Below are 144,179 nucleotides of genomic sequence, written 5' to 3'. Positions count from 1 at the left end.
CTATTTACCTCCTATCTCGTGAACACTCCCCTTTAATTCCTTCCTCGCCGTCTTCTAATCACGAACGCGAAATGAGACTTGGAGCAGCGCTTTTGTGTACCGCATTCGGATCTCGGACATTACCGACATGCTAAGCAGAACTTAATCTGAACATTTCGAAAGCACTTTCATGTGCATTGCGCAACAAAGTAATTAGAACGAAGACGGGAAGATGTGGGTTTTGAAACTTTAGAAGTAGAATCTCAGTGAAACTTCATGCATAGTGGTGTGAAAATGTTTTCGGAATTTTTCTTCATCTTCCAACATATACAAAGAAACAAGAAACATTCAGACATGTAGAGGGTTTCTTCATCGACACGATTCTACTAATTGTTAAGTACTAGATATATCTCGTCGTAAAATGTACTCTGCTCCTCATCAACTTCGAGAAGAATATCAGATAAAGCATAATTCCTATTTTTTATTTATAAATTTAATGTCGTGTCAACGTAGAAGGCTATTAGCGACCACTGACTGAATTAAATAAACATTACAGGTACTTGTTACATAAACATATATGTAAAGCATAATGGTTCGTTAACAATGTGTAGGACACTTTATGGAAATTATATGACGTCGTATTAGCGGATAGCTCTCAATCAGTTCTATTTGACCTTTGATGCACGCTGATTCTTTACTATACAGTGCATGTATAAAATAAATCAGTCTTATTGTTGTTATTGAGAAAATACGAAATATACCTAACCTGATGAAAAACAGAAAAAAATACGAATATAATATTTAGTAATTTCTCAAAAAGAAAAAAATTACGAAACATTACAATTTATCATAGGTATGTTATTATATTATATTATATATATTATTATATACCTTGGGGAGATCTACAGTTCATGGTATATATATATATAGTATGTATGTATCTTTACTTATTATAACACGAAGAGAAGTTCTGGAAACTTGTTCACACCACTGTATGTATTTGTTGCTGAAAGCAACAAACTGTACATACTATAAACAGTATAGATAGTTATCCTGAAATTAGGGTAATTTGATGATTGAATTTTTTCGGACGATTTTCTCTTTTATACCTTTAATTATAATTTGAAAAGGACATTTACAATAAATTTTATTTAATTTATATTCAAATATCTCATATTTAAATGTGACATAAATCACTTTCAATCTGGTACGTTTTGTGGATATGATGAATCCGGCCGCCCCCCAATTTCAAGGTAAATTTCCATGTCAGAATACTTGAAATAGCTTAAAAAAATAAAAAAGTCTGCCAGTTCAATTTCTATAGAAATATTCCACGTTTAAAAGCAACATAAATCACTTTCGACTTTACTTTAGAAATATACTAAATTCTTCAATTGTAAGACCTGTGCGTATTTCTGCATAAATCATTTCTAATCTTTGCGAATACTGTAAATTCTTCGATCTAAAAATAAGTTCTGCCATATTAAATTACTTTGGAGTCCTAAATATCTTAAACAAATGCGATTTAATAACATATGTATAAATATTTCATGTTTAAAAGTAACATAAATTAGTGTTCGAACTTGGCATTACAAATGTAATAAATTTTTATATCAAATTATTACTAAGAATAATAATAATCTCAAGACCTTTGAAACAGAAAATCACCTTTTCTTCTTTACGAATATTCTTACAAAAATATATCGGTACTATCCTAACTTTATTATTTCCGAATTTAACAATACGTTTTTCAAAGGTATTACTGCAATATATGTATACTTTTTATTCAGATAATTTAATTCACAAATTTTCATTCTCACACTTCACGTAGAGTTACAAAAAAGCTTTTTTTCTTCTTTATATTGAAACCAAGCCAAAAGCTATGAAGCCAGAATCCACGTTTAACGTATCGTTAAGAGGCGAGTCCCAAGAGTGCAGACAAGCGTAACGAAGCACAAAATTATTTTTGTAGTTGTTCAGTTTAGAGGACAATATGAATTTATAGAGTTACAGATTTATAACTTAAGAATTTTACATCATAAATACATATATTTCGATCTACCAACAGTTACTAACCATTAATTGGATTGTCATCAAACGTCAATGCATCGATGTATGATACTATCGAATTTGGAAAATTTATTAAAATTTTAAAGTTCACCCAATATTCGTTTCATTTCAATTTTTCGATTGTGTAACTTCTCCATTTTCTTATTTTTTTTCTTACCTGAAAGCGTTACAATAATTTTACGAAATTTGTCAACGTGACGATATTTCCAAAGAAATATCGTGATGCGTGTATGTACCATAGAAATGAGATACATTGAATTAGGCGTTCTATTAAAAGTTTCGTCAAGATAACAGGAAAATACGAGTACTTTTTCCAACTTCTCTTCAGTGTGAGAAATATTTCTCTTGGCGAAAAAACATTTTTTGGGAATCGAACGGAAAGTCATATTCCAAAATAGTACGAAAACTTTTATGGCACGTTTCCTCTATTCCCTTCAAAATTCAGTTGAAAATTTCACGATGAAAACTTTCGACTCTGAATATATTTTAAAATGAATTAAAAATTACATTCATATTATTAACCTAAGTCAACAATTATTAATAAGTGCACGATGAAATAATTTGATAAAACCAGGAAATGTTTTTTATAGTATCATCATCTAGACATGGTTAAATACTAATTGATTGTTAATAAATTTATTCCAATATTCATTATCATGCAACTGCAGTTACGATATATAATACTAAGACAAATTAAATTTTCTCATCTGTCATGAATATCCATTATTATTGTTATTATGTGTATCGTATACACGGTATATATATGTAATTTGTTATATTAGCATAATATAATATGACTATATAATGATTGATTACATCTATAATTAATTATAAGCAAACATGTATTGTTAAAATATTATAATAAAACACCCGCATATAGAATAGGCCGTGCCAATAATATAGATATTACTATGTGACGTCATTATAAACTAGTATTTGTTTCGTAATACAAAATCAATATACGCTGCTAAAAAGTTCTTTGAACATGTAATTAATTAATCATGATATGATGTATATTGTAATATTGTTATCTTTACTCTAGTTTACTGTATCAAATTGAACAATCATTTTTAAACAATAATTTTTACTATTTTTAATTCGTTATCTACAGAATGTAATTGTACATACAAATTACACCTAGACCCTGAGACTAAAAAAGATTTGAAGAAAGCCATCAGAAAATTTTGCACTGCATGTTCCAGTAAAATCTATCGGAAACTGCAGTAAAGCTCCAAAAAGTGATAAAGGTGAATTCCATGACAATTAGTTCACACACGTCCAAAGCCATTTAATCAGCCATTCAATTTTCGCTTATTACTATTCCACCCGAGCACTTGTCTCAATAAGCGCTCAATAAAACACACATACACACGCTCAATAATTTACAACAAAATGCTCAATTTATCTCAACAAGAAGCAGCGAGGCTTGATAATGATAAATGTACACTGTATTTCTACCAATTTCCATACATTCGAACCTCTTTAATCACTCACTTGAAATTTCCCAATATTATCATTGTCCCGACTTTTCTCTCAGTTTAAAAAAAGGAAAAAAAATGTATCTAGCAACTTTGTTGAGAAATTGTATCTATCCTACATCAAAATTTCGTATATGGAGAACTGAAAACTGAGAATTCGAGAATTTGGGTTTTGCCATATACCTGATATACCTGGTTTCATGCAAAATTCGTATTTCACTGAACAATTAAAGAAGTGAAACCTACATGGATACAGATTCGTTTCACATTCTAAATATTAGAATACCTAATTTGTTTTGAATATCTTCAACATATTTACATATTATGACACACGCGTTCGATGCGTTTCTCCACATCCGCAATTCCCATAAATACCTACAAATTGACGATCTAATTCGCGGAACGTTTGAGTTCAAAGGAAGAGAAACTGAAGCTGCCGCGGTCCAATTACACGAAACGACCAGTAAAACTGAACTCTAAATTAGATATTCACCAAACGCGCAGTTGGAACATTTCTTTCTGTGATACTCTCATTCGGTGCAGTGGACCGTCCAGCTACGTGATCCGACCGGTTATTTCGCGCGTTGCAATTGCAGCTGGTAACCTGTGGGTAATTCAAATAACGCGCGCAATTGCACGGTCGGAAGCCGTTCGGAAAGTTGGCCGGAGAGGTTGCACCGAGCCCCAGGGGCAGGCTAATGCTGGTAATTAATTCAACTGGGGAATCTGTGTGAAATTTAAATGCACCTGCTCTATTGATTTTCCGATTTGACGGCAATTTTCACCGCGTAGGGGGCAGCACCTGATCACCCCCATAAAACTCGCGCAGACGCGGAAACGCGTGCATAGGCAGGCTGCGAACATTCGATTCGTTATTCGACGATATTTCAGCCACAAAAAAGAAAGAAAACTCGAACGTTGATAAGCGGCGGAAGAGTAGAAACGCAATTGCGTAATGGCCGCGGCCATTGTTTGCCCAGTACTTGAGCGAAAACGTAACTTTCGGATAGAACAGACACCCGATATGGGATGCATCAGGCAAAGTAGATTTTTCGGCCCTCTTACGTGGAAAATTTGTATCTGCCAAAAAGTGAAGTATTTCGGTTTATCTTTTCGCCTATTAATAGAATTAATAGAACGTCTGATTAAATGCAGGCGCTCGATGCACATAGGCACACAAGGCAAAAGCTTTGTCTTTTTTTTAATTATGATGCAAGGGAAATGTTTAATGCTAACGTTGGAAAGTGAAATTATAGTAGAATTTTGATTTATATAGAATTAACTTGTTTACCGAGCAAGAATATTAGTTACTCGGTTATTTTAATTGTTTATTTGCCAGATTAAATGTATCTCGTATAGGCTGCAACAGGAAATGATGCTTCCTTTTCTTCTTTATGCAGATGAACAGGAAAATTACACTGTGATATTTGCTTTATATCTGTTTACTTATTATTGTAGAATTCTGAAACATTTATGCTACTGATAATGGTATGAAATTTTAACAAACATTTAATTAAATACAAACAGTAGACATAGAGAGCACCAGACAAAGATGTTTCCGATTTTTAGTTCTGATGCGTAGGAAGTTCGTAGCACGGGAAAAAGTGAAATGTTCATTTTATTTGATTGTTTATCGTAGCAGAGATTTATATTATTTGTTGAAATAAAACTTTAATTAGCACTCGAGTAAATGCAGTCGCCTCATATGGAACGCACGAGGAAAATTGTTTCTCTCTTCTTAGTGCAAATTTCTGCGTGGGTGTCTAACTACCGAAGAATTAAATATTCATTTCATTCGTTTGTTTGTTACGGTAGAATTCTATATAAATAAATATGTATTTATTGCAGCTGTATCTATTAATTGCTACTCGATTGCGTGAATTCCACGTAAAGTTTACTGATACGTAGGCAAATTCTACTATTTTAATTTAAAATCTATCAACTGATTGATTCGGTTGAACACAACCGGTTGACATATACACGTGCACCTATATGAAATGTTACATTAACTCGTTTAGGAAACAGAGCTGTTAACTGTCTCGTCTGGAATGCGTCTTAAGAACGCTGATTAGAAATACTACGTCCATTAGAAGCCAGTTCTACAAACACTTTTCACTTGCCCTCCGCGTGAAAAGTGTACCAGTACTTACGCCATAGTTCGGACCTAGAAAATTAATGAGAGAAAGTCGAGTTTTTCGAAGCGATTAATTCATTCCTCATACTCACGCCCTTGGAACTTTCCTGTACAATCAGCGACTGCTGGTTGATCGTATACTGCTGGCAAATAAGTTAATTGATCTATTCCTAACAGTCCATTACGAATAAATCGATGAATAGCGGTTGCCATTACCGTAATGTTGACAAATTAACGAACTTACGACTCGGCTGTTAAACTCGTTAAAATTTAACTTCCCTTAAAATGTTCCTGAAATTTTCATTAATCATTTGTAACTTCATTGCAGTAGTTATATTATAGTATAACTGGACTTGTAACTCAATAATTTGCATAACTGAATAACTGAGTGACTCAACTTGACTGGAATTATCATTAAAATTTATTTCAATAATTCGTTAAGCGCAGGACTTGTTGACATTACGATTTTTCTAGTAGTAAATCGACGATTACAATTTTCTGTTGGACACTATATTAAATACGAACTGATAAAATATTTATATTTACATAAACTGGATAATTTCCGTTTAGCGATTCTCCATCCGAGGAATGAAAATTGAAGTTGAATTAAATTATACCCTAAATATAACACTTTTCTAGAATTGGAGTGGAACAATCCACGCTAGAAATATGGCTCGACGTTATAAGGTTAGAGGTTAACTTTGCTCAAGCAGGAAACACGTGAATTCTAGTTCATGGATTAAAATAGTGAGAAAATTGAAAAATATCAGAAGAAATATTCTCCGACCTACAATTTCCTTCCATCGATTAATTTCTAATAAATATCAGCTGCGAAGAACTTCGGTAATTTTCTTCAATAAGTCTGCTAATTACCAACGATCGTTCGTTTTCGATTTCGTGCACAAATGAAAATTGGAAAGGTGGAAATTGAAAATTACAATTGCTCTGCCTAGTTTCATTCCACTATAATCCCTAGCCCATCGATAATAGTAAGAACAAGAGAATTGCAAAATATTCGAGAGCATACAATGACCGAAAATTTGTCGATCATTTGTCGACCAACATGATCGCTCAATAAGTTCGATTTCACGGAGGAATGACAGCTCGTTACATTAAACGCGCATTTCGCAAAATTAGGAACATCGAGTGATCGAACGGTTGCTTCAACTCCGCAGACATGAATTTTAAAACACACGTTTCTCAAAATAATCAGAAAATTTCTAGCTGTCGGAGAAAATATTCTTCGAACAATAATTTCTTGCGCTCGAATCTCAAACTTCCAAGAAACTGAAATCGCTAGAAGTTTCAATAACTCGCCCAAGACAACAAGTGCCCTCTACATCGACGATCGTTGGAAACTCGTTCGTTTCCGGTTTCACACGAGGATGGAAGCTCGTGCAGCATCAAGTGGAAATTTCTGGATATTACGACCAGCCCGTAAAAACAAAGTGCAGTGAAATTCTTCCGTCTTCTCGCGAGTTTCACTGTTACCTTGATTCAAAGAGAAATGACAAAATAGCAGCGGAAACAGCCGCGATAGATGCAACAACGGCTTTCTATACTTCCTTTCTCTGCATCACGCTACACTTTTCCTGTCCTCGTATTCCGACAATCGAGAGCTATACTCGTTATATCCGATATACTTTGATCTCTACTTTCGTAATCGAGCAATTTGCGATATAACGAGAACGACGTGAATTTGCCTAACGATCGAACATTTTTTTTTTTCGCAGAACGCTCGTGTAAATGGTCCCATGGTCTGTCACGATGCGGTCGACACTAACGTTGAATTGTAAGTAGATCAAACTTGGACGCGTTTCGAAAACGTATTCGAAAAATGAATATAACCTGATTAGAAATTAATTTTGATATTAGACACGAGATTATCGTTTGATTCGACTAGATGTTATTTGAAAATAATTTCGAATTAATTTATTTGAATAAAATTATTCCTTGAAGCGATCTCGCTTCGAATTATTTCATTTAGTTATCAAGTTAAATAATTTTTCATTTTTATAATAATTATCTATTATGGTTTATTACTTCAAACTACTTATATTATAATTCACTATTTCATTATTATTCTTTATCTTTATTTTGTCCAAGCCTAACGTAAAGCCTTTCTTTGTCTTTTTTGTTCTATTTTAATGTATCTACTTCTTGGATTAATTGCTTACTTACGTTCTTTCTTCGTGAATTTTTTTAAAAATATAATTAACATTTTCTCCATCTGCGTGATATACAAAATACTCACAGGTGTCCTCGCGATGGGCCTCTTTACCTGCATCGGCGCAATCACCGTATCGATAGACCGTTCCGATAACAAACCTGTAAGTAGTTGAAGTAATCGAGTTGCGGCAATTAATTGTTCTTGCGTGTGCGCAAGCATCGTTGCCTCGATTTGTTTATTTTTACCAGTGTTAACGAATAAATTATGTTATTTAAACGAAGAAAGTACACACAGGAAGAGAACTTCTCTTTTTTATTAAAACACTTTTCATTTCTGTTGAGTTGATGAGAAATAATGTCGGTTTTTTATGAACTGGAAGTAACAGGATGAGTTTCATAAAAACTCTTTTGTTTCAAAGGTAAAGATCATCGTATGAAATTTTACAGTATCAATAAGCTTTATTGGTGAATTGAGTAAAACCTTTGTAATATTAGGTATTCTGATTTTTTTATTCATTAGATATAGAGTATCAACAATAATTTATAATTTCTATAAAATGTTTACGTTTACAAGCTATTAGTAGAAGGCATCAATCTTTCGACTGCACATAATGCAAGGGGAAGAACTTCTCCTTTTTCATGTACAAGAACTGAGTTATGTAAACAGTGACCCTTTTTGTTGAAACTCCTAAAACGTTTAACTTCGAAACTGTTTTAATCTAATGCACACTGCACACGATCCATAACAGTCAAGTTATGTACACTAAACGACTCTTCGTTGGCTGCGAAGATGACGTATATTTTTAGCTAATATTTATCCAATTTCTTTAATCGATTCTTTGCTTATACAAAAAATTGTTACAAAGAATCCTTCGTTGTAATATTAAGTCGAGTGCTGAATATTTAAAAAATTGATGTTATTCTCTTGTCGACTCAACGTTTTATCACTATGACAATCTATTCTATCACTATAACAGTTTATAAGACAAAGTTTAGTCATTAGTGTGTTTGAATGTCTAACGTGAAACATCAACTAAATTTACTTAAACACCAATACATCAATTAATCAATTTATAAAACAAAACTTCAATTCACAGGACATTCGATTAAGATAAAATAACACTACAATGGCTTTTACAAAATATCTAATTATCGTATCAAAAATTACAAACATTTTCGCGAAATATTCATGGAAACTAAACATAATTAGACTGAAATTGAGCCGTGTACAATACAATTGGCGAATGAGATACAGCGAAATTGTAAAATCATTTTGACGTTTAAATTAATTTATTTCAAATATTTGATAAACAATTTAATAAAAGCCTGAAAGATAGGTAATCAAAATGCCAGTTAAGACTGTAAGAACTATAGGAAAATTATATTATAGAATTCATGGATATTGACATATCAAAATTGCTTTCTAACTAGCGATTTAACGCTAGTCACGTGGAGTTACTTGACTTCCATAAGATCTATTGTGACGGAGAAAATTTATCTCAATTACACCCTTGAGATAACTAAGCGGAGTAAGACGTTTGGAAACATGACGACCAAAACAGTCAATCATGATAGGAATTAATCTCAGCCTCGAACAGTCAATATCCGTAAATTCTACTATACAGGGTGTCAAAAGAATGTGATTATTGTTTTTAAACTACGTTGTGATCATTGACATTAACAAAAACCCAAAGCTTGTGAATAAGAACGAAAGAAATTGTTTCCTATTCTTGTTTCTCGATCTTGTTCACAAAAAGTCATGCTTAAATTTTCCAATAATCATATTTACACGAATGATATTCAGATAACACATAAAGGCTCTATCATTCCATTTAACGCTTCACAACCTCGCTACATTTCATCCGCTAGTTAAATCCAATAAATCCAACACACTACTCCTCTAACTTCACTTCGCAGCCACCAACGCGATCATCGATGATTGCAAACGGCTGGCGGCCGTTGACGAACGGCTACGAGGAGACGATCGGAACGAACGTTTCACCATCCAGCAACCTCGAGCGGAATGGTCCTCTTCATCCAGTTCTAGGCAAGCTTCAAGAACACATGGCGGCCTCTGAAAAACTGAAACCTCAACGGAAGGGTAAACCATCTTCCTATCACGACTACAATCCGCCCAGTATACTAGGAAGTTTCACGGTCCTCGGTCATGCTGCCGCGAAAGCACGCGGCGAAGCTCAATCTAACCACAATCATCCTAATAAACATGTCGCTTCTGAGACGCGGGAGTACACGTTTCTGATACCTCCGCTGAAAGACGCGTACCGTTTCGACCTGGACCAACACCGGAAGCCCATTTTACGAGACAGCTCGACGTACTTGCGACAGCCACAATTTGGCCCGCCAGTGCATCAGCCTCCGGATCCAATAAAGGCTGCCACGTATTTTATTAAAGGATATACCTCCACCACGAATTCTCCGTCTTCACCATCTGCACCCACGAAAAACAGACATTACGCTGAACCTTACGTCCCTCAGTTGCTGCAACCACCCAGGTATCACGTGAAGCCCTTTGAATCTCTAAAGGTGTCCAACAACGCGAAGCCATATTTCCAACCACCTGGTACAGCGCCGGCCAACGATTTTGGAAAGGATAAACGACTATCAGATTACGATCACAGACAGAATCATGACAAGTATCCTGGACAGACTCACAACGATCACGTTATTAACCCAGCTAGTACAGGGAACTTTTTCAGCCAAGTGAACCATCCTTCTCATTCTTTCAAGACGTCGTTCGAGAGAGATCCCGCGTTCCTGGTTCACGAAAGCCACGAAATTAGTTACATCACTCCACCTTCTGTCTACAATCCGTTCAACTTTCGACCTTCGTTGCCTTACGAAACTCTACTTCCTCCTGATGTGTATTCATCTTCTACTCCCGCACCCACTACTCCTCGTACGCAGGAATCGAGTAAATTCCAACAACAAAACAGAGATGCTGTACAGGATTACAAGAGACCAAGTCAAAGTAATACGAGTAAGCAAATAGAGAGCGGAATACAAAGTGAACTGCTGCCGACAGCGGGTGTTGGTAATACCTACTATGTGTCAGAAGCTCAGGATCTAACTCCACCACCCTCTTCATGGCCAATTCCGAAGAACAAGTATCAAACGTCCGACATAAATGAGGTTCTACCTCGATTGAATCCTCCGTCAAAGTTCAACCAAGAGCCTATAGTGTCTAACCAGATCCCACAGGCACCAAAGGTAGTGTTCATCGGCCCTCAATCTCAGCAGCCACAGTTCCAGACTTCTGTTTTGCCGATCGATATTCGACCAGAAAGCGGAGAGACGGAATACGAGACTCCAGAAAGTATTTCACTGAAACATTTCAACGAACAACAATATTTGATCCAACAGCAACTGCTGCAAAGAGATCGGCAAAGATTGGCTGAACAGGAGAGGCAACAGCAATTGGAGATCGAGAAGCAACAGCAAGAGGAGTTGAAGAAGAGGCAAGAGGAATTGAGGCAGCTGTTGGAGCAGCAAAAGGAAGAGGAAGAGGCGAGGCTGGCTGTGGAATCCGCGAGGAATCAGACGCAGGAATTGGCGAAAGTCACGGAGGAACAATCGCCTTACGCGATCCAGTTGGCAGGATACGAGATCCCGAAGGTTACCACAGACCTGACCGCGGTGATTACCGAGCAGAGCAGCCTTGGCGAGCAGCCAAAAGTTCAACAGTCTCAGGTAGTATTTGTTCCCGTGGAAAGAGTGCTTTATAAAATATTTGGCTACTGCGGAACTCCCGGAAACCGACAGTTAATTCTCCACGGCTTTACTTACGAGATTGGGGGACAGGTTGGGTATTGTTTGGACAAGGACAGCTTCGGGGAAATGCGCAATAAAGCAGGTTTCTTATATCGTAGGAAACTTTCGGAATTAATTTTATTGTGCTACGAAATACGGTTTCTCGTATAGTTCGTGCTAAAACCACTAGACATTTGTTTAGAGTTTTTCTTAGTTTGGAATTTGCTTGGGATGGAAGTAGGGTTTTTTGTATTAAAAAGTTATTTAATGATCTTTTTAATAGTTCTTTATTTAGGGAAGAGGGACTTTTAGAATTAATTAATGAGCATTGTAATAAAGATTCTAAAATACTACGTTTCAAATGATTTAATGGAATTGAGTTTGAATCGAATAATAACAAAACTCTTGCCAAATACAATTAACTAATCGCAAGATCAAAGCTACACATAGGTCTTAACCACGTTTCTCAAATTTTCTAACAAACTTTTAAAATTCCATTGCAGGTAACCCAGCCCGACTACGTGTTCTCGGAGCGCCCCACTGGCCAGGGCCAACAGTATCAGGATCATTCGCAGAATCAGCAAGAGCAAGTGAATTATCGAGAACAGCAGACTGATATACGGCCTCAAAGACCGCACAAGCCATCGCGCGAACACTATAGGCGACGAAAACCGAGTACCACGTCGTACGAGCCAACGCCAACGGAAGCTCCGATCCAAGTTCCAGAAACCTCTGCTCCGGTGACGTTGCACGTTGAGGAAGTGCCTATACAGACGACCACCAGAACCACGCCAGAAACTGTGACTCTGGCGACAGTGAGCACGCAGAAACCCAGGACTCGAAGACCAGGTTCTCCAATACGTCGAAGAAGACCAACGACCACTACTTCTGAACCTGTCACTGTACCATCTGCAGAGGACTTCCTGAAGTACGAAAAACAGGAAGAAGCGATACATCACGTAGACGCTACAAAACGAAAACGAATCAAACCTACGCAATCTGCTTTTGAAGATACAATAGCCGAGAAGAAAGCTAATATCAGAAAACGGCCTGGTCATAGAAACAGGGTGAACCCAGGCGAACCCTTCGAAGCTGAGATCGTCACAGAGATCGTGCACACTCCTCTAAACACGTACAAGAATCCAACTGAATCCATTCAACCCTATAACGAATACACTACTCGTTTCGTGACCAATCAACCTAATCAACAATTCGATTATACGTCTCCAAAATTCGCGACAGTGGAGGATACTACGCAGACCATACCGCTAGAATATTACACTGAACCGACAAAGGCAAGACCAGAAGAAGATCCAAACAACGAAAGTTATAAACCGCAACAGGGTTTAGATGTGGCCACGAATATTCCCCTAGAGGATTTGTTTATCAAAACAGAGGGTAATTACTTCGATCGAGCGACGGTGTTATCCACCAGCGCAAGTATAAGTACAAGCCCAAGTACAAGCCCCAGCGTCACCACGATCGCCTCAACGACGACATCCACGGTGCAATCGAGCACGCAAGCGCCACCCTTAAGCTCCTCTACGAGCAGATCCCACAAGATCCGGCCGATCAGGTACGGGAACACGACCAGGCCGCGCTTTAGCATCAAGGACTACAAGAGCCGGATGGATTACAAGAGCAGATTAGCTCAAATTTCGAGCACGGAGCCGTCTGCAACGCCAGCGCCACACACGAAGCAAAGAGGTTCTAGTCTGAAGAGTCAACAAAGTCAGCAGCAGAACATAGAAGGAGCAAGGGAGACGACAGGGAGATACAAGTACGTCTCGAGGGTAAACTATAGGACATCTTCGCCGAATCCTCCAGTGGTGAAAGATCAAGAGTTGGTGGCTGAAGATACAGCTTCTTCGACGACCGAAAGAACCAACCGTTTTGTGCCAAAGAGAAGACCCATCAACGGTAACGTGTACAGAAGCAGAATCTCAGGAACCACCAGTAGCCCCAATAGATCCCAGAATCATTACGAGAGTGACTCTCAGTCGAAGCCAAGCACAGTTAGAGCCGAGAACGTATTTTCTTCGTCGGTTCGACGACGACCTGTGATGAAAAGCAGACTGTCGACGCAGAGGGAGAGTTCGACCGTAGCGTACACGGATAGAAAAGAAACGGAAGCCACTGAAATGGCCGCGGAAGAAACCAGTTTCTATTCGTCGGTCACAACCACTGGCACCACCAAAGTGGCTGCTAACGAGATCCCCGTTGAAAAGGAAGAACCAGCTCCCACGAACGTTCCGATGAGATCGAACGTGGACGAAGAGGTGAACGAAGCGGAAGAAAGTGAAACTGGACTGAGTTTTCACCCTGAAAATGAGAAGCCTGTAGGACCGGTTCATACCAGTACTGACAAAAGTGTAGACGAAAGTCAACTGAAAGAAACTAGTATCACCGAGCAACATTTTACGACGAAGACAGAGGAAACCACGATACCAAACGACAATAAAAGCACGGAAGCTACGACAGCGTTCGAAGTTCGATCGGAAGAGGAAGAATTGTTTGCGAAAGCGTCGCAAAGCGTGGCGGACCTGACCAGTTCTGCTTCTGCTCTTTACGACAAACCTGGAATGTTCAAGGCCGTGTCCCCAGAAAGCAGAGTCATCACCTCGCACTTCAAAATCCCCACGGACGAGCCGACTCTCCCTATCGAGGCCTTCTTCCAGGAATTGTCGAAGAAGAGCTAAGTGAACACTTTAGAGCTTTTTATCCTTTCAAGAGATCTTTTTCTTAATCGAGAAGGTCGATGATGGTAGCTCTTTAGAGTACCATTTTTAGAGGAACTTCGAGTGTTTCACAGTCTACAATACGTGATCGTGGACGTAACATTTCTTTGTGGAAATTAATCGAGGTATTAATTTGAGTTAAAAGGCGATTGAATGGTGATTTCTTTATTTAAGGAAGGTGATGGTGAGATTAATTTATTTAAGGAAAGAATGCTATATTAAGTATAACAAAAGATGAAAGTCACTCACTTAGACTTTCTAGATTTCTAGATTCATTCTTTTCGTAAAAAGCTTTTATATAGATCCAAGGTGTATCTAAAAAAATTAGCATGTTTGTAGTTAATGAGTTTCATTTTCTCGACAGAGATTCGTTATTCAACATAACTTTATTCGACTCACATTTTTATAAACTCACACTGACCAATTAGAGGCTTCAATATTATTCTTATATAAATTTCTCGATGGAAATTCTATAAAAGATATATGGTTTATTATGAGACATAAATTTCGAAGAAAATATATTAATAGCTTTAGTACATCGTATTCGAAAGATATGGTGATCATTATCTATTTTATACGTTCAAACTTTATCAAGCTCTATAATCGTTAATAGAGGAGTTTGGACTCTCTCTCTCTCTCTCTCTCTCTCTCTCTTTATTGGCCCATTAAAAGTCAACGATGTATGAATATAATATTTGTTTCAGAATATTTCTCAGTTACTTTGCATTGCAGAATTGTGTCTTTCAAGAATGAATTTCAAGGACTTTCTTGATATCTTTCTCGTGTATATTTCTACCATCTCCTCTTCCTCTTTCTTTATTTTATACTTTCGATCTATATGTAATTCATTTTACGAGAAAGAATTAATTTTCGCAGAGACATCATGTCCACGATCTCCTTTACTTTCATACATCATTTCTTGCGTTGTGTAAAAGAAATTGGGAAAATGGAAAATACAAAGAACATTTATAGAAATGTTATTAAATCGTAAAAAATAAAAATCCTTCGTTTGAAAACTAACGGTTGGAAAATAACGATTCTTCTGCGGATGTAGAAAAAAAGAAACTAAAAAAGAAAAATTCTAAAGAATGCAATATATAGAATATTCACATAAATATTACTAGATCGATTTGTTTGATTCTGAATGAAAATAACGATCATTCTAAGAGTGAAATAAGTTGGACAAATTTGTGGGAATACAATACGTACAATATGCATAGGAATATCGTTAGATCAATTTTATTAGATATCCTGTGATGAACATTCGTTTTACCATCGGATTAGTAACTTCGTGGAAAAAACATACCAAATGCACGTGTACTCGATTAGGTTTAATTAAAATTATCTTCACCTTAATCTAGATGTATAAATTATTTATTTAAAATCACACGCGCCACGTGACCATTGAATCTCGTTCGATTATCGCGCTGAAGCATCCCTTATTTTTAACGATGGCGTGCGATATAATATTGTTACTTAAGTAAGATGATAAAATAACGGATGCTAACGGGATGTTTCTGTAAATATCAGTAACTTAGAACGTCTATTCTTGTTCCAAGCTAATTCGATGCTCGACGCTGAATGTTATTTAACACCGTATATGTTACGTTATGGATACATTGACGCTGCTGAAAATAGCATTGGACCGTCCTTAATGTTGATAACAATGTTAATATTAATAGATACATGAAATTATATTAAATTATATTATACGTATAATATTACAGAGGGGGATGTAATTTTCGGTATCGAAGTAAATGGAAAATAACGTAGTAGAATCAATATACAGAGATGTAAAAGAGGAGAGAGAAATTCTACGAATACAATAGAACATTGTTCGTGTGAAAAAAGAAATGCACCAAAGAAGAATTTAACGATCCTCTTTCGTCAATAAGTGGAATTCCATGCTTCGTACGGTACCATTCAATTCGTTTCTCCCTTAAACAATAGATTCAAGAAAATGATATTTCCTGCCGTATATTTTCCACTTACTTCGATCTGCCTTTCAAAAAATTATCCTCTTCTGCGTCGTAATAAAAATCGCGGCAAACAACGTCGATGTGTCCGTTTCTACGCGGAACAGTGAAATAACGAATAAGGTCGGTGTATCGTGTTATTTATATATTAATTAAGCAACTCCATGTGTACACTGTAAATATATTATATATATATACAATAAATATAGAGTACATAAAATATCTCGTTATTTACATTATACGTTTACGTCGTCGAGCGAGGGAATGCAACGTGTTAGGTCACAAGTCGAAACGTACTCAGATAACACGGCATTAATGTTCCAGATTCCATTCACAAATCCGTTTAATGATCCATTTATGAATATATCAGTCCGTTTCAATCGGTAACATGAGCAGCCATTGACGGTCGAGTAAAATACTAGTTTGAGTAAAAGCTCCCTTTCGCTATGTAATTAAGTAAATGAGGACACCTTTTAAAGTGTGGGGTTTGAGGGGGTGAGGGATCACACGAAGCACAGCACGGTCGCCCATCACATTAATTTTCTATCACACTCTGACGAAGACAAAATAGTACTTTACCCGGCTACGTGCATACAATATACATATGTATCTTTATTATAATAAGCGTCTCTTCGCCACGAAGAGGAACGCGTTAATCGAATTATTATTTCCTTACATAGTCCGCATTGATTACATACGAATACTCATTAATAACGTATTACGTGTGTATATATATATATAATAGGTGTATAGGCCTACGAAGATTACTTTGATTGTACCTAATTTAGAATTATGCACAGGCCGTACATTACACATCTATTACGCGCGCAACGCGAGATACACTAGTCGACGTCGTCCGATGAATTTCGTTAATTAGTTGTCCGTGTAAAACTCCCATTTTCGTAATTGACAATTAGTTTTTTTTTCTTTTTTTTTTCTTTATTTCGTTTCTTCCTAATTTGTTCAGTCATCCAAGGTACCCTTGTACAATATTCCATATACGTATATACGATATATATATTTATATATTTATATGTACACACATATATATATATGTATATATGTATATTATAGATAACAATGTATCAAACTATCAGACAAAGTAGGCACACGCATACCAAAGTATTTACACACTGCCCGCGCAAGGATTTGCGCGAGCCAGAAGTGGACGTTGCAGCTAAACTTCCGGTATATGTATATGCACATCGATAAGTATTCACGCGCGAGTACAGTTCTCTATACACGATGACAGATCGTTCAATGGGAGGAGGGGGGGAAGGATCGATGTATCTACGCGTATAGATCGCAGCAACAAATTGCTGCCAGAAGTTCGCAAGGGGAAGTAGAAACGACTATCAAACGGAAAAGCAAACCTGAGATTCGCGAATCTGGTCGTCTAACTTCGACTTTAATCGAGCCTAGAGCAAAAATTTGTGCGTCTGCAATTGAATATTTGTCTTGTTCCTGTTACACGATGCGACGCTGTCGTAAAGGATGTTGGTCTTTCGACAATTTAGCAATTTCGATTTTTATCCTTCTCGTTATAAAGATCTTTTAAATAACATCAACAGTTAAGTACAATTTAGGAATGAAGAAATAAAAAAATTTTTCAGTAAAAGGGAAACGATTATAATTTCACGACCTTCATTTTTCTTCGTCTTTCGGGTGTAAAAATGCGACCAAACAATAATGGACGCGTTGTTGACGTTATGGTGGTGACGTCAGTAGACAACAATGGGTTAAATTATGGCTTTAATTTTTACAATTCTTACAATGCCGAAATAAATGTCGAGTTCAATTCGCAAGAGGTTAATGTTTATTTTTAAAGAATTGTCAAATTCAATTATATATGAGAAAGAAACGACAAAGACAAAGGCGTCAGACGTGACAATTTTTACTCTGGACTGTTTTCTCCAAACTAATGCGTAACGATTACTAAGTTACTGTTTTGGTCTATAAACAGATTGGTCCTTGTACGAAACTACGCGGGGGTAGTTTGTGTCGCGAGTGCGACGATGAAACGCTCGACACACGCCTAGGAAACGATGCTACACGCTTATCGATGTACGACACAATCCGCTCGAGAGCTCGTTCTCTCACACTAAGATAATATATTTACTATGAAACCGCAGGCGAAGAATAATCCTTTCGGTCTTAGCAAAATTTAGGGCAGACACGGGCAACTGGTGTCTGTACGGGCAAAGGAATTTCTACTGTAACCTAGGGTAATACGATTTACGAGCACAGAAATCATGAATTCCAGGGAAATATGAAATTTGCATGTGAATTAAGTATATGTAAAAATATTAGAAATTTATTAATACGTTTTAATTATGCAGAGATTTGTCTCTACATTTAGAAACTTATTATATTCTATTTCAACGATATTAGGTAAAGTATATTTAAAGGGTTTGTAACACTCGTTACGAAGAATAACAAACTTTAATGAAGATTTTCTACACTCCATGTAAAAATTTATTGTTCTTTTTTACACTCTGTAGACAAACTGGATCATTTAAGCGTAATCTTTCTTTCTCTTATCTTACGGTTCTAGGCTTCAGAAAGATCTGCACAAATTTTTTTATACTTATCGTATTACACAGTCCTTTCGATAAGTCAAGTGCTTGAAACTTTTCTCAATGGAAATAAAAATTCTGTTGGATCAAATGCAACGGTGAAATTTCGCTTGGATTATGAATGACCTAGTTTGCTTTGGAAGTTGTTACTATCCTTTAATGATTAAAGTTATTGCAATTTTATCAAAAAATTAAGCTATTTTAAGCGATAACTCAGATCTAATAAATGCGTCTGTACTCACAGTGTTATCATCAACGAACAGACACGAGTTGCCTATGTCTTTTTCGAAACACCAGGATTTTCCAAGCCCACTATCTTTCGTATTCCGTGAAGAATTTTTTAACGAATCGGTTTCACGTGTTCCGATTCGACAATCGGCAAACTACTATCGATTAAAATGAAGATAATACCAGAGAAATACTGAAAAAGTGGAAGCACAATAGCATAATCAGGCTTCGATCTAGAGAAAAAAAGAAGCTGCCTAATAAATTTGCAACTCAGGATTAATTTTCTTTTACATTCGTTTCTAATCGACATCTTCGATAGTGCTAACGTCGAAATTATATCAAAATACGAGGACCTTCTCCTAGTTTTGTTTACGCGTCATTACAAATTCTCACGTGTCTATGTACAACGAGAATACAAAATGGTAGCAATGTAACAATCAGAACGGTAGAATTTTTTTTTAAAAACGTACTAGAAAAAGGAAGTTGCGCGATATACCGTGTGTGTGTATTGTATATATATAAATACGACGTTATTATGTATACATATAATTCACGGAAATACTTGTCTCCTATAAACCTGTTCTCCATTTGTAGACAGCGTTTTACGATATAACGTAACTAAAGCTGATATCAGGTTTCTGATGCGCTATGCTTAACTATCGTCAGTCCTTCGGCTCGGTCGCTGTTTTCTTCTTCTTCGTTTACTTAATTTACCATCTAAAATCTAAATCTAATTCCGTGACGCGAGCAATGATTCATTTCCTTTATTCTAAGCTTTTACGATGACAGCGTGTCATCAATGATTGGTTTTATTCGGAGGCAATGAGACCACAAATTAGCTTCAGATCTGCCCTGAAGAAGTGAAATTCAACGTCTATGAAACGTCACACGAAACACATACGCGATTACTTCGAAAAAAAACCAATAATATGAGACGCATTTGTCGAATTCGACGTTATATTCGATAATAAAAATTGTGATAATGATTTTTGTAAAATGACAAATCCCTGAAAGAAATTTACTATATTCATAATAAGTTCGTTCTCCCGTTTGATTAAATTCATAAACTTCGAAGATTTCGGTGACGTGCAGATTTTTTCAAGAAAATCAACCTCTTCTATTTCATTTAAACTTTAATTTGATACTTTACAAACAAGATTATTTAAAAAAAGAAAAGAGATTAGGACTTCCATATTCTTGTCTATCCTTTCTTCAAATGGAATTGAAAATTTCAGATAGAAAAGTTCTGGGATGAAGAGATTTCGAATACAATTTTCGATTAAAGTCGTGAAAAATTTCGAGTAGATGAGAATCTTTCGTGTAAAAGAAATCAATATATTTATTTACTATTATTATTATGGACTAAGATTTTGTCCTCCAACTTTCCAGCATTGCAAACGTATAAAAGGTTTTGATATCAGAACTGCAGAAACGAGAGAAGGATAATAAATAATAGAAAATTGCATAGGAGTGACAGACGTAATAAAAATGGCAGCGGCTGTTGGTGTGATTCGTATTCAGGAAGATGCTTTTAAAACGTCAAAGTTTCCAACTTTCAGTTCCTACGATATTAAGTTGAACTGCGGTGGAGGAAAGAGAAGAATTACTTTTCGGCGAAGTATGATACTGTAGGTTCGCAAATATCATAGAAAAGAAAAAATTCCTTCGTTAAATCTGCAGTAAGCGAAAATGTCATTCTGAAGCGGTCATAACGTCAAGAAAATTGATTTCGATATTTCGAATTATTTCAATAAAATTATAAGAACTTATTGTCCATAACGAAAATGTTATAAAATTACGCATGTATTTCTCGAAACAATTATAAATAATGCAATTCCATTAGTTGGACTCGAAACAATAAAACACTGAATTGATTCGATTTAGTACACCTGAATATATTTTAATATTGAAGAAATTTTGTTGAAGATTAATTTTCCCTTCGAATTATAACTTGTCTGTAGAAATAACGCGATTCGACTTCATACTGTTAATCCGAAGCATTTTAATCCGCGACTAATAATCTACTTTCCTCGTCTTCATAACTTCAAGACAAAAGACAAGGAGGATGAAACAATAGATAGGACAATTAGCTGATTTCCAAGTGTTTTAATCTACTTATAGAGTTACTGTTATACAAGAGTACCTAATAAATTCAATTTGTTAGCCCTAGTAACTTATGTCTTGTAACTTGTAAACTTTTTCTAATAAGATTAGTTCAGTCGTGCAAGAAAGTCAAGAAAGTAAGGAAAAAGATCATAGCTCGCCACGAAAAACTCGGATAAAAAGAGCATGAAACACGAAGTAAGTGGAATGCACCAAGTTACCCGCCATACTTCGCCAGATGTTGCAGAATAGGTGATTTATGGTTTAAAAGTGTTAGAAAATTCATGTAATGAAAACTCAGTGAAGAATAACGTAGAATATCACATGACTGAAGTTACTCAGCAGCGCAAACGAAAGCTTTTATCTTAATGGAATATATAAATACTCGACAGGCTGGCGAAATGGGCTTCCAGATCTGTTTTCACGATCAATAAACGTATCAAGGCATTTCTTATTCACCTAACTGAACTTCACACGGTGATATCTCTATGTTTCCTTCTTCAATGCAATATTTATTCGAATATCTGGTTGTTTGTTCCCGTTTCGCTTCGTTCCGCCTTTCTTTTCCTATTATTCCTCTAAAACAATACATTTGTGCATTTTCTAAAAGATTTAAGTCCATTCAAATAATCAAAAACCTAGGAATCCTTTCTATTCTTTACACGCGATCGAAATAAAGCGAAAGACGACTTCCTATAATTCTAACTAATTCTTCGTTCCTGAGGTTGAAAATTTGTCAATTTGTTCAAAAGTTCGAACGAACTTATTACGTTTGTGAGATGTGTAATTGGATCTACTTTGGTAAGTAAAACAATTTTAGTGAAAATTCGCTCGGATGAATGTTATACGATTCAGAGGAAACCACGTGGTTTTCAATTTTGTATTATTATCAGTTTCTTAAAATTTCAAGATCTTCTACAATTTTTTTAGGTAGAAATCGAATTCTTTTGTGGAACTACCGAATAATATTAAAGAGGCAATTTAGCTGTGTGTATTAAAATGGTCATTAAAGGGGACTTTTAAAGTGCAATCAATAAGTGGTCCCTTTGAAAGTATACAGTATCCATCTGAACCAATTCTTACTAAACTTATTACTACATCGGAATATTTGTAGAAATTCATATTCTTGTGGACATAATTAAACAAAATAAAATGCAAATAGAAATGCTGCAATTAAATATTATACCGAGTACGTTATTTCGGTATATTGTGTATGTATGCATTGTAAATATTTACCATACATGCACGATAATCATCACGTTAAATTTTCCATAAATACACAATGATTATTACGTAGCAGTTATTATCCAAAAGACTCCAATTACATATTTCATGTAATTTATACTAAAATGTAGTATGAAAAAATTCCATTTAATTTAATAATTTAACAGCGTGTCAAAAAAGTTTGTCGATCTTCATAGAATCACTTAATTTCACGAAAGAAAAATTATTTCATTGCCTAAAGCAGACGGTCGTCTGAACAATTGTTAAAAATTGGAAAGAGATGATCGACGAGGCCGAAAGACTGACTCGTGATGTACTTCTAACACTTTCAAGCGGGCCCTTCTATTCTACGACCCTTTTTTTTAGAATTTCCATGTGTGGCTTCGGCGTTGGTCCACTTCAGTACGTTATTATCACTTTGTTTCTATTTTTTTTTTTCTTACTATTATGTTTTTCCTCTCGTTTCGTTTACCTCATTTTATTTCGGTCGCGTCGATCTACAATTGAAAAATCGAAGCTTAGCTTATCCGAGGATCGTATATCGTCGAAATCGAGCGCAATACGCGTGCAATGAAATGTCAACGTCGGAAATTACAGCCAGTTTGTCGGCTAATTTCGTTGATTTCACTCGTTAATCTCGCTTTACCGGAATGATCGTTGTGCCTGCTATCGCTAGAAATGTCTGAAGTACACTATCACTTCCCTAATTATACCGATCTCAGCGTTGTCTGGATTTCTGAGCTTGTTATACCTTAACTTACGATCGATTATCCTAATCGAATTTCGAGAGGAAACATCGAGCTGTAACGACGAAGCGCGTTAAAAACACTTGTACGTGGAAATAATTGCATTCTGAGCAATAGAATGCTTCGTTCTTAACCATAATTGAGATTTTCTTGCCCTAACTGATAAAACGTAACGACGAGAATTAAATTAACCTAAAGCTAATCTCGAAGAGGACCTAAATCGAACTCCACGAGAGAAACTAAATTTGTCGACGATTAAAAGATCAGAGATAGTACTTCTATATAACGCTTCAAACATTTTCAGAATAAATCTTCCCATAAAGAAATCTTTTATGAGATAATCGCAATTACATACGTTAAAATACACCCGAATTTACAATATTTCTGATCTTTTCACGTACAAGTGTCTTTTAATACGAAGAAAACCACTTCAAAGTACCTTTTTCGAAATAGATTTCTCTTAACTACCTTCAACGAAGATCGTATACATACACCATGAGGGAATATGAAAGGATTACTAAAGGCTAAAAAAAAAAAAAAAAAAAAAAAATAGGGTAGAGGAAATTGTGCTAGGAGCACAAGTATTCAAGGGACAGTAATCTATGAAGATACATGGAAACTTGAGTATCCTCGGTTCCCGTGATACTTTCACGTAGCTTCAAGGAACATTGTTCATTTCTTGCCTGTGCCTCCATTCACTTTTTGCTTTGAAAAGCTCGGAAAGTCCGCCTTTTTTCTTCGCGCGACATATGACCGGAAAGAATCGCCATGAGAACGAAGAATCGCGTGTCGAGCTTCTTTCATTCAAACCAGACCGAATCTAACTTGCTTAGATTCAATTTACTATACTTTCCCTTCGTACCAAAGACTTGCCTTTCCTGTTCGCTCTACAAAAGTTATTTCCCCCGAGAATCTCTCTTTAAGCACCATTTTCTATCATATTGACGAAAATATCAATCCTTAACTAGTAGTATCATTGGATTAGGATAAGCACTTAATTTTAAGCTATTGTAATTTTACTTAACGTTTTATATTTTACGCGACGTTTATCGCGGATACAGAGTGGAAAATATTAAGTAAAATGTATACAGCTTAAAGTTAAACGTCCTAATCTAAATTTTCGTAGTGATCTGCGATACGATGATAGTCGAGTGTCGAAGAGATACGAAACTTTGCTTATTTTTGAAGGAATCAGCTGTCAAGTGATCTAAGAAATAAACTAAGAGAAGAAGAGCGTATACGTATTCGCAGCTAAAAAGCTAACGAATAGTTTTAATAAATCTAACGATGTTACTAAAAAACTAAATATAGTAAATATTTAAAGAAAATCTAGCTATGTCTGAAAATTATTTTCGAATAGAAATATTTCAATTACAAGTGAAACTTGTCACAGAAGAACGTAGGAATGCCTTCGGTAGTACGAGAAATCGATCGAAAGAGAGCCAGTGAAAATATTTCGCGAAATATTATTGGAACGAGAATTCTGGAACAACAGGGCAGTTGCATATATTGAACGCATTACAGCTGGAGAGTTCGCAATTAAATTTTCTATAGCGCCGATAACGTAGTAAATATTATTCTTTTCGTCGTGCCAGCGATACGAAATGCCAATCGTATAAAACGAAAGCGTGGCTATTTTTGGAAAACTGAGAAAATCTAAGCAAAATACGGAAGAAAACGAATTCTCTTTTTTCGCAGAAATTTTATAATTCTACAGAGTGACCCGTTTCAATCTGTGTCCCATGTGTGCCTATGCTTCGAAAAGTACGTGTGCCGTGTATCCTCTTTTTTTTTATCTTTCGTTTCGTATTTTTGTATATTTTGTAGGAATAAAAATTGAATTTGTGAAGATTAAAGGAGGTCGAGGAGGACGCTAAAGTCAAGCAGAGAAAAATCCGTAAATAGCCTCGTGCAGGATATTTAAGCGGGTTAAACTCTTTTTCCAGTCTGCCTCTTGAGATTATGGCTCAATTACTATATACGTTTCTTCAAAGATGCTTTTCGTCGAATTACCTGTAATTACTTCTTCAGATAACTCAGAAGTGTTTTATTAGTCTAATACTGGATAGAGTATGAAAGATCTGTAACCGAGTATAATACAAATCCTATTCATATTCTGCTTTTTAACATTTTTATAATTGAAAGACGCTCTCCTTCAAATCACATACTGATAATTATTTCTGAAAATATTTCAGGAATTTTGTTATTTCTATAGAATATAAAAATCACTTAAGGCTGTGGTTCAAATTTTATTGAAGACTTTCAGTATTCTAATATTTTGCAAAACCTGTAAAAACTTCAAAGTAATTTCGTATTACTCAAAATATGATAGAAGAACAATGAAAATATTGTTGCTTATTTTCATAAAGAATATGTTTACAATTAATTAATATTATTTATTTTGCTGATACTCTGTATTATCTCCTGTCCTCAATTTACATTACTTTTTTCTCAATATTCCAATTCCTCGCAAAGCTCATAGGAGCTCTGAAGCAATTTTGTGTTCCTTTAAATTCAACAGTAGAATATTAAAGAAGTTTGTCTTTCATTTCCGTAAATTATTCAGTAAATGATATGTAATCCATAGAATTGTTTCATCAAAGTCTCAAATCTTACACTAAAAGTTTCACAAAAATTATATCATCGCCATGTTAATCACACTTCCAACCATCTAATAGAAATAAAAATTCCACAACCACTTTAAGAGAATCATAAGCAACTTTGAAATTTTTCCTCCGGATTCGTCCATCGATTTTGCCCCATAAAATTCTAATGGCATCTGCCATCTCCTCGAATTCCTCCTTCAATATTCAATCCTTTATATCTGCGTACTTTCCAAACTACACATCTGCATTGATATTTTAAAACGGGACACTCCGTATGTTACGCCGGTCGAATTGAATAGCATAAATCTTAACACGTTTCCATAAAAATGTATGTACATCCATTATCTCGATTATCTATTATAGTCGAATCTATCGAATAAGCAACATCAACTGCTTTTTATCTGTTATAAAAACGGGCAGAAAAATTGCATTATTGCAATACTATTCAACAATCGTTTTAAAAAGGATTCAATTGCAATATTCCTGACGCCTGCACTCGCTATGTAATTTCTTCGAAACCATCGTATCCTCTTGAGACGATAATAATCCTATACATTGCGTTTGATTGGGGTTATTTAAAAAAGCTTATTTCAATGAAATTCCTAAATAAAAAGAATTTACGAAAACGGACATTTAATTTTTGTATATTAAACTGAACATATAACAAATAACATACAAAGAATTAGAAAAGAAAATTTTCATTAGAATGAAAATAGAGATTACAGGAGAAGAATTTAATATACGATCTATAGCTAACATTCTTATCTTTTCTTATGGGGTAGCGATATTAAAACAATAAGACAATTTTATTTACACATTTGCAAACGTGAATGAGTGAATGATATTTCTTTTATTCTCTTGAATATTCTAAAAACTTCTCGTATCTAAAATAAAAAGTCCCGAGGAAGAGTTGAAGAAAAATCTAATGAAAAAATAGTTAAATAAAAAAAATAGAATTATACCTAAAATTAGATCATCTATAATAGCAAAACTGTGTCATATTAACTAATCAAATACAAGTTTGATAAAATAAATATCGGCAAGATGGATAAATAACAAGGGACATTTTCTTTTACCCCAACCATTACGGATATATTTCTTAACTTCCCCTCGACCCAAACACTATCTAATACGTTCTATATCAGTTTCCGTGAACAAAAACAGGACACCCTGTGCAAGCAATCCGCGTATAAGCACTCATGGCCGCACGATGAATCATCACGTGGATCATAGTCGAGGCACGCGGCAGATTACAGCGAAATGGCAACGCTCGTTCGAGCGCTTAGTCAACGTTATACGTTGGCTGTGTCAAGTAGTGACAGGCCAACATTCGAAGAGTTTCAGGGTTAAAATTGCGATCGAATTTCACGGAGACAGCGGAACCAACGCGGCGGAAACCGCGCCTTGCCGTGGATCGCACGGCTTAGAATAGAACTTCCGGACAAAGCGATGAATTACGACGAAGGCCCGCCCTCCACGACGGGATTCTCTTTCAGGACTACGGTAACCGATCATTTTCTTTGGCTCAGACTCCATTTGTCGAGCCTGAAGACGTTTTCCCTACTTTCAAGAGAGGGTCGCGAACGATTCGATCTGAATGAAATCTTGCAAACTTGAAGAACAGCCAAAAATATTAGATACGTATCTTTCTCTAACTGAGGTAACTCAAGTTTAAAAGACGAGAACCACGAAGTTCGACTCTTTAAAAGATAACTCGAGCAGGTTAAAGTTAAGGTTAAGGTTAAGATTAAAGTTAAAGGATAAAATTATTTAAAGTCGACATTAAGAGTAACGTTAATGGTGCGATTGCACAGTCGACTTGCAGAGAGAATTTCTTATGATAACTGACGAGGTAGTTATACGTATGTAGCAGTAGGTAAAAGAAATGTTAGATACAAGCGGTAAGGACAGTTCGCAGTCCTCCCTCGTTTCGTTAGTCGTCACTTACTCTGCAACGAAGTGCAAGATCGGAGGAAAAGCTTTCCTCCAGTTTCGGTGAATCGATCTTTTTCTTTCTTCGGGGTGTTTCACGTGCTACCTTCACGCACCAGGGTTCAAACTTTCATATCGGATAGTTAAAGGAGGAATTTGGAAGAATTTCGCGATCTCTGATCTGAATAGTAGGTTTAGTAATAGTAAATTAATGTAACTTCAGTTATTAACACTGTATATGAGAAATGCAACGTTATACAGAGTATTTGCTACATATAATGTACATAGTTGATCAAGTTAAAGAACGATTCTACGCGTAAATATTAAATGTCCAATGGTTAATTGATGAATTGATTTGAAGAATTGATTTTGAACATTTATTCGATACGCGAACACCAAATTGTGCGGTAGCTTCGAGTATCTCGATATTCTGTATTTTCAAAATCTTAGATGCGAATGAATTCTTTCCTTTAGATACTCTTTATCGTTGTATCATCGGATAGAGTCTTCATTCTAATTGCTATAAATATTTCTGAATGCAAACATGCATGGAAACAAGATATACGTGAAATCAGTGTAAGGCTGGGCACGCAGGAATAAAGTTTCGAAATCGATTCTCTTGGAGATTAAGCTTCGATTAGAAAAATGTTTGTCTACATTTTCAATTTATTTTTGCACATAGAATCATCCCTTAGCTTCATATTATATCGTAGAGAATACTCTGTATATAGAGTAAAAGTGTGTTAATCTTGATTTAGTGTTTGAAAGTTCGAAACAAAGTTGCAACTAACTTGAAGGGATTCAGTGGAATTTAATGGCGTGTAATTCGAGTGCAAGTAATAGATTTTAGTAGTGGCGTAGAAGAAGCATGAAACCTATCGTAGAAATATGCAATTTCAATTTGGTGGAATCGTTGGCGAAGTTTCGAAACACGGTTACAACGTAGTGCTTCTGATTATTATCTGTGATTTGAGTGTTGCTAATGGATCAGTATGGGATTAGTTTAGTACTGGTATAGTACTAGTACGGCACACGAGGTGTACAGTGTCGTGACAAAAGTATGTAACCGTGATTAAGTGTTTGAAGTTTCGACGCAAGGTTGCGACTGAATTTGCGGATAAAGTTCGTGAAGTGTAACGATCTATGATTTGAATATCATGGTGGCGGATTATACAAAGTAATATTATTCAAAGTGCAATGTTATACGATACCGTAGTGGAAGCATGTAATTTCTATTAGATGCTGAACGATATGAAATGAAATTATAATTAAACTTGAAAAATATTTTTAAAGAAATTCGATGACCTATGATTCGAGCAATATCGATATTCGTTGTTCGAATGCTTGAAATAAAATTGTAATTACATTCAAGAATAGCCTTAAAAGAATCTGTTAACTCGCGATTTAAACACTGATGGCGTAATATATGAAAAATATTTCTACCGCGATAGAAGTATGCGTTAAGTACGTAAATGAATTTTTAATAACTATTTAAAGTATAAATATTGTCCTGTTTTGTGGCAGTTTGAAAGGAGTATTACCTCTTTTCGTGACTTAATTAACTAACGGAGACCTACATATTTTTATACAACGTGAACCACACATAAAATTCAAATCTTGTTTGAAGATGCATAAAATGAAATTACAAACCTATAATTTCCTATGTTTGATATTAAAATAATCCTAAGCGCCATTCCATTTAAATATGTGATTATGCTTAATAGCATATGACAATGTACGGTTTGTACGTCAGTCGCGAATGATTTTTATTTATGACGTTGTCTATGGAGTTATTTATTTTACAAAAGAAAAAGAAAAATTATTAATCGTATTAGTACCAGGCAAGATTTCTCGTGGAAAGGAACGCGCGTTAGAATTTTTCCGCCAAAAGCTTTCTAACTTTCGAAAACTCGTACGATTCGTCTGCATTTAGGGTGACTAGAGTGTTTGTTGAACTGATTTACGACGTTTACGTATTCGAGTGAAGCAATATCGCTGGCTGACAAGTTCTCGAAGTTCGCTTACGTCTGTTTGGAAGACTAACGGGATTATTTTATCTGTTAGCGAAGTTGTTACAAAAAGACGGAAGTGTCACTGCCATTTCGCACGGTTCCACTAATTGTGAAAGTTTCTATACGGACGTCACGACGCAAAAAAGGCGACGGTGGGTCTCATTATTAAAATTAACAGTGAAATTAGTTGCTGTAATCGCTATAATTAATCAAAGCTGTAAAACTGATAATTTGCTACGAGGAGAGTGAATCCGTGTGAAACAGACTTTATAATTATTACGAACTGCATTCATTTGTAATTTTAAATATGGGAAAGTTCTTATGATTGCAGCGAAAAAGAAATGACATAGGAAAGTGACATTTACAAAACGTAGAAAACGTGAGAAATACGTGAAAAGTCCATTTTTGTTGATTCTTTATTCCGATGTCACTTGATGGCTAATATAATTGAATAGCGAAAGAGACAACTTTAAAGTCCTTCAAGATCGCGACAGACTGATGGACTTATTATAATTTTAAAACTGCTGTTTCATACTTTTCCAAGAATCAGACTTCTCTTTTAAAACTTGATGAGAAGATCACAGAAAATCGAAATGACGTTAATAATAAAATGAGAAAAAAATTTCAGTCCTACAAAAAAAAAATCACAACAGAACAAAGTTAGAAATTGAAAAATGATTTATTCTCGGGATAACCCAAATCCACCACGATCTTTCTTCAAACCACTTTCAACCCTTATCAAATATTCGATCATTCAATCTTTATAAATAACACCTTTCTCTGACCTATCTGTTATACAATATTTCCCCTCGCAAAAAGAATTCTCAATTTCCCCCGAAGCTTCGATATCTCTGTAGCAGTGCTTAATCACGAGACCTCTAATATTTTACTAAAACCTTGTGGATTAATTTCGTTCATAGCGAAACTCGATATGTATGTTCAATTTCATATTGCGGCGAAGAGGATTTACGTGTTCGTAAGCGTACGTTTCCCCCTTTATGCGGCACGTTCTATCGGAATTTCATCTTTCCGGAGGTTGCATCGTTCTGGAGGATACATTCACAGAAAAATCGCCGAGCTTCACGGGGCAACGGATAAATTACTCTTATCGGACATACGAGTTTTTCGCGGTCATCTAATCGACGCAAACGAAAGAAAAACTCGATTACCCGAGCTTAACTTCAGCCGCGAAACGTTGGACGAGCAAAAAAGTACCGACCCAGCCTTCTTCCCTCTCTGCATTCGTTCCCGCGAGTAAGATCGCAGATAGAAATTACATCCACGACTTTGATAACGAAATCACGCGATAATAGCGACGTTCCACCGATATGAGATTTCATCTTGCGGAGTGTGCTGCTTGAAACGTTGAAAAAGGTTCGTAAGACGAGCGGAGAATGTGAATTTTCGGCTTTCCAGATTTATTAAAATTCTACTCGGCGTTAAGAGAGTTAGAAACTGTTTGAAAAAATTCGACAGATATGAAATTGTACGATATATGTGTTGTACAAATATGTAAGAATATGTGATTTAATGTAAAATTGAAATTTGAAAGATCACGTAATGATAAATTGAGGATAATTAGCGGCCACGTTCCTTTGGATCAGGTTGTTTGATTTTATAGTATTTAATTTTAATTTGCTGTACTTTGTGTTTTACGAGACAAATGCTATTAATATTCTTCGTCATATAAAATACGAAATACAAATTAAAGGAAATATTCTAAAATTAAGTAGCTTATGTCAATTCAATTTTTTGTCCCTCTCGATAACGACTCAACGATATCAATTTAATTCATCTTTTGCTGCTACTAAAACAGTTAACTAAACCAGATTCTAAACGTAATATCATAGAGAACTTCTGTGTTCTCCGCTGTTCCTATAGCTGTACCTACTCTAAAGATACGAGAAGACGACTTAAAAGAGAAACAAGAGAGGCAGAGAGATGAAAAGAAGAAGCTCCCTCTTCCAGGAAATATTTTTTGCACTTCATTTATGGTCAGCGATCCGACGTTAAATCAGTCGACCGATAGCAAAATGCACAGGCTAACGTGCAGAAACTTTCCTACCCGAAGTTCACAGGAAAAAGACGCGATAAAGCGTCGACCAACAACTGAACTATGATAATAATAGTAATAATGAAACGATTTAACCAAACGCCAAAGAATTGAAATAAAGGGAAAGCTTTACGAAAACCAATAAAACTACCCTGAAAAATGAAGCTAGAAAGAAATATTTTACAGATAAATAAAATTTCCTAAAAATTTAACACGGCAACAAACTTAACATTGTTTAATTGGTCATAGTGAAAGTATCGGAGCTTAACCAAAAGCTAAGTAATTTAAATAACACACTATACAATGAGACAACTTTAACTTATAAAATCATCTTCTAAACATTTAAATGCAATAATGGTAGTAATTTAATGTTTAAATGGAATTTTCAACAAATTAAAAACAACGATAAATTTAACGTTATTTAATTGGTTATAGAGGAAGTATGTAGTTGAAAACGAGCTTGAAAACGGTACAACCCCATAAATCTGGTCGATCGAACGAGCAGTAGTGGCATGCGTGCACTAGGGTGGCGCAGGTGCATGAATATGTCACGATTAATTCGCCACCGCGTACATAATTCGAAGACACACGGTACTACCGCTGTGACACCGATCGAAGATTGAGTTTCAAACGCGGGCCAGCGATACATGCACTATGTGCGTAAATTTTGCCCGATTGGTCGCAAAGCACAAAGCACCTTCCAACAGCTTTCATTGCGAACGATATCCGAAAGCCTCGCGTTCCCTTCCACGGTTATTAAATTCTTGCTCTGATGAAAATTAACGGAGACAGAATTAAACGTGCAGCTTCTACTCTGCGGTGAAATTCAGTTCTTCTTTTATATCGAAAATCGTTTCTTCTAACAATTTTCGACGATTAATTTTTGACGATTAATTTTTGACGATTAATTTCTGGGATGGGGAACCTCATCACGGTCTTTGAATTTGATGGAATATTTTTCTAAAATAATTGGATTCTCGGTTTTCAATTTCATAACACTGATACATTTTAACATTTAACCAAAATTGGTAATGGCACCTTCAATGGTCGCTCCTGGTTTCAATAGAATGTTTTTGTTAAACAATTGGACTTCACGATCTCGATCCTGTACCATTGTCTTTGATTGTTTTAGACAATTTATAAAGTAACTAATCGATGGCGAGTGTATTTTAATGATCGTAATGATGACGGGAAACGCGGCGATCGCCTGTGGACATTTTTATGAAATTCCAGATCAAATTGTCGATTTTGTGGGATTATTTTCAGATATTTTAGAATGTTGGAGAAATTACTGAATAGTAGTGAGTGTATATATTACAGTTTTTAATTTTGTAGCAGTATTGTTTCCATAATGTTTAAAAAATTGAGAAAGTATACGGATGATGATGAATGTAGTTTAGCGATTAAGATGATTATGGGAAATATGGCGATTATTTGTGAATAGTCGGGTTTTCGATAGTGCAACATTGTTTTGGTATTCTTGTAGAAAATTGGCAAAATGGAAAGTTTATAAAATGGCTTAAGAAGTAAAATAATTTTTCAATCATTAACATAACCGACAATCATTCATAATAATTGATGTGATTTCGTTTAGCTTCTTGAATTGAAACAGCTTGTTGAATGTGACTGAAAAGGTAATAAACGTTTCCATAATTAAATATCAGTAAACTATCTTACGCAGAGAATTTACATGGATACAAACTTGGTCTCTGTTTTATTTACGAAATGTGTGACAATTCATTATTAAAGTTTATATTATAAGAAACAATTGTGTGAGATCGCGGAAATGCTCGAACGTTTACAATGAAGGATTACGATGAACAAAGTGTGCATAATACATACTGAAGATTTCAAAACGCTTAGAATCAAACAATTTTCCTAAATTTTGATTAATTTGATTAGAATCAATTTTTTTTACATTGAATTATCTTCAGCATTATTTCTCCGAATTACTCATGTCACGATCGTATCATACAAATATGTACATTGTTTTAAATTAATATTCCATTTCTCCCTCATCTTTATTCAATTAATATTATATATTTAATACAATTTTTCCTCCCGTATTTTCATACTTCGTACTTTACTCTCTCTAAACAATTGAATGGCAGACAAGGACAAGAAATTATCACCGATCTTGAACACTTGTACGAGTTTTCGTACTATGGCTAGAAGATCGATCGATTCCATCCAAATTAATAGTTCAATTTCTTAGTATTTCATTAGCATCTTAATCCGTCTTTAGTTTGCACTTTCTAATCAACCGGCGAGATGATGTTCTAAAATTACAAACATGATTGCCATTGTACATGTATCCTCCTTCACAAAATTAATTCTCGCCAATACTTTAAATCGATTTTCAAAATGATTACTTCAATTCACTCTTAACCAACAAAATGTCATCATAAAATTACTATACTACATTGATATTATAACGTATTATATACAAATTTATTACCCTCCTTCCTATAATTAATTAGCAAGAATATTTTAAGAACATTGATATAAATTACATCCCTGAATGATTGAACGACACAGAGATAATCAGAAATTAACATCAACATTCGACACAGCCTCTCGTAATCATAAAATGACCAGTACATCGGTCGACCATCCCAAAGTTAGTATTTCGATTTAGCAAGTAAACAGCATCCCAAAATTTACCAGACATTAATATCGCCATGCACACGATTATTACCATCATTTCGAAACAGACGATCAAACACCAATAAAGTCCAATTGAGCGATCAATTGACTCGATTGCGGCTATTTATGCATCTATGAGCGATTGCAAGGTGGAAAAATTTACAAACTACACATAATATATCCAGCTGTATAATACATACATATATATAAAATATGCAGAAAAATATGATAAATTGCTGGCTATAATGTTCGATAGGCGAAACGAGCTTCTATTTAATATTCAAAGTATTTTCATTTTCCATCGTTGTATTCATAAAAGTATCGAATTGCATAAACGTTCGCAATTTAAACTGCGGGTTCTTATGCAATTACAAGAGACTTGAAGGTGAATAATTCACAAAATCCGCACAATATGCAAAAATATATAAAATATTCAAAGCACGACGCTCTTTATAATATTTCGTAAATAAGACAATTTTCCCCAGTTCCACTTTTCCAACCGTATCGATCAAAATATGAATGCATCGATATCCGCAGTCTGCTTATCACATTTCGATACAACTCGAGCATCTTGTTGTTCATTATAATCCGAGGAACGTTCGAGCACTCACGGGATCCAGTGTACACCGAGACAGAATAGAAAAGGTTCGCCCCCTAATGCAGCTTTAAACGATCGTTTACTCTCGTGTGGGCCATTTCGTACAATTTGCGAAGAGGCTGGCAAAAATAAAGTTCGAAGGCCCGGACCCTGGTACCCGTAAAGCCTCATATCGCGTGTTTTATCCGCCGCCATTAAGTTTGTCCAACGAAGTCGGTAAATTTTCACGGGCGGCGATTAAGACGAAGAAGTAAATCGTACTCGAACTATTCTGTTCTTCTGCTCTTCTCCTCCGTTAGTTCTGTCTCGATGGACCTAACCTGACGTCAATATCGAAACCCATTATCCAGGCTCCAAATGAAATTATTGACCCATTTTGGGAATTCAGCTAACTACGAGCCTCAAAGCGACCATTGCGCTGTCTACGAGCGCGCGTCCTGTCCACACGTCACTAGGTCTACGCGAATTAGCCCGCCAATTCGCGAGAATCTTCTTCGATTTCAAGATTTGCGTATGATTATGGTCGAAAACCGTTGCGTTTATGCAACAAGAAGGTGTATGTCGGTGATTAGTAAGCTGATTGATGGTGATGATCGAACGTTAATGACGTTATGGGTATGATAAGATTTAGGTTGATCGATTCTACATCGGCTGAAGCTGAGAAATGGAGAATCGATGAAGAGTTCATACGTGGAACATATGAAAATGGAAGGTTCTCTTGTTTTTTAATAATGATGTTAATCTAGCTTCTTGTCTTATAGTTTAACGCATTCGCTGCTAGTAACATACATACATTGATTTTGATATTTAAATAAATTTATCGACATAACTGTTACATTAGCGTTTCCGTGTGTTCCAATAAAATAATTAATAAAATAAATAAATTTGTAATGAAGGAAAGAATGCTTGTCTTAAGGATTAATTAATAACAGCGAATGTGTTAATCGTGGCTGTGTCGTTTTTTTTGAAGCTGGGTATCGAAGAATACCTAATTTGTATTTGGTAACTCTTATTCTTCTATTCTATCAATTACAATGAAAATTAGAATTAAGCTTAGCTTTTATCCTGAGTATTTGTACTATTCGAATGATTACCTCCTCCAACAATGTAAATGAGTATCCTAAAATAAGAATTCGAAAGAAATTCATATGGTTACAATATCTCGATTGTTATGTCACAATATCTCGATGTATATGTGTCATGTTTTTTTGGAATAAAAAATTATATCGCTTCGAAATAATCGATTTATGGACTTGCAATATGTCCAATAAGAAATATTTTCGGACCATCCTATTTGATACCCCATATTTCGACATACAATCGTCGTTGAAATTCCTCCTCCTTTGAAGAGAGAAAAAGGATCGATCAAAACTTCACCAACTTCCTTCAACTTTCCCAAAATTTACGTGACCACAACCACATCTTACCATACCCATAAAAAAGCACATTAAACCACCCACACAAAGAAAACCCCTTACTACACCTCAAACTGCATAATCAGCTGTTCTTTCAAAAACCTCTATTCTAAGTTTCCACCACCTATATGTCTCAACTAACCATTGAACGAGCCCGCGAATTAGCCCGCTAATTCACGAGAATCCTTCGAACCGGAAGCTCGAATTCACGATGGAACTACGCCCGAATATTGTCGCGTCCCTATGACGACGATTAAGTGTTGATCGAGTTAACGAGCGAATTATAGCTCACAGACGAACAATGTGTGCGTGATCTAATTCGAGCGTAATTCCACATGGTGTACTCTCCAATTTCGCTCAATTACTGTTTCCTTCCGGTTTATCCTTCAGCTTATGAAAACTTCGATAATTATTCAGAACAGGATGCACTTGATCGATCTCGATCATCTTCAAATATACTGTCGGAATAAACATTTACAGTAACCGTTTCCTATGCACATAACTGCCGATCCAACCAATAAACCAACTTACGTTTAATATACTATGTTTAATAGTATGCACGCTTGTAGTATGTAAATACAGTTTAACTTTGTTAACGAGATTGATTACAATTTCCAGCAACTAAAAATAAGAGTAAACCGTTAGAACCGGAAACAATTCCTGCGTTGGAATTATTTCGGAATTTCTCTATTAATCCAGCCCAATCTATAACTCAATGACATATCACTTCTCTTACGAATATCAAAAAATGATTATCGTCAGCACGTTAAGTTTAGATCGAGCTATATAAAGGTGCCCATCTATGTCACAACGTGGCGTAATCCTAACTTGCAATCAACTGAAATCCATTGCGAACGTCTCAGAAACTAAATTCAAGGGACGTTACATACGCAGAAAAAGATTACTCACGATACGGACCTTGACGATTTTCAATGTTATATTCCGAATAATTATCAAAATTCTCTTGTACGAAACGTCGACGTCCTCTAGAGAGCAATGACAAAACGGAAGAGAAATAAAAAGAAGAGTCGAGAAAAAAGACGTCGACGCAATCGGTAATCCGTTTTAGGTTCATGGCACAGCCCTAGCTGCATCCCACGGAGACATGTCGATATTTCGATGAACGTTTGGATTTACGGTCGAGTACCTTTATCGGTGGCGAAACCACGACATTATACGATATTACAGAACGGGGCGATATTCGATCGGCCGCACGCTGCTCGTAATGGCGGCGAACCATGGTTTAATGGTAAAAGGTGTTTTCTTTTGTGCATAAGGTGACGTTGTTCATACGGGTGGAAGCATTGTGTGGTTGTCGTTGATGTCCAGCAACGGTCGTCGGTTCTGCTGGACCAAGTCCTGGAGAATCCTGTAGGAGGGCCCGCGTACTAGTTGTTATCGCCTGGATGAACGGAAGTCTGCACTAGGCTATGCCAGGGTCACCACCCCTTCCGGTTCCGGGGACCAACAGTTATCCGACAGCCAACAGCCCACCACCACCGTCACGAAACCGATCAGCAGCGCTAAGAAGATGTACACTTCCGCCTTGCCTAAGGAATCTGCACCAGGACATCCAGTTTTCACGTTTCGTTTCGACTAGATCGATTTTTTATGAGAACACACACACACATGCAGCATGTAGAAAATAAACAGGAACGAAAAACGTGCACAGCGTGCCAGGCTCTCTTTGTGAGAAGGTGAACGATCGACGTGCAAAATGTGGTCACGTGAAAAATGCCAAGATATGACAGAGATGAATTACGGTCGAGGTTTTGAATGGTCACTCGAAGCTTCCGAATGATTTATCGACGATACACGTTGAAAGCGAATCTTACGTGGATCGAAGCGAGCTGGATGGGAGGTTTGACATTTTGGTCGAGTGGAAGCTGTTTCTTTCCGTGTGGCAATTTTTAATTGCATTTTGTGGTTCGTTGATTATTCGGTCAAAATATTACATCTTTTTTCGTATGATAGATTTCTGCAGGCTTTTCCTTCCTTTCGAATTACTGATCATTCCGAAAGTTATCGCAGTTCTGATATATCTGAGCTGAGTGCTGTATGTCATTCGAAAAATATATTGATGGATTGTGATCTATTGATTGAACTAAAACATTAAGGAATATGTTGTAAATGTATTATTATTTTCATTTCATGTACTTCGGAGAGCAAACATAAAAATGGAAAGCTGCATCAGATACAGAATATGCTATACAGAAAGTGCATCAATTGAATATTGAAGTTCTATTTCATCCGTTATATTTTTCTGATTTATTTCCAACAGATCTTCACTGTGAAATCCTGAATATTTCTTTACTCGGAGATGATTTAGGAAGCAGAAGGACATCGAAAATATCTTTAAACAGTTTATTTTCCATGAAGGTATTTTAAAGGTTGTGATACATCAGCAAAAGTGTATTAAACATTCTAGAAATTATTTTAAATGAAAATGTTCAATTTCAATGATGATTTACAATCTTATAAAAAATAAACAGTCTAAAACTAACATAAACATCTATCATAATTCATTTTTATCGATCGCTATAAAGGCGCAACATATAAGTAGGCAAATAAACCTTCGTTCATGAAAACGATGAAAAATTGAGAAACTTTGCTCCGAATATAAACTGACTATAATATCTACGATATAATATCCAGAAAAGTGAAAAGTGGTTTCCTATGTCACAAAGGACGCGAGTTCCGAAATTGTGGACAGTCAATAAAACAACTTTTCGACGCTCTTTTTCATTTGAGAAAGCCTGTAAAACAAATTGATATACAGCAGGGACAAAATGTTATTTACACAGTATCCTTTCTGAAATTAAACAACAGGCCATTTTTATTGCCTAGAAATATTTTAACAGAACCGCGAGAAATTGGCAAAATAAATCCATTGATAGAACAAAGTTAAAATGGAGACTAAACCATTAAACGTTTATTTCGAAAAATGAATATCTATAAATCTCCTTTCAATCTATCGAATGTAAAATATCAATTCGTTCTATAAGCGATTTGTAGATGTAAAAATATACCGAATATGGTTTTCGGCGTTCTAGTAAAGAAATTTTTATTAAAAAATGTTCACCGTGTTCTAAAAATCTATCTAAATCACAGAAGTTTTATATGGAGATGAAAAAATTGCGATACGGAGAAGAATTACAGAAAAATTATAGAGGAAGATAACAAACCGACGATTGACCATATATTTTTCTAGAATTTCATGTCCAACTTTTGATTAAAAAACAACAAAGCTTAGGAATCGACTTAACGAAGAAACAAATCAAAGATAACAGAGAGCATACATAAGAAACAGTTTGGGAAGTGTACTTTCCACGAGTTTAAAACTAGAAACTAAATTCACTGTGTATACTCAGGTTCTCCACGCTCTAGTCGCGGTTGTTTCATGCTTATCGCGAAGAAAAGTAAAATTTTAACTTATGATGAAATATTCGCCTATATAACTCAAGATACATCGATCTACGAGGAAATCTGGAAGTTAAATCAGAACCTAAGATTCGCGAACGAAAACACGCGTACTGTTCATTCGTTTCATGAATTTTTCACGTTCCCTGCTGTACCATCTTCGACGCACAATAAAATTGACAGAGATTCGGAAAAAACGAATTTCACTTGCTGTAATCCTTTTAACTTTCGTTTTAATTTTTATCGAATTAAATATTTGATAAATAAATACAGTCAAATCTAGTTTATACGAACGAGTGAATGCTCAGTTTCAAATATACAAACTCATATAGCGGATTCTTATCTGTCTATAGTATTATGGACAGCTAATTCGAGCTTATCGAGTTATAAAGTCGAGAAGTTCTCGCAGTAATACGGTGAGAATTTGTTCGCGCTAATGAGCTACAAAGCTAACATGAACAGCGTGAAAGTTATACGCAGACATTCAGTAACGCGATCAGTACAAGTTTATGGACGACAATTACTGTTTGATGAACATTTATAGACCGTGTACCGTATGTTTTATAAATGCGGGAAGATGCGCAATAAAACATAAATATGTGAAATGAAATAGGAAATCATTTTCTCGTGGAAATGTGGAATTTTAAATGGCACATGCTTCGCAATTAATATATTCGACATAACAATATATACATCTGTAAATAGAGATTACTCTGGTGGAATAAAACGCAATATACGAAATGAAATTCATTGAATTACTAAGTTATTTTATATTTGGAATAAATAAATATTTGATATTTTATATTAATGCTACGGGTTGTTTCAATAATCTACACATATTCAGGATCACCAGTACGGGAAAAATCGTGTAGGATCTAAAGCAATAATAAAGTAATTGCTCAGGATTTAGCATAAGTTACTAAAAATGTTCTTGACTAATCACAATAAAGACATGCCATATTAGCAGCAAAAAAATGGTTCATATGCAAAATGCTGTTTCTTGCATTCTAACAAGTACACATTATTTAAAGAACATTTTACTATCAGATGTCAGATTCCTGCAACGTTAAGACCACATTTCAACGACAATGCAAAGTGAGCTAATAAAAAGTGCTCCCAAATTTTCACATTTCTTGCTGAATACATCACATACGACAGACAAGAGAAAGAACAAGAATGGAAAAAAGGCAAAAGTCTGTACAGAATGCAAACTATTCCATATGAATATCGTTAAAAACCTACAAAAACTACTTCAAAGAATTGGCCAAACTATTCGGTAAATAAGGCAAACTCGCGCAAAGAAACAGTGCATAGAAAATGCTAATCCTACAAAAACACATCAACTTGATCTACCTAAAATTCCTCTACAAACTTTTCCAAATAAAACGTAAAAATAAAACATCAACTATATACAAACACCAACATTCGGCAATATATATTAATTGGAAAAGAAATATAAATGAGATGATATAAATGAGATAAATGTACAGAAGTCATGCAGAACGGAAGGTTTACCTAGAGGTCCCTTCGACTTCCAGAGTCCCTTCATCAGCGTGGGGTCGCCGCGGCGCCAGTCGCGCCACCCTCGGCCCCGACGAGTCGGGCCACCGGGCCAACTTTGACCACCATCGGCGGCACCACCACTGGCGGCACCACCACTGGCGGCACCACCACCGGCCCCACCGCCGGTAGTTCCTCCGGTCACACCGAAACCAACAGCGCCGCTTCCAACGGCGACGCCGGTGCCAGGGCCAGAGGCACTGCCGCCAGCGGCGCCAAAAGTGCTGCTCGCGCCACTGCCAGCTGTGCCACCGCCGGGGCCCGGGGTGCTCGGCGAACCAGCCTGCGGCTGTCCATGGCCCCCCGCCGCGCCGCCACCGCCCTGTGGCAACGGCAATCCCGCCGCTTTTTTTATCCAAAGCAGCGTGAAAAATCAACATACGCCGATCAAATTATTATTGTACACTTTTTGGGTTAGTATCTTTGGGATCGCCTTCGTATCGAGGGAGCAAGTTAAAAAGAGAGCTGTTACGACGGTGTATACATCTGACGATTTTTACGATAGTTGGTGTTGGTTGATATTTGATTTAGTAATTGGTTATGAGATTTAATATGTAGTTTTATATGTAGGTAGTTTTGTATGATTAGGCGAAGACTTTTTTGTTTGTTGAAAGAAACTGACAAGATAATATGATTTTTTAATTCAGCCTGCTACTGTTACTTTGAACGATTGTTATGAGTTTAGCCATTAATTATCTTGGATTTAATAATTCAGTTACTAAGATACACTATTTTTATTATATATCAAGTTTATACAGTGACTACAAAAGGTATTTATACGCCATTGTGCTGAATATAATTGGATCCAAGTATATCAAAAATTGGTATCATTTAGTGGCACTTTCATGTGATTAATGGAATTTGATACTGTGAAGATGGAATGTAGAATCTGATAAAAGACACCTTCATTCATCTCCCACGTCCTTTTTTTCTTCTCACTCATCTTTATTTCTTGTCTACTCTTTCTTATCTACGATATTGAAATCTATCAGAGTGTCAGAAATGTATTAGAGATTAAGGCAGTGAACAGCTAACGTTCATTTAAGTAGCTTAAGGAATGATAAGACAAGTGATGAAGTTGAGAAGTTACTCTAGCTGTTACTAGTGCATCTATTAACAATAGTATGTATATGTGTGTGCTTGAACTATTGATAAAGTCGATAATAATCGTTCTGGAGGTGAGATTTGTGATAAGTTTCTGAAACAATATGACACTTTGGAACTGTAAGCAACGTAAAGTGCAACTAACTAGTTAGTAAGAACCTGCTGAACTTTGAGAAGATCATTACGAGTACTACAGAGTAATGAGTACTCAAAGAGTATTTTGGATGTGGAATATTCAGTATTTGTATATCTTTCTGATTCGAACGAAAAGAAAAATGGAATTGGTTAACAGTAATGCAACCTTCATGTATAGTTAAGTCGAAGAGATAAAAATGAACAGAAATGTATCACCATAGATGTTAATAAAAAATAATGTTATAAATAGAACAAATAATTCGTAGAAGTGATTTTTATGTATACGTGGGAAATTTCATAGCTTTGAGCTTTTGTAAAATATCCAAAACATACAAATTCGATTAAAAAATCGTAAAAAGATATGCGACATATTTTTCCACCAAGTTGAAGACGCTTTACAAAGTCGTTAGGTGTACACACCGTAATGAGGTAAGTCGGGGGAGGAAAGTTGTTGGTAGATAGGATCGTGCTCCTTTAATCACTGCGAGGGCAGTTGATTTCGCTCCCAAGTAAATTTATTCGATAAAGAAAAGTTTCTCGCGAGCGTAACTTAGATTTTCATACAAAGAGATCGTTATGCCTCGTTTGCCATGCCGATAAGTATAATCGCCGAATAAATTTACCGGGTCTCTAGAATCTCTCAGTGCCAGTTTATTTGCATGCAGAACCGCTAAGAAGATAAGAAAAAAATCTATTTTGCAGTGTTATAGAAATGAAATTCATTTCACCCGGAACGTTCGCACGTTTGTCACTGAAATTTTCACGGCACCGTTAATGCATACCTGTTGATGGTCACACAAAAACATTAATTTCATCATACCAAAATGTCGCAAAATATTGGAAGAAAAATAGATTTGCGTGATTTGGTATTCCTCTGTCAAAAATATACGCAATCGTATTGTATACCATTCCAAGTACGGTATCATATACTTTTTTTCGAGTGAAAAATAAAATAACTCAATTGAAGCTTCACTGGTAAAAAAATTACTGCTATACAGTTTGCTTATATATGAATCACATTAAATAAACAAAATCCATTACTTAAAAATTAAAATTTATCGTCCCACATTCTAGTACACGTTTTTCTAACTTTTATATATAATTGTAAAAAATTCATCAAAGATAAAAATTCAGGCTAATTTAAAAGCAAATATATTGCTATACGGTTCAGTGAAACTTAAAATATGGAAAATTTAGATTGGTTTCAGTTTTCCGCTTTATCCGTGTTTATAACAAAATTTCTACGCTCGATGCACTCTGTAACAGTAATTCCTTTCCTGAACTTCCTTATCGCATAGACGCAGCGTACACGTAATTAATCCCAGAGGAACGAACTTCAACTGCTTTGAATCCGCCTTGACTGCATTAAATTTTTCAAAATAATAACTTTTCGTTTTAAGAAATTTTAACATGGACCTCACGTAATAACCAGTTGTTAAATGGTTATAAAATGTAGTCATTTGCAAGAATGCTTACCAATGCAAGAACAAACACCAATTATAACCTTTCCATTAACATCGAATTCAAATTTGGCACCAAAAACAATCGTTTGTTTCTTCCAAAAATAATATTTGCGTCGAAAATTGTGATACTTTTCCATTACACGTTAATACATATATCGCACAATATTCATATATTGTGTTGCCAAGACTTACCGCATAAGCAAAAGAGTAAAGTACTGGCAAGGAAGATCCACCCCATAACGTCATCAACAAGTCGTTTCTGCGAAGCTCATGTTACGCTGAATATCGTCTTTTCTGTCTGTTGGTTAAGCTTGACGATGCTGGGTTAATCATTTGTACGACAATCTCTGTAAAAGAAAAGTATTCGGTTTTGATTAATCATCCTGGCCGGGTTAAACGAGTGTTTAAAACGAAGACTGCAGGAGAAAAACAGGATAAGTTATATTTTTCTTATCTTATATAATGACAGCAATGTTTTAAAATTCTTATCTTATCAAAATTGTTCTTTTATCTAATTTTGAAGTTAAACATATATTTCCCTACACTTTTGGTAATTTAAAAAATATAGCTTTGATAATATTAAAATATTGTTTGTTTTAACGATTATATCTTCGGCTAGAATTAGCAGATTCTTTTCCATTTTTAGCTATTTTATATTAAAATATTCCTTTTTAATCATAAACTGAGACTAAAATCAAAAACAAGAATCTATTTATCATGTTTACCCCTGTGGTTTTGTAACGATTATATTTGTTTGTAACGTAACAATGGCGTCATTGGAAAAGCGAAATGTTAAATTAAACAAAGGTTATACTATCAGTAAATTATAAAGAAATACCTTTGGCGATGTGATTTGCCGAAACTGTATTCTCGACCAATTTCACAACACAGTTTTTGCAAAGATGTTTAATCAGCAGGAATCAATTTAAATGGAAATATTATTCGAAAGGATTCGATTACGTTCCCCAGCAAACCCGTTCAATTATGCAGCTTCTTACTATATGGTTTCCCGCCTTTATCGAGTATCGAAATTTGATACAACAACGCACTCTGTCGTTGAAAAGTATATACAGAGGATGTATCGATAAATCGCATTCTGAATGAAAGAATAATACAAACTTTTTATTTTTTATAAACTGAATGCGACTGTATGTACTTCATGATTTGTATGATTACTCATTAATTACACGATATGATTAAATATTTTAGACTATGACTACAATGAAGTTTTAACGAACTTAATATCCAAAGTAACTATATATGTAGATAAATTTTGACAAACGTATGCAAATCTTTCATTTATCAGAACACGAATACGAATTCAGTGGATTAATCATAAAGTATTCATAGTCTGAAAAATACGAATTAAATACATTGAATATATTAATTATATAATAAAAAATTTTAATTCTATATATCGATTAATTGATCACAGCGCCATCACAAGCACGTGGTTAAAGTCAAAGTAAATCTTGAAGACCTGTTGACAATTTGATAACACAAGTAGTCTGTATTGTAACAATGGCAACGAAAAAGTTTTACGAGATCCCGCGCTTTTGATGTATTTAAACGAAATGAATTTAATCGAGTTGTGATAGACATTCGTGATGTGACATTCGTAACAAAGGAAAAGATGATGAAGGAAGTGTTCATTACTGCTGAAAAACTAGCAGAGGAAATTAGAAATATACAAAAATGTTTACAATGCACAATTTGGTAAGTTTTTAATTGTCATATCAAAATCTATGAAGTAACTTAAAAGCGAATAATTCATACATTTGAAACGCATAATGTGTAATACATGTTAGATCAATGTTCATGTTAAGATTCAATTCATTTTGAGAAGTTCTGTTATAGGTTATATACCTATAACTCAGTATTTTCAATGTTCTATGCTTTAAGTAATCTCAAATAAATAGAAGGAGATAAGTATATTTGTTTAGTTTCTTGACTTAACAAACCATTTCTTTTAATTCCATTTGTACCATAAGTATTGTTTTGTTAAAGACATATTGACTTTAATTTATTACGTGAAACTGTTCAACTCATCATTTAAATGGACTCCAATAAATTCATGGCCATTATTAATCTTTTATCATGCTTATTTATTATATTAATATAATAGTTTTCATTTTGTATCTATGGTGGAAGACTAGTTAGTAATTAGACTGAATGAAAGCGACTTAATATACATTTAATGAGATAGTTATATTTTATTTTTATATTCCCTTACGCTATGTATGTAATTTTAATATAGTTAGTTTGCTCACTTATGAAACCTTATCTATTACTGATTAAATTTTGTATTTTCTGATTCTAATATAATATCTGCATACTATATACAAAAAGATAAAAGAATGCGATATAATACATACAAGAAGATTAAGACTACAATTAAGGTTTCAACAAATGATATTTTATATAAAGTTAATAACTGAAGTTCTTTAAATATTTGATCATACATTCTTCATATATTTTTATATACCTATTAAAGGTTACTTAAAAAACTATTATTTAATTCTTTTATTTAAAAAGGCACTGTTCTTTGATTCCATGTATTTTATGACGTTAAATCATTCTCCATAAAGAAATTATTGTATTGAAATATTATTGAAAAATTATATTATATTGCAATTAATATTTTGTATACAGTAAAAACAAGAATTATTTGTTCTTATTCTCTAATGACGGATCTTTTTATTAAGTTTTAAATTTTATTTTCATAGTATCAAATTTTTGTGATCATATGAAAGTACTAGTAAATGATACAAAGTTTAATATACTTGGACCTGATTAATTAGTATATAAATACATACAATAGCGTGCAAATACATTTTGTGACCTTCGTATATCAAACATTATATATACTCAATTTATTAGAATCTGTTATCAAGTTTTATTGATCTTATAGCATTACATTTTTACTTCAGTGATTATTAGATATTTCATTTTGATTATGAATTGTTCAAAAATAAATAATTTTATGAATTTATTTAATTATTTATTCTATTTGAAATACTCAAAGCTTGCTTATATAATGGATTATGTGCCTCTCTGTTCCAGCTTGAATACCATATCTGAGCCAGTGAAAACCCTTTGTGGGCATCGATTCTGTCGCCAGTGCATTCAAACGCTATTGCAAAGTAAAAATGCTCTCTGTCCACTCTGCAACCGTGCTATACAGCGTCGCAGCATTTCTAAGGACGAACACATGATATTATACATCGATGGACTGCAGAAACTAATCGAAGCGGTGCAATCGGATTCAGGCATCTGTAGTAAGTACTTTCGCCTTATTTAGGAGATAATAACAATATTTCGTAGGTAATATCTGATGTTCGAAAACTACATTCTTTTATAAATAAGATTGTTATTACATATCGTCGTTGAAATAAAAAATGTACGATCAAAACACTCGACATAAAAATACTGATTGAGTAAAGAGAATGTTTTAATGTTAATTATTACAAGCGTATAATAGTATAACAATATTCAAAATTTGATGAAAAAGTGTTTGAGCACATTTGTTGTAAATAATTTCTGATTGATGATATTGGAGAAAATATTTAGATGAAGACAAACTTATTTATAGTAGATGAGTCATTTTGTTTGGCATTCAAGTATACTCGTTGGAAGAAGATGATAAAATGTTGAAGTAATAGAAGTGACACGTTCGTATATTTTTTGAAAGCGGAGAGAAATTTTATTTTTCATACCTTTCTGCAAAAAAACGAAAATCTATCTTTTATGAGGAATACCTTTGTAATAATTAGTTATATAAATAATCGTAAGTAAGATAATTCTATATGTAATTAATTATATAAATAATAGGCTTATATAATAATCACCTTAATACACTATAAACAGTCCTAATTGATCCAATAATAACGCTGCAATAATATATTGCTATATTTGAGCGATAAATTCGAGAATTTCGTACATTACAATATATCTTACATTGATTTTTATGGTGTAATTTATTTCTCAACCGCCCATGCAATACACGATATAACACACAAGATCAAATTTCTATTCATGAAAAAAATAAACATATTATCACGTACACAGTATTACACATAATATAATATGCAAAACAAATACCTTCTGTATGCAAAGAAACAAATACCTTCTATTATCATAAATGCAAATGAAATTTCTGTATAGTTGTTCTCATAACACAACTCTTTAGAAGTATTTCCTCTTTTTTTAAAGATCTTGTATAATAATAATGATTTAAAACGGAGCTTATCTATGACTGACTTATAATTTTTATGCTCAAAAAAGAAAAAAATTTCGGTTATGAAATTTCAAATATAATATTTACATCAATCGTCCTGTTAAATAGAAAACGGTAGGAAAAATTCGCGAGGAAGAAATATCGGGAAGACGATAAATTTCTCAACGCAGATCAATACGTTTAAATGGAACTAACGTTCCTCCGCGATAAACTTTTTTCCCTGCAGTCTTAAGTAAAACATGAAGTTTAAAGTACACGTGCTGGTACATGTGCCACAACATCATGTTCACTCGAGTTGCCTATCTGTTTCACCTGTAGTGTAGCCGAATGTTTTCAAAAATTTAGGTCCTAGTGTTCTTTGGTATAGCAACGCATCTCGATGGTATCCAAAACTTCAACGTTTTACGAGCACTCTGCGTTTACGTTCTGGTATACGATCGAACGTAGAGAATTTGCTGAGTTTTGTTGCTTTCAAATGTTATTCATAATGTTCATCTTTTGTTACTTTCCTCTAGATTCTCATAATGCTTTATTACTCGCATGATTTATGTAGAACATGGGAGATGATAGGAAAATGTTTTATTCAAGAATTGGCAATCGATTTGCATTCTTGTTTCGAACGTGGACTTAATTAAAAAATACTAGTTTTTTGAACAGGGATGTTTTTGAAAATAATAGTTTTCTATTTGTTTTCTTATTATCTTCTCATTTTATTACCCGTTTCTATTGAAACTATAAATAATAATCAATTTCTATTAATAATAATGAAAAACCAAATTTGCCATACCGATCAAATTCGGTTCTGTAAAGCTGAAGAATGACTCTGAACACGTTTTTAAAATTTTATCTCTGTAACAAAAGTGTGCTTTTATCGGAACAATTAAAGCGCTTGATTAAATTCTTGATTAAATTCTTAATTTTATAAAGATATACGTACTTGCTGTTATTCGAGTAACTTTAATTTGAAAGTTACGCATATTTAATAATAAAAAAAAAGCAGCTCAGCATGCCCTGCTTTGCGAGACACAGGTCATAGGTCAATTTTCTAATATTCTTTGCTGTGACATGCTCTCAACTCTGACTTTTCTCAAATGCATTAACGTGCTTGCATTCTCTGCTACATGTACATACACGTACATGAGTTTCTGTAAAGCCAAACAAATCTCCTTGAATTTCACTATGAGTGGACTTTACAGGCTGGAAAGAGATTCCGAGGTACATATATTTCGAATGCACGACCTAGTAAGTTATTAATATTTCTAGAATATATTTTAATTTTGCAAATAAATTGCAAGATTGTTTAGTTCCCTAAAAAATTCAGAATTTTAATTTTCAGCCTTAATTTAATTAGGAAATTTACTTAAAATTGGTAAAATACAGAATAGCGTTAATATATTAGTCGCGATAATGAGGAAGAAGATAAATAAAGAATGTTTGCACTGCAAGATAAATTTATTATACGCAGTAATTAAATTATATGTGGACAACAATCAACGGAATATGTGAAGCTATCGAACGCCTCGACGCGTGACTATCCGCACTTGATATTCGCTATCATAACAATTTCCTCTCTCTAAACAGGTTGTCATTTCTACAAGCGTTTCAAGGATTCGAGTGTTCAAAAGTACAAATTGATTTATTGCAAATATTAAAATTCCAATTTCCACCTTTAAATCTTTTTTCTCGAGTAATTGATCCAAAATGATTATAATTTGATTTAGGAAATTAAGAATGGCAAAAAAATGTATTATCTCTCTTTTTTTTTATTTTAATTATTTTGAATATCCCTCAGCATTGGAAAGTTAATTTCATAATAAAATTCTATGATCATTTTTTTATTGGATTTCAAACTTATTAATAATTTGAAATAATTTATCCCCCTACCTGAGACTTCGGCAAAAGGAAAATTTAAACTTCTGTCTTTACCTCCAGTCAAAATTAATGTTACATTCAATTCGTAATGAAGATGAGAGACATTTCCCTATAAATTCTAATAAAAATTTTAAAGCATTCTGCTTCATACTTTCATCAAGAGTTAATCGTTCTACCTAGAACCTCAATGAAAATTTGAAACGTTCTTTAGGTTTTAGTGCAAATTTAAAACGTGTTGTCCTGGTTAATTCCTCATTCTGGTTAAAGCTGGACAATACTTTGCTAGAGATTTTAATACAAATTTCGAACATTCTATATTAACAATATCTCGGAAAAGCTTTAAAATAGCGTACTTCACTATTTACTACAGCCTGTGAACCAAGACTCTCTTACCGATAAATATGAAGAAACTCTGTATCTCAAAATATTAACCACGAAAGCCAACATTTACGGTCCTAAATAGTCCAGGTGTTTCTTTAACATAAACTTTATCAAGGCCGTGATAAATCCAAAATACCTTTTTCAGTACTGTCTCATTTATCGAGACCACGCTGCACGCAACAAAGCGAATCATCAAGTAATACCGAATTCAGTATATGTAACACAAAGGAGTTGATCAAACCGAGCTGTTCTTACGTGGATACCAGTCTACAAAAGGAAGCCGTTTCCAAAAAAAAAAGAGGTCGACCTCGAAAAAACCTGACATCACAGAAAAGCGAAACGAAATCTACGCAGAAGAAAGGCGGCGCTATCACAAAATACTTATCAAAATGTGGTTTGTCTGGCATAGGACAGTTAAATGAGTCGAATGATTCTCTAGACGAGAATCAGTCACAGAGCAAAGTAACAACCTGGCTGGAGAATCTGTCCAAGCAGGAAACGTTAGACAGTCCTTATAAAACTGAAATCGTACAGTCTCCAACATGTGATTTTAACGACACGTTAATTATGTCAGTTTCTCAAAACGATTCACAGATCAAGATCGACAATTTTGACAAAGACGTTGATACGAGGATGAAGGATGACGCTAGTCAACCTGTCAGACAGGTTCGAAGGACATCTTTGAAGAGCGAGAATAACGAAAGCGATTCGAACAATACGAGCGATCGCAGGACGTCTACGGAGACGAAGACTGCGATTGCTTCGTCAAAGCTGGACTTTGATACGATGAATCCGAAGCCGAGCACGTCGAGGATGACGAGATCGTTTGACGATAGTAAGGAAAAGAGCGAAGAGAAATTCATAGACGTTAACAGGACGTCACCCTGTGACATGTTGTCCAGCATGCAGAAGAATTGGTCCTCTGTAGAGAAGTTTGGCAAAGAGATGCGCAAGAGGAAGAAGAGATTGAAATCCTTGAACGTGAGCATCGAGAACAAGGGAAAATCTCGGTCAGTGAATGAAGCTACGGCGAACCTGAACAAAGAGGAAAATGCGAAGCCGAAAGTTGTCGACGACATAGGTAATGGACGAACGAGGAAAAGAAAGGGGTCGGTGATGGCTGAAGACGTCGCGAATGTCGCCGTGGACGAAAGATTCGACGACGGGAAGAAAAGTTCGGCAAAAAGTGATTTTGTTGACGCGAGAGATGCGTTGTCCCCGAGGGATAGAAAGGATAGATCGATGTCAGAGAAAGTTCAGTCGACCACTGAATCGTCCTTTATCACGCTAGAAGAGGGTAGGCAGGTACACATTCGATATTTGAACACCTGTCAGATGAACACGATTATCGGCGTAACATACGAGGATTCACGAGCTGACATTGAAGCGGACCAAACGAATAATGGCGAGGAAACGATGCTCCCTACAAAGCGACACGTCGATCCATTCGATACGCCTTTCTACGATCGAGATAAGATATTTTCTCAAGCGTCGCTGGATAAATCAAACAGTGACCAAGGTGGACCGAATCTGCTTGATGAATCGCGTAATGAGGAAAATTGTTCTCCGACACCAACGAAAAAGATTACGATGATCGATGAAGCTGATTCTACCTCAAACTTACAAACTTCAACGCCTCATCGCAGAAGATTGTCTCTGAAGAGAAAAAGTACAGAGTTTAAATTGAATAATTCTCCCAGTCCGATTGTTGATTCTCGTGTTGGTCTGCAGGCTGTTAGACGAGACTTGAGATTTGAGATTGAGCGTGAAAGTGATCAGGCTGATGGAAACGTTGGCGCAGATAAGAGAAGTCCGGAGGAAGCAATTGGAACACAGAAACGTAGAGCTTCTACAGATGATAAACTGGATGGTAAACGTGTCAGAGGCTTGACTGCCACTTCGACCGAGTTTGCAAACAGGAGGCTGGAGAACAGCGGGTGCAATGTGTCCCTGGTCACGTTCAGGAAACTAGGGAAAACTTTCAAGCGTTGCAGAAAACGAATTCCCTTCTTGTATCTGGGAACAACCAAACGGAAAGCGATGGTGGGCCATTATCCAGGGTTCCATTTACAAAGACCGTGTAATCCGATTGATATATTGGACACGCTGGATTATACAATTCAAGATGGCTTTGGTAACAATGCACTAATCGCGTTGAACGATACACAGATAATAGATGAGGACGAAGGCAAAGAAGCAGAACCTGTCGCGACAGTAAGTACTGTAACTGAAGCGATCGTCTTCAATAATCAGATAGATTATCGTGAAGAAAATCCGCCTGAAGAAATTCAGGAGAAAATTGTTTCAGTTGTTGAGATCCCTGACAGTGTTGAAAATAAATCTCCAGATATAGACGTACTCTTGGTATCTCTGAGTGCAAATAAAGAACCATATCTCTTACCATGTGACGAACAGTGTGCTAAATCAAATAATACGTCGACCAAGAATACCGTAAAGATGATACCATCAGCAAATGACTCCCAATTACAGTTCCTCTCTTTAAAATCCCCCCCGATCGACATTTCACAGACCCAGAAACTGATCCACGAAACTGAACCTGACACAGAGACCAACAAAGTCTCTGTCTCTGGAGGTTTCTTACACATGTCAGATCAATCCGATTCTCCCCGTACGCCAGTGAGAAAAAGGAAGAGATTTGATAGTCAAGACAAGTTCTCTAATAGAATGAAAAGACAGTCTATAGTCAGCGACGAGGAGGACGTTTGCTCCAATCACAGTTTCTCGTCAGAGGTCACGTGCATTAGGAACGACAACAAAGAAGTCCCATTCTTCCAGACCAATTTAGACGAAAATTGTCAGTCCTCTGATCCTAGCAGCAGAGACACGGAAATCGTGCCGGTAAGCTCTAGCTCAAATATTGCAGCCAGCGAAGAAGGAAACAAGAAGAAGGTGTTTAAGAGAATTTTGCCAATCGCCAGTTCAAGCACTGATTCCCCGGACATTGTCTCTCAAGCCGTCTCTCCAACGACCAAGCGAAAACGAGACGTTTCTCCTGAAGTTAGCGACGGAGAGTGGAACGCGATCGTGCACAACTGGGTCGACGAGAGGTGCAAAAAGAAAGGTAAGTTGGAGCAAACTCGTGATTCCTCTAATTTGATGAATGCGTCTCGCGCGGTTAAAGACAACGCTTCGTTGAAGTCTGACTCGTCAGATCGTGACAAATCTACCAACAAACTGTCTACGCTGCAGTGTAGACAGCAGTTAGACTTCGCTGGTAGATACAGCGACGAAGGAACCAATTTCAGTGGATCCAAGTGGAGGAAGAGTTTGGAGCCTAAGAATTCGTCGATTGCTGTCGAGGACTCGCCTGATTTTGAATTGACGATAGATCGAATTAAAAATATACGAAACAAAACAACGGAACTCATACAGCCGGATACTTACGACGATATCATAGCAAATGCAGACTATGAAGAAGTCATTATAGAGGACGATAATGGAAAGAACAGAAAATCTAGAAGAGAATCGGTCGAGTGTTTGGAGATAGATAGTTACGAGAGAAAATCTAAATTAGCAAGATCGTGTGTTGAAAGTTCTTATTCGTCGAGTAAAGATGTTCTGTGCGTACGTTCTAATGGATCTGATAAGGAGAATAATAACCAGCAAATATCTGGTGCATTGTGCGATAGTGACAATGAGAATGAAGAGATACTGCTTCCGGTATATGTAAATGTGGTTAATGAGAGTTCGAGGAAGAATAGATTACAAGAAAGTTCATTCAAGTCATCCGGCAACGAATCGATATGTATTTCAAATAAATCATTGAGACAGGGATCAATGACTTCTTCTTCTCAAAAGCATCCAACGAATGCGAGTGTGAGCAATTCTACAATTAAGGATATGTCCGAACATGATTCTTTGATGGACATCACGCAACATGATCTGATGATTAAACAATTTGAGATGGATCTGTTTGAGAAAAATTATAAAAATTCTAACGTGCCTTTGGAAATGGAAAAGAAGATTCTACAGACGCCGAAGCATAACAAGAAGTGCTCAAACGCAGATGGAAAGGTTGGTCTCTTCATCTTTTATGAAAGATTCATATACGTATGGATTTATATTGATTTGTACGTGAACGGGAAGTATATGAGTTTCGAAAATTGATGATTAACATAGAGTCATTAAAATTTTAGGTGAAAGTATAGAAAACGGTGATGTTAAAAGAGTTTCATATATTTTTAACAAAATTTGAGAAGTTCTAGTATCGGTAAATTATAATTTATAATTAATAAATAATAAATAATTTATAATTTCTCTGAAATTATAAGAAGTGTCAAATGATATATTTACTTGTAGGACAAATGAAAAATTTATAGTAATATTTAGTGCAATATTTCTAATTATTTGTAGTGCAATAGTATTATTTTAGAATATGATACTTCAGGTCTTTTATTAATCTAAATTATTTATTTTTCTTTAATTATAAAGAGAAATTTAATAAAGGAAGTAGAAGAAGACCGTATATAGTCAGACGCTATAGTCATTCCGAATCTAATATTACTTTTAAAATTTGTGTGCATTTCAAAATAATTTTATTCAATTCGCAAATTATAATTATATACAAATTTAAAAAAAAAGATTTAAGGAATATCTCAATAATCTACTGACCGTGAAGATCTATAAATAAAAATGAATGACGATGATTCTCTATGGAAGATTCCTATAAAGAAACTGAAAAGACTGCTGTAAACTAATAAATTCTTCACAGAAAAACCTAAAAGTTGTCTAGAAGATTATGAAGCTTCTCTTTGCCAAATTCGAATAACTCTTTTAACCCCTCTTCAACCACCCGCCGCATAATTATTCTAATTTAAAAAATGATTCGATATTTCCATTTGAGCGTCACTCGTTCGTAATTTTGAAATTTCACGTAATTCAAAACAATCATTTAGAAAGCTTCGTGCTTTAGTATTATTCACGGTGCTTAATTGATAACTTTTATCGTCCATCCGCTACTTAAAGATAAACAAGATCCTGCAGTCTGAAATACTCACTCTCTGCTTTGAAATATCCAGGACGTCGAACACTCGGGTGAAGAAGACGACATTGTCGAGAACACTCCTAACACAAAGACGAAAAAGTAAGTAACACGAGTCTCTCGTAACGTCCATTCTTCTTTCAGTTTTGAAAGGTACATTATGCATTTCAATAACAGCATTACACATTAACGTAATTTTTCTTACACCGTTCAAGTTTTTCTAATAAGTGTTATATTTATATAACAATTGCTAGTTGGAATGAAGATGAAGAACTTTCCATTGAAGCAATTCAATTTTACCTGTTTGTTTACTGAGATTAAAATGTGCATAGAGTTTTACGTGTTACTCTCATTGATAGAGTTTACTCTCTATCAATGTGTCATTTTGCAATGATTCACAAAATAATTATTTTTTGGAACGAGGATCAAGAGACTTTCATCGAAGCTGCCCAATTTACCTTCTTGAAAACTATCTGTTGGTTAAAATTCAAACATGAAATAAAGTCTCCTATCTTTAATAACGTTTTACGACTGATAATATAAATATATATTTATGATAACAATAATTTGTAATAATATTACAAATATAATAAACAGAATAACTTCATGTGAAATTACTTTTGCAATTAGAAACACAGCTTCCTCAGTTCTATGTGATTTAACATCGCGTACAAAGGTCCATTAACTAGAAACTTCTGTTCAAAAGCGAAGAAAAGAAAAAGACGTATCGTCCATTTTATTTTATTTCCATTTTATTCGATTTTCACGAAGATCGCTTTTTATTTGGCATATTGCGCGCTATGAAAAGCCACACAGCACATCAATTCCTTAAACCCTTCTAAATCCTCCAATATCCGCTATCAAAAAATATTCTGCATATCAAATCGAGCAATTTTACGCAACCGGTATCACTTTCTTCAGTTTGGGAGCGATCAATTCGACGCAGAGAAGTGTGATATCATCGTCCTCGGTTTCGAAGACCTTCGAAAAAACATTGCCTGCCAAAATTCTACAGTCGGCGACCGGAAGATGCCTCACCAATATCAGCACTCCAAATTCCACGATCAGCATTCCTCCTCTCTACCAGAGCACCCCGAAAATGCATCAGTCTACCTGCAATAACGCCACGAAGCTTGTTCCTCGCGCGAATGAACCCTCTAACAAGCAGACGAAGGATTCCATTCAGCGAAATATGAATCGAAGCGTTCAGGGAAACACTGTTCAACGTACAAATAACATTGAGGAAAGCGTTCAAATTATAAATAACAGTGAGGATAATATCGTTAAAAGTACAAATAATGTTCGAGGCGTTGAGAAAAATATCGCTCAACGCGCACACTATACCAACAGACAGAAGTTCTGTTTTGTATGCAGCGGGCTGACAATTCATGAAATCGATCTAGTGAAGAAGTTAACGCAAATGCTGGACGGTAGATACCTGGCTCAGTTCGATAAGGATGTAACACACGTGATCGTGAAAGCTGACAAAAATAACGGAGCTAGCAACACGTTGAAATACCTGCAGGGTATAGTCCATAGGAAATGGATCGTGAGTTATCAGTGGGTAGTGGATTCGGTAAAGGAGCGAAGATTAGTGAACGAGGAACCGTACGAAGTGGTAGATTCGAAGACTCTCGAAGAAGGCCCTCGAAAATCGCGATGCAGAGAGAAGGGTTTATTCGAGGGATTCTGCTTTCTATGTATTGAACCGTACATCAACGTTTCTATAGAACAGTATCAGGTGAGCATGTTTTTCAGAATATTTCTTCCATTTCGTCCTTTTATAGCGCGAGAACGAATAAAGAATGTTACATTTGTATTTCTCTACAGAATCGTCTGTTGCGAACGAAACGTTTCAAGCGAAATTTAATCAGCGAAGATATCTTCAAAATTTCGACACGGTCTTTGTCTCTATTTAGTGGAATATTTTCATAAAGAATAAGCATTCTATTAAATAACAATTTTATCTTTGTTTTAAATTTCTCCAATGTAATCGTGATAGTCGTGTCTCGTTATCTCGGTGTTAGTGAAATTAAACGACGTTTCGTATAAAACGTGCAATATATTCACAAATGGTGAACGTTTGAATTCTTGCGTGAGCAACTGTGCCACGAAAGCTCACAAATTTTTCATATTCAACTTGCGGAAAAAATAGTAGAAAATAGAAAAGAAAGGTATAACGAGGAAAATAAAGAAACTAAGGTAAAACTATATCAAATTTGAAGCAGAGAGCATCGTTATGCGAGAATATTCCGCGTTTAAATCACGCTTATAAATTTTAAAGGTTTCGCGTATTATTATGGTTGAATAGTTCGCATCGAAACCCCAATTCAAGAAAGGCGTTTATTTATGTTCCTCCGACCATCCAATCTTGCTATGCCGTTTCAAGTTGAATATACGCCAAGTTTTACTGATATTGTCTCTTTTAGGACTTGCTACGGGCTACGGGTGCCATCGTGGTCGACTCGTTATGCGCTCTAGCCGCTGAGAAGAATTTGATGAAGATCATTTTGATTCAGGCCGACCTTCATGAATTCCAAATTATTGGTAAGATTATCACATTTATCAAAATTAAAAGTGAAATGCCGAGTAAACGTATTCTCAATGGAATTAAATACTGTTAATTAAAAAGGTAAGAATATGCAAAAAGAATGATTTCAATGAATCTTGAAATTATGTTGGAGACAACATTGAATTGATAATTGTTTTTATTAATCATTATTGTAGATGTATATGAATAGTTGTGTAAAAAAATAATCTCACGTCTTAAGATAATCTGATTATCTTATATATAAATCTTGGATATAATCTGATATACAAAGTTGAGAATTATATCTGATTGATTATATTTAATGATTTTGTTTTTTTTTTTTTTGTGTGTGAAATTTGTCAAAAGAAGAAAGATGTCCTTCCTGTATGATTAATCTACTTGAAATATTTAAATGTCAGATCAGTTTGTAAGTTCTTGATTCGTCGTTATTTTGCACAACTCTTTCTCTATCTTGCACAACTTTTTCTTCATTTCGTTGATAGTTTTTTCAACTTCATCGTCATGAAAGGATTTTTGCAAATCATTTTTTTAACAAGCGCAGGAAAATAATTAACTAACCAAAATGCTTTTCTAATTTTACAGTAACTTCAATGTTCTACGAAATATCTATATTTCATTTTTATCTACTAAAACAAGTTCGGATTGAAATAACCGTTCGCAACAGCAAAATATCAACAACACACTAATAACATGCAAATTTCAACTATCGTCTCCCACAACGTACAACTTCCTGGGAAATGTATCAACTGAACTAAACTACCCTTCGCCACAAAACTGTCCCGACGTATTAATTATTTCTTTTTCATTTCTTTTCCTTCTCGTAGAATGGTACAAACAGACTCGTGCCATAGCAATCGTCGACGAATGGATAGTCGAGTGTATCAGTCAGTACAAACTGATATCGTTCTATCCATATCTGCAGGAGTTGTCGCGACAGGACGTTCTCGCGCTTGGTTATCCGGAATATCTTGTCGAAGAAGAGACTGGCTGGGATTCTGATAGCACGTGCGATTTGTAGACATGACATTCAGCGGGGCTCCATTGCTTTTAGCATAATTTCATGTCGAGCATTACTCACTTCCGCTCATTTCCATGAATTTAAACCCCTTATCAGTGCCACATCGTTTGAATAATTTGCGCATATTGTACCTATGATATAGTTTAGAAAATTTGTATATTTTTTAGTTATTATATATATTTGGAGAAAATAGTCTATAACAAAGGGAATATTTGTTTTTGCAACAGATTTTGTTCTCGTAACATTGTTTAAGGGTGAATTAAGTTACCGTATATGTGGATTTTTGATGGAAGTGATTACGTTTAATGAGGAATTTTTTGTATGTATCGCTGATAGTAATATTTATGGCAGGATATAAAACATTTTGTTATCATTTTTACCACTGTGATTACATATATGAATATTTGATCTCCTAACAAGATCAAAATATATCATGGTAACAGTAAGTTTAACAAAGATATTCTGTTCTCGTTAAATTAATTTAGATTTCCACAACAAAACTTTCATTTAACTTTTTCATCGCATCCATCAATGTTCCACACACTTCGCTAACGAAAACAATCATAATGTAATTACTAACAAAATTATTTTCTTATATTACCAGTTGAAAAAATTATCGATACTTATTAAAAATTTGTTCAATTAGTATGTTAACTTTTGTATTGCATTGATTTTGAACAATTTATTTTACCATCAACATACAAATCAATATTCCAAATTCTGTTTCATACTGCAATAAATACGAAGATCAATTAAAACTAAATAATCAGATCTAGAAATAATCAGTAGTAAGTTCAAGCTTTATCCACAGCAACACAAAAGCATTTCAAATGATATAAGTAACTATAGACATGTTCTTTTATTTTATTATTATTATATATATATGTGTATATATTACATATATTATTTTATTTTTATATGCACCAAAAAGATATTAGCAAAATAACACCAGCTAAGAATAAAATCTAAATTCATAAGAAAGATAATAAATTCATGTCTTATCCGCAATACACAATAACAGAAGAGTGCCTCGTAGATCATAATATTCATATTAATATTAATCGTAAATATATTTTTCTACATACATATATCAAAACAATCACCCAAATATGATCAATTTAAAATAAAATCTACATTTGTACAAAAATAATAATTAGGAATATTAATCTCGCGCTTGATCCACGAAACGTAGCAATAGAAAAGAGCAATTCTCCTCGAGACATGTTCTTATTTGGATTGTTTTATATTACAACGCGAACTCGAACATTCGCACTCCTCAAAGATAGGGCAGCGGCTCTTTTCTTAAATATTTACAATATTCGCAAACAATACTTATTATCATTTTTCGTTTTACCAATCACCGAACGATCGATATAACTGATTTTTGAAAGCATCTTCAACGCGACGCACGATTTCATATGGTCTCAGCAATATATTTTCTTCTTTCTAAATATCAAGCGACACGCAAAAATATCCAAGTAGAATCAAAAGAAAGCGCACCTATAAGAAAATAATTATTAGGAATGATAAATTCACGCTTCATCCGCCAAACACAACGACACGAAAGAATCCCATAAATCAGTTCACATCCCCTCACAATGCTCATAGTCAGCAAGCCCGAATGCTGTGCGTTGAAATTTTGTAATTACATGAAACACATAAGATGTATCTAGTTGCGAATACACAGCCCTGTTTAGGGCGAGGCATGTGGTAGTGCTTGGAACGTGCAATATCATGATCATGGGTGGATTTAGGTACTGCGTGTTGCGAAGAGCATTCAGGCCACTCACGTATTCACAGATACAGGCAAAGAATATTGATTTGCCCAGGACCACCTGTAGGCAACTCTCGTCTAACATTTCTCACGTATACACATACATAGACACGCGCGTACACCATGTCAGTGGTTATGAATCTAGTCCAATTGCCAGCAACCAAGGAGAAATAATCACTGTGTCCGTTATGCTCTCTATTTCGATGCACTCTAACTGCACAGAAAGATAATCATTGCGATCGATAGTCGTTTGTATTTTCTATTTCTTCTCCTTTCCTGGCTCTTTTCTCTGTTTATTCCTCATACTTTTTGTACTTCTTTTCGTCGTTAATTATTCATTGCGTTTCACGTTTATAGATAGAATCACCCTGAATTTTTCAATTCTTATGATGGTTCATAAATATTGGCACATTTACTGATTTTATACAAAACGTAATAATAGGTGTAAGCTATCAAAGGAACTGTTAATTGACGAAAATTATGTAGTACAAATGTCCAGGATAGATGGCAAAATTTGTTAAAAATCTCGTGCGCGACTTGCAGAAAAATAACGAGACCGCGCACCATAAATATGAATTTAGTTCACAGCAATTCTTGGGACGCATAAATTAATTTAAGAAGATTTATAATGGAAGAAATTTTCTTTTTTTATTTTTTACTTTTTCCCTGAGGGTTCTATTCTCTACGGTTGCCAGTAGCGGTATAGCTAAACCACCGTGTTGAGTGTTATAACGCGATGCAGCATGCACCAGACCATCGCTATTTTTCAGAAATAGAATTTTAGCCTTATCCATGTGCCAGAACTCAGGTGGTACGAGAGTAATTTTACGGGTTTGGAATACTCTGTACTTTTAACTTGCACGCGCCACTTCTTCGCTCAATAGCCGAGACACTGTTATAAATCTTGGAGTTTCCAGACGGCCATACGACGGCCAAGCTAACAGTTCCCGCGACAATAACTCGTACCCTCTGGAATATTCCGCAGGGATTGTACATTTCACCACCTCGACGCATACCTCCACACAGCTATACAGCACTGAGATCTCCCTTCCAAAGGCACGAAGTGCAATGGAGCGAAGGGTACGAGACATAAGAAACACCGAAAGCACGCATTTTCGACAGAACTTGCAAACATATTTTGAAAAGGTCAAGTTATATCATCACGTCGCTATCTTTACACTCATACACACACATACGTACACCTATTTTGAGAGAAAATACGTTCAAAAATCAGAATGAACACGATTGGTTATACCTTTCGCTCGATTTTACAAATTGGATGAAACATACGAATAATATGCGTATTGGGTTAGGAAGTTCGTTCCGATTTACATTTCGATTTATAATTATCTCGATCTTTCACTCAACTTGAATATTTCATCCTTTCAAAACCTTTGAGGTTTTTCAGCGAAGAACTTTTCAATATGATCTTTTATGTTGATCAAATTCCTTAAAAATCTGAACGAACTTTTCGGTAAGCCAATATAACGAGAAAAGCTCGTGCAACATTCCGCAATGACGTATGTAAGGTTAAATATGTGATAATCGATTTCTTGATAAGTTCATGATCATCATTGATCTGTAACCATGACGACCTAGATTAGTTCATGATATAGGTGCTTGTTCTAATTCTAACAATACGACGTTAACTAAGTTAATATGTTACCGAGGTGCTTTTTGTAAGTTTAGTCTTTAAGCTTCTGTTTTTATGGTAAGAAGAACCTACGTGTATAATTTTGTTTAAAACGTATCGGTACGGTATGGAACAAACTGAAATTATTAATTTTATCTGTTCAAACGTGTTCTGCGAACTTCTAAGAGTAATAAAGATTTATGTATTGTTTAGATTTTTCAGCGTTGTATACAACATTTTGTTTCACGTTTTTTGAAAACATTCCAAAAGTTTCCAGTTAACTGTTCAGTTAATGGTTGTTCAGAAACTTCGTGAAGAATGCTTGCAACGTTTCTTGTTACGTTTTTGATGTCAGAATAATAAGTAATACAGTATGAACATTTCTTATGCAAAGTATTTTTTTACCTTGGTGCCATTTACATAAACTCTTTAGTTTTAAGAGACTTCCATTAGTTTTGTATTACTTGCGCTATATTCTATACTGTACACGCTACGTCTTTGCTTAAAGGACACAAAACTTCTTTAAAGAAAATAGAAGAAATAAAAAGTATTTTGTATATAAATTTGTTCTTTTATATTCTATGAAATAAGAATAAACAATTTTTTTAAATAACATGTTTGTTCCTTTATACTGTATGAAATAGAAAATATCCCAATAATTAAATCAAAGTATTCCTTGCACGTGTTTACTACCACATACTGTCTGCTCTTCGAGTATCTATGGTTCATAAAATTGATTTCCTCGCAAGAAAGGTTATAACGTAAATGATAGAAAAATGGATCTTCTCTTACCACGTGTTGCTTTCTTATGTTAAAAACGAGTCTAAAGAAGAGTATGTTACCATTAAAACACATGGCAATAATAACTGAAATGTACTTCTCTGCACGATATTCGATCATATCTTTTGTTTATCTCGTTTTCTAAGAATAAAAAATTCTCTCAGTAGTTTAGGAACGTCTATTCTAGAAATTCTAGAATTTCAAACGTATATAAAGCGAATTTAAAATGCGTATAAAGTGAATATTCTTCGGTATTAATAAAACTGCATTTTATTTAATCACATTTAATACAGAGGCTGTGTAATAGAAATCCTGTTATTACGATTCATTTTTATCGAGCAAGCTATTGAAAATGAATCGATGAAAGAGTTTACGTGCATCTGTATATTTTAGATTATTTCGAAATAATTTTATATGTTCGATTTTTCGAATGTTAATAGCATTCACTAACGCAGTAAAAATCGAATCTCATTTCGTACATGTAGTTGTACTTTCAGATTGCAAGCTTCTGTGAACTTCTTTCGATTACTCGAACGTTTAGAATTCTCAGTATCGTCCGTTATGTTATCCTACTGGAATATTAATGATCGTTTCGTACGAAGCCTGCTCAATATCGCCATAATGTTGCTCGAAATGGTTGTCGAATTATTCACCGAATGGAAGGCAGCTATTCTACCATCGTAGTACGGAATACGATGAATGTTTGCGAATCACTCGCGATTGTGCATAGTATTGGATGTCCCTATTGTACGACGTACCGTGTACACGAGTACAGCGTGCACGAATCAAGTCTATTTATATTCTAAAGAGTACAATCTTGATACTGCACAAAGTGTCAACAGTTACGTCTTTTAAAATGCCAAGTTACGGAGTTGCGAAGGAAACTCTATTGACATCATCTTCGTCCCTCATTTCATAACTCGTGACTATGTAAGTTTAATACTAAATTAACTTTACGTAAATACGTTAGCAAAATCAGTGATATAATTAATATTTGTACGAGGAGTTTCTATAAGAATATGCAAATTTTATGTCGTATTTTATATCAGTGAATTCAAAGACAACAGTTAATTTTTAGTCATAACTTGACCTCTAATCATCAATAACTTGGAAACTATAAGCAGTCAAACATACAAATCTTCGTATATCTTATGAGAAAGCATAAAGCAAATGAGATTTTTATTCAAATGAAACATATAACGTCGTGTAACATTCATTTCTTAACTGTAATAGGTCATTGTTACTAATAACTGAAAGATATGCATTGTAATTCCATTTCCGAGTTTAATTTCCTTCTATTATTATCAAATTTCTAAGTAAAAAGAGATTTAATCACCGAGAAGTGTTCTAAAGTTGGGATATAGAAGTTCCTGATATTGTAGCTGACATATTGTAAATAGCTTAACGGTCCGTATTCGAAAGAATGAATTGCTAGAATCCGAAAAAATTGTATTTTCAAGTCCAGTATATAGTTGAAAAATAGACTTGTAGAAAATTGAGAAGAGATTCGTATCATGGAAGAATCAAGTCACGTAGAAGGTATCCCAGAATGAGATCATACATACACCACAAACTTTATCTACGATAGAAGGCTATAAATATACGTACAAGTTGACCATACATACCAACATACTATCGTAATATTCCTGAAGACTATATCCAATCTTATAACTTTTGTTCGTCGTTTCTTTTCACGTCATTCGTCCTTCTCCTCTATATTTCATAACCAAGTATTATTTGTATCACTAATTATTAGCGTATTAATAATAGTAAGTATTAGTAATAATAGACAATAAGCATTAAATTTATAATTTTAAGTTTCACACTACAATCTTATTTTGTATTACGAATTATCTTCTATTTATTGTAATAAATAATAGATCACTCCTGGATAACTAACTTTTTCTCCTATGATTAAAATATAAAAACATCCAACATCCACACATCTAACTTCTTTTTACACCCTACAAAAATTACACGATAATAACTACAGTATTTTCTCCAATAACAAAGATTATATGATAAAAGCTATAGACTTCTCTTAAATGCCTTAATGATTCTTTAAATTACGATTAAGATACCGAAACGTCCAAATTCTACGCGTGTTTCTTACAATTCTCTCTTACACAAACCACAGCTTCTTATATGACACAACGATAGCTGCAATTTTCTCCGATAATAAATATTCTCCCCGAAACATCGTAATAAGCCTTTCAACGATTAAAACATCAATCGACGATCGGAACCTCACACTTATAATTTCCTTTTCTATGCTACAACCGCGCTTTCACCTGTGGCCAGGTTCCTTCGACGACAACAGTCGAGTGATATGCATCAACGAGTGGACGGATCGGTCTGATGCGCGACGTGCCAATTCTACTTGATCGACGCGTGTCACAATGCGGTCATTTGGGGATGGAAAATGGTCGCGCACTTAATTTGATCGCAATCAGCAGAATGAAACGATAATCAGGAATTAATGGCAGACGAAATACCGCACGACCAGGCCAGTTAAACCGCGTTAAAACATGGCAACGACCGGGCTATCGAAGCGGAGAAAATACGCTTGCGTATGCGAATGGGAAACGGGAGCAATTAACTGCCGAGTGCGAAATCGTGTAAGCGATTCTTGAATAAATAACCAGCTGAGGCTTCGAGGCCAGCAGATCCTAAGGGGGTGCGTTCGGGGAAAATAAGGGATTCGTTGTGAATAGCGAATTGAATGAAATGAATCTTTTAATCTGATGGCTGACTAGCGAGACTGTGTCTTTGGAATTAACACGTGTAGTGTCGCTTAATGACTTTGGCGATCGTATCTGCCTTTGCACAGAACGTACGGGCAAACGTTGAAGATTGACGAATACGTTTACCTTAAAGCTACGGTATAGTGAGTAATAATAAAAAGTTAAAAAAAGTTGCTATTCGTGTATGTATGTGAAATACTAATATTAGTAACTTTTGTATTGCACATTTTTTATCAACTCGATAATAATCGTGTATTCTGAATATTACGTCTATTCGTCGCTTTATTGAACTTAATTATCAAGTAATTATAGTAAATGGTAAAACTGATTAAGAATTTAACTGCATCATGTCTTTTTCAGAAAACCATTAAATACTATGTTTCTATTATTAATAACCAATAAGAAAGAAACGTCCTTCTTGCAGACTAATAGGTGTTTTAATATATCCCTTATTTTAGTATATTTTTTATAACCTTATTTCCATTTGTTCATAATGTTGCATCGCACAACGTTTCGTTACTTTACTGTTAATGGCGTTAAGAGCAAGAGACATGCTAGCGATAAGACTTTCGAGCAGAAATGTGAAATTGAAATTATGGTAGAAAAGAATGAAAGTGTGTAAGTGTCCTGTAAATATCCAAAGTCTCTACAGTCACCCAAAAATCCTCAGAAGGGAAGAAGAAACTGGTGGAAATAAAATAAGTGGCTTACTGAGATTGTTAAATCAATTTTGTGCTGATTTATATTATAGTTTTACAATCGTTCACTCTTCGACATAGTTATATTGTTCGTCACCTACCAACACGTTCGTCTGACTTACGGCTATCAGTCCTTGTGTCCGAGAAATCGGTTGTAAATTACTATTGAACGAGATTACGGTTAACAGAGACCCATTCTGCTCATCATGGCGTCGAGTCTCCTCGTTTCGTGGAACAGGTCGTGTTTCCTTTCAACGGATTGCAATTACGTGTGCTAAATCGGAAAGACTGAAGCTGGTCGTTCGTGCACTTTCTTTCTCGTTGTGCTAACGACTGTGTAATAGTTTCGAAATAGATGGCTGGAATTCGAGAAACGACTACGAACAAAGAATGTAGTTTTTGAGGGAGAAGTAGTTAGATAGTGCGATAACGAGGATAGAGAGATGATTTGTGACGCGAAGATCATTTCGGATGAATCATTGAGTGATCAATGACGTCGATATTTAATAGAGTTATATTGATGATGATATAGGATGAGTTATTGTACTGTAGGAATTTTGTTTATAACTATTTGAATCTGTTTGGTGCTCGGAAACAAACTTCCACTTTTGTCGGTTTTCTAGTTTCGCTATATTATAATTATACACGTAATTGATCATTTCTCAAGAAACAAATGGCTTAAATTAAAAAAACAATGTTTCTAACTTTATTCTGTACTTTTCATTTTATTGTGTGTTTTCCAACATTTTCAAAACGTTGGTCGTCGTAATAATTCCATCGGTTTTCACATAACTTTCAACGACTTGAAATAAATTGTTCAATTTATCAGTTATATTTCTGAAAGACCCACGTCTCTGAAACGAACAGGTTGTTTCCGTTTTCGTTTATGTCATAATAAAATCCACTTTGTTTAATCACGAATTGACATTAAAATCAGAAAATCAACAACAATGTGCTTGTCGTGTTTCTCTCCTGTGATCTCCATTTGTCAACAATGGCACGATAACTGAAAATTCGTTATTCGCAAATTATACGATCGTTTGTACTGCGACCGAAAGTTGGAAACCAGTTTAGGAGTCTTCATAATTCAATCCAGAGCGTTAATTATAAGCTTACCAGCTGGCTATGAGCGCCGTGTTACGGTTAATCCCATTAACCTTGATTACCATAAACGTTATTTTCAGTACGATTTTCAAGGTATTAGATATCGTTGATAAACGCAAATGATCAATTTCGTTTGGTACTTCTCCGACGATAAACAAGCATTAGAGCAATTAGTATGTTCGCGTTAGCACGTTGAACACAATTTTATCTCGAAGAGCGTTATCAAAGCGACGAAAGATAATTGTTGCGTGGCATTATCGTACGTATATGATAAAATATCAGAATATAATATCTTCGTTTTGAAATAAAATTTACATCCAGTGATACGTGAAAGTATTCGAATACTTACAAAAATCTCTTGCGAATATATCGTAATGCGCGTTACACGAAATTTCAAATTTTAAACTTTCATTAGCGCTAAGAAAAATTCCATACATGTACGCAAAATGAAAATTATGTTCACTACATATCGTCAAAATACAGATAGTGATCTAATAAATATTTCATCCTAATATTCAGCGTATTTGTACTTTATCATTGTACTTTTCATGAACAAAGTACTTAAAAATTCGAAAACAGGATATGTGGAAGCGTACAAACACGAGGAATGGGAATAGCAGTGTTAACAATACTCGAGCATCGACCATATTATCTACCATACATATGGAACAATATTTCAGAACACAGAAAATTGATAAAAGAAAAATTCAATCCAGTGTCGCAAACGAGCTTTACTTTGCCAAAAAACACTTGTGAAAGCCTGAAAGAGACCAAAACATTCGAAAACATTCGCCCAGAAAGAAAAAATATCACTATTTTTTCACTATATTTTTTTCTCTTCTTCTATTTTCCATCCATCATTCTATGTGTTCGCCACTCGAACAGTTGTCCAACGAGTGATCTTTGACATAACGTCGCTGGCGCGTGTCACGTTTAACGGGATCGATTTTAAGCACCGTGAACCGTGCTTGCTCTGATGCTTGTTCTATTAGCGCGATTCAATTAATTTAGAGCAATGCACCGCAGCACACGCTTCGTGGAAAAATCGTGCGACGAAATTGGAAAACAGAAATTGGAACGGAAGCCACGTACGCGCCGAGTCTAACGTTTATACGCCTCTTCGTTCTACATGCACATGCTCTCGCGAGATATAATCTTCGTGAAGCTAGAATCGCGACATATGTGAGAAGCGTTATTACACATTTTGAAAATAAGCAGATCTTGTCTGTCGAGTCAAGTTTCCTTTCCTCAAGCTGTGTCTTCCGCGTCTTACCGTAAGTACGTTGTTTCGTTTTTAGGCTTTAATTGGCGAATTAAGATCTTGTTACATGCTGTTGAGTGTTAAACTTTCTAACAGTGTCTCGTCTTAGTCAATCGAGAATCTTGAAACATTGGAAAATTGTTTTTCTTCTACGTAACTTATATAGTTCGTATTGTTTATTCGTTCGTTTCATAACATTCTTAACTTCTTTTAAATATTTCACTGTTTCAAGAAATATACAGGGACATGGGTTTTGCATGATTTTACATGTAAATAGACACTAATATTTCTGACAATTTTCTTGAAATTAAATATCACATATTTTACACGAGTTAAGAAAGCATATTATTTCTATTTGTACATCGATTCAGGAAGTTCTTATCTTCATGAAAAATGTCCAATTTTACGTATGAATAGGGATTAGCTGGTAGAAATATTTATAATGCAATAACGTAATATATAAATTGTTTGGAGCCATTTTAGTTTGGCTATGAAAGAGGTCCCATATGGAGGACTAGACGAGAGCCACGTATAAACCCCTACAACCCTTTCGTTACAGTAGAAACAGTCGATATTACACCACCACTAAACAGCAAGCCATAAGTGTGCATTAACTATGTGGACGGTAAATACGTAATACAATAACAGTACGCTAGAAGTATACATTAACCACGTGGACAGTGTATAGCTACTCCATAAGCGTAAAATAATTACCATACTTTCATTTCATATATGATAATGTTATTCGCATAATAATATCAGTATTAATATATAATTTAATAATATCATTTCTTTTTGTATTTTATTTATCGTGATCAAACTGAAGATGTTTATGCAAATTCGTATTTTTGTAGGTATAATTAAAAAGATGGAACTTTATATGTAGTAAATTAGTTCTATCTACTAAACATTATAAAGAATACCGTACCGTGGATATTTTATGTATTTTTTGCGTATTATGCACTGTGTAAGTTTTTGCTTTAAATTTCCTATAAACTTCGCAGCCTGGTTGATATATATCGTGAATGACTAAAAAATTTGTAAAATATTATTTTCCCTCCGCTATGAAGTTTGTAAACATAAATTATAGATATTGTTATAAATATCGATATACTTTCACGGTAAGACTTTTTCTTTAATTAAACGAAACATACAGCTTTCGAATACAACGACATTTCTCGGACAGTTTTAATGATCGAAGGATATTCTTTCTATTGTTTTTAATAAAATTACACGCTACCTGCCGATATTTAAACAGCTATTGCCATCGAATTTACCGTAATAATTTCATTTAATTGAAATATTATAGTTAACTCACTGTGTCAAGAAACTGGGTTATCCAAAAATAATAAATAACATATTATTGTTTTTAATAAAATTACACGCTACCTGCCAATATTTAAACAGCTATTGCCATCGAATTTACCGTAATAATTTCATTTAATTGAAATATTATAGTTAACTCACTGTGTCAAGAAACTGGGTTATCCAAAAATAATAAATAACATGTTCTTGATTAAAAACGTTATCGAACATTCATATCACGTTTATACAATTTCTACGCATTACTTCCACTTCCTGATTCTTAATGATGGAATCAAAAATAACACGAAATATACGGTTGAATAATAAATCGAGCACGTACGTTTCGTAGTAGGAGGAACGTTTCGCTCGAAAAGGAACTTAAAAAGATATCGAATGGCTTCGTAAACAGTTTGCTATCTGTTATCGGAAAGAAGATGAAACCTGCGAATCGCGAGTGGAAAATAAATTCCAAAGGAACGACCCATCCGCTGCGAAATTATAAAAATAACTGAAGACCTTTAAAAACGACAGGAAGCGAATTAGGGGGAATGAAAGGTTAATGTGACGGTTATTCATCGCGAGTAATCTCGTTAGAGGCATTACAAAGTGAACTGTGGATTTCATTTTCGCGAATATTATTTCTGTCGAGGAATCAACCCACATTCTCGTGACGAACAGCCTACGGTGTGCATCTGGCAAAAAAGAAAATTAGTCTTTTATGAGACTTATAATCTCATTTCGTTGCAAATAATCGCGTTTTATAGAGTTTCGCTACAGATATTCCTGATCATTGTCTGGGTAGAGACAAATTTCGAGAAGAGAAAGGTGCTTGTAGAATTTAGTTTGATAGATTCAGATTCATTCACACTTTTATTATTATGGAGCTGGCGAGAAAATGATTTTATTACACGGGATATATAGTTCGAACTGTAAACATTTTTCTGGATAATAACAAACAAATATCGGTAGATTTGAAATCATTAACGAGATAATAAAAATATAGAGATATTATCATAAAATACAAGAATAGAATAAGGTCGAAGTAAATGAATAAATTAAACGACTGGAAATAAAGGATACTGGAATAAATAAAGTGATACAAGTATTAAATAAATGGAAGACAGCAAAGTACGAAGAATAAGAAGAAAAGGGATGAAGAACTTTAATCTTTGTTCCACGTGAGACTACTATAAAATTCTCAGTCCAGAGAAAATCAAATTCTACGTTGTCTACTAATCCACATATGTCGCTCATCTCATTTAATTAAGAATAACTTCATTAGATATAGGTTAGGTTTGGCAAAGCCATCCTAAAATTAACAAACACTTGCGGGCTTCGTGCGAAAGCGTTTACCCAAGCTTAGATTAAACTCAAACCACTTTACCTTCATTTAATGAAGAAGCAAGACCTCCTTGAAAAGAACCAATTTTTTCCTTCAAAATAAACATCGAAGAGTTTTCATCAAAATACAACAAAAAGAAAAAAAAATTGAAAAAGAACTATTAAACATCTGCAACCACTCGTCCAACTAACTCTAAAACCAAAGCCTGGCTTCATCACAGAATGAAGGAACTGTATCCATTGGGACAAGTTTATTCGTGGTAACATGGCGTACGTCGCGTTGTTTCGCTTAATTGGCGGAAGGACCGGAAAGAAAATGAAAAAGCACGCAACGCGGTGAAAAAAGCTCGTCGAGATGAACAATACGTAATAAACAGTAAAACGAGAGTTTCGTTATTACAGACGTGCCCCTCGGCCTTCGACAGTTTTTCTACTTTGAATCGATTTGAATTGGAAGGTTTTTACCAGCTGCCTGTTTCACGTTCTCGCGGATCCTCTCACCGAGTTCTGATTTTAAAGATTCACGCGCCACCAGATGGAAAATACAGGATTTTTGTCTGTGTCGAAGGTGTTTCTGTTGATCGACATCGTCAACTTTCTTCATTCATTCGATGTCTTGTTTAGGATTTCTTCGTGACGCTACATGAAATGGAGTTTTGTTTCACGAAATAGAATTTTTATTTGAACTTGATTTATGTGGAATTTTTGGGCGGATCGAGGTGATTTCAGTAAAGTAATTTTATAAAGTAGCAGAATTTTTATCGACTGTTCTGTCCTGCCAGAAAATTAATTGGTTAAAAACCTAGCGATTTCTCAATTTCATTAACCACAAGTATTGTTGCTTAGAAGACGACGCAGGAAAACTCTATACATAAACATCATTCTTTAAAATTCATATTGGGATTTAGGATTATTTAGACAACCTTATTTCAGCAAATAAACTCATGGAAGTGAGTTATAGATTTGTCGAGAAATCGAACGCTGATTACATATTTATGAACGCCGACTATGTTTCTAGACACTGAAATTGAAGGATCCACAAAGATGAAGTGAATCAGTTTGACTTCTGAGTGGCTTAAATGTACGCAACATTTCGGACAATTTTCTTCTACAACGATCCACCACTACACTTCATTCTCGTAATAGTTGTCTTCAAAATTTCAAGGTAACGATCCCGACACATCTATCCAAGCATTTTTGTTTCACAAAATCTCCTATCTTCGTCAACCATCGGCAAAACCATCGAATAAGGAACAAAGAAGGAAAGAATTACTAAAAAGCGATGGAAGCTTCTCCAGAGCTTTGTGTTTTTTCCATCGAACGCTTCAGACCCTTGCTCTGCTCGTAGCTCGCATCGCTCGAGAAACATTTACCCCGGGTCTGTTTGGACGGTCGACGAGACACGAGGTCTCAAGCCTTGAAGAAGAACGCTTGACACGAATACGGGAAATGAGATGAAAATATGATTTGTAGCTGTCGCCTTGCGGGGTTTATTAGAAGCGAACAGAGAGAAACGTTCGACCGACATCCTCTTCAATTACGTCGTTTCAACTCGGCAAAGAGAAATCACATTAATGTTCGGCAAACAACTGGTCCGCGGACGCGAGTCTTCCAGTCGAATAGTTTGCCAGCCTTTGATATGCTAATTTCCTCGAGATTCTTCTATCCTGGCTGAAGAGCCAATGTCTTTTTCCTTCGTTGCTGTGTTTTCTTTCTGGTGCTAAGTCTGTCCTTATTTAAATTTGATTATAGATGGACTTATACTACTTGGACGATGATTGAATCAGTTCGAGTATTTGGTTGATCGAAGAGATGATTTCCGAAGAGGTTTCTAAGGTCAAATTTTGCTTGTGTTGTCTGTTCGATTGTAACTTCAAGAGCGCGTTACGTACAAATCATGGAAGTTTCTATAATACTCGACTTATACTACTTGAACGATGATTGAGTTACTCGTACTACTTGCATGTAATGTAAACTACTTGGAAAAAATTGTAAGCTACCGAAATAATGTCTCTGTGACTTGTTCAAAATCTAATTTATTTACGTTCTCCGTACAATCGTGATTGGAAGTGTGTACTAATTAAAAATTGTAGAAATTATCATAATGTTTGACTTGTACCACTTGAATGATAATCGACTACTTGGTTGAATGGAGTGATATTTCTGCGACTTCATTGAAATCAAATTTATCTGCATTCTTCGTACAATTACGGTTTCAAGTGTACTATATCGATATTACAGATATGATCATAATGCTTGACTTATACTACTTGGATGATAATTGAGTTATTTGTATTATTTCATTCAATATAGAGTGACAGTTTCTGCGACACTTTAACGTAGATTTATTTTGTCTGTTTCATCGATCATAGTTTGAGATGTGTATTATTTAGAAATCGTGAAAATGCCCACAGTAATATGACAATTAAAAATGTGTAACATAATTTGTATTTTAGTCACGTGAAAGTTTTTTTTTGGAAGGGAAGATATCAATTGTTTTAACTAAAATGTAATTAGTCTGCGATATAATACTCTTTGTTACTCGTGTTTATTTCTCACCAATCTGACGATTCGTTCATTCCATCGCTGTTGACTTCTTCATTTTTGTCATTAAAATATTTTTCCAGTGTCTCTAAAATCCGATTTAGAATAACGAACGTTTTTCCTATCATAAAGTTTCATAACGATTTAAACGAGTTACCAGTCTATCCAAGAAAAATCATGAAAAGTATCTCGACACGAAATATACAAGTACGAATTTCATAATTTATATAAGTACAAGTTTTCATTGTACTTATATGTGTGTAATAAAACTTTCCGCTGGTGCGCCAGTACGACAAAGTTATAGTAAGGTTACGAGTTTGATAAATCTTCCATTTCGACTACTTGTACGCCGTACGAAGTCGTGGTTATGCTACTTGCGTTATTAAATTTTCACTTAGGCTTTTTACATGGACGAAGTCGTGGTTGTTCTACTTGCATCATTAAACCGTCTCCTGTACTATTTGTCTGACAAAAGTCATAGATGCGTCACTAAAAGAAAATCATTGTGTCTCTTTTACTAATAAAAATTCCTGCAGAGAAAGAGAGAAAGAGATAGAAAATACGTTCTACTACTTGTGATACAAAAATCGTGATTGTACTATATAGACTGTTAAACTTTCAGTTAGACTTTTTGCACCGCTAAAGTTGTGGTACTGTCAGCTGTACTACTTGTCTGACAAGTGTTACAAATATACCACTGCGAAAAAGTCATTACCACGTTTCTCTTATTAATTAGAACATTTTTCTTAAGCATTTACAATAAGCATTTCATTCGTCATATTTTGTATTAGAAATTTTCAGTTTTATTATTTTTGCGACGATCGTGATTGTATTACTGTTTCGTACGGCTATACTACTGATCTGAGGAATATACGAATATATATATGCAATATAAATTCTAAAATTTTGTGTATGTACTACATCCACGAATCAACAGTTTTAAAGCGTTATCGAAAAGCTTAGAAATGAAAAAGATACTCGTTAACCATCTGCACCTGCTTAATTGATACCAACAAAAAGCATTAAGGTGGTTACAAAAAAGCAACGCCAATTTCACCGTTTGCAGAGAATCTTCTATTTTTACCACTTATACCTTCCACTACCTCTCCAATCTTTTTCCTCCTCCGAGCTTTTCCTATTTCTTTCTACACATTAATCATCCTACTTTTACTATAAAGTGTTCACCTGCTTGTCAAGATTAACACGATTACTTGTCTGTCTTTTGCTACCCCTTTTCGGTCTTGGTAAATTTCTAAACAAATAATTAAATTTCATAATTTGTCCAGTCCATATGAACGTAATAAATATCGTTTTCGATTGGTATACTGAAATAACCGATTGTTCAATCAAAATATATATATTTAATATATATATTATAATAGCCAGTCATTCAGTTCCTACGAACCTAACCAAAACCTAACCAACCTACAATAAAGGCAACGAGTTAATCAGTGAAGACAACTTATCAATTCAAGCCAAAAACAAATAAAATAAGATATCAGAATAAAAGACTAGATAAAATAATAAAAAACATACAATAATTTAATAAAATAATATATATTAATGAAAAGAATAAAAAGCTAAATAAAGGCTAAGAGGGCTATTTAATAGCATTGAGTAGCCCTCCATTGAGCTCGCTAATGAAATTGGCTGCCTCTGAAATACCGAACAGGGAAAGCTGCTCGCACCATCACCCTCCATATTCAATACACATACTCATATACTTGATCTCATGGAACACCGTGATATGCTTTCCAAGTAGAGGATAAACTGGCACTCAAAACTTTTTCCCTCGATCCAGAGGTAATCATTGCTCGTGTTTCTCGACGACTCGTCAGACGGACGCGATAACAGCAACGAAACGGCGAGATCAGAGCGTGAGCATCGACTCTAGGGGTAGGTAGGCCTGTCTTTAGAGCATCGAGGCAGCGCGTGCCACGGTTGCAGTGGCAAGAGACGTTAGAGGGAGATAAGAGACGAAAGAGAGAATACAGAGAGGCCGAGAAAGAGGGAGAGACAATGGAATGGAAGGGAGAATGCCAGGGAGGCTTTTTCCGCGAGCTTCAAGTGGGCTGCAGTTAAAAATCCGCAGCAAATTAACAGGGCGAGGAGGGAAAGCTGGCTATTGTTAATTTTGCCAGAGGCTGTAGGAAGTCGGTAACCGGTCGGACGATAAAGGGACAAAGGGCGTGGAAGGCTGCGGGGGGATGCGTTTCGCGGTGAATGGAGGGTTGAACGAAAATCGACCGGCGGAAGGAACCGTGTAAACCGAGGAAAAATTAGGGAGCGTCGGATGGTGGGAAAGCGAAGAACAAATAGATGCTCGAGAGATCGCTACGGGGATGAATGAATGGATGGAAACGACAAACGGGGTGAGATGAATAGGGAGAATAGCGAAAATGGCGAAGTCTTTCTCTATCGTTGATGTTTCCTTAGTATCTTTTTGGAAAACTTTGTCCTCGTTATCGGTTAAAGAAACGCGGCTACTCAATGGGTTTACTTATATTTTCGAGGTGTTTCAGGGTTGTTGGAAAGGATTGAAAAAGGATTTACATCGAGTTTTGGAGTTTTTAGTGGTTTTAGAAGTTGTTGAATGGTGTTTAGTTAGTTTTATTTTTGTCCAGTATAATAAGGGGAATAAGATAGTTTTAATGTTAGTTAGTTTTGTTTTATTTAATAGTTGTAAGATGTTTAGAGTAATAGAGGAAATAGGGTGATTTTAATGAAGGAATTACATTGATTTTTTATCTTTCTGTATACACATTTCTGTATACAAATATTTGGAAATAATGTAACATGATACGTAACGTTATTTCTGTGACGTTTTTATAATTAGAAAAATAATATATTTCGTTAAAAATCCTACGCGGATTCACATTCTACTCAAACGATGGAGTACTACGTATCTGTTCCAACATCCGTTTATTGCTAACGAATCTTGCACGGTTTTTATTATTGAGATTAAACAACACGACGCTACGAGCTTCGTGGTTCGTTTGCCGTGCAACCGCAAACTGCCGGCGCAAACACATTGACCGCTATAGTGTTTATCCGTGTGCTCGGAGTTTAGTTAAGTCCAGCTGACTTAAATGTTCGACAAATACGAATGACAAACGTATTCACAGCGAATATTCGACGAAAAATTCGAAAGAACGATTCTTCGAAATTTTTAATCATTTTTATCTCCTCTAGTAATTACTGTGAAAAATGCCTGTTATTTTATTTATGTTACTTATATAACAAATTATTGTAAAAGGAGGATTATTAATTATTTAATAGAGAATACATATCTCTTCTATATCCTAAACAATTTTTTGATCTATAGAAATTTGTTAAAAAATCCGGGGGAAATTTTTTGAAATTCTACCAAAAAGAATTCTTCGTGATGTACAACAATAAAAATTCGTTTCTTCAAATACCAGAGGAAATTCCACGAGAGTGGAAATGATTATAAATTTAAGAGGAATGATTCTTTCTTTAACTACAGTGAAGTTTCTTAATTCCAGAGAAAACTCTCGAAAGCGTAACAACAAAGAATTCTTTCAAGCTGCAGCAAGGAACATCCCTCTTTTTTTCACAATCCTGCTTTCTAAGTTTATTAGAGAGCTTCTTTACTTTCTTAAATCCGCATAAAAATCCATCACAGAGTCCAGACAAAATCATGCAAATGTTAAGAAAAGGAGAATTCTTAAACATCCAGAGAGATCCAAAGATTCTTTTTGCAAAGTCTAACACGATTCTCTAAGCTCGGAGCAAAGTTCGTTAAAGAGCGGAGAAGAAATTCTCGAAAGTCGAGCACAGAAGAATTCTTAAAGATTCATTCTCTAAGCTGAAGAGAGTTCTTTTTCTTTCTTAAATGTCTCATCACTCAAGATACAGAACGATTCAAAACTGAGGTCATGTTTTTAAATGTGCTTCTAAAGCGAACGAACAGACACGAAGCAAAATTCTACATTTTATTACACGTTCACATTTCTCTAGGTTTTCATATACTAAATTCTACAAAAGTTAAAAAGATTGAAAATAAAAGTTAGAGAAGTTAGAGGTGACAGAAATTGAAGTAAAAATATCTTTTTAATTAATTGTTTCCAGAGTTAAAAGTTAGAAGTTATATTCAGACATAGGTATCTTACTATATTTTTACAATATTCTTGTTACATCACATCTTAATTAGCGCAATTAATACAAAATCGATTAATCACAATTTTAACTCCTCTTTCGCGTCAAATTATTCGAATTCAGTTACAAAGAAGATTCCACTTCCTCTTATTTTCCGGAACGAAAAATCATACGAAGATCATCATCCATATGTGTCATTAAAAATATCGAAAAAACCGTGATTGGCTAACTAATAATTTCCTAAGATGAAATAAAGTAGAAAAGTGAAAATAAAATGTTATTACCTTGGAAAAAGACCACGTACGTAATTCGAAACAAATTTGAATTATAATTTAAAATTGACATAGTAAAATAATCGTTCTAATTTGGCGCTGAAAATGTTTCGTAGCCCCATCCTTTCACTTTTTCAAAGATAACAGAATACAAATGTTTATCTAACATTCAAGAATTTGTTCATCTATTCGTAATAGCGTCAAAGGAGGTCGATTTACACAACGATAATAATACAAATAATCATAAACTTCTTAGTACGTGAGTTTTGGAAGAACGTGCAATGTCAAAGGCTCGAACGAAATCTCTTTATATGCTTCACGGTGTCTAGAATCGATGATGAGACCGGATGGTATTATCGAAGTCTTCGCTGCAACGTGACTCGCTATTCTACCATGTGTGCCTCCAGATTTACGTGAGTCGAGTTTCGGATAGGTTCGGTATCATTTCGTCAATTTCCACTGAACAGACACGAAAACTTTATTCTTGTGTCTACACACAGTTACAAGATTGTTTGGGGTATTGTTAAATCAGTCAAATGTTTTCCTTCAAGTCAAATGTTGTTGCTGATAACTGAGTGAATCTAGCGAGATTGTGATTGGACGTGTTCGTTTATTATGATTGGTATGAATTTGAAATATTATTTGATATATCGAGAGGTATAAGTTGTGACGAAAGATAAAAGAAAAATAAATGGGGAGAGGAAAGAGGAACGAAGAACTTGGACGAAAGAAATCGACACAGGAACTACGAAATTGCATAAATTGCTATGAATCAGTAGGTACTATAGTTAAAATTTTTCGTTCTCGTGTATATACTTATAGTAAACTATGCAAGCAATTGATGCGATTATAAATGAAAAAAGAACGAATTTGCGATAGAATAAATGGAGGTACAAAAGATATTGGACAATTTGAACGGAAGAACGAATAAAATTGCTGCAACTATAAATGATGGAAGACAAAAATGGAATTCTGATAAAAGAAATGGGAAGCATAGGAAATGTGGAGCGATTTCAATAAAAGAAGGAGAACTCGTGGTAGATCGTGACAAAATAAGAACAGAAGCAAGGAATTGGAAAACTTTGGATGTACGAAGAATTTAGATAAAGGGAAGAAGGATTGTGATAAACCGAGGTAAAATAAAAAGCAATGTAGAAAATGTACAATAATTCTGATTAGATTTTGCCTTTAGCTTTTAAGAATACGAATATCTTGGGGAATATTTGAAATAATTTAAACCAAATGTTGTGTACAAATGTTGTGCATTGTCCACTTTCAATTCTCTCAAAGCTTCCCTTTCTCTTCCCTCATTTCGTATACTCAACTCTTAAATGCAGCAATAATTCTTCATTAACTATTCCACGCATACATACTTCGTAGGAGTTCATCTTTGCTCACTCTTATTCCCTGTTTCTCCATTCTTCTATCTTTCTTTTCCTTTCTTTTTTTTTAGTTTAAATATTTCTTTCACTTGACATAATAATATTTACAAAAGATTCGAGGTAAACTCAGACGAAATTTTGTGTTCACATGATCTCTCTCAATTACACCAAACACTCTTCTTTCAGAGGTATAACTTCATAGACCACGAGCTCATCATTCCCATATCAATCATTCTGAGCCAAACATTTTTCACTCGCTCTACGGGATCCTACCGCTGCACAATCGTGATCGGAATTCGGGTTTGCGTGTTTGCAGAAATAAGCGATTAGCATCGACTGCGAAGGATTTGAAATAATTGGAAAAAATAGCGATCAGCTATTCAACATTAATTATAGTAATTCTTCGCGATGGATTTCAAAAAATTTTAAATAATTCTGACTGCAATTTTTATCGTATTTGTGCTTTTAGAAGCGAGTATTAAAATTCTTTGTGAAAAGTTTAAGATGATCTGGTAGAATTGCGAATAGAATAAATGTAAAGGTTCTTTGTTAGTAGGGAAATTTGACAACATTTTTATTCCAATTTTTCATTTCTTCTTTCGCAATTTTAATATTTCTCTTTCCATTTTACACAATACAATAATCGAAGAACATCTTTTGATAGTTTAATTGCCTTTTTCTGTTACCCCTATCCAAAAGTAATTGCGTTCGTTTCATATTACTTTCGGATATATTTTATAATATTCCATTGGCATAGCGAATGTTAAGAAGCGTTCCTACAGATTAGATTTGAAAAGAGCGGTGCAGACGTGAAGGAAATTATACTGAGAAACGGTTGCTCGTTTCGCATTCATACGTATTTTAAAATTCATGCATACCAAGCTAGGCGAAAAAAGAGAGCTTAATATTGATATAAATCCAAACGCAGTAACGAATATCAAATAGCTGTTACACCGTGTAAAATATAAATACCAACTACTGGTTATATTTAAGAAAAAGATGCTATACGATAATCACGTTCATTTAAAAAATGAAATTATTCATATAGTCTGATAAACCAATAATATTTTATATATATATATACAGGGTGGTTGGTAACTGATGGTACAAGCAGAAAGGGGGTGATTCTACGCGAAAAAAGAAGTCGAAAATATAGAATAAAATTTTTTTTTAATTTTTTTTGTTTTACATTTTTTTTTAAATCTACAGTGAGATCCGTTATAACGAGACGTGATAAAGTGCACGCGTACCGAGCGAAAATTCAAAGTCGATTTTCTCGAAAACAAAGCCTCAAACGAACAATTTTTATTCTATATTTTCGACTTATTTTTTCGCGTAGAATCACCCCCTTTCCACTTCTACCACCAGTTACCAACCACCTTGTATACATAATTTTAATAATAATCATAATAATATTGTATATATAATTTTTCGTGTGACTAGTAACTAATAACACGACTGAAACCCGAAGAATGAGAAACATGTCATCCAACTGCTATGAAAGTTTAGTCTAGAATGCTATAACAATAACGTAGAAAGTAGAAGAATAGTATTATCCTGGTAAATGTAACGCAGAGGACAATAACCATAAAGAATATGTCAGAATTGTGTCAGAATTGATCCAGTCTTCGTCGTTGCAGAGATTAGTATTTCCTTGAAAATCTATCTTTTCGACAAAAATTCAACCTTCTCCTCTCTTTCGTTTGTCTCGAATTTTGCGATATAATTTCAACTTCAAAACTCGAGCGAAAACATTCCACTGCTTTGATCGTAACGCCACGACTTGAAACACGAAAATAGTACCGTATTTTAATTAATTGAATTTAACATCAAGCTCGTTCAAAGTTAACGGTCTGCCTTCCAATTCTACGTTCTTTTCACCGTTACACAACCGTACGAAGAAATCGAAGAAGTGTAACAAACTTTGAGTTGCGAGCCAACGAATGGCCAGAGGCCAGTGGTTTATGCACTTTGCCTTGCAACTGTCTAACTTATTCGTGGCTTGCGACCGCTCGTTTTCCACGTTAAACTTTATTATTTATTTTCCCTACGATCTTTTCAAACAGCTGGCGCCATTGTCGCTGCCAATATGTCGTTATTTTCTCAGCGCAATATCTTCGCAGTGATAAAGAATTAACTTTTTGAAAGTGTCGTTGTTACATTGAAAGTTCTTGTACCGGTTCTTCCTTTTGTTAAATGCGTCAAAACCTTCCTTTTGTCAAAAACGATTTTCATTTTATAAAACTTATGCTGTTGTTGATCACATTTCTGATAAGATGAAATCGTGTTCTAGCAATATGTTCGAATAGTTTCAATCATTCGAGTAAAGCAACAAAGATCAATTCAAAATCGATGAAAATAAAGTAACTTTTCTAAAAGTCCTGTAAATTTACAATCGATTAATGTTCATTTAATATGTTTAACGTAATAATGAACTTTATGAAAATAAATCGTGATTTTATTATCTGTATGATTTACTTGACTTTTACTTGTACTACTGGCATGATAGAAATCACGATTGTACTAGGTAAACTTTTAATCGTACTACTTGTACGAGGATATTCAGTGTTGATGCACTTGCATGATCGAGCTTTGGCCGTGCTACCTGTCTGATAAAGCGCGGGCTGTACCACTTGACAAGTTTTAACAGTGTTACTTCTCTGACGTATATTGCCGGATCATGTTATCTACATGTACCACTTGCTGCTATCTATCTTCAACATACTAAGACCTAGATTATCCAAATTAATCATCAGACACGCTATTCGAATTACTTTATATTTCATATAAGAGAAAATCATTTATTTTAAGTTTGTACAATGTTAACATAAAATAGGAATAAAAATTTGTTACTACAAATATAATAATTTACTTCGATGATCTTTTCTCGTTCACCAATTTTTTCTTATAGACGATCATCTCGAAATTTTTCATTAATCGTAGTTTCATTATATTTATTTGATCGTTTTTGCAATTGTACAAAGTTAGGAAATCAAAGTGACGTCACATTCAAAATTATCGGAACACGAATTTCCCTGCACTAGAAGAATATTTGAACGCGTGACTAAAAATTAGAAAAAAGGAACATTCAATTTACCGATTATTATTAAAACTTAAAAAATCATCCATGCAACTTCCATCGTCAAATATTTATCATATCATCTACGAAAATACTTTCCAATTTCTAGCATACTATTTCTAACCTTCTACCCTGACTGCTGAAATTACAAATTCGAAAATTACAAATCGAACCAAGGCAATAAAACTTAGCCAACCAAAGAACAGTTCGAATTTCCTGGTCGATGGCTCTGTCACGCTCAGCTAAACGAGCATACGCACGCGTGACTTTATAAATCGCTGCAAAGCAGAAGGCTTTGAAAGAATGAAGAGAGACCGCGAGAGAAAGAGTTGGGGTCACATACGACCCTTCCATTGGGAATCGCGTGATCCCTTTGAGCGACGCTCGTGTAATTTCTGTTCCAGGGAAAAAGATTCGTCGAAACGAGTATTCGACAACTAGATTTTCGATCTGCTTGCGATGTTAATGAAGGCACCAGCCGCTTGGCGAGAGCTTCGAATAAGGAGGTTGAAGATAAAAGCTGTGGAACGATGGAAGGGGAAAGAAAGCAGCTTTCGTTGCTTTCTAATGGATCTTTCGTCTTCTGACAGATTGTTTCTGCGATCGGAGATGTGGATAGAGGGTGTTTTGTCGAGGTTAAGATAATCACGCGAATGGTGGCGGTGCTTTGCATGGAAATATAAATGATGTTCATGATGTCGTTGGTGTAATGATGGAGACAATGGCGAGGACATTTTTTGCCCATTGTTTATGTACATGTACACGTAGATTTTTTACGTATTTTTGGATCTACATGTTGATCTATTTTAAACAATTTTAACGCTCGATTTTATGCGATCTTAATGATCAATTTTAAATAAGTTTAATCTTGATTTTTTCTTCATACACGTACATGATATAATTCATTTTGCAAGAGAAATGAGACATTAAAAATCAAGCAGCTTATAAGCAAAGAAATGATCGCGTCGAAGAGATTTTTAATTCGAATGTCTGCTAACATGTGTTGCCTGGTGAATAGTTTAACAATTCTATTTTTTCATTCCTAATTCCTATGCTGTAATATTTCCATTTTATTTATGAAAGACAGACTACAAAATATTTTAGTGCGTGACAACATCATAGAATATTTTCGTGAATTACCTGCACAGGGAATAAAAATAAATTGGATGAGAATTAATTAAACAGATAAATCTAGAAGGGCGTAGGAGGGTACACGTCGTGCAATAGAGTTTGTATCTAACGAAGATCCTGACGAACGTCCAGTGAAATTCGACGAGTCGTATTCACTAAGTGTGTGGATTAGTGAAATCCCGGGTGATCGCTGGAAAAATCCAGCGCAACTGGCAGCAAAGTGCTTGGTTACGTTCGACAGATGGTGAATTTCCTTTGACCAAGTAATTCGTACAAGAAAATCCGTGGAATTTTATTGGAAAAGTTAAGACAAGGGTTAATAGGTTCTCTTGATTCATTATTTCTTATCTTCCTTTTATTAGGCTATTAGCTTTACTCAATTTTCAATTAAATCAAGTGTAAGATAATATCGAAAAAGATTAAAATCTCCAATTCAGTAACATTTTTTCCCTTTCTTTTTCCACGTTAAAATAAAATCCTCGATCGTTTTGTGACGGAATGTAGAGGCGGAAGAAATTTTATCCTTTATATAAATTCTGTAAAAATCTACAATCTACGATCTACAATCTATCTATCTACGAGTGACTTCATATTGTGGATACAAATTATACGCGTAAAAACAGGCATATTATATTCTATCGAAGAAAATTAAATTGATATTTCTTTAACAATTTAATTTAGCGAATAAAACATCTCTCTCTGTTTTAAACGTCTCTCATAATTAATCATTCTTCGTATTTTCAATAATCTACTACATGTTCCTAATTTTCTAGGGTTTTAAATTTCCAACTTACGCAATTTGCGACCGTGTCCAAAAATCGAGTTCCAAACATTTTGGTAAAGTTTAATTAAAACCTGTCAGTCAACCTGGTAATCCTTGTCCGATCACGCCAAACCTTTTAGACAACAGCATTTAATATCGATCGTCGGAAATGTTACCAAGTTTCCAAACAATTCTTTACGTTATACCGTACACCTTAATATTCGTAATCGGGTAATTTTATTTAATTATTCATGATCGGCTTTTCTGTACTTGATACAAAACCAAGATGACGAATATTTTATGCATTAACAATTCAGCGCATTATTATAACATAGATCAAGAATTGTTATTCGAGAATTTTTATTTGATTATTCAGCAATCCTTTTCTATCCTCTGCAAAAGATCTAAATTGCTGATATTTTATGCTTCTATGCTTTCAGTAACACAATACGTCTGATTGCAAAATGAATTCCATCAATTTTCTTTCATTTTAGTATCAGAATCTACTCGTGTAATTCAACCGAATATCATTAGCGAAATTTTACGAAATACAAGTCAAACGACAGAAACACATCGCAATTTCAATAAATCCTTTTATCTAACAGCAACGATTCTTCAAACTGACAGAGAAGTCTTTATATCTGTTTCTATATATCTAGAAGTCTATTAATCCTATTTATCAATCTATCTGTAGCCGATCTATTAATATCGAGATTAACGTGAAAGTCTGCGACTTACAATTTAGAACTTATCAGTTCATTAACGTTATCGTCAATAAATTATTACGCAAAAAGATTCAGATAACCTTGCGTATAATCCATGTAGAGATAAAACAATATAAATAGATAGGTGACAACAAAATAAATAGAAACAATAGGCGAAGCAGCATATGAAATTGGATTACACTCGGATATTGGCGAGCTCGTCGAACAGTTGTTAGGTGGAAATGGCGAATGCTAAATCGCGACAAGAATAGCGGCAGGTATTAAGGTCGTCGTTCTTAGGAAAGCGTGTTTCACTTTTTGAGACGTCGTCCGTGAAAATGAGATTGCATTTCCGCGCAGTAAACGGCAATTGCCCACCAATGTTTCCACTTCTTTCCCCGTGAAGAAAGAGCCTACATAGAGAGAAAATTGTCCGGCTTTATGGTGACGTCGCGAGTCTTTTTCCTTACTCCTACGTTCCTCTTACGCTTTCGTTTTTCACTTTTGTTTCCCGTCGTTTTGCCCTCCCTATGTTCTATGCTTCCTTGTTTCACAAATTGTTTTCAAGCATAGCACACTGAAAAACGTCACTGGAAGTATCGTTGAACGTGCTCGTTGATTTCTAATAAAATATTACACTCGTTAAATGCTGGTCGGAAAGTTCGTTCCGATTTTGAACTTCTTGGCCGACGTAAAAACTCATATTGAAAAGTTGCTCACCGGAAAAACCTGCGAGAGAGAGAGAGAGAGAGAAGTTTTGCAAGGATGGAATATTCAAGTTGTATGCAAAATGGAAAATGGTTGTGGAACAAAATAGCGCCTATATAATTCAATAAATGTATATCGAATCGAAATGTAAATCGAAACGAATTTTCCGAGCGACCATTTGAACCTTTTCAATCGCTTCAAAAATACGTGCGAATTCAGGCTACTGAGCACACGGTCTTCAAAGTATTAAAGAGTCGCCTAAAAAACGCGAAATTTAATTACAGACATTTTACTTGTAGCGGCACATGAGTCAACGAAAGATTTGAATCGCGAGAGACTCATATTATTGTAGTATCGTGAACCATAAACAATGTCTGTTTGATTTCCCTGGTCGTTAACAATGAGATGTATGTGAACGTAAAATTGACTGGATTACGCTTTATATTATGTCAGTGAATTATGTTTATTTTCTTTTCTTTTTTATATCAAGTATTATGTATTATTAGGTCGTCCGAAAAGTTTCTTTCGTTTCAGAAGGAAATAATAGATGCACATTTTCCGTTTTATATTATTTTATCGAATTACGTACGATCCATTTTGTTCTATCGAAATAAGGATCACAACGTTTGATAGATTAGGTTCCATGTTTGTATAAAGATACATCGTTGTAAAAGACGTATCTGTAAAAGAAAGACACTTTCCGGACAACCTAATATAAAAAGAAATATTTCCAAGCATAGGAAGAATCATTTCTTAACTCTCCATCTACCGGATCGTTTTCAACCAGCACCTTTAGATAATTTTTCACGTTTGCCATATTTTTCGTTCAGATTTAACTTCGCTTAAAGAGACTAAGGTAACAGGCTAAATAAAAATTGTTGGGTGATATTGAAAGATATTTTAAAACAGAAAATACTAAAAGAATCTGCGTGCACTTAAAAGACCCAGTATGCAAATGACGTCAGTAAAAGTAAGGTTGCGGGTGAAAGGTTAAAAATTTAAAAAATTGCTGATATTTCGTCCTTTGATTTGCAACTTGGTACAAAACATAAATTAAAAGTAATAGTCTGTAGTAACATCTAATTACAGAATTTCTAGTAATACTCAGGAATTAGTAATATGAGGAGTAAATAGATAAATAAAAAGTAAATTTTCTGCTGTTTACTCGAAATATAAAGAAATCCTGAAACGTTGGAAAATGTTTCACGATAGATAAATAAAACATGCTGGAAGTCTGGACTGTCCACTCGACCGTAAATCTAATCTACCTCCACACCAACGCCAGCTGGAAGAATATCAAGATTACAAACATTTACGCTGTTAACCCAGCTTTAACAACTTTAATAACTTGCCGACAGAACGTTTTACATTAGACATGTTAATCCGCGGGGAAAATAAATCGGAAAATTTGGCGAATCGTACAAAGGCAACGTCGTTGGATGTTTTTATTTTTTCTAATTTAATATCTCTCGTAATAAATCGTTGACCCAACGTTCGAAGCAACGTGGGCGGAAATGCACCGCGAATGACGAATTAAATGCCTGGCCCGCTATTTTGGCAGGGCATTAAATCAGCTTTAGGGCGAAAAACAAATCGAACGTGGATGCGGTTGAATTTTATCGTCGCTGTCCACGACAGAAATTTTCGATAAAAATCTCTAGCTGTCCGCCGTGAATCTCATTTTTCTTTCGCTTCACCAAAAAACTGGTTCCTTATTCGATTTCTTTATTAAGAGGAAATATATATATGGTTGTGTAAGAAAGAGATCTTGGACGTGATTTTCAATTGATGTTAAAAGCGATTCTCTGCCGGATATTATGCGGCGAGATCGTGATTTGTAACAAACGTTGGAAATAAACGAAAGCGTAATAAATTATATAGCTATTAATTTATTACAATTATTAAGAATGGAAGATAATGTTATGACTATTGATTTATTATTGTTGTTATTATTATTATTAACGACGAAGAGAATGTATACGTATAATATTACGAATATTAATCTATTATCAATTATTGTTAAGGACAAGCATTAAATTAATGCAATATTTCATTTACAATTTTTTTAGTTAATTAAATGGTTGGGGTTAGGCTCCCACCTCATCCTCTTTTTTTTTTTAACATTGTATACGCTTAATATTTGTCCATCAGCAGTCACCTTTCACAATTTTGTGAAGTTTGAAGAAATTGTAGGATTTAGAGCAATATATTAAGCTATCTTTTTTAAATCATAAAAATCCTGTTTGTCGGATGCTTTAAAGTGTCTGTTATTCTAATTGTTCTTTCTCATTTCTTTTTTGTATTTTAATAAGCGAAAAAGTTACACTTTGAAATTTTGTAAATTTGAAAACGGCTGCTCTGCTCTTAAAATTAATATCTATAATAAACGTGTTGACTCCCGGTGCCTTATATTTTAATAAAAGTTACTATTAGTATGCACTGAGATATATACGAGAGTATGGGTACTCAAGCGATTTGCTTATAACTTATAAGCTCACTGCATTTACTCTGCAACCAGCAACTACGAGGTAACAAGTTGGATCAAATATACCGTCGACTTCTAACCGGCTCATTCGGCTAAAGTACGCAACATAGTCTTAACGCATTTCGCTACGATGAGCTTCATTCTTGTACTTTTTCTTGCCAACCTGGGTTAATGTCATCCGTTCAAAGGAACGATGTTGCAGTAACAGCATTGTACTGCTGATAACGCTACAGTTAACAGTTTTCTTAAATATACAGCGACGACATACTTTTCGAAGCCGATATACACGATTAGTCATTGGCATTTTATCCTATAGATTTGTCGTTAATCTGTGTGCAGTCCATTCAGTTTCTAAATATCTTCAATTAAAATGAGTTAATTAATCGATGCTCTGTTTCAAATATTCTACGTCTAAATAATTTAACTGATTAAACTTTGCTAAATAACGACAAAACACAAAGCATTCTTTTATCTCGGAAACTATTGGAAAATTCAATTAACACAACTTACATTTTATTTGCGTAATTGCCAACAAAATGCAAACCAACATGGAATCGGCAAAAATACACGATCCTAAGGATAGAGAAGAATTATCGAACTAACAACTCACGAGAGAACTAAATCCGATTGACGCATCAATCATCGATATTAAGTAAATCTCTCAAATTCACCAATCAACTGTACTGTAATAAAATCTATCGATAATACTAATACTATGCTTCAAATACATTAGCAATATCGATATCAATGTTTACATATTACTAATACTGAATAATTCTGTTTAAATGGTACCTGATACTAAATGGTTCCATTAATCTCCATTCAATCACCAGCTATTTCGTCACAGCAACTAACGGAAAATCCAACTAAAACGAAATAATTTCAGTTTCGTAATTGGTGAAAAAAAAAAAACGAAAAAAATTCAAAGCGACTGAAAATGGAGGAAAAACACGCGTTTCAAAATTACAGACCAGAGAGCTATCTATCTATTTCACTAGAAAGGTAAATCTGGTTGGTATATCAATCACAAATCACCGGTTGAAGAATTCCGGGCGCATTTCGAGAATCGATCGAATCGTTCACACGAAGAACGTGGGAACGGTTCGATTAATCGTTTGCGAGTTTTCAACAGAATCGACCAGCAAATGTAAACTCGTTACACGGAATTCTACTTGCGCATCGCAATATTACCTAACATGGGAACTTCATTTCGTTCACGATTTTAATTATAATCTCTATTGCCGCGTGATTCGCGCGAATTAAAACTAATGTCGTTCAGCTGCAGCAAATTAAATTCATTTCTGTAGACGCTTTGTATTTTAATGAACTTGCCGAGTCTTCATAGAGAACGTACGTTGTTTGGCAAAATGATTGTTCCACCACTCGTTTCCACGAATCTGAATATTCCGATGTACTTTTCCCTCGCACGTTCCCTGTAGTATCTTGTTCTCTGAAGGATCGTTCCCGGTGGATGGAAATTTCTTCTTCGTGCCGTTCTTTTAATTTTCTTTAATGTCAAAAGCTATATGTATTCGTGCAGCTGTATCCCTTTAAATATCGTCTTTTATGTTTGTTACTGTATTTTCTTATGCCTCTTTTTCTTCTTGTAAATTTACATAGAATGAAAGCTTTCATAAGAATCGTCGGTTCTTTGTCTCTTGTTCCCGATTCAAATTTAGTTTGTATAAACATTTCACTTCCATCGGCAAATTATATTTCATAAATCACACGGAAGCAGAATAAAAATATATAACTCTAACAAATACGTCATTTCACAAGTTTCATCGACTTGATTTATTGGTCCAAAGAATTGGTCTTTCAGTTACTGTGAAACAATTTTCTATCGAGGTTCTGCTTTTCTCGTTATATTCTTTAAACTATGGGTTTGTATAAAAATTCACAGTTTATTCGTAACGAAACAGAAGATGGCGGAAAAGTAGGACTTTTTAAAGAAAATCATTATGATATTTCATACGTCGAGAAGCTAATAATAAAAGCTTCAGAGAATTCATTTGCGAAATCTGTTTTCAATGCAATATTTTAGACATCGTAAAGTCAATTTATCACGGCGAATAGATCGTTGTTCCTCGGATGAGACTGAGCGAAATTTTCAAACGAAGCGAAGACTAACGCAAACAACTTAAGAAACTTCGTGGCAAAAATCTCGTTCTTACTTACATCGTACAATATTCAGGAAACATCGGGAATTCAATTCGTTAGAACGGAGAAATTCGAAATTTTCCGCAAGAGAAATCATCATGAAATCTCTCGCAATTTACCCAAACATTTTTTCACCCTTTTCGTACACACTATAACAGACGTTCCGCGACCACACAGCAATTTCGACTTAGTCGTTTGAACAGCGGACGTTTATTAAAAATTTCACGTGGAACCTTTTTTGATTTCGTACCACCGTTCCCACGTCTCTTCCACGTGAATAGCCCTTTGTGCTCAGATTTATGGTTTATTAAACGATTCGTCGGTCGACAAACGAACAATCTGAGCACAATGGCTCGAGAAAGTAGTCGAACACTCGTAACAACATTTTCTGAATGGAAGCATTATGCGTGTCATAGGAAACTTTTTAACATTTCATTAACATCGTAACGAGACACCGCTATCATAATTGTATTTTTCAAATTTTATTTTTCAGAATTTATTCGAAGGTGATTATCTTCTGCAATCTTCTTGTCAGTCTACGAAAAGAAATGTTAGGGTAACATTGTCGAAAATTGATTAACTCGAAAGAGATTTTAGTTTGAATTTCCTACAATATCGTACGTAAGATGAAGAAAATATAAATACAAGAGTAGTGTTTTACGTCTTTCCTTGCTCTTCCTACGTCATATTCTACGATATGAAATTAAAGTTAAAATATCTTTTAAACTAATCAGTTCTCGACCACGTTACCTTAATGCATTGTTTTCGTAGAATGGCGAGTAGATTGTGGACGATTTATACGAAAATAAGGAAGGTTTTAAAAAATAGCGCAATTGCAGTATGCATTTTTACACTTACGAAATATAGAAAATTATTACCAGTAAATATTTAGTATAGTTCATTTAGAACATTCATTTTTTCCTCATACTTTACGAGAAAGACACTGGCAACTAACAAAACGCCCTGTATAGAAGCTACGAAACATTCAGAGCAAGTTATACAGGGTGGTTGGTAACTGGTGGTACAAGCGGAAAGGGGGTGGTTCTACGCGAAAAAAGAAGTCGAAAATATAGAATAAAAATTTTTCGTTTGAGGCTTTGTTTAAAATCGACTTTGAATTTTCGCTCGGTACGCGTGCACTTTATCGCGTCTCGTTATAACGGATCTCACTGTAGATTTTTAAAAAAATTAAAAAAAAAATTTTTATTCTATATTTTCGACTTCTTTTTTCGCGTATAATCACCCCCTTTCCGCTTGTACCATCCGTTACCAACCACCCTGTATATTTCACAGAGATGAAAATGTATTTAAGCAGTGGATTAACCACTATGCTAATAAGCCTCGATATTCGGTGAAACCACCTTTAACGCGTATTATATGCTTAAGGTAATTATTTACGCTGTATACTAATTTTCAATGAAATATATGTTCGCGGCTAATATCTCGCAACTTGTATACGCATTCGCAAATCGATGTGAAATTTGGCCAGCAAAGATGACATTCGCGTCTAGTTAGAGTATCAATGAAATTTCCAAATATTTTCTACAACGCACACGATATTCACGTAGAAGTTTTCTATGCTAACTGTTCCGATACTTTACCGAGCTACTGCGTATATTTAATCGAGTTACGACACGAGAACGAATGCCAGGCATAGTCGTTGTCGAGTGTTTCGTTGTGTAATTTCTAAATGGAAATATTAAATGGATCGCGTCGGTCGAGCGAATGGCGAATCGAGTGGCAACGTTCACGTCTCGTCGTCACGAAGGAACATCCATCGCGCCATTCTGGATTTCGCTGTTATTGTTCCCTCGATACATTTAATGAAACGCCAGCTACAATTCTGTTTGCGCACGTGTGTTTGTTCCTTCGGGTGAGTTGTGAAGATCAATTTAAGGAAACACGAGCCTGGGGATTTCCTTTGAAATTTTTGGTATTATTTGTACGGAGTTAGGTGATTTGTAGAGGTCGATTTAAAGAAACACGATCCTGGGAATTCTCTTTCAAATTCTCGGTATCATTTGTACAAAGTTAGATGATTTGTAGAGATCGATTTAAACAGACACGAGTCTAGGGATTTTGTCTGATATTTTTCGATATCAATTGTGCGAAGTTACATATTACATGCTCGAAATAATATTTGCGATATTCTATCTTTTAATTATAATTTTCCCTTTGTTTCGTTTCACAGAGAATAAAAAGCAATGGAATTCAATACGCGATAGAAATTTATTCGAAAATATTTATCGACCAGTAGAAGTAATTTGTATAATACGTATGCAATGTATGCTTTAAATGGAACTTGGATCGTTTAGGATAAATTAAAAAAAGGGGCGAGTTCAGTGAAAAATAATCTTACCAATTCTATTCGAAACTTTTAGCGTTACTGAGGAGAATGTTAAATGGATCGTAAGTATTTTCATTTCCTTTATGTAAATGTCCCTTTGTTTTCGTTGGGCACGGTGAAATGGGATGAGTGTAAAGGAAAATGATCGTGATTCTTCTTTGTAATTTTCCGGTACTATCCGCGTAAAATGAGATGGAATTGGTTAGAAGATTAATTTACTCTACTTAATGGAACGTGAGAATTTTTACTTCACTGTGCGTGTTAAGTGTATCTGTGTGAAGCTTGTCTCCTTCAAATAAGGTTAAAGGAAGACTATGTTGCGAATATTTCTTGAAATATTTTAGCGCAATTTGAACAAATTATAAAAACATTTAGTTTAATGAATATTTTCAGTAACAATTTCCCGACCACGTTAATTATCGAATTCTCAAAATATCCAAAAAACAAAAAGAAATTCTTTCTATATTCTATATTTCGTCTGCCTTTCTTTTTTTTTTATTATTATTTAATTTGTACTTTACATTTAATTTGTCCAGCTGGACATTTGATACATTTTTCTAACTTAATTGCTAAATAACATGTGGATGGCTACCCCAGCGGAATATCATCTTCGAGTTTGACTATTTTATTTCTTTAGTGAGGTCAGTGGGGTGTTTTCTTTTTGGTCTTCTTTCTACGAGAAGTTTCGTTCGATTGAAGTTATTTTCGCGAAAGATTACACACCGAAGGCAACAACTTTTCAATTTTTCGTTTTATGATTTTTATATAGCTGGAAGGATTGAAGCGGCAAATGAAATTTTTATAAGCTTTAAATTGGACATTAACGACGCGTTTACCGATAACTCGAGCAAATCAAGTTACTCGACCGCATTTCCGATTTGAGTTTAATGGCCCTACAAATCTGACGATGTATTATCCATCTGCATGAAACGATCTCCATTCGAGACCAGAGACAATAGATCGTTGAAAATTCATAATACCGAAACGATAATGGCGATTTTTTTCCTTTTTAATATGCACTTCTACCATTTTATTCTGCAACGAAATTATGATATTGTGTTATATATCAGGTAATCTGCTACACGTTGCAGATTTTCATACAGATTCACGTTGAACTATTTGTACGAATTTTGATATATTTAAATACATTATGAATTGCAGATGTTTGTGTATTTAATGTGCGAATTAAGCTTTCGAAAATATGTAGCAAAACATTCAAAAATATATAAAATATTTAGATTGAAGCGATGTGTATAATACCGAGGTCTTTATTTCAAATTCTTTCTTTAAAATGAAAATATGAATTTGCATAAAACCCTACGGCTTTCGTATTTATGAATATTTCCATCGATATGTAACGTTATTTTATTTTACCTTTCCATTAGAATCAGCCAGGAAAAAGATGAAAATTCCTCGTTCTACCAGGAGGAATCTTGAAAAACGACAAAACGAAATTCAATGGATCATTCGACGCAATGTTAACGTGACGTTGTTAACATAAACGAGATACAGTAACTCGCGGAAATGTCGAACAACATTCACAGAAAGATTTTATATACTGGTTAGTTAGTATCTATGCTAAAGCAGACATTTTCAGATTTCATTGGCACCATAATCATGACGGTATGATCGTGATAGTCGTATCTCGTTATGGTGCCAATGAAATTTCAAAATGTTTCATACGACGCACATGACGTATTCGGAAAAATATGCTACAAAGGTGCTTGAATAATTTCGCGAGCGGCTGTATCACGCACTGACAGAAAAGAACGCGGGGAAAATCGCTCGCCGAGCAGTTTTCAATGCGTTGAAAAATAATCGAGACGCTGAAGTAGGGTGGAGAAGTTGTACGGGATGCTTAAAAGGCGTCAATTAACGCCCAGTAAAATGGAACTCGCTCCCTGTCGCTTCTTTTCCTTTTTTTTCTTTCTCTCTCTCTCTGTCTCTCTCTCTGTCTCTCTTTTTCTCTTTTTTCTTTTTAGGTGAATGAAAGAACGCGGTGTGTTGAATTCGAAAATATTACGTCCATAAAACTCGAAACACACCGTTTGGTGTACTAAATCGTTGGTAATTTCCCGTTTTAATGGGACCATGAAAATCTCGTGCATCTCCCGGAAATATCGACATATTCGTGAATCAATTAAAAACGATTTGGTAGAAACATGAATTGTTAATTGGTAGAGTGGACTTTTTTCTTAGAAAAAAAGAATAAAAAACATATAATGTTTGGTCGTTTAATTTATACGCCAAAATCTCGAAATAAAGCAACAGTGAAAGCAATTAATTCTCCGAAATGTAAATTGCTGTGATCCAAACCTAAACTAAATGTGAGATTTTAAAGTACATCTGAACAAGTATTCTAAAATTCTATAAAAAATACTCGCCCCTGCCCAAAATCAAGAAAAGCTTATTTCAGCTAACCCAAAGAACGTTAAACGATAATTTCAATAGCCATGCAAAATTTGAAATACTAAATCCAATAAACGTTAAGCGTCCCGAATATACCAGAAGCTGATAATCGATTTCGCTTGAATCAAAACTATCCTAAACTTTTATGCTAAATTTCCACGCCAAGCAATATGTCCCTAAAAATCACGAAAAAAGCTTCGCTCGCTCAAAGAATATCAAAGAGCGATAGCAGTAGCCATAGAAAACTAGAAACAAATTTTTCACTCGATCCTTTCTGTTCCATTAATTACAGACTTTAATCAAATTGAAAAACAGCGGATAGGAGCAACGTGTATCCAGCGTGGATTTCGTTCGAATAATTTTTCAATAGCGAGCACGGAGTTTGTTCAAACGGACCATAGGGCGGAGAGGAGGATGGGGGCGGAGAGCTCCAGAAGAGAATGCAAATGACACTGACGTACGCGATATTGTGCAAATCGCAGAGAAGACGGAATCGCCGACAACGTGGAACGTATATCCTCGTTGTTGTTTGAGCGACGAGCGTGAAATTTCGCTTTTGAATGTATGTTGTTATAGAACTTGACGGCTGTGTATCCGTTCCACTCCTCCTCGACCGTTTAGAACATAAATATCGCTTCCGGGCAACGATATTTTGTGATTTATAAGAATCCTGTCGAACGCAGTAAAAGAAAGGAACAGAGGAAGAAAATTATTTTCCTTCAGATTTCTTTTCTCGCGGTTCCTTTTTCTGCCAATCGAAGATTGGATTCTAAGTTGAAATTTGACAATTGAGAAAATAGCAGTTTCTGAAGTCCAAATTCTGTGTGAAAGCTGGGTTGGTGTAAAATAATTTTTTTTTTTTTTTTTTGGACGAGTCGGAGATTAAATTTTGGGCTGAATTTTGAAACTATGATTAACTGATTTAAAAAACTAGCGATTTACGAAATTTAAATTGAGCGAGGAAGCTGAGTTGATAGGAATTGTCTGTTTCTGCGAGAACGAGGTATTGGATTTCAGGTTGGGTTTTTACGATTTGAAAAATATCGGATTAAAGTTTAAATCGTGTAAGGAAACCGAGTTCGATGAAAAATTATTATTTCGGAAGATTGAAGATTGAATTTCAGGTTGGATTTTTACGATTTAAAAAATATCGCTGTGAAGTTTAAATCGTGTAAGGAAGCTGAGTTTGTGGAAAATTACTTTTCTGCGAGATGGAAGATTATATTTCAGGTTGAATTTTTACGATTTAAAAAATTCGACAAATTTTAGGAATTGGAATCTAGAGTAATATGACGAAATATTATTTAAGCTAAATTATACATATTTCGCAATACCTTCCCTTTTTACATTCTTCTTAGTCTCCATTTTTCATAGAATAAAATCAATCAATACACTTCTTGTTTCTATCTTTCTTTTTTACATTTCTGATGCAACAATATAAATGCATAAATATTCACATAAATCAGAATGCATCAGAAATAAATGCATATAACTTAAAAAGTTAAATCCAAGTATAATTCTCGTTCGCAAGTATAAGTTGCGAATATCGAACGATAAGAAGACGAAGAAGTAGAAGCAGAAGTGAAAAGTGGCTACTCTATTGCAACAGTATTTGTGATGATAGAAGTTGAACGGTCGAAGGTAAATGAAACTTCAAAAAATCACTTCACCTAGAGATTGGGAATAGAATATCGTTCATAGAATGTTATGGCTGATTGCTATAAATGGTTCACGAAACAAAAAAGTATTTAGGACGTCTTTAAACCTTCCCACGCGATCTCATCTTGTTAAATTCGATTCATTGCGTTTCCAATTCTATTTTTTCGATTTTGTTCCATTCTATTTATATTTCTTTTCAGATAAACCAACGAGGGTAAAAGTTTGCCAATATCAAAGCTCTTCATAAAGCACTTCTACATTGAAATTACTTTCTGCAATGAAAACAGCGATGACAAGAAACTTTTTTATCTTATTAAAAAGTCAGAGGAATATTTCAATTTCTTGAAGAGTAACGTGCTTGATAATGGAATACTCTTCGTTATTTTGATCAAATCTAGTCGAAAACGAAATTCTTTTCTATATATATCTGTTTGAGTCCCAGAGGTCTTTGAAAAAACAGGGTCAAAAAATCCCAAACAGTCTTAATCGATTGCGAAGAGAAACAAGCGGTGCAATGGCGCTCGTTATATTTGTTATTTTTATAAAATACATCTATATTATTATATTTTTTTCTATTATTTATACTTAGTCCATACCTTTCGGCTTTGGACGACTTTCGGTTTACTATACTACTACGGTTTACTTTACTATTACTATAATTCCATTACATCACTTATGTATCTCTTACACTAGCTCTTCTATAACTATATACAACTGCTTATACTTAACTATTGCACCTTACTTGATCTATCTCTATGTACTAACTTATAACTAACACTTATAACTAAGTGCTCTTTCCGTCTTTGACTTTTATTTCCTTGCTGTGCTCCCTTCCTGTCGTTCCTCCCCCTCTTCTGCTGCTCTTCTCTTTTCTATTATCGCTTTCAATTCTGCCAGTCCTTCTCCAGTCTCATTTAGTGTTTCTACCATGTTCCTTGCTCCTCCTGTTATCTCACATTCCTCTAACATGTGTTTCAAGTCCTCCTCTCCTTTTTTGCATAATCTGCATCCTCTTTCTCCCTCCTCTTTCCAGTGTTCCCTTGCTCTGGTTTCGTTACCACATCTAAATCTTGCCAACATACTTCTGTCCTTCCATTTCATCTTTCCTTCTAGATACTTTGGTAGCTCTTCTTTTGCTATGTTTCTGTAATATCTATTGTACTTAGATTCCCTTATCCTTTTCTCCCTCCCCTCTGTTTCTCTCTTCCCTCTTTCTTCTATGATTTGGTTTGCTGTCATCCTTTCTTGTCCATCTCCTGTCTCCACTTGTGTCCTTCCCTCTCTCGCCTCCTCTAACCTCTTCTTTCTTTTTCTTGCTCTTCTATATTATTATATATGCGTTCGACACAAAATCTAAACAACTAAATCTTAGTTTGGCAACTAAGTGATTGCGGATTTTGACATTAGGTGATATTGACATATCCGCAATCACTTAGTTGCCAACCCGATACATTCATGAAATAGTTGACCGAATATCCTGATGCCTCGTAACGTCAAATAATGAAGCTCGAACAACGGAGCGATTAATTATTACGAAAGTCCCTTAATCCACTCTCCAATTATAATTACATACACACAATAATAATCATTATAGTAACTTGCCTCACACATTCTCTATACTTTTACATTTTACGCGTATTCTCATAATCATATATTCCTATGACAACCATTTGTCATAGGAACGAGTCCATCTCGTAGTTTACTAATCCTAACAATAATACATATAGAATAACTACAATCCATATTCACTGGCAAAAGAAAGGATATTTTTCAATTTTCCACGCGAACAATTTCCATCTCGTGACTCAGAAATCCGTTAACATGAATGTTCCTTCTATCTAGCTTATCAAATCGATCTCAATGATCCGAGCAAATCGTCCTCTTACCCTCGACGCATGCCACACAGTTCAACGAAAAAATGTCTCCATTGATCTTCCATCCACAACGTTTCAAGAATCCATCGTTTCTTCGACGAAGAAGCTGGAATCTATATATCGCGGAGGATTAGTCGTCGCGAAGTTTCGTAATCCTCCAAGTTTTAGTTCACAGGATTCCTTCGATTCAACGAATCTTTGGAAAATCCTGATCGCTTCCAAACTCGTAACGCAACTTTCGTTCGTTAACTTTTGATGAATCGATCACTTGTCATTTTCTTATTCGTTTCTTATTTAAGCTGGCTCGAAGAGTATTTCTTATGCTCATTAGCAACGGCAATTAACGGGATCGTTAGCCATCGCGATTAACAAAAGAATTAATTATCGTTTTTATCGAGGTAGAGAGAAAAGTTTGGCAGATATTCCAAGTACGTTAGATACAAAACAACGGCAAGCTTTGCGTGCACTCGACTGTTGCTATAAACTTTGTTCTCTCCACAAGGTAACGAGTACTCTAAACGCGCACGGACGTACATAGTGTACGGTGCTTGCGGGTGTTACACGATTTTCATCCTAAGTGCATGCATTTGTTGACACGTTACGTTTCTGACACGTACTTATGAATACAGGAGCGTTTAGGAGACATAATTTCGATTCTTGGAAAATGTTTTATCCTCTTTCGCAATTATCTCGTGTGAAATTTTCGTTAAAAAATTGTATTTTTTTCCTTCTTTTTTTTTTTTGATAGAACGGCGTGCAAAAGTTTCCAACCAGATCGATTTTTCGCTTTATATTTTTTAAGGAATTTTAAATAATACGTTACTGTACAACAGTGCTCGTGTATTATTCTCGTACTATTTTCTTTCGTCCATCGTACTGTTATGCTCGATGTTATTTAAAATTCTTGTAGATATTTCTGTTCAAGTGTACAGTTAAAAATTCATTCTGTCCGGAAACTTTCTCACGCCACTGTATGTTTTTCTTCTTTTTTTTTTTTTTTTTTTGAGGGAACTGCTTATGAAATCTTTATCTGGTTTTATAAAACTTCTGTGTCAGTATTAATTATGACGTAGAATGTAAAATTTGAATGTTGATCCTCGAGACATTCTCAGGTTCGAAACTGAATAAAATATACGAAACCATTTGTAGGAAATTGGTTTGTTAAAATACTATTTATCGCAGAAGTAAGAAATCTGTCGTCTGATTTACAACAGCGTATAGGTATATACAGTTTCTTGATGGGCTAAAAGAGAAATTTTATTTCTTCGCACGAGCAACTGCTATCTAACTTGTATTTGAATTATTAGCTACGTCGAGGAAAGTTTGCGCATGTTCTCCGGTTGTTCTGTGTGATAAACGTAACGTGGAACAAGATCTATTCAAAGGATGTTCGACGATTGTTACTTGGGAAACAGCGATGTTGGCTGATAAAAATGTTCGATGATATATACACGAGGAGCAGGCAAATTATTTCAAAGATACGAAATGGAACATTTTAATTAAAATCCAACTGTACTCTAATTAAAATTTAATTAATGTTTACTCTTGGAAAACAATATAAATAAAAAGCAGAAGATAAGCACTTTAATAATAACACGAACAAAGTTTGGTCAATATATATCCCACGCAGGAAACTAGAACGACTTCTAAAAAACGTATTTTCTGTGCATATGAAATCAAAATGTTTTAATTAAAATTTAATTAGATTTTAATCTCAATTTAATTGATATTTGTCGTTTAAAAAACAACGGCAATACAGAAAGGAGAGTGAGATTTTATTAAATAAAAATAACATGGATAAAACTTATCCAGTCGCAAGGCACAGTCGGAGGAGAGGCGGATAAATAAAACAAAAGCCTGGGTCTTCTTCATTTCGTCTCTTTCGCTGGTAATCACGAAATGGCGTTTTTGCCAGAAGACGCACAAATGACGCTGGTTTTGATACGACCCACAAGAAGAACAAATCTACACGCGACACCTGAATCCTTGTGCACAGCTGTTCGAATAACAACCATAATTCCAATCTTTCTATCACGTCGAATTGTGGAAATTTTTCCAGAGATTTTTGTGTCACTCTCCTTTGTCTTCCCGAGAATAATACCATTCGAAATTACAATTCGTGTAACACAAAATATTCCTGACTTCCCCTTTCTCATCATTCTTTTCTTAATTTATATGATTTATTTCATAACGCGATTTATTAAAAATATATATTCGATTAATTAGTTTGTTATACGCGAATAGAAATCGTGTGGTTGTTTGAAACATTCGATAAATGGCATATTACTAAAAACATAGACACGTTATCGATATCATTTATTTAATTTACGACGACCAGGCGAATCATTCCAATTGAGTGTCATTGAGAATGTCTGAAGGCTAGTCAAATCACTTGTGTACTCATTATAGTCCACTATACACGCATGTATGGCTTACTCTGATTGATATTTACACCTAACAAGGTCGAGCGAAAATGTGGATCTAAAAGCCACGAGCATGTAATATTTGTTGACTTAATCGATTTAACTTCGAACGAGATGATCATTCTTCAAGAATTGAATATTTCCCTAATGATCATCCAAAATTACCCAACTTTGTGCAAGTGTCCTAACACATATAGACGTGATGTATATCAAACGAAACTTTGTCTCAATCATAATACTCCATTAACGTAATTAATAAACTTTGCCTTTGAATTCTCCTTTGACTTTACTAAATTAAAAATATTGAAACTGTTCGGTGATTCCGACTGAACGATCAACGGCACTTATTCCCGAAAACAAAATCTTTTAGAAGTGTCCCACTAAAGAATCTCACAACGATGAAACACACTCGAATACACGAAGGCACAGCAGTTGCATATTCAACGAAAATGGATGAATTTCTTTTCAAGCTGGCTATATAAATACAACGTTCTAGCTGTAACGAGTTTCATCGTAACGATGAAAAGAAAGTCAACAATATCCATAAAAGCTTCTAATTGGAATCTTTTCGTAATTGGTGTGCAAACGTCTCTCGAGAGACGCGCTTGATCCGTCACCGGAAGCTGAGGAACAACCGGTGACAATCTATTCTTGTCGCTCGTTTCCGGCCAGACATTTGTCAGAGAAGTTTCTGAAACGCCCGAGAGCGTCGGAATTCGCAGCGTAAATATAGTTTCGGAGAGTGGCAGGACGCGAACGAGACAGAAATTCGATTTTGCCCGCGGAATGTGCGGTCTGCGGGGTGTTCCGCCGGAATGTAGCGACAGAACCCGGAAACCGCGCTCAACTACCCAGCAATCTGGCGCTCTAACTAAGAGATCGATGTTAAGGGATCAGGAGGTGCTTACAGCTTGCAAACGATAATTTGACACGTACGTATGTGTGTGACGTAGATGTTTGACAAGAAAAATACGATTTCGGCTAATTTATTCGCCGGATGTGTTAAAGAACCGACGCGGACAAATTGCATGAACGTTGCAAACGTTGCTGAAATATAACGAATGAAACTTGCATTTTCAGTAATTTTGGGAGTCTGAAAGTTTGGCAGATTTAAAGAGTTGGAAACTTGAAATTTTGTAATTTGAGGAATTTGAAAATTCGAAGTGTTAAAAACTTGGGATTCCGTAGTTTGGAAGATTCGAGAGTTTCAAGATTTGGAAGTTTGGAGACTCGGAAGTTTGAGGGTTCGAGAGTTTTAAAATTCCATGATACGAAGATTCGAGAACTTGGAATTTGGAACCTTGAAAGTTCGAGAATTTGGAAATTTAAAATTAATACGAATGAATTATTGGCAAGTGTATATAAGATAATTTATTATGTCGTTTTAACAAGTTACAAAGAATATAATAAAGTAATGGGTACTTTACAGGAATCTGTTACACAAATCGGAATTTTGGAAGTACTTTCACAATTTAAACAGAGATGATTCGTTTTATAATAGTGCGTGCCATAAATGCTTCAAGTCCTTTAAACCTCGCAGAATGCTCAAAATCTAAATGAAGGAAGAAATACTATAATTAAATTATTCAATTCTCCACTTTACGTTACGTTGATTGTCTTGCAGTGAAGTATGGACTCAATATATAAACTCTTGTATTAACTCCATAATTCCCAAGAAAATTCATGAAACCACAGCAGTCACGTGGATCGAGAACGACCCAAGCAGTTAAATCCGCTAAGTCCCCTTCAGTCAACTAAATTACTTTATACAGCTAGTGTTAACTAGCTGCAAAGTTAATCCATTGACGTAGAAACACTTTCACAGATACATATTGATCCTCCAGGAAGTTTTCTGTATTCAAATTACACACATGAAATACAGAGAGAACGTGTAAACGTATTAAAAAAGTAAAACAACTAAACGTGGTTTTATAGATTCAAGAAGAAAGTCCAGAGGTTAAAATTCTCGAAACGGTAAAAAATTCAACATGTCCTCGTAGCTTGGAAAAAACAGAAACAAGATGACACGTACACGTAATATGAAATACGGCGAACTGAACAAACCCGAACGACAAAAATTCACGAAGCAATAAAAGAAGCGATACGTATTCTTGTATCTGCTAGAAGAAAAAATAGAAATGAAAATGAGCGACTAAAAAAGATCCCTAAAACGAATTGTCATTTTTCCAGCGAAACGTAATGTACCGAAGGCAACCGAGTTTCCCGCATTAACAGCGCGTTCCAATTCCAACTGAAGATACATTCATCCTGATATCTCGATCGTCGCGTTATCGCATAACCCGTTTAAAAACTCTTTGCCCTCACCTCGAGATATCCGTTTATTTGCCTTTTCATTCATCGTTGGCGTATTGTTCCACCGTCATCGACAGATACCCGGTCGCGTAATCAACGCGTCGAAGCTGGTACAACGAGACAATGGCCGCCCGCATCCGCGATTCCTCTGTTCTTCTACTTTCGCTCCTCTCGCTCTTTCTCTCTTTTTATCTTTATTTTTATCATGACAAAAAGGAGCGACGTCCCAGGAGGATCGCGATCCCTGTTCGCGCGCCATATTTCCATTTAATCATCGAAATTGAAGTTTCCTTCACAAGGAGCTTGTGTTCGAAATTTTTTCCCCGCCACGATCGAACACACGTGGAAACATCTCCACGTTTGACAATTTTTACTTCTGGCCCCCGGAGCAGTCCGGATTTTTCCGGCTTCGGAGATTTCTTCTTCAGGACAGGATTGCCGCGTCGAGGAAACGGAGGACTTTTATCGAGTTTCAAGGGCCGCCGTTCGAACGAACGAGCCACGATGTCCTATTTTTATTTCCGCAATTTCGTCGACATCGTTGCTGGGAACGCGCTGTTCCAGTAAAGCCTGTCATGTTGGTCAAGTGTGACTTGCTTCTTCTTTTGCTTTCGAATTATTTTTTTTTTCTTTTCTTTTACTTTTGTGTGTGTGTGTGTGTGTGTGTGTGGCTGTAGAGGGAAATGGAGCAAATGCTCGTGTTCGAGATTTATCGGATTTTGAAGAAAATTGCTGGTGTAATAGAGAAAAATAGTAGATTGTTTAAATGCATAGAGTTACAAAAGCGTTTAGCTGAAACGCGATACGTCTGACTGAGATACACAGATCACTCACTGTAGATCGTTGTCTCGATGGAAAAATTAAAAAAAAATTAAAAAAAGAATTTTTTATTCTATATTTTCGACTTCTTTTTTCGCGTAGAATCACCCCCTTTCCGCTTGTATCACCAGTTACCAACCACCCTGTATAACTTGCATTAAATGTCTTGTAATCTCTATATGCACATTCTATATATATTTTTAATTTCATTCCAAATTTTACCAATGTCATCGTCATAATCGAGTCTCATTATAAAACTAATGAAATTTCATAATGTTTCGTATAATACACATAACATAATTCTAAACATTTGCGCCAAGTGTTCAAATACTGAGTTGCTATACATGGTATACGTATATGTATATATTTAAAATTGAATACAGCAGTAAATTCAGTTGAAGCCACGTATGTGTGCCATAATCACATCTTCGGCTAATTCACCGAACCTAACCTGGCTTGTCACCGTCATTACCATCCTGCTTCTCCTTCCACTAAAAACCCCAATCACTTCCACCGACGAATCCCATCAAACGTGCCTTCCAACCCTAAATGGCCATTAACATATTTAACGTAATCAACACATTGACTTCGGCAGACGTTAATTAGCGTTTTACAAACTTCATGTGGTATTCTATAAAAAGTGTTAACTATTGTTAATGAAAACGTTAAGAGAAGCAATGGATATTATGAACAAAATGCTACGAATGTGTTTTCATGTGTTACATGCTTCACTAATAAGAAACAGTTATTAATATTTAAAAAATTTTATAATTATTTAATAAAAACCTCTTATTTAGCAATGACGAGGCAGTCAAATGTACGAAGTGATTCCGAAAGTGAAAATAATATTAGAGGCAGCGACAGTGAAGTTGATTCTTCTATTATAGAAATAGAAGTAGCTGTGCTTTGAAAAAAGATTATGGAGACCTTTCTGTATCTTATTATTTATAATATATATAGATATAATATATAATGTAGATTTATATTATTAATATTATTATTAAATATTATATTAATATTATCATTTATTAAATAATTAGAAAAATACATAGGAATTCAAGCTATATGCTTATCAAAGCACACGGTCCTTAATGCGTTAAAATTAGCCGCGATGATTACTCCATGTACGAAAATATTCAATTCAAAATTCTCGATTTCAATAGCTTCCTTTTAGAGGTACGCAAACTCGTGCAATATTCGAATGGAAAGCTGATATTTAATCGAGCAACGTCGAGTCATTCAAACATGGAAATGCTTTTCTCAGATACATAGCAGGGAAACGAGATTATAAATCGTTCTGTTGGCGACGTATATTCATGGAAACTCGATGTCATTCGAACAGTCCTGGACATTTCCATTTCTCTAAGCATAAAATGGTACACCAGCTTCCCTCTGCTTCTGGCCTTTTTACACGGTAATTTATCAATTATTAATATCGGTGAATCGATGGATCCTAAATGCTAGACTGTACACTCAATTCTTACGATTTAATATACCGCACTGGAACATAGTATTAGGAGAAGTGTCTTTCTTTCGCAAACGTGTTTTTTACAACAGTGCACCTTCATACAAACGTGAAACCCAATCTGTGAAATGTGCCGGTGTTTACCTCAACAGAATCAAATTGAACGTATGTAATTCGACAAAATAATACACAACAAAAAACATTGTGCGTTTATTATTTCCTCATAAAACGAAAGAAACTTTTCGGACAACCTAATATCTTTCCTCAAAACGTGACGAGTCTTCAGACGGTCGATATTAGCGTCAATATTTCTGATTCTCAACATCATCGTGCGTAAGAGACTCTTTAGATTTTAGACGATCGACGCATGTACATTGTCGATAATTCAGCAAAAAGGAGGGCCATAATCGAATAGAACAAAATACGAGATACAATTGATTTTCACCCATTATACGTAACCTTTTTCCTACGATACGAACAACGAAGTTACGAGAATTAAAAATCTCTTTTAACAATTCCTGAAAACGACGAAATATTGTCAGGAATCAAGAATATTGCAAAGGCAATTACCTTGGCGGTATTTTACTTCCGTACGATTTATGGCTAAGGTTCTAGTACAAGTATGGTCGAAGAGAGTACTTGTAACTTTGTGAGAACGAGCAATCCAGACGTTCAAGGATGGCTAGTGACTCTCGCAGAGAACTTTTGGAAGATGCGTGAAAGACTTGGAAGGCGGTAAGCAACCTGATGTTATGTTCTTTGAAAGAGTAGGGCCATTATTCCTGAAAAATCTGGCTATAGAATAGAAATGACGAGAGTGCCCTTTGGTAAAAAGTTTCTGAAACACAGCCTGCCACTTTTGCCACTTACCCTTCGAATATATGCATGAGTGATTCGATCATAAAAGAATTTGTTTATAAAATATTTTTTTGCAGTTTTTAATATGCAAATTCTTCGTAGTGAACAAGCTATTATAATTATGATAAATGAAACATTTATTAAAAAGAAGATTAAGTAACAAAAATAAATTGAGAAAAGGGGATCTTTATTTCTCTGTAATATAATATCCTAATTCAGCTGTCTAACTTACAATTAATTCCAGAGTTGTACCAATATTGTTAAGAACGAGAAATTTTCAGAAATACAAAAATGTTAAAAAAATAATATTAACCTTCCAAATGATGGAAAGAAAACAATGGAATTTCTACTTTTTACAAAGTATCAGAGACAGAGACTCGAAACATTCTAGGCAAAATGAAGAAACGTTAAGTAAAATAATTGGATAATTGGATTGTCATTTACCTTTCACGTAACATAATTTTACCATTGCAATAATTTTTCTCGCTCGATAAATACCCGCCAAGAGATACGATAGATGATGTTTCCTCGAGTCATCGTAAGGCGGTATCGCATTTCACTTTAAAATAGTCATTAGACTCGAGTCAAGTTAAATACACCAAACTAATAATTTACACGTCTAAATTTCTAGAACTTCGCTCGCCGCGAACGGTCTAATTCCGAAATTCCACGGGAATCTTCTTCCGCGCTCCATCCCGCTCTTCGCAGCCACATCTCTGAAACGAACACGTTCCGCCTCTCAACTAAACCGGAGAAGGCAAAAGAACAATCAACTGGAGCAAAATCAAGGAACGTCGCTCAACTACATAATGCAAATCAGCCACGTTAAAACGGGTCTCGCGAGCCTAATTAACGCAAGCTGTCATTGTGAAAGCGACTCGAGAGCTCGACGATATCCTTCCGCGTGCGAATGCACGTTTACAATTGCTCATGACGCTAAATCCCCACTGCCTTTGCTAGACACGGTTGTAATTAAGGCCTAGCGGCCGTTCAACGGGATTAAATCGCCGAAAAGTAGTTGATCGCGGCTGCCAGAGGTTTCAGACTGGCGTCTTTAGAAATCCCCTCTCGCGGAACCATCCCTCGTCTCGTCGACGACGTTCTCGCTCGTTACGGGCCGCTATTAACCGTTCTGGCTACGCCTTTCAAAAGAAATCCCCTGCTTCTCCTCCACGACTCTCCCTCTCTCTCTCTCTCTTTCTCTCTGGATAATCCTTTCACGAGGATTGCCGAAAACTTGACACGCTAAAGCCTCTAACTCATTAGGTCTCAGCGCGCGCGTTGCAACCCCTGCAACACACGCTTCGTGGTCTCTCCTCTCCTACTCTTCTCCTTTCGTTTCTGATTTTCGCTTTAAAGATGGTCGTGAATGAATGCAACCGCTGCAATAGAGGAACGTTGAATAATTCTATGGAGGATTGTACAGGGGAGCAAGTGGGGACTGGTAAGAAAATATGACGGAGATTTTGGTCTAGACGTTTGTCAAGCGTGTTTTGTGTGGCAGGTTTAATGGCTAACAGTTGCGTTTAACTGGAGGCTTTCTTCAGGCTTGTGTGTGTTTACTGGATGCTTGCGGGGATAGGAATTTCATCGGGAGACAAAGGAATCTTCTTTATAAGCTTGTACGTTTCGTTCTCGTCGAATTTCTGTAGTCGTACCAGGAGTCTACTACTGACAATGAGCTGGCAAGAAATGTAATATACTTGTTTAATAAATTTTTAATAAACTTATGAATGCTGTAAATCCAAATTGTATAATATTCGTATAAATTCCTGTATCCATCTCGTAGTAGAAAAACAACACTTACGCCGTTGTTCCTCGGCAACCCTTAAATAACACCTTTACCAAGCTCCCTCGTAATTTATTCTCTTACATCTGCCAACATCGTCAAAAAATAAGAACCTTCAGATAGTCTCGAACGTCACCAACGAAAAAGATCTCGACGACGTAGCATTCCTCGTCAGCGCCCTGCCTAATGGCCGGTGCGGCATCCGGAAACGCGAAGAGACGAGGAAGAAGGGGAGGGAAGAGACGAGGAACGTTCATCGGCACCCTTTGCCGTCGTTTTTTGTTTCGCAGCTCCTCGAGGTGGGAAGAAAAAAGCGCGCAAAGTATTCTCCGCTTAACGCAGAGCCAACTGTGCGTCGTCGCGCGGCTTCCTAACGAGAAAACGCCCGAAGAGAAAGAGAAAGAGAGGCAAAACGAGACAGTCGGCCTATTCATCGAGCGGCTGCACCTTAGGCGACTGCATTTAGCGATATTAAAGGGCGTCGTTGACTTCGAGGGTCAAGCATTTATTGGCAGCCGTCGCGTCGCGTCGCGACGTCGACGCTGGCAACGAGCGGCGTCTACGCCGCGCGGATACACGCCTCGTAAAGCCGATATTCAGACTTAGAGAAACAGCGAGCCTCGCTCTCAACAATTAATAAACATTTTTATTCGTAGGTTTCCTTCCTGACTCTCATAGGTTCCATATGGTAGCTGTTATTGAATAAAAACAGGGAATTTCTAAGGGAGCGTTCACACGATCAATATCGTGGTGATTATTTCAGTCCTCAACATTAATATATTGATCGTCTAGAGGGTCTCTTACGTACGATAATGTTGAAAACCTGAAGTACCGACTGCAATATTGGCGATAATATCGATCTGGTCGGTCTGGCCTGAACGCTCCCCAAGGAACGTGAAATGATGTAATAAAAAATGAAAAGCGCGATTGCGAGACAGCGTTCAGAGAGATGTTGCTGTATCGCGGTGAGAAAAACAAATGTGCAAAGTTTTCTGATTAAGAATTTTAGATAAAGAAAACTTAAGAATTTCGCGATTTTACAAGATTTGCATGCCAGGAAGTAGCCTTTGTATAGATGTAAAATTGCAAGTTTCGTGTGGACAGGGAAAAAGAGATGCAAAATGTCCAACGTTCGTTTCCCAGGCTTACGTAGCGCATCCGCACGCTTCGCCCACGGCAGCTAATAAAAATTTTTATTCGTCGACTTTCTTATTTCTTCGTGGCTATCGTAGATTCGTATATATCATAGGTAGCTGTTATTGGATGGAAAGAGAACATTTCTTAGCAACATAGAGCGTAATAAGAAACGAAAGATACGATCGTATGAAGTGTGCAAAGACATGTCGAAGGATTGCGGGTTAGGAAAGGTAATGTAAACCGTATTATTGGAAATTTCTGTTGAGAATTTTAGGTAAATCAGGGTAAAGAAGATTTGGGAATTTTGCGATCGTGTGATCTTGGTGTGTTAGAAAGTAGCCACTGAATGGATTTAAATTTATTGGAAATGTGAATAGGGGAGAGGAAGAAGTGGCTGCGAAAGAAGATGTAAAAGATTTGGAGATTTCTTTTCTTATCTAGCGGGACTACGAGCCTCGACTCGGAGGCTAATAAAATTTTTATTCGCTTTTCTTCTTTCTTCGTGGCTGTCATGAGTTTGTATGACAGCCATTAGGGCGTGGAAATAACGAATTTTCAGGAAACGTGAAATACATTCGTAAATAGATGTGATTGGGAGAAAATGTTCGAGGTATTGAAATTTAGAGAATGGAAATGGAAATGGTTAGCGAAGAAGATATTCTAAAATAAGATTATTGTAAATTAAGGAACTTTGAGAAACTCGCGATCCTAACGTATTGCAAGGTTTTGAACTCGTTTAAACTTATTTGTAGTTTTACGTGAATAGAGAAAAGGGATAATTTGCTAGGGTTGTTCTCCAACGACAGCATTTGAAGGTTTCATGGTTTTTGATAATTAGAAATTTGGTATGTTAGAAGGTGATCATCGTTCGATCGTTGCAAAGTTAATATCGTTTTAGCTTGACTTGGGTTTCTAGCTCGACGAAGATCTCGAACAATGGAGTTTCTAAGTGTTTTGTAATTTTGATCATCGAAAGTTTAATGTCTTGAGAGGTTGTTGATAGCGATAGCTTTTGTAAATTAGTTGAAATTTATTGAGCGTTTCGAGCAGATTGTCGAAGTATCGTTTACATCGTGTGAACCAGATAACATTCACGTTGTTTCAGAATTGCAGAGTTACGAAATGTTGTTCGAAATTAAATAGTTTCGAAATTTATCTGGAAACCATCATGGCTTTCGAGACACAGAACAGATATAATTATTTTGATGATTGAAACATGATCGATGGTGGTTTATTTTTCGAATTATCGGCTCAGACCTATTGAAGATTGAAGAATGAATCGCGGTATGCTAACAATATGCAGATAATATAAAAGCAATATTGAAAGGCCTTTCTCGATGTGATATCGTCTGAGCGTTGTAAAGCGGCACAGTTACGTTGGATTGGCATAAAAAGCGAGTAGTTATCGTTAAGTGCATACATAAAAACAGCATTAAGGTCAATCCCCGGTTCATCTTTCATGACGTTGTTAATATAATAATAAAAAAAAAATATAATGCAACCTGACGCTTATATGCATATAATCGCTCTCACAATATTTATGGAAAATTGTTAATTTTGTTTTAATTCTCTATTTAATTTCATAATGTAGTCTTTAACCTACCTTTCGAGAAAATAGTTATTATCATTTAATAACTTATTTTCTATAATATATTCATAAAAGCTATCAACAAATTTTCGAATATTTTCATGAGACCGTGTATGTAACTTGCAATTCACATGACATTATGCAGCATTGAAGACACTCTATATATTGTAATTATTATAAATAATCGGGGCTTTCATAAAATTCGTGTATTATAAAATCGAACGAATTTCTATTTGAAATCGTGCCAATACGTATTACGCGAGAATATAATTTCGTTGGTAGCAGTCTAGCGTCGCGTCTGACTACAAACGGTTCATTTCCCTTTACGCGGTAACAATCTTGCCCTTCCATTCGTTATCCTGTCTTTCATCGAGCGTGTACACGTTATTTGGTGTAGCGTATTGAATCAGAATTTTACAGAAACATTGCGCTGGAATTCCATTTAGAGTTTCCAACGTTTTATGAACGTTTACTGTCATAAAAGCAGTTTACGATTTTCTTTTTATGCGCCGTACAACTCTACGAGAAAATTTCAAGACCGGAAGAACAATCGATCCACGACCATGAACAGAGAACGAAATATTGTTCATAGAATCGCGGAATTATACGAAAATATATCTCTAAAATAATCGAAGATATTGAATTGTTCGAAGACTTCCAACGAAATTCGGAAGAAATTTGGTGATGCCGTATTTTTATAGAATCGGTGTTTCGTTAAACTTGCAGAAAGATTTATTATTAGACGATCGGGAAAAATATTTTCCAAATAGAAGAGTAAAACGAATTGCTAATATTCTAACTTGGTTAACATTTCGATCGACGTTTTTTTTCATCGAGAGATAAATGAAGAAGTAATAACTTGCTTCTGTAAACTTTCCGAAAAGCTTATGACTCTCAGCAAAATATTCTTTCAAATAGTTGTGCCGCGCTATTTAGCTTCTTCTCGTCACGAAAGAAATACTTCCTAACGATCAAAGAACGATTAATTCTCGATAAATATTTTCATCGTAATAGTAGATGTTCTTGCTTCGTTAAAAATCAGATCCTTTTCATTGGCCGGTATTAAACTTTTCTCTTTCATTGGTACATTTCTCGATATAGAATCACGTTTCGAACAAGTCGAAATAAAGCAAACCGAAGACCAACAGTGGAAGCTCGCGAGTATCGTGGAAAATGGAATGAAAAATTTCACTCAATATTTGTTCGACGCGAACCGAGTCAATGGAACGAATAATAGCAAGGAAAAAAAGGTATAATTGATTGGCACCGGGTGGAAGATGAAGATCCTTGTGACTATAGAGACTAAGCTAATTAGATGGGCGGTACGAGCGAGAGTTAATCCTTAAGTGGGCAAAAAATCTGGCCGGATACGCGGCGAAGGCCTGATTTGAATTTGAATCCTTTAACGCGTCCTCTGATCTTCAATATCCTCTTTGAATACCTTTGAAGTCCTTAAATTAAAACCCGCGCGAGCGAAACTTGCCAAACCTAGGTATTAAATAAGACCGAAGGAAATCTACTGAAAATCTATCGTCAGCTAAAAGTTAGTTGAACTGGTTTTCGGTAAAATCTACTTCGATATTCGAGCTCTACCTATATCCAAAACAATGATCGTACAAATAGGTACAAATATTTTCGACAATCCAACTGAAATTATTTGTTCTTTGTATGTCTCAAATATATTCTTCGAATTTACTATGATAAATAAACGTTATAATGAAACATTGCAAATTTTAAACATTAATGTGAAGCTTCGGAGTGTACATTTCATTATAATTGTAATATTATCCTGTAAGAGAAATGGTATCTCTTCTCATCCTGATACATACCGGGTGTACGAAAAGGTCGGGGCGAAACTTATACTACGTGTTAGTGAGGTCAAGTAGGTAAAAGGAATTTGAAAATAGTTTATCGAAGGATTAGAAACTATCACGGATTTCCGGGAAAGTCGTTCTTGGTTTATAAAAGCGTAATAGAAAGAGAAGACCAGCTTCGAGAATGCAGAATGCATTTACAGCTATTTTTGCGACAGTAGAAATATTCGAAGGAGTTCGATAATCGTTTGTTCGACAAATGGAGCGCTGCATTCGTACAGAAGGAAGAAATTTCCAACTATTTATATTTTTATTACAACTACCAAAGCAATTAAGAGGATATGCAACCCTGGAAGCCTAAAAAAAATAGAGTAAATATAACGTATCCTTTCACCTATAACTATTTGGTAAAAGTTCAATATTTTTACTTTAAGCAACATTATCCTTATCCCTGCGTTGGTATATTTTTTATTACGTAAAATTACAAAATGGCGATGTGACACAACATTATCTGACTTCGTATTCAGCAGAACCTTGTTTGCTTGCACCCAGCGGCAAATGCGACCGGGACTGTAAGGAGCAAAAAAATGTTCTACGAACTTATACGAAAATAAATAATCTCCGACGTAGCGTACGACTTTTTCATAACTTTACCTTCTTGAGGACAAGATTTTATTTTTGAAGCTGAAGAAGATCAACTTTTAATATTTATCAAAATTACGATATCAAGAAAATGGTAACATTGTAGATAATGTTACGCGGAACAACCTATAAAAATTTCAACTTAATCGGATGAAGAATTTCGGAGATCAACTGGACGCAAGATAGCAAAACATAGTTTCGAGAGAAAAATACGTTTAAAGTTTTAAGTTAATCTTTCTCTAAAATGAAAGAGTGCACTCGTATTCGTGTTACGATTTCGCCAATTTTTTAACATTGTAAAATACCGTTTCGCTATACTATTCTATATATATCCAGCCTTGAAAAAAAGCAAAGAAAAAGTTTTCTGAAGTCGACATGTTTGCACACGCCCTTAGTAAAACTTTTTAAACGTTTAATTCAATAAAGAATTTTCGGACATAGATTTATATGAACCTTTTTTATCTACTTGACCTCATTAGTGCGTAGTATACTTTTTGTCCGGAATGTTTCGGACACCCTGTATCTGCACGAAACATATTTTCTCTGTAGATACTAGGGAAGTAGAATTTCAAAGCATTTTATACGGAAAACTCGATTTTCCTCTAGAGTCAAGTTTTTTTTTCATTTAAATTACAGGCAGACTTACCAAACAATTCAGAGCACAATTTTTCACGCTTGCCGCTAAATACAACTAATAACTATGGAGGAATGAACGAACTAAATAATTGGAAATAATCCTCAGAAATAAATGCTTCAACCACACCAGAAGTATATCTTCATCTGCCCTCGTTTAGGGTAGATTTCACTTAAATTACATATGGCTAAAATCACAAGCTACGCTAATAAACAAACGACATTAACCTACATAACAGAAAATAGTAGAATACATTACACTGTCAACGTTAACTACCAAATATAACTTCAAGTAAACCTGAGAATTAAACAACCCAACCACCCGAGAAGTACATTCTCGTTTTTCCTCTGTTTGAGGCTTCACATAAGTTAGATTCAGCGAACATTACATGTTGCATTATCAAAGAAAACCACATCAAACTCAACGATTTCTATCAAACACGCGTAATTTCGAACAAACGTCAGAATTTACGTGTTCTGTGTTAAAAGAATTCTGGATGAGATAGTAAATTTCTGATAAACGGATTTAATATCCTATATCACTGAAACTAAGTTAAAATCGTCTTAAATAAGTAATTATTACGTGCAAATTACTTTAAACAGATAGTTTCTTCGAGCTTTTTTTTAAAACTTAAAATTACAGTTTTTCTTAAAATATATATAGAAGAAGCTCGTGGATATTCGTAGTGTTAGAAATATGGATATTTATTAATTTTACAATTTTCACATATATAATTATAGAATATTAATGGGATAATTACAGGGGAATATTTCGAATTGTATAATTTTAATACTTAGAAGAGGATATAAAAATAATTATTAGCGAGAGAAGCATAAACCCTAAAATATGATGTAAAGCAAAAATTGTAGATGTTTAAACTTTAATACGTAATTTTACCAAGTTTTTTACACGAAATATAGTAGGGGAAATATCCGGTCTAAACGGAAAGTTTCGCGTGATAAGTATGCAGCCTACGTCGCAAACTACAGTTAAAACGTTTGAAACACCCCTGGAAGCATAGTCGTTAGTGAAGAAATAGTGAAGTCATAAATTATCGTATCATACGCCTCAACGACGTCGATTGATGTCATTCTTTAATCATTCTGAACATCTCTTAAATTGTGGTTACCATCAACATTCGAGACATTCGTAGTTTTCTCCTCCACTGATTTTAAGACCCTGCGGTAATACACCCTCGTTTATTTCTCGTTTAAAGCAAATTTCATTTAAAATTCGCTTAGATAGCGATTCAAAGTGACACGCAGTCTTATCAAGCAATTTACACCGTAGTCTTTACAATTTCTATCAAACATAATCTCGACTAAACTTCAAAATTAAACGTTTCGACTACTACCACGAATAAATGTTCGTTTGTCCATCGTTATGGGTAGATATCGTCTAAATTAAGTTGATTCAAATAATTGTAACGTCATAATTGTAACATCTAACAAACACACCTTCGATAGATTTCATGTATCTGTCATCCTTCGAATAAGAAGACTCTTATTTCACTGTCTTCTTACTCACTGTCCCTCGTTTAGAGCGTAGTAGAATTTTATTTAACTGTATTCGTGGAAAAAACGAACAATTAATATGACTGGAACACAGATAGTGGTACACTGATTGTCGTCGTTTCCTGTGACCTTTTTTATTCAGATAAATAAAGTTCCGGTAATAAAATTTCACTCGAGTAAATGCAGTTTAAATAAATGGAATTCCAGCGTACGTCTTAGTTAAATTAAATTCACTGAAAGTCGTACGTCGACACGCCAATCGATCCACGCGAAATAATCGCAAGATCAAGCAAACACACCGTCAAAGTTAAATATTCCGAACGAACAGTTAATACAACTGCAATTCAGGCAATACTAATTCATTCGTTCTCTTCGCTTTAATCTTCTTTTTGTTCCGATAAATAAAGACCAGATAATAAAATTGCATTTCAATAAACACACTAGATTTCGTTCAAATTACATTCGCTCACAGCCCTACGTCAACTTGTCAAACAATTCACATGAAATAATCTCAACGCTGTCAATCGTATACACCGTCAAAATTAAATATTCCAGGCCTCTTTATTCACCAGCGTATGTCCTCGCTCTTTCCCTCATGTTCAAAATGTTTCGTCCACTCGGTATGATATTCACACACGCACACACACACACACACACTCACATACGCAATATTCAGGCGAGAAGAGACGATACGTACGGTTCATTGCACACGTACGCATGCTTATAATACAAATAACTTGGTGTCGAAGCTACGCGATATTACACAGCCTACATATGCATGATATCCCGCCTCGAACCAGCGACACCATTGTTTCGGCCAGATAATACGGCCATTGAACGTGTACACAGGATAAAGAAATAAATCCTTAGCGAACGCATATTTCGTGCTGACTCGTTGAATTCATTAAGTCGCCGCTATCGTCCCTGACTGTGAAAATAGAGCGTGAAAAGGCATGCAACCACGATAAGTCGCGTGTACTCGACGTTTACGATCGCGAACAATGCTTCTTCCCGTGTTCATTGGCGAATTCGTTTCCCTTCGATAAATAGTAGTAGAAATTACGAATATTGGAGATATTTTCCTGACTATTGCATATACGTAATAATGTTAACCCCTTAACCTACAACTACGGGCATAGCCCGTAGTACGATGATCTTTTTTTTAAGATTTAAGATTTTTAAAAAATTAAAAAAAAAAATTTTTATCAGTAGAATCACCCCCTTTCCACTTGTACCATCAATTACCAACCACCCTGTATTATATGTAATATAATATATAATAACTTGTTTACGTTTTCGGCCCAAAATTCTCGAACGTAAATCGTAGGTTAAGGAGTTAAATTTGTATGTGAAAAACGCATTTCTGTTTGATTTCCCTGGTCGTTGACAATGAGACGTATGTGAACGTAAAATTGACTGGATTACGCTTTATATTATGTCAGTGAATTATGTTTATTTTCTTTTCTTTTTTATATCAAGTATTATGTATTATTAGGTCGTCCGAAAAGTTTCTTTCGTTTTATAAGGAAATAATTTTATATTAATAATAATATAAAATTTTAATTTTATATTATTATAATATATATATTTATATTTTATATAATTAATAATAATATAATAATAATTTTATATTATTTTATCGAATTACGTATGATCCATTTTGTTCTATCAAGATAAAGATCACAACGTTTGATAGATTAAGTTTCATGTTTGTATAAAGATGCATCGTTGTAAAAGACGTGTCTGTAAAAAAAAGGACACTTTTCGGACAATCTAATATTATATATTGTTACTATATTTTTGTTATTATATCAGTACGGTATAAATTAAAAAGTCTGACTCTAGCGTAGTGTCCGGACTACAAAATATTCGGCTAGAATAACATTTTTCGGGGATTTTTTGAGATCGCTGGAACCAAAAATGAAGGTTGTTTTTCACGGAAACGAAGGATGTAAAATTTCCGACAATCTGCTGACGTTTGTAGTACTCGTGAATTTTGACGATACTTTTTTAAAAATTTCATATTCGTTGTCTAGTTTGCGACTTATTCTGTATATTTTTGAAACGTGAACATTGTGTTAGTTTTCGGATGTGTTTTCTAACTGTGATCATACAGAAAACGATAAACGACAAAATTGACAACATTGGTTGTACCATTGCTTATCTTGCCGCTTATCATTTACCACTCTCGTATGATCATGTGTTTCTACAATTCTTACGCGGGTTTCTACTTTATGGTTAAGGCTCTCGTCGGCCAAATGTTCACGAGGCCGAATTTTCAACACTTTTGAGAAGCATCATTCTCATTTTTGACTGTGGCAACTCAAAAAAATATATATATGTTTACTTTATTCAAAACTTTATTCAATCTTGGTATTCTCTGTACCACTTTTCTTTACGCTTGTTGATTGTATTGAACCAAAGTGTTGAACGGAAGGACATTTAAAAGATATCGTTTTCTATAACTTCATTATAGTTTTAAAAACCGGAATTCTATTTCACAGCAGCAACCAATAGACGCAACTACATATCCTAAAATAAAAGATTATTACCAACATGGTGAAAGGTATCTAATATAAAGTTATTTGAAACTTTCTTTCGACTTTTCTTACCTATAACACAATATAATAATTCGTTTTTAATTAGTGTATTTTTAATCGATAAATTAGCTAGATTTGATAAGGAAATCATTACAAATATCTCGTGCAACTTTTTACCTTCTCCTCTATACCAAATTCGAATATTCATCGAATTTTAATGACCTATTCTTTCAGTCGTGTTGAAGAAAATATGAACTTGCATATAGATACGCGATTTAGCTATAAACTTGTCAGATTAAATGACGAACAACATCCCAATATCCTATAGTGTATAGTAAATTCTACACATGTGACTTTATGCTCGTTATGAAGGCACTTGTTAGTAAGTAAAATTTCCATTGCACAATTTCCTCCATAAATTACAAAACTACAGACATAGAGCCTGAAATACTCGGCTGTGCGCCGGTTTTACAACAGTTTTTTTATAGTCTTTGGAATGCGAGGACATTAACGATATGAGAAAACCATGAGACGATATTTGTTTGATAAAAGTTTCTTTCTGAGTGCATAATTCCCATTTGGATAGGTAATGGCGGTATTATTGCTGGTGATCCTTCTATTCCTAGGCGAAGAGATAGCGGCTACTTGCTCCCTCGACGAAGTTCGAGGGAATATTGCCGAGATGAAGCACGTTTAAGGAGATAATACGTTCATAGACTGGATTCTTTTCTTCCTCGTGGAGATGTACGGGATGACTCCCAAAAGGAGATCGATATGATTCTTTATTACGTAATAATAGTTCTGCAGAGAATGCTTAGTTTGAGAAATATACTTTATAGTTCTATTCCTTTTCCCGCCTGTCTCCTTCCACTTGTGTGAAATCGCCTTTCGATAAAGATATTTGCCATTCGTCAGAGAAGATATTTTTGATCGTGTAAATCGGAATTTGTAATTCGTGTCAGAGTAACATTGAGCATAGCGATGTTTAAATCTTTTACGTTCAAACAGGTGAGAAGATCAAAAATAAAGAAGCACCCGATTATGTGTATGAAGCTTTTATAAATTACTTGTGTAAAGTAATTCAGAATCGAAGATTCATATTGGAATAATATTAAACAATGTCTATGTTCGTTACATTTATGAGAAAAGAAAATGAAGAGTAGTATAATTATATTTCGAACATTTACACAATTTATATATTACGAGAACTTTACTACGTTTGAAGGTAAATTAGTTTCGATGATACAAAATCGAAGATTCATATTGAAATCTCGTTAAACGTAAAAATGATTGAATTTTTGTCTGTAAAAACGAAGAGAGCAATTTATCTACATTTATATCTATTTTATTCATGGAAGAATTATCCTCGCTGAAAGTCCTCGATAATAGGAAACATAAAATGGAAATGAAAGGAACTGTAAGATTATAATTTTCTTAACAATTTTCAACATAAATCTTATCTATTGAAACTATAATCGATGATGAGTAGTTTTATTGACAATGCAGAATCCAAGGGATATCTATTTCGAGGAATAATGATAATGAGGCGTCTATTCAATCTGACCCTATTATCTACTCGTATCGTTGAACAGTTTTGCTCCATAGGTAGCTTTCAAGCGAGTATTCCTATTATCTCCTGCAGCGAAGCCTTTGAAAATTAACAGCTTAAAAAAGAGACATAGAAGAGACAAAGAAGCGAAGTTAATTTCAGCATCGAAGTACTCAGAAACGATTAATTTTTACCGATATTTCCTATGGAATTGATAAATTGATTAATAATCGAAATATGTAAATTTATACATTACAGTAAAAAGTTTATTCGAAGCAGCTGAAGCTTAAATTAAGTATACTTTTTAAGTAAATTTTTTAAGCTGTGAAGATAATTAATAGACAACAAAGAGCTTCTCCCTAATTGATGGAGAATTGCTATCAATCTTCATTTTGAACAATGCAAATTCTTTTATGTTCAAAGTTTCGTGAAGCCAGTCTCATAAATCACTTTTTCAAGATATCATTGCGTGATATATTAATTATCACGGCCTGAAGAAGGATGTCCACGTCAATAAACTTCAATAAAATGATCATCGAACCAATTGTCCCAATTTCCCCGTCGTTCAAAAGTTTTCATAATGAAAAATGATCCCTCGTACAAATTTTCACAGACTGAAAAATTACGCCCGATAAAAATATTAACACGGCGAAATATCATCTCGTTTCGTATAATTTTATTTACACGTGTCTCATATTTAATCGTGTCTTCTTTGTTTCAAATTTTATGGGATAAGAATTATCCTCTGAAAATTCCTCTCCAAAATTTTACATAATGAAAATCACCTCGTAGAACTTAACGCAGCAGGAAACGACTCTACTTTTAACATTTCTTCAGTGAATATGACTTCTCTTGGAAAATGTACACAGTGCAGAATATTCTAGAAGATGTGAAACTACATCCGAATTACCACATAATGAAAATTATGCTTCCTTTAAAATTCGACGTAGTACGAAGTCAATTTACATCGAACGATTCGTTTAATGAAAAATCTCCCCTCTCCCAAAATTCATAAGGCCACTCTACTTCTAAAATTCATTATATTAAAAATCACAGTTTCTTTTAACATTACACGTTTATTAGCAACGTATTTATATTTATATACTAAATTTATTTCTAAAAATTACCAACATTTCACGTATTACAAATTTACACTCAAATTCAGAACACTACTCTGCTTCTAAAATTCATTATATGAAAAATCACAGTTTCTTTTAACATTACACGTTAATTGGCAACGTATTTATAGTTATACACTAAATTTATTTCTAAAAATTACCGATATTTTTATTACAAATTTACCCTCCCTTCGTAATTTAATCTAATAAAATTCACCTTTCATTCATCAATGAATCCAACGAACCAACGAATCGCTCTTCGTTCTCAATTTTTCGTAGTACTATACATACTGAAGATTTATATTCCTTTGCATTTTAAATGCAAGTTTCAAAGCACAAAAGCGCCAAATTTAAAGAACTTGCGTTGAAACTTTACGGATTGTAAATTTACCCTTCATGTTAATAAGGTTGATCGTCCGAAGGTTTTAATCACGAGGCATGCAAACGTGCACGTATCTACCTGTTCATCGGTGGTGCTCTTCAAACGTAGTCTCGTTGCGTGAACACGTGCACCGATCAGGATTGCTCTGACGTTATACGACGTATCAGCACACGTACCAGCTGCGCCAACTCCCTGTTTCTGGGTCGAAGATCCCGATTTACCGAGGTTCGTGCGTCGTTTCTTCTGCAAGCGTGCAAATCGTCGCGATTAGAGATGTTCTTCTTTAAGCATAACGCACGATCTTCTTCCGTACGTGTCTTTCTCCTTCAATAAAATATTCCACGCTAGGATCGCGAATTCAAAATGAACGAAATGGGAACGACACTAGCGCGAAAATAAGAAAAACCGACTTCCTTAAGAAACGAATGAAGAGTCGAATGTAAATTAGAAGAACACGATATGGAACAGGATGATTCAGGTTTCACTATTGATCGTGTTTCAATGTGATTTTACCATAGTCTGAAATGTCCTGAAATTTTAATTATTTCGCGTGTAAATTACTTGAAGTGAAATTATTGTTTGAGCAATTAGACGGGTTATTCTTCTCCACGTTCTACTAATGACTTCCTTTCTATTCTACTTTATTGTTCTGTGAATAATTTCGAACGTGGATATTGGAATTTCTCCCAATTATCATTAATTTGCGTGTTAATTATTAAACCGAAAGTTACATTTTCATTCGCTAGGTTTACCATTATTCTCCGGATTTCTTCAACGATCTTTTTTTAATTCTAGCGTATACACTCGCAACTGATTCTAATTGAAAATTATAATTCCATATAATTCTACTCTGTTCTTCTCTCCTCTACAATATGGTATTCTTTTATTCATGAGGACAAAGCTGGCTGTTAATACAGCTTTTCAGGATGATATGAGGAGGAATAATGGTAACTGCGACAAATGGTCTGTTTGCTGACAATGTAATAACGCGATAATGGAATACAGTAACAGAGTAATAAACAAAGGATGATAAACGCAAGAAAAAAGAATACATCACAATGCAGCCTCCAAATGACACAAATTATTGTAATTGACACTCAATTTAAGTTGTAATTTCGATAATTGAAGTATTCTATTGCAACAGTTTTTTCGTAACCGCATTTTCGTGTATTCATATGTAATTCATATGGAAATCATATAAACTGACATTTTTATTTGATTAACTAAATTTCATCCCTTTAGATTTCTATAATTTTCGAACGTTATCTTTTCACGATGTCTTTTAACTATCACACGAATGATTGAAATTATCTTTGTCATTATATTTATTCGAGTAATTATTTAAATAATCACTACAATTCACATTTTTACTTCGCCAAGCATTATTCAGCCTCAAGAATTCACTTAAACCGTGAAAAAGTAAAAATTGCTCCGGGCGTTCTTATAAATTACCCTCTACATGCAAATTAAATAAATCGCTCGAATTAAAACCATTGTTTCTTCAAACAGTTCAAAAGAATTATCTTCTGGACCGCTAACCACCTTATTGGTGTTCAACTTAACCACACAGCCCACGGTGAAATTAATTAAAACTATCATCTTTAAGTACATTCGTTTAAGATACCGACGAATCTGACGCACGATCCTCCACAAGCTCAGCCCGATCCACCCTCGAGTTTTAATCGACCTGCTACAATATTAACCCTACCGATTCCTTCTTCATCCAAACTCCATCAATCAGCCTTTGACACGAAGCGGAACAAATAAAAAGCACACAACCCGCCATTTACCAAAAAACTTCACCCGGTTGTTCTTCCACTCCTCTCATCCGGAAGTAAACCCTGCGTTACGCTTCCACAGTTACGATATCCAACTTCCTGTAGCTTTCCACCGAACGAAGAAAGAACAAAAGAAAGAAGGAGAAGCATGCAATAAACACTTCTTCGATTCTTACCCCCAAAGAATGTTCCCTGCCAGTTGCAACGCTTTCAACCTCCGCCTGCAGAACAATGGACACGCTGCAAGTGACTTGGCCCGCAAACCTTCTGATCCACCTTAACGAACCAGCTCATCCACCTTCTAAAACCTGCGCGATGCACCGCGAATCCTCTCTCTAAACTCAAACTTCACCCATCAAACGTCACTCGCCGATGCATCCTGACGAACGTCCACGAACCACATCGCGAAAGGACAAATCCCCGATAGTCTTGAGCCTGTCGTCGAGACTGTTTCGCTGTTTCGTGACCAGGTTAGACACGGTTCCAGGAGGAGCAACGAAGATGATGGAACCGGCCGGCCGGTGTTCCTCGTGGATTCTAACTTGTGGCTCCGCGGGCGAGACAGGGAGAGCGCGAGAGAGGGAGCGCGACAGAGGGTGGACTCTCGCCGGGTGGCAGTCAGGTCAGCGACCGTGATCGTCCTCGCTCCTCCGAATGCTTTCTATCGGCGGCGCGCTCGCGACTGGGATCCAGGATTTTGGATGAGAGCCGAGCTCTCAAGAATCAACACGCAGGCGCCAGGTTCTCCATCCTCTTCTGCGAGCTACCCTTTCCTCTCACGCTGAGTTTCCCTCTCTCTGACGCACCAACGCCGGTCGAGTTCGGTGTCTTTGGTTCGGTGTCTCTGTTAGACACGTTGTGGGTGCACGGTAGGGTGGTAGCGTACCTGCCACCTTCCTCTTTCTCTCTCTCTCTTTCTCTCTCGCTCTCTCTCACTCTGCTCGGCTTCTCAGCGACTGTTCAGCTCGCGCCTGCCCTGCCCTGTTCCTCCTACTGACGCCAGCCTATTTTACCCCTGTGCGTTCGCCCCTGCATGTGTAAGCAGCTGTTTTCCCGTGCTTTATCTACGCTGCTGCTCGTGTCGGATGTTTTTTTTTTTTTTTATAATTCTCCCTTTGTCTTGTTAGTGTTGTTGTTGTTGCGGTTTTTTCAGTTTCGAATAGGTGAGAGAAGTTTCGGGTTGTTCAAGTCGGATCGAGCACGTTCGGAGGATTCAGGGTGAGAAAGGTTCTTCGTGTGGGAAAGGGAAAGTTGTGCGTGTCGGGAGGATAGGTGGTTAGACAGGTGTTTGGAGCAGGATGATAATTAATGAGGGAGAGGTTGGAAGAACGCTGGTTTAGCGGGTTGCTGTGGTTGGAATTGATTTTACGGCGCTTTGTAAATGTTTGTGTTTCTTGGGATTCTGAGTTTAGTTTCTTTGGGTTAGTTTTAGCTCTTCCTAGTAGACTTTTTTTTTAATATTCCCCTATTTTTTGTGTTTTTTATATCGTGATATTGTTTCGTTATATTTTAGATTACATATTATGCGTGTTATATCTGTTGTGGATATTGTAACACGAATGTTTTTGGTTTAAATATTTAAATTGAAATATTAAATTGAGTTCGCGGTTTGGACATTCGGTTTCTTTGATAAATTTTTTATTGTTATTGTATGTTCCTGTAATTTTGTTACGAGTTACATAAATGTGAAAAACTCTGGAATTGCGATCTGGATGAATTTTCCAAATAAAAACATGAATTTCCAAGTTTCTCATTTTATCGGTTCCGTAAAAAGAATTTTTTCAAATTTTCCATTCACCAATTTCACTTTGGATTATTGAAAAAAAAAGGAAATATATGATAATACAACTAAAATTAGCATCGTTGCTCGTATATGATTATTTTCTCCAGAGCATGAGCGTTTGTTTCGATGTTTATCTTTTGAAGTTCAATACGTTCAATAATAGATCGTGAAAATATGGAAACCCAGTGGGAATTCTTTTGCAGAGAAATTTCAGAGCCGCATTTCATGGAAATCGCGCCTCTATTCGGTGCTGGTCTTCCTCTTTTCGTGTTTTGTCTCCTGTCTATTGCACATACTTTCCTCAGACTGATCAGACATCGACTCGTTCTACTTACGCGTGGTGTATTTCCCTTCACTTGCTTTTCTATATCCTCTTTTTCTACATTTTTTCTCTTTCTTTCTAATGAAGGCTTATTTTTCGCTCGTTTTACCTTTAATATTATTAAAATATCCTTCTAACTCGTTTTATCTTGGAAAATACCAAAGATAACGAAGAACGACGTTTAAAATAATTTAAATCGATACGAAATAGTAACCTTTTCGCCTTACTGTTTATTTCGTATTACTTTATGAAGATTTAAAAATTGTTCGTAACATGGAAAATCTTCGCAACGAAATGTTTTTGCAAAAAATGTTCATATCAATTTATCCATATACATATTTTAATAAATACGCTCCGGATTTATATCCAAACATGCAAGAGAATGAATGTAAATACAAAAATATGTAAAATTCCAAGATACATGAGATAAATATTTAAATAAATACAGGAGACAACATTTAAATAAATACGCGCAGAAAAACACACAAAGGAAACGATAAAAGATATTAAAATACAATATAATAGATAGGATATTTTATATTTTAATAATTCAAGTTGAAATTCCTTTATTATTAATCAGTTTATCGATTTTTGCCTGCAAGTAAGAACATGAATTTCCTTAAGCACTCGTATTTTAATAATAAACGTTACATCAATAACTACAAAACAGTTTGAAACTTGAAAGATTTATTTCATTCTTTTCCGTATAACTACATCCCCGCCCCCTTGCTACAATTAATTTACTTATAAAGGGAATCTCTTTGTTACTCAACGATCGAAATAATTTATCCTACGACTTGATTAACTACACTCTGATCGAGCCACTTCTACTAAAACGATTCTTTTGTTCTCTTCTCTTTTAATCGTTTTAGGTTTCTCACAGATTTACATTCCTTTCGTATCTGTGGGGTACAGATCCTCCTTGAGGGTGGCATTAAAAGATTCAATAAGTTACCCCCTTGACTCATTTATTTTACTGTCCTTTTCTTCCAGTTTTCCAATATTCACTATTCCGTATTTTATCATTGTACTATTTCCAAATCAAATATCTGATAAGAAGTCGCTGTCACATTGTTATATACACCTATTATAATAATTTGGAATTTTTATAACTTCATTTTCACTTTTTATTTTACATAGCAACGTGATTTTATTACCATATATTTATACTCGCTGCACTATCATTATTTGCTATTTCTCAAACATTCAAACTGGACTAAATTTCAAAATAGCAGTCATTTTTAATTTAATTAAATACAGACGATGTTTCAATAAATAAATCTGCCCAGGATGAAGAAACTGTGACAGTTTAAGGAACTTTTACAACTTTAGAACTGATAAATTTATTACAAATTCTTCCAAATATAATCAACCAACTGTTCAAGAGACTTCGTAAAAGTAAAACTAATGGATAATTTAATTTAATAAACTAAAACAAATCCTCGTAAAATCATACAATTATTACAAGTGATATGATGTCCCATTTTTACTGCGCTTATACGCAGCATATGCGCACTTTAAAACCATAAAGAAACACGACTTCATTGTAAAAACGAAAATTTTGTATTAGAACTTTTAAACGAATTTTTACACGACTTGAAAAACCTCCGAAAACTTTCAACTTTCAATGGGATTTCTTCGTGAAAAATGCATTTCCGCTGACAAACTAAACAATTTTCATTTGCAGTGTTGTACCAGCCTTGCGTACCACTACGACCATCATTTACACCACACGCTCCACCCTCTTCATCTATCGTAACTTTTTTTCTACAGCTCCATTGCCCGCTCCATCCTTCCCTTCATCCTCCCTTTCCCTTTGCCTCGTGCCATCACGCACCCACACAAAACTTGTTAATCCACTTTCGTCGCCAGGTTACCAGGCTGAAACTTCCGGCAGTTTATGGACATTCGTTCCGCAGGCGGGAAACGACAGTCTCGAATTATCCTGACGTTAAGCGCTCACCTTTGCCATCTCCGCTCACCTGCCCGCCATTTGTGGCGTCAATCGGACGAAGCGTCAAAGCAGGCATGACGTCTTTCGTTATTGTCGAACGATGCTCTCACGTATGCGCCGCGTGCAATCCACGTGGAAAACTCTGTGGAATGTGGGCGCGGCATCGATGACTCTTTCCATATTTACTGTCACTTTGGCGTAAAACCAAAGACAAGATAATGGGATACCTGCTTTGAGTAAAAGCCAGTGTATCGTTCGGTTATTTCACAGATCACGTATCGGGTGTACGTATAAATAATCCAAATTTTTTCAACGAAACTCCGAAAACAGCGTCTATCGAACGAAAGCAAAGACATAGGTACAGCAAGTTGTTCGATCGAAGTATTTAACGTTGCTTTTCATAACTTTGGCGCATCTGTCAGCCAACTGACGAATTCCAATTTTCAATCGTCACGGGACAACATTCAATCGCCAAGTCATTTTTGTATCTCGTCCGCTAATTGCAAGTGGATATCGGGTAAAATGTGTTGCATCGATCGGATCACGAATCATTTCACATATAGATGGCGATAATAGGAAGGATGTCTAGTGAACAAGATGGTTGTTGCAGGACATCTAAAACAAGAGTCATTATGACGTCTTTTGTGATTGAAGTAGTTTGTGGCCTAGTATCGTCATTCGGCAATTTCACAAAACGTTTGTCACTGGCCTGACCATTTGATCTGGTCTAACGGCACAGCATTTTTTCGTGACGAAATTCATCAACCACGTGATAGACGACTTATAGTTAGGGAAAAGCGGCAACGAATAGTTTGATTGAACAACTCGCGATATACAGGGTGGTTGGTAACTGGTGGTACAAGCGGAAAGGGGGTGATTCTACGCGAAAAAAGAAGTCGAAAATATAGAATAAATTTTTTTTTTTTTAATTTTTCCATCGAGACAACGATCTACAGTGAGATCCGTTATAACGAGACATTATAAAGTGCATGCGTACCAAGCGAAAATTCAAAGTCGATTTTCTCGAAAACAAAGCCTCAAACGAAAAATTTTTATTCTATATTTTCGACTCCTTTTTTCGCGTAGAATCGCCCCCTTTCCGCTTGTACCGCCAGTTACCAACCACCCTGTACTTCTTTAAATAGACTTTGAGATTCACTGAACAAAATTGGATTGTTCGTTTATACACCTGATATTATACTTCGTTTTAAATCTCAATTATGCTTGGCTGAATGTGATTAACGCGTTGATGAGCTTGTTTCTTACTTTTTATCGATCCTTACTTTCACTTTCGCAACCATTTTACCCCCTCGTTTACGTAGAAAGATGACGTACATGTTGTATGACGTTACAAGTAACATATACCGACATATACACACCACAGGCGTGTGTAAAAAAGTTTAAGATCAATGTGATCTAATATAAAACCATCCTTGACCTCGCTTAAGGCTAATATAAATTTAATACAATACAATACGAAGTTCGTTCAACTTATCTAGAACGTTCATTCATGATTTAAAAGTACAAGTAGATTTGAAAGTGCAAATATATCAAATGAGACAAGTCTCGTTTTAACTCGAAATTTTCTTCTTATGTTCGTCCCTATCGTTAGCTTCGAAACGATATTTATTACGCCATAGTCTATTAATTACGGAAAATTAATTTAACTTTTTTATAATACTAAAGGTAGATTATTACTTCAATATTTACAGAATATTTACACTATTAACAAAGAAGCTATACCTGAATAAAAATATATCGCAACATTTGTTATTATGTCTTATATTTCACACATTTCTCGTTTCTGCAAACGATTCCCGTTGTTAAAACTTTCTATAATATTATTTCTTTAACATTTTATAATATTTTATGATATTACAACTTTCTCTAAATTTGCACTAAACGTAAATGTATGCCCGTATGTTGAATCGTAAGCGATAACAACAATAATTGTGAAGCTATATGAAATTGAATCAGAATACTGAATGTATCTTTTCCTATTCACTGTTCTCATTATTTTTTATTAAAAGAGTTATGACAAGGACCGGTATCCTTTCTACTCGGTTTCCTGGAATAGAGCCGTAAAATAAGCTGACAGGAGATTGAACTATTGGAATCCAGAATGTATTATGACGTCAACTCGATTGTACGTCGGGTCACCTTTCTAGGCGCTTTCTTAGCCATGGCACTTCTGGCATTTCACCGGACGCCTCAGCGTACATAGAGATGGCCATTTACCACCATAAATTACATATTTTCCAAAGTACGTAACACGTTCAAAAGATTCGAAATTACTTGATTTTTTGACACTGTTTCGATCCAGTAAGAAGTAGAATTCTATCTGGATTTTCTAGTATTAGGTGGTCCGAAAAGTTTCTTTCGTTTTATAAGGAAATACTGGATGCACAACATTTTCCCTTTTATATTATTTTATCGAATTACGTACGATCTATTTTGTTCTATCAAAATAAAGATAACAACGTTCGATAGATTAGGTTTCATGGTTGTATAAAGATGCATCGTTGTAAAAGACGTGTCTGTAAAAGAAAGACACTTTCCGGATAACCTAACAATAATTCAATTTAGTCAACTGTTAAGATAATCGTTATAGCTACAGGTTTAAAGTACAGAGACAAGTGTAATATCGATTCGTTGTAAAATATGGAGAGCAAAATAAAAATTATGAAATTAAAAAGAATCTTCTGTAACATTTCATAAATGAAATAATAACGTAAAATAAAAAATGACATTTTAAAAGAAAAAAATGATTTATGGAAATTCACAAGTGGAAGACATACATAAAGTAAAAGTAACAAAATTTAGAAAAGAGTGTTTAGAATAATTCATAAGTAAATAAAAATAAAGGAATATATAATATGTAACAAAAAATAAGAAATAAATTTCATAGGTTTTTTACATGTTTTACAAATTACAATGAATATTTGACGAAGAGTGAACGTATTGAAATGAATATCTCCTTTAAATTTTATGTGAATTAATTGCACGGTTTCGAATGAGCGTAATGAACGGATGATCCTTTTTAAGTAATTTTGATCCGATTGGTATCAGTACAAAGATATTCTTCGTTTTTTATTGCAACGCAATTCTCTTGGTCGCTAAAAATTGTAGAAGATATTGCAACGAGCGTCCATTAAGAAAAATGTAGAATTGGCAAATTAATTATTCCCTAGTAATTGGATCCTGGGGAGAAAAGAAAAGATAGGGAATTAAGACCCATTCTTTATCTTCGATTGAACTAAGCGTACAAAGTAGCATTAAATGTGTAGAGCAGCGCTAGAGAAAGCAAATTAAAACAGTAGAGTAGAAGAAAAGTTTCTACATTTTCTACTGAGAGATAAAACGTATTCAAAACTTTATATTACATTATTGTTTCGTTATCACGCTGTTATGCAATATTTAACACCTTTAAAAGTTTTGGATCAAGGCAAGTAACTAGAACTCGTTTAATCTTCCCTCGGGGAACATGGAGAACAAATTGAAAGAAAAGAAATTGATAAAACGGTAGATCAAAAATTAATAAAAATTGCTACAGTTCAATTATCAAAATTAATATAAGAAATATACAAATATTTTATTTATTTTCCATAAAAAAGTATTTAAAACTCGGTCGATAGCCTTCCAACACCAGGCTATTACATAACGTCCAAAAGGAAAAAGTATGACAATACCAACTCATCCATCAAAGTAGTAGGAACAAAGGTGCAGGCAAAAAGAAATTAATAAAACAATCGAAAGATCACGTTGCCGAGTTCCCAAAGAAAGTTGTCGTTCCAAAAAGAAAAATCCCTAGAAACACGTCCAAAGTAATAATCCTCTATGAACTGTTCAAATCGCCGTGAAACTTTGCTCAAACTCGCGGTTCCACTCTGATACCGAAACAAACTGTTCGTCCAACACTCGAGTTACGTTATCGCTTTATAAAAACGATCTGCGAGAATCTAGTCATGCGTGTTCGCGATAACGTTCGCGAAATACGAAAGGAAAAGAAACGAAAGGAGACGATTCGACGCAGTAACGTCTCAATCCCGTCTATTTTTAGTTGCACACGGAGGAAAGGAACGTTTTCGTCGGATATCCTTATCCTATATTCGTATCGATTGCGTTCACGATTGCGTATGACAGGTAAAAGATAGAAAAAGAAAACGTTGCACGGATTAGCGATGTGGAGAAGCGGAATATTTTATTCAGCAAACGAGAAACGTTTACGGCAGATTCAACAGAATTTGGAATTCGATGAGCATCGAATTAGGTGAGCATCTTTAACGCGGTTAAAACGAAACGAAACTTTACGTATTTGTGCGTTTGGTGTATTTCACGAGACAAGATATATGTTTTACACAAATTATACAGGGTATCGCAAAATACACGGCCCATACTTATAGGATCGATCATACAGAAACGTGAAAATGACGAAAATTCACGTATAGAAATGTCGTTTATTTTTCGAGCCATAATCAATGCTGATAATGCACATAATACGCGAAAATATATAAAATATTCAAATTATAGTACTCGTTATAACACTTGCTAGATTATATTGGGTTGGCAACTAACTACTGATTGCGGATTTTGTCATTACCACCTAATGGCCACCTAATTACCACCAATCCAATATTACACTCTTTTAATTGCCTTCGTAAAAGTACGAATTTGCACGGATATCTAAAATCTACACTTACGACGTACCTATGCATAACAGATTTCTACAGGTGTTGAAATATTTTCATGGATCGTCACATGTAAATAAGAGAAAGAACACGATTTGCGCGAGTTTAAAAACCGAGTGAGTTTACGCCGGATAGGAACTAAGCTGAATAACTCAGGTTTAAGAAAGTTTATTCGAATGGAGGAACTGGAACATTTGGCTTTTGTACTAACCTGCGAAGGAAAAGCGTGGATTCTTGGATGCTGGCACCTTGGACGATCAATCTGGGATTGGTTCGGATGCCAAAAGTGATTATCATCTCCGCAGGGATTGGGTTGTGGTAAATTCCGCGTGATAGAGGGTCGAGATTAGGAAAGCTACAAATAAACCAAGATTAGAGGTGCAGCGAGGAAGAGAGCGACTGATGAAGTTAAAAAGAAAAATGGCTAGGTGGACGTGGGAATTTTTCAAAGTCAAGGCCAGAATTCCTACGAACCTTCCAAAGTAACAGCGTTTCCGAGACTTAAATTATTATTAATTAGGACGATACTTTACAATTTGCTCGGTATTTCCGAATTTTGTCAAACTACAAAATGTCATCTAAGAAGGTAAAATATTAAAAAATATTTTTATGTGTCGCGAACATTTTATGTTCTAGGTAGCTTTTATCGTATATTAAAACTGAACTTAATTGAAACTAAAATAAAAAAAGGTTCGATTTTAATACAACATTTTAATGTAACTATTTAAATGATATTTTATCTTTTTAAACAGCCCTTTTCGATACACCGAAAATTGAAAAAAATATCGGAAAAACCGAATCGTAAGGTACTGGTTTTATTATACATCGAGATAATTTAAAAAGCGAATTTCACGAATTTTTGTCTATAAAATTTAATAGAGAGGAAAGGAGAATAGGAATATCTTACGGCTAAGATTAAACAGATTTGACCGGTGAAAATCTAAAGAAGTTTATGAGAACTTAACCAACTGGCGGCTAAAGTAATAGCAATCACAAGATACGAAGGTAGTTCAGATTTTATTTTACGTTCGATAATAGATAGAATAGACGTTTTTATAGCTGAACTTTCCGACAATGTACTACGAAAATGACTCGATCTAACTGGAATTCCATTTTCTTCCTGTAAATAAAGAGGGGAAAAAAGAACGTGATCCTGCACTTTGGTACAAGAAGGGTAAACACTCGTTGAATATTTGTCTTTTAACTTTCTTTCCTAACTTTGCTCGCAGGTACGTTCACCAATGCGTATTCATGAATCGTGCGGACGAAAGTTATTGTGTCTTTTAGGTTGAAACGAGTTTGATGTCTAGATCTGATAAAATCTGAAGGATGCGATAAAGAGGTGATGAAGTACGTGTTTCAGTGTATACGTGTCGAGGTGAGCATCCTTGAAGACGATCAATTCGTGAACAAGGAACTTTCAGGAGGAATATTGGAAGGTTTGAAGAAGCGTTTCTGGGGGAAAAAAGCGACGAAGATAAAGAGCAACACTTGAATTCATTTATCACTTTGTATTGTTGGGAAAATAGTTTGGTCAAGAAATTTCTACTTGGACAAGTTACAATATTTTTTAATGGAAATAAATAATTGCGATTATTGATATATTTGGAATTTTCTGTACTATATCTGTGAATGAATTTAATTACTTATCGAACAAAAGTCAAATCTCATATCAATTTCAAAAATATTATCGTAATATATTTGTAATAATTTTTATAGTATTATATTTATAATATGTTATTAATATAATGTAAATTAAATAATGTAACAATCGTTGAAAAATAATATTTCTTAAATAGAGGCGCATAAAGTTATGCAAATACAGAGAGCGTTTTCTTAAAATTGTTACAAAATAGAAAAAAATATTTACGTTTAAAATAATTACTTGAAACGAATAAATCTGAAAACTTCGATTAAATAAATATAAATAATCCTACATAGTTTATACATTTTTAAGTCTGTATAAACGTATATATAATATAACAAAATATATATACAGGATAATTGAAGAAACTGGAATAACTTGCGGATATTGTGTATCTCTTTTCTGGTTACGATAGATAAATAAATATTGCAGAGAAAAAGTAAATACAATACTTCCAAGAGGATTATCTTCGCAGGACCATATTTTTTACACAAATATTTTTCACAAACAGCACCGTATATTTTCTTTTGTGTCATATCGAATCCATATGTTATTCTATGTAGAAAAACTGTTACAGTAAATATAAAGACGTCCAGTTCACGAGATATATATTTTTAATATTTTTATTCGACAAGATATTCACCTGTTTGTTGCATTTTTTAATAATTAACTAAAATTAATCCTGAATGGAAGATTGGAGGAAACTACAAGCGGCGCAAGAGATTAAGTGGAATGGGTCGTTTATAGTCAGACACACGCTATCGGTCATAAACACTGGACAGTTGCCGACATTTAATACGAACTGTATGCGTTTCACTGTTTTTATTTTCTAGTTAATTTATCACAAATTTCGTATTTTATTCAAATATGTGTCTTCCACACATATGATCTTATTTATTCTTTTACAAAAATACTTTTTCTTTAATCATGCTAAACGTAACTTCCAATCGGAACGAAGGTAGGAAATTATCTGTTATTAACGAAATATTCTATGGCTTTGCGCTTGATTTCACATTATTATGATATGTCATTTGACAATATTTAATTAAACTCGTAAAAATAAAAAATGCTTCGCTCGTTATCGAACATTTTCGAAAATTAATCTTAATGAAACAAAACAGGAGAAATTAATACCTCTTGGTACATTCGTTAACGTAAACAAATTTACAAATACTCTTCATCGAATTTTTCAGGAAACTAATCTTTTTTTTTTTATAACACTCTTAATTTAAGATTGCAATTTTTATTGTTTATCAACGTCGTCAATAAAATGTAATTCGTACAGTTGATCGTTAAAGAAAGTATTGGATTCGCTAAAATGTTGTTGAAATTATAAAAATTACTGAATATTAATATTATTTAATAATTTCACTATATAATGCCAATGTTATGCTTCGCAGAAACAAAAGTTCGTATCCTCATTCATTACGCAAACCTTCTGCGTGAAAATTAAACTGACGCAATTAAAACTTTCAGCACAAGTACGTGCACGTAGGCAAAATAGAAATTTTGCATGAATAGCTGCATCTTACGATGCTTAGCAGACCTAACCAGTTATTAGAAGGCGATTTTGCACGCGGCGTGACACCTATTCACGGATACGAGACAGAATAAAAGCGATAAATCCCCGGACGTCTGCCATGAACCGATATATCCTCCGACTATGAAACGAGAAGCGTCTTAATAACGGTAATTAAATTTCCCGCCACCGGATAGGGGATTACATTCACTGACAATCGTAAATTTCGAGCTGTCGTGACAAGCGTGTACATGCGTCAGACATCTCGGTTGGTTGGTTCGTCCTCGACGAGAACATCCTGTTGACAAGCTTGTAATTACTGCTGACGTTACGATGATTTCATTCGATCCGTAAAGTTACTTTCAACACGGTCATTTGGACGATTGAAGACTAAACGTCTGAAATTTCTACAATCTTTCTTTCTCGTTGCTTCGATTGAACTAAATCTTTTACGGAAAATTTGCACACAAAATATATGGCGATATTTATATCGATTGTAGACATCAAAATAACGAAGCAAGTTTATTACAGAAACTGTTACGCCACGAGGCTTACCATAGGTCGTGTCCCTAACCGTCGCTAGTGGTACTATAGTGTCGCAGACGGATCGTCTTATAGGACCGGCGAAATATATAGAATGTAGCGACAAACGCATAGTCGTCATCAAGCAGCGAGTTCTAGAAACATCAATTCTGCTTCGGTCTGTTATTTCATCTACACAAAGAAGGTGGCAAACGTGATCATAGACGCGAACGGTGGCGTGACCATAGTGGGGGTCGTCTCCGGAGAGGAGACAAAGAAAAAGATCGAAGGGCAATCAGTATCGTTTGAGGATCCAAACGGAATGCATCGAGAAGTTCTGAGCAATAAAATTAAAGTCGCTTAGTCTAACGAATATATCAAGAAATATAAAAAATTCCTGTATCAAACTAATTGTATTTATCCTTAAATAATTTGTGACGTGCTCATTATAATATTAAATATTGTTAAATATACAAGTTTACATTAACCCTGTTAATTCAGTGTTAAACTCATTTGAACCACCTCTGTTATCTTAATCGAAACAGGGGAACGACTAATTCGCGGTATCGATTATCAGAATCGTAGCGAGAATTTACGCCTCTCGCTGACGCGTTTTCCTCGCGACCGCGTCTCTTCGCGAGTGGTCGAAACAGAAACGTCGTCTGCGATTTATTTTCCAAACCATGAACAATCATCTTACAGCATCATGAACAGCATCTTACGCTGGAAATACACTGGTATCAATGAATCAGTAAAAGCTTCCTCTCTATCCGACTCACATTCCATGTTCCTTGCTCCAATGTAATAGTCGGAATCCTATTCGTGTCGTACGTCGTTTGTTTCAATTCCTGATATTACAAGCGAATGCTGAGAACTGAGAAGTCTCGAATAAGTTGGCTGTATGTGTGTTCGATGCTTTAGGTCAATGTTAGGTAAAACAGCGCCACAAGGCGCTTTAATGTCTCTGTTTTTGTCTAATTTGTTTTTGAGAAACTAAAACATCTTTTAGATACTCTTTTAATATTGACATTATATTTTTCTTAATATTCAATTCTCATAATTTATTTTGATAAATGTCCTTCTAATTATTTTTATTTTTCACAGTGTTTCTGCATATTGTGGCAATTTTTCCGGTGAAGATTGTAATAAAAAATAACCGCACCAAATCTGTCGAAAACAAAGGAACCGTGCACTGAAACTCTTTCGAGGCTGTTTTACCATCAACCTAAAACGTCGGACGCACATACAACAGCCAACTCGTTCGAAATTTCGCGTTTCTTGCCCCATCTCCTTATTAGCATACAATTAGCATACATTACGTATTACCACAAGTATACTAGTCATAAATAATTTCAAACTAGTGTAGTATCATGGATGAGGAGCCTGAGGGGTGTTGTGCGGATTATAAACAAGCGGTTGCTGAGCATGTACGTAGTGAGGCTAAGACAAAAGACAAAGGGTTGCTAGGGGACAATAAACGAATTAACAGCAGTTGAGATGTCAAAGAGTGCGGATTGCGTTGATAAGGGTCGTTGATTAATTACTTAGTTGTGTTAATTATTATAGTTTGCTGCGATTAGTTCATGTTTAACGAACATTATTTTCTGTTCAATTAACACCTGTTCAATCCACTTATCATTAATAAACTAACTATAGTAGTTACGATACTACACTAATCTCCTCTAAATACAACCCAGAGCTAAACCAAATAAATTAGAAAATTAATTTCTTCAAATAATTCGTACTCCCTGACACGAGCTTAAAATTCCAATCGAAAGTGCCGGTAAGTCCAAAAGCGGAAATGTATCCACCGAGGTGGATCACAGAAATAGCGATCGCTGTGTAACATTTAGAACGGCGAGGAAAAATGAGGAAGGAGAACCGGGCTAAAAGTTAAGCAGAGGAAATATTCATCGACTGAACGACCCAGAAATATTTATTCGCCTCTCGTTTCGGCTACATTCGGAATTAACGTAAACACTGGTATCTCGAACAGGCCGCGATTACTCGATCCTCGAGGATCGTTGTATGTAGCCCCGTGAGATTCACGGGAATACCAGCCAACGCGGAAACGTAAAATATCCTGCGAATTTCTGGCGCGTTGCACGCTTCATTCTTTCTCTTTTTTTTCTCTCTCTCTTTTTTTCCTTTTTCATTCTATCTCTCACTTTTTGGTTTCGTCTTTTTCTAGATTTTTCGTCGTCCGATACGTCGAGTAGATAGAGAACGGAATATTCCACGACTTTTTGTATCGTTGCGTTGTAATCTCGCATGCAACGGAGCTTCCATTAAGGATTACGCGGCACGACCACGTTATTGAAACAGGAAGCGGCGCGCCGCCGAGTGAACGAGGTGCCGGTAATCGAACCGGAGGTGCACCAGGCATTCATAAATATTTGAACATTTGCTTCGATTTCTGCTAAGTTTTCGGCGAACTTCTTCTTGCTTAGAAAGAAGAAATCTTGAACGTACGAGCCGATCTCTTCGGGACAGAATTATCAAAATTATCAATGAAAGGTGGAATTTCTGACGAACGAATTGAAATGAAAAATATTCGTTACAGGGAGAAATACTGGTCTTTATTTTGAATGTGGTGTATGTCCATTTTCCTTTTGTTGAAAATTGTGCATCTTAATCGCGGAAATAAATTTATAGGAACGCTTAGATTACACTTAGAAATGATATCAAAATTATTGAGATATGTATAATTTTATGTGCTTGACCAGATCAGCTGCGTAGTAGTGATACTTGTATGTGAATACAAGGTTAAACTACAGATTAAAACAAACGACTATTTTAAGATTTAAATAATAAGTTGGCCAGAAATAAATTTTCCGCTTTTTCAAATGTTTCGAAAAAATCGACTTACACCGGTTTTGAAATGAACTGTCCGTATAGTGGCTTGATCAAAAATTATTCAAACACTCAGAGAAGTTCACCGTTTCAAATCTGTAAAATCTTGGTTTGTATCGAATTTTCTGGTAGATTTCTTTTTATGCAGGAAAGAAGTCTTCAACGCGTATAGATTTCATACGAACAGGGTCATCGATGATTCGGATATATAAAACTCGTATCGAAGAAATCGATATAATGCAAGAGAGCAGACGAACAGACTCTTCTTCGTAGATTTTAACAAAAACCATTAAGATCCTCGGGAACTCAGTGCAGTAAATCTGGTAAATTTATGTGGGAGGTGATGAACTACTCATCTTGAACACTCTAGTGGTCCTATGTAGTGTTGAGCCTTTCTGCTTCACTGGCGCAGCACAATGTGAAAGAAAATTCATGGAAGAACACGACATACACGAAAACTTTCATTTTACAGATCACTGATCCTATTGTTACGAAGAATGGAATAAATATTATGGATCTAACATGACTGCTTCGCTATATATATTAAGTCGTCCGAAAAGTTTCTTTCGTTTTGTAAGAAACTAATGGAAGCACAACATTTTCCGTTTCATATTATTTTACCGAATTACGTATGATCTATTTTGTTCTATCAAAATAAAGATCACAACGTTCGACAGATTAGGTTTCATGTTTGTATAAAGATGCATCGTTGTAAAAGACGTGGGCTGTAAAAGAAAGACACTTTTCGGACAACCTAATATAACACGCAGCTTCTTTATACTTCAAATTTTACAGCAATATATTTGCTAATTTAAGTGGTACGTACGATTAGAACAAAATCATTGTTCAACTAAGAGCATGCTGTAGATAAAATGTTAGTAAATGCATTTAAATTATTGGAAATAAGACTTATATATATTTCTTTTTTAATTTTTCAAGGTAGAAAGACCAATAATATATAAATGTTCTATGATGGAAGGATGTTGGTAAATATGTACATGAACAAGCTCTTCTTCATCGTTCTACTACAGGAAGCTCTTCATCTGGTCCCTATTTTTCCTTGTCAGGGCTAAATAAGAAATAAAATAGTAAAACGCGATGATAAAATTTTCTGAATACAACCTTGAGAGGTTTAAAAGCACATAAGTATCATCCATGATGTCTCCACGTCGAAAAATGCTGAAAAATTTGCAGCTCTGCTCGTACCGAAGAAGCTTCTAAAATTGATATTAAAATTCTATTCATATCTTCAAAGTGTACACGTATAAACGTTGCTGTAAATTCACACTCAATTAATATTCCTAGCAATAAACTTTGACGCTTTCCAATACGAAATCTACGAGTATCTCTTTTTTCTTCTCCGAAGAAATAGAATTTAAATATTGTAATAAAAATTGAAACTCATGAGGCTTTCACTGCCTGGATTGTCTGTCACTGTTCACAGTGCTATACTTAACACTGATACATTAACGCTGCTTCATTTAACATTGAGACTCTCGGAAAAGAGCTGTGTCCAGAAGAAAAAGAATTCCGACGTTTTTGCCAGCAATTGCAATTGGCTCCATCAGAGTATCGCACTGATTCTGGTGTCCATTTGGGAAAACAATTTAGAAATGCTGTTCGACCGATCCGGAACTCTCAATCGGAAGTCCTCGCCATCCTGATCACCGTTCCGGAACAGCCAGACCTACATAGGAGACTGTTTTTCCAGGCGCACGCCAGAATCAGCATGGCTAACAGCACTACGTGCAGTGGACAACAATTTAAACTATCATTGTGTCAGTCTGTAAATAAGTGATATGTACGTGAATAATAATTTCCGCGAAAATCGATAGAAGATTAATAAAAATCATCTGCACGTTAAAATGTAATCACTTGAAAATTAGGTCACTCGTTCGTTGTACATTCCTCTCTGTCAATTTTTGTCAAACAATGTTTTTTACAGTCTGAGATATGGAGAATTTGCGCAAAGGTATGTGTAATTTTTATTTCCAATTTACAAGTTTCTTTCTTCCTCTAAGGAGAAATTTAAAAATCAACTGCTCGGACTATCCCGTAATTTTTTTCTGCTACAAACTGAGTTTTCTAATTTTTTTTTTTTTTTTTTTTGCTGATATCCATCCGTAATAGCTTTTTAATTGAAAAGCGAATTTCCGACCACCGCATTTATTCCGAGAGAATTTTAAAAGTTACGCAAAAGCTCCGTTCTTTGCTAAACGTCGGCATAGATTGATCTGCGTATGAACTTACGAAAAAGTAGGGAGATAATTCCTACTTTTGTTTATTTTACATTATTATTATTATTATTTCTATAATTTTGTTTATTGGCGTTGTTTACTCAAACGTCGGTGTGTTTAAACAATGAAAAAAATATTGAAGATATTTCAACCGAGGCAAGGAATAGGAAAAATACCAACAAAGCTTCGATAAACATACTTTTGTTTATTTTGAATCCTCTGATGTCGAGTTTCGGGAAAACTACAAATTATACGCATTTTTTTTATCATTTTCCCGAACCCTCGTTCAAATTGCCGCACTGTGAAATGTAAGAACGCGGCCTACGAACATGCGAACTGGTCCTGCGAACATGCGTATCCGATCTGCGAACATGGACGCGAATGTGGCCTGTAAAAGTGCGGATGTGACATGCGAACGTGACCAGAACTTCGATTTTTGTCCCGAAACCTCATTCAAATGCCGCACTGTACGACATTCTGACGAAGCTAGCTGAAATATTGGCGAAACGTCGGAATTCTTTTTCTTCTGGACACAGCTCTTTTCCGGAAGTTTCAAGCAACGTTAGACGAAGCAACACTAACTGTATCATTGCAAAATGTCAGTTTACTGAGTTTCTTTTTAGTCAGAATGGTGTACCCTATATATCATACGAATCTCGAACAGTTTCATTTTGAACACCCTGTACAATACATAGACTGCGGATTCTTCTAAAATATATATAAAATAATAAAATAAAAAATATATATAATAAATAAAATATGTAAAAAGAAAAAATATATAAAATATATAAAATGTAGTTCTTTGTGTAATATTAGATTAATAGAACAATTTTCTATCGAGATCCTATTTTTGTTAATTATATCCTCGAAAATATGAATTTTCATAAAAATCCATAATCTACGATAATAAATGTCAAGAATGTAAAAATCTGTCCACCCAGTAATTTTACCAAAAAAATCTTCAAATGCCCGAAAGACATAAGAATCCACTGCACTGATCCATTCGTCTGTGACTGAAAAGTAAATTGTTAATAACGTCGCTCAGAGGAATATGAAAGATGCATGGCATTATGGAATAACTAAAATAGGAGGATTACGAGTGCAACATAGCCGTCCACTTTCTGACATTTACAGTGATAACACGGGCCGTAATAGCACGGCTGAAGTAATAGCTTCTCTCGGCTTCCATTTAAACACCACGGATAAAGCACGTGGACAGCGCGTGTCTGTGTGCGGCTCATGGTTTATCTAATTATAAGGTCGCTCGACTTTAACCCTTTTGTCGCTCCCTTTCAACCAGCCCTTTCAACCAGTTTCTTTTATTAATTTTTCTTTCATATATACCTCTTCACTTTCTTTTAAACTTCTTTAAACAAATAAATTTGATAAACGTTACCGAGAATTACCTACGTTACCTTATCGGAACTAAAGTGAACTTTTATGGAATATGAGAAGTATAACGTGATTTATTACAAAATTGATCGTAGATGTCTGTCTTATGTTTGTTTATTCCAAGATTTGTGGTTTAACTCTTCAAGAAGCAGACCAGTAATTTATCACAATGTTACGAAAATACCTCAATTTTGTTCGATTTCATAAAATCGTAGAATCGTATATGGAAGAAACAGTGACGGGAATAATAAATTTAACGAATTCTTGGAATTCCCTTTCATAGTCACAGTGTCGAAAAATAGAATTGGAGAATATAAATTGATTGGAAAAATTGAGAACGAAGCGTTGCGTTAATCCAACGTTGATCCTTAATGGTTAATGTGGTTTAGTTAGAATTTTACTTTTTGCATACATAATTCTGACTAATTGTAATTAATTTACTATTAAGTAATTAAATTTTTATAGTTTGCAGTATAGTTATTTATAAATTACTTGCAATACTATTTACAAACTTAATTAGAAATCGATTAAGACTGGCTGAAAATTGTGTAGTATCGTGGACGAAACGCCTAAGAGATATCGAGCGAACCATAAACAATGTCGCGAGAAAGCCTAAATGCCAACAGGCCCATCAATGTGCCGTCAGTCTTTCAATCGAATGGTTTCGCGAAAAAATTTAGTTCACGTTAAACAACCATCGTTTCCTGTTTAACCAACACCTGTTTAATCTATTTTAAATAAACTAATTGTAGTAAGATCCTACAATTGTTATTACGGAAAAAAGGAAGCCTATATCGAAATTCACGCGTTACGAATTAAAAAACGAATTTGAAGGAGAATACGTGGTAAGTTATAAACTAGATGGCCTCGTTGATAGCTTTTTTCATTAAATCAATATTAACGAAGAACTGTATTATCGACGAAACCGCCACTTGTCACGGATCGCGACATGAATTGCGTGTATCTGACAATTTATTTATGTATTTTCTTATGCAGATTTCTCTATTATTTCGTAAATTAACTAGTGAAATATTATTTCTATATATATGCTATAATATATAATATGATAATACTCAATCTTCCTCTCGCGGGGAAATTTTATAAAAATCCAAAACTTATCCAAAAAATGACAATGAGAGCTGCGCTCGTCGTAAATAAACAAAAATTCAATAATAAACAAGATTATACACCAATAATAAATATCGTATGGCTAATAGATTTGTTCAACAGATTATTGTTAATTTCATTATTCTCTTACGTTCGAAGCTTACATTTTTAATTTTTAATTTCATCAGTTCCTTAAAAAAATGTTACAGAAATTTATATCGTGTTCTTTTTAAATTTCTCTAGATCGCTTAAGATAAATATTATACAAATTTATATTACGTTTGCAGATGTTAATACGAACCTTAACACGAGGTTAAAAGCTAT

General features: G+C 35.0%; 3 protein-coding genes across 4 annotated transcripts; 2 read left to right on the top strand and 1 right to left on the bottom strand.

Moving 5' to 3' along the window:
• The first annotated feature begins 7,394 nt into the window (after positions 1-7,394).
• Positions 7,395-14,984, top strand: LOC117204719 (proteoglycan 4-like). Its single transcript, XM_033442401.1, has 4 exons — positions 7,395-7,453; positions 7,918-7,991; positions 9,748-11,538; positions 12,102-14,984. The coding sequence occupies exons 1-4, from the start codon at positions 7,408-7,410 to the stop codon at positions 14,295-14,297; spliced, it is 4,107 nt and encodes a 1,368-aa protein (XP_033298292.1). The 5' UTR covers positions 7,395-7,407; the 3' UTR covers positions 14,298-14,984.
• Positions 14,985-37,030: 22,046 nt separating this feature from the next.
• On the bottom strand, positions 37,031-124,569 carry LOC117204615 (glycine-rich protein DOT1-like). The gene is made up of 5 exons (XM_033442153.1): positions 124,010-124,569; positions 122,134-122,298; positions 44,326-44,480; positions 41,387-41,776; positions 37,031-38,010 (listed from the first exon to the last, which is right to left on the bottom strand). Exons 3-5 carry the CDS (start codon positions 44,369-44,371, stop codon positions 37,880-37,882), a joined length of 567 nt encoding a protein of 188 aa, XP_033298044.1. The 5' UTR covers positions 44,372-44,480; positions 122,134-122,298; positions 124,010-124,569; the 3' UTR covers positions 37,031-37,879.
• On the top strand, positions 45,652-83,914 carry LOC117204614 (breast cancer type 1 susceptibility protein-like). Of its 2 annotated transcripts, none has more exons than XM_033442152.1 (7): positions 45,652-45,849; positions 47,197-47,411; positions 50,769-54,658; positions 55,663-55,727; positions 56,547-57,366; positions 58,055-58,172; positions 83,635-83,914. In XM_033442152.1, exons 1-7 carry the CDS (start codon positions 45,767-45,769, stop codon positions 83,694-83,696), a joined length of 5,253 nt encoding a protein of 1,750 aa, XP_033298043.1. In that variant the 5' UTR covers positions 45,652-45,766; the 3' UTR covers positions 83,697-83,914. The 2 variants fall into 2 exon arrangements, with proteins under 2 accessions (XP_033298043.1, XP_033298042.1); XM_033442151.1 differs by lacking the exon at positions 83,635-83,914 and adding an exon at positions 59,001-62,994.
• Positions 124,570-144,179: the final 19,610 nt, after the last annotated feature.

The sequence above is a fragment of the Bombus bifarius genome, unplaced genomic scaffold (genome assembly GCF_011952205.1).
Source record: "Bombus bifarius isolate JDL3187 unplaced genomic scaffold, Bbif_JDL3187 scf7180000007979, whole genome shotgun sequence".
Classification (NCBI taxonomy): Eukaryota; Metazoa; Arthropoda; class Insecta; order Hymenoptera; family Apidae; genus Bombus; species Bombus bifarius.
Note: the sequence above shows the minus strand (reverse complement) of the source record. Positions and strands in the feature narration are given on the sequence as shown.

Excerpts from the sequence above, each read along its gene's own strand:
- LOC117204719 (XM_033442401.1), top strand. The coding sequence starts at position 7,408 with ATGGTCCCATGGTCTGTCACGATGCGGTCGACACTAACGTTGAATT. Across the intron at positions 7,454-7,917 it reads GTCGACACTAACGTTGAATT|GTGTCCTCGCGATGGGCCTC; the intron begins GTAAGTAGATCA and ends AAATACTCACAG. Across the intron at positions 11,539-12,101 it reads CAAAAGTTCAACAGTCTCAG|GTAACCCAGCCCGACTACGT; the intron begins GTAGTATTTGTT and ends ATTCCATTGCAG.
- LOC117204615 (XM_033442153.1), bottom strand. The coding sequence starts at position 44,371 with ATGGGGTGGATCTTCCTTGCCAGTACTTTACTCTTTTGCTTATGCG. Across the intron at positions 41,777-44,325 it reads TTTACTCTTTTGCTTATGCG|CGGCGGGATTGCCGTTGCCA; the intron begins GTAAGTCTTGGC and ends GGATAAAAAAAG. Across the intron at positions 38,011-41,386 it reads GAAGTCGAAGGGACCTCTAG|ATTCCTTAGGCAAGGCGGAA; the intron begins GTAAACCTTCCG and ends GTCCTGGTGCAG.
- LOC117204614 (XM_033442151.1), top strand. The coding sequence starts at position 45,767 with ATGATGAAGGAAGTGTTCATTACTGCTGAAAAACTAGCAGAGGAAATT. Across the intron at positions 57,367-58,054 it reads TTTCTATAGAACAGTATCAG|GACTTGCTACGGGCTACGGG; the intron begins GTGAGCATGTTT and ends TGTCTCTTTTAG. Across the intron at positions 58,173-59,000 it reads TCATGAATTCCAAATTATTG|AATGGTACAAACAGACTCGT; the intron begins GTAAGATTATCA and ends TCCTTCTCGTAG.